The sequence below is a fragment of the Myripristis murdjan genome, chromosome 18 (genome assembly GCF_902150065.1).
Source record: "Myripristis murdjan chromosome 18, fMyrMur1.1, whole genome shotgun sequence".
In the NCBI taxonomy this organism is placed as follows: domain Eukaryota; kingdom Metazoa; phylum Chordata; class Actinopteri; order Holocentriformes; family Holocentridae; genus Myripristis; species Myripristis murdjan.
This window is the reverse complement of record NC_043997.1, coordinates 11,710,345-11,854,523: the sequence shown is the minus strand read 5'-3', so window position 1 is coordinate 11,854,523 and position 144,179 is coordinate 11,710,345. Positions and strand designations below refer to the sequence as shown.

The following is a 144,179-nucleotide window of genomic DNA, read 5'->3' as shown; positions in this document are numbered from 1 at the left end:
GAGAAGACAACACACGAAACAGGGGCCCCGAGACACACATAATACGATAAGCATTCTGCTGGCATTTTAGCGAAAGGATTTTAATCAAAAACATAATTAATGTGCGCAAATAAGTAATAACTGTATTAACCATAAGTGTATGAGGAGTTTTATGGGGCCCTCAGGAACTTAGGGCCCTAGTTTTGCCTAATGGTAAGTCCGCCCCTGCTTTACAGAGAACAAATGATCAGTGAAGAGGAATCTGCTTCTACTTTGTGGGCTCTACTTTTTGTCAAGGTGCACTGTGAAAGATTGCACATATTGCTCTCAGCTGACTGCATGTCATTTGAGTCTCCAGAGTCCTCAGTTCAATCAGTCCTCAGCAGTTTAGTGTAACGCACCTTTAAAAGAATCTTGTTTGAACCTTAAGTCCTTTCCTTTCTTTTTAACGGCATGGGAAAGATCACAACGAACACAGTTACTGTTCTGAGAAAGTAACTTTTACTCTGAATTCATTTCAAATGAGCTTCTTCTAATTAAGTAAAACATCAGCAAAGTAACAGTACTTCTACTTGAGTAGTAACTTGTAGTACTCTTTCCATCACTGCCCTGACTTTCACCTCTCCATTTTCAATCTCTTCATTCATGCCGCCTTGATGTGATACTTTTCAAGTGGCAAAACATATTCCTTGCACTTTTCCTCCACTGAGCACATATTTGCATTTGATATTTCAGGAGATTAAGCCGAATAAACTTACTGACTGAAACTACAATGGACAGAGAAAAGGATCATCCATTTTTGGCGCACAAGATGGCGATCCAGCAAACATACTTTGCCGTCCGATTCAGAGAAATCAGATCCTAGCTGCAGCCCGAATCGCCCACAGTGATGTAAATCCTCTTCCTAAGAGGGCCAAATGGCACAGAGACTTAAATTTGATTAAAAAAACAAATCTTAGCTGGCCGACTTGTGACGAGCATGAGGTTTCAGCTTTCTTACCCTTAAAGGACATCGCACATGAATCCTCTCATGCCGTGGATTTATATTCTTATATTGCTCATATTATTATATTCTTAGCTTAGTCCTTGTTGTATATATATATAGTCTTTATTGTATATAATTCTGCTTGATTTTATTTTATTTTTATGTTTCTATTGATGCTGCTGTAGCATAAGAATTTCCCAGTTTGGGATCAATAAAGTAAATCTATCTATCTATCTATCTATCTATTTGTTGTCTGAGTTGAGAAATCGGATCCTAGATGCAGCACGAATTTCCCAACATGATGTACTTGCTCTTTTCAAGATCGCCCAATGGCACGAGACCTAAATTTCATACGATAAAGCTCAAAATGGACTATAAGGAACATTTTAAGATGGATATTCCTTGATAACTACAGTGCTACGGCATTTAGTTTTCCTTGCTATGCACATGAAGCCTGAGGTTACTAGTAAGCCTTGCTGATGTTGGCTTGAGTGATGATATTGGACTTTTTTGGTCCAATTTTCCAACCATAAGAGCGTGAATGTCTTCTGCCGAGGATGAGGTTTCAGCATCACCGACCTCCTCTCTTACCTCTTGTTTTTTTTTCCATTGGACTTCAGTCTTAACGTGTCTTACCCAGAAAAACGGAGGATGTTTGGCTCTGCCCGTTGAGGTTTAACTCAACCAATAAGATTATTTCAGCTCCCAGAGCAATTCTGCATCCGAGAAAACCCTCTGTGCAACTCCTTTTTTGCAAAGAGGAGAGGTAAAGCGAGAAGAACCACCGGAGAGATCCAAGGCTTCCCATCGTCAGCGACACCTCTGAGCCCGGCAGTGCAGTTATTTAGAGAGGAGATGAGGGCACATTATCAGGGATAAGCTCCTCTAACACAGCCCACCCAGCCAGCCTACTGTGCTCCTGCATTGTTCCAACGCTCTCTGACTCACAAAAGGCAAGAATATATTCAAACCCCACTGCTATGGCACTTCCTTGCTCTCTGTGCCGTGACTCACAAAGCTGGACTACATTTAGCCCGCAACATCAGCCGCCAACATAGCCTGAGAAATGAGCTGGAGAGCTGCGTGCATCTTCCTGCTGGTGTAAAGGCTGTGATCCACGGCTAACATTTTGAAGCAATGCTTAAGGGAATTTTTTTTTTTTTTTTTGCTTTAAGTAGAGAACAGGGATTGGTAAGTGAAGCAGAATCCCCTCAGATGACTCTACAAAGGACAAAAAAATGAGGAATAGGCACTAGTGGCTGTAACTGAACTGAACTGAGGTTTTTTTCTGTGTGTGTGTGTGTGTGTGTGTGTGTGTGTATAATGAAAACAGGCACAGCTCACGATGAACTCAAACTAGATGGCGCCGAGTAGAGCACGTACCTTTGTCAGCACCGTGTCATTGTCAAGATGTGCCACTTGCACAAGTCGGATTTACTCCAAAAAGTCAGTGATTTCTGTGCTCAGTTACAAAAGTGTTTCACATGTGGAGAGGCTTACATTTTATCTGAAAGCCAACGAAATACAGTTGTCCCTCGCTATTCACCTTTCGCAGCCTCGCAGTTTCGCGGATTTTTTTAGTGCAATTTTGCATGTTTTTTTTTTTTTTTTTTTTTTTTTTTACAGCGCATTGTGTTCTGCATCCTGATTGGCTAAGGGACTGTAGGCCATTGTCAATCAATCTCCTCCGTGCCGTGTCTCCTGTACAGTACAGAATGCGCTCATTCTATAATACTGGACTTATTTTTCTAAGAAGGTTTGAACTTTGAGAGTTTAAACAAGAGAGAAAAGTGAGAAAATGTTAATGCCTGTCTGAGAAAAGTGTATAAAGTGTGTAGTGAGGGGTTTTACAGCCTTAACACATCTAGAATAATTGTAAAAAATAAAGCTGACTACTTCGCGGATTTCGCCTATTGCGGGTTATTTTTAGAACGTAGCTCCTGCGATTAACGAGGGACCACTGTTGTATATGTCCATTCAAACTCCAGCCACGTTTAAGCATTTTAGCCAGTCTGCAGGCCTTTATGTTTAAACTTGAAATGAAGTCTCCCCATTTTGTTTCATTGCAGAAGAATGAAGAGTTTGCCTCCTCTTCTATCCTATGATAAGTTTGATGGGGTTATGTGAATCCGTTGATATATGAAAAGTAGTGATATGTAGTTATATACCCTGGCATGAAAACCTCACCAGTTCTTCCTTGCCTCGTAACTGACCTTTCCACAAAGTTTTGTCCAAATCCATACTTAACTTTTTTTTTTTTTTTTTAAACTGACAGACAGACAAACAGCTGAGGGAGGCTTAAACATAATTCTGCCACTTATTAAAAGATTTTTGGGAACGCAGGTCCTCAGCTGGCAGAATAATCACAGAGACAGAGGGCACCGTGTCTCAGAAATATTGAGTTCACTTCAGGAAATAAGTTATTTCCGCGCCGGATGTGTGGCGTTTTGAAAATCAATTTTAATTTTTGCCTGTGCGTCGTCCCGGCGATTTGTTTTTCTTGTAGTCACGATGAAATGAAAAATTACTTAAGATGGTTACCCCATTCTCCATATTACAACATAAGGTTTGTACAAAAAAATAACCTCCAGCAAAATTGTAATATATTTATTTATTTTTTAGTATATTTTTTTCTTATCATTGGTCTTCCTGGACAACAGTGGAAAAACAGAATATGTGATACTGTTGTGCCATATGGGGGAAAATGTTCAAGGCTACTTGACCCTATAAAGCCATTTGCATCATATATGATACACATTTTCAATTCTGTTTTTCGTTTTCAGTTGAATCAATACTTGACCAACATACTGTTGTATACCTTTGAACACTTCCCCTGTTCACCCTGGACCATACCATTGGCACTTCAAGTACATATCATATATCATACACCAGAAAGGTCGTGTAATAACATATTTTTTGAATTTTTATATATATATATATATATATATATTGTTATAGGACTAAATAAAGGTTTCAGTTTCAAAAAATTGGAATTTTCTGCCAATTCTTTCATAGTTCAGGCTTTATAGGGTTAAGGGTAAAATTAATGGAAAATCAAATAAAACTGACTCGAGATAGATAAGATAACATGTAGCTTTATTGATCCTCCATTGGAGAAATTCAATTTGACTTCACAAACGTCAAAGCGACCCAGTCGGCAACATGGAAAACATGTTTCCTTTCATGAAGTCGCCCTCCTTCGGTTTCATTCCGAGTGTTAATTTATTCACATTGAAGAATCAGAAAAACGACGGCAGCTCAAGATTTTGCCCAAAGCAGATTTTAAACTTTTGAACATATCTGAGCAGTCACTCAAAGTTGTGGCCCCGCCCTGACACCCATCCATCGCCACCGGAAATCTTTCAGTTTTTCTTAGAAACCATCGCGAAGCCAGAAACCATCAACGTGGTTTGAATTATTCCGTATTTGTCCATGCTTTTGTAAGAGTGGGTGTTACTTTCCTTTTTTTTTCTCCTCATTACGGGACAAAACTGTGTTCAATCAGGGACGTGGGCCGGGCTAACGCTGGCGCTGGCGTCGAGGCGTAAACAGATTTAACCCCACATGGTTTTTGACCGTGTGATTGCGGCGTCCTGACTCACGGAGGTGGAATACATAACCGGCGGCGGCGTGACTTTTCCCCCGCTGATCGTGACGAGGAGCTTGACATTTTAGGCTCAATCATAGGGCAATCAAGGCTAAGCTGCGATGATTCGCCGCTGCCTGCAATTTACCCATAGTGCCACTTGTGCACTTTCAAATAAATAATTCCAGAAATTGCCACAAAGCCAAAACAGCATGTGCACAACATATAAATAATATAAAAAAAAAATAGAAGGAATTATTGAAAGTGAGTGTAGTGGAGTGTTTGGGCTTGACTTTACTTTCTCACTTTGTTTGCCATGTTGGTGTTCGGGGTCTCGTTGTGTTGTCACGAGGGAATTTATGTGTGTGTGTGTGTGTGTGTCAGGCCTGTGTGTGCAAGTCTGTGTACAAGTCTATTTATATTATCACCAGGGGAATTAATATGTTTGTGTGAGTGCCATACACAGTGTATATGCGTGCTTATGTGCTTATTTGTATGTTAAACAAGGAATTAATGTGTGTGCCTTTGTGAGTGCGTGTGCATGCCTGGGCTTGGGTGTATTTGTGAGTGTGTGTGTGTGTGTGTGCGTGTGTGTGTGTGCTAACAGGGGGCCAGCAGAATGAGTTCTGGGCTCCCACTGTCTCCTCTCAATTTGTGTCTCATTAGGCGCTTGCAGCAGGCGGCTTTGCGGTTTGTTTGAAGTGACAAAGATCTGAGACGCCTGAGCTGCCTGATGAGACGACCACTGTTCAGCAGGATGAGAGAGAGAGACATAGAGAGTGTGTGTGTGTGTGTGAGAGAGAGAGAGAGAGAGAGAGAGAGGAGAGGAGAGGGAGGCCAGAATAGAGAGAAATGCGCCTTTATGCCTCCACTTCTTTAAGGAATTTCTGTCACTGCCTGCTCTCTTAGCATCCTTTCTCCACTTACTGTTGTCATTCCTCACTTCCTTTGTGAGAGAGCGAGGGAGAAAGTAAGAGCAATAAAAGAAACAAATGCTCACTGATAACGCCGGCGTAGGGTTTCCTTCCTTCGGGTCGTGGAGTTTCTCAAAGCCAGGGAATTTTCAAAAGTCTCCTCCGGGCATGGAAAGGCGGGGAATTCAGTGAAGCCTCGGGGGCGAGTCACGGAAAATCATGGAGTATTGTCAGCCGGCCTCAGTTTTAACCTCGTTAACCCTGCCGGTCCTGTCAGCGGGTTCATCTCTGCTGCACCACCGGGCTTCACTGAAACCCTCCGAACTTTACTTTAATTTCTAGTGGAGTTCCTAAGGTTTCCAAATGTACCAAACATGTCCTGCTGAAATACAGGGAAATGTGTATAAAATGGTGTGAGAGACGTCTAGATATTTTCTCTTTGATTTAATGCCACAGCTATAAAAAAAAAAAAAAAAATGGCATCTTGAGTTTGAATATTTCACTCAGTAAAAGTTTGATTTAGCCTAATAAATTTAAAGGAAAATCAGAGTTTAAGGTGTGAAAAAAAAAATCAGTAACTAGTGATTTCTTCCAGTGCAACAGGTTTACTGTAACATGTCTTCCCCATTGTGTTCATGTTATCTTCACTTGTCAGAATAAACAACACTGACAAACTCTTGAGAAAGCCAGTGAGTCAGAGTGTGGTTACAATTTTGATGAAGGGAGAAAACATCGTGTAATTTTTATCTAAGTCATGGAAATTTAGCAATTCATTTGGAGAAAAACATGGAAAAGACGCATTTAGATTCTGTTTGATTTCTGTCGCCGAGCATTCTGCTCTATGGTAATTATGTTACTATTGTTATGATTATGATGATTATCATGATGATGATTATGATTCAAATGACTATTATTAGAGAGATGGAGTGGGAGCGTGACAGAGGGAGAAAGCTAAGCGGCGGATGTCACCGGAAAGAAAAGAGAAGCAGAAAGAAAGAGAGCCTGTCCAGAGGGCCGCCATGGCAACAGCGGACCGTGATGAAGCCAGGCGGGCGGACGGGGGGGGGGGGGGGGGGGGGGGGGGGGGGGGGACACGGCGTCATGATTGCTTTAATCATAGTCGTATCAAACACACTGTTTTGCATTTTGTTTTTTGCCCCCTCTGAGAAGCAATTTGTTCGTTCGTTTAAGCGGGGCTTGCTGGATGGAGGTAATTTCCAACGACTGATTGCGTTCTGAAATGTCTGGTTTGGGTCTCCTGGGAAATAGAAGCCATTTAGAATCAGAATTTTAATTGAGCTACTGTCGGTGTGTGTTATGCATTGCTGTTGATGATGATGATGATGATGATGACGTGTTTGTGTGTGCCTTGAGTGTATTTTTGCCTACTGTAATATTCCGTGTAATTTAACTCCGTGCATGTCCGCATAAATCTGCATCGAGCGGAGCCATGGCAGAGACAAAAAGGCGCTCACTCACAGTTGAATTGAAACCATTCAAACTTTATTCTTCACGTTCGCCGTCCCTCATTACAAAGCTTTGGGGCCCCTAGCTCTGATTGTCACTAGCTATTTGTTCAGAGCCCACCCGACTTCCCCCCGCAAACCCTCCACTCAATCACCAAAATGAAAAAAAAAAAAAAAAAAAAAGTCCAATTCTTTTCAGTTTGCACAGAGGTCCATAAACAGAGCGTGGAAATAAATGACAAGCAAATGACGAGCAGATCAAAGAGACAACGCCGTCGCGGGGAAAAATATGGTCGTAGAATGATGAAGTATGTCATTTCACCCAGCGATAATGAACTCGTTTTTTTTTTTTTTGTTTTTTTTTCACTGTGTTGCAACATGAAGCCTCAAAGGAGATCAGAAAATTTGTTTTGACACCATGAGAGAGAGAAGAATACCATTTTGCTTCGGAAAGTTCTTGAAAGCAAAAAATAGCTTTTGCAGTGTCACTCCAAACAGGGGGCAGACGATGTGAAGCTGATGGGATTTAGTGGTTTACAGCCCCACAAGTGTTTTTTTTTTTTTCTTGTTTTTTTTTTTCCAAAGAGCACCAGACAACAACTTACAGATGATCATCACTGGGATTCTCCACCGTCGGAGGCAGAAGAGCCCAGCCGAGCGACTTGTACAATCAAAAAGCACTTAGATGACTCACGGGCGATGGAGACGGAGATTAAAACGAAGACGTGTTCTTCACCTGAGTCTGGCTAGACACACTCAGACACTCAGACCTGCGACAAAGAGCATCTGCAAACGCTCTTCTCCTTTTCTCAAGGTTTGTTCGGTCCCACTCTCTTTGCCAGCGGGGTGTGGTTTGACACAAGTGACCGCTTTGAAGTCTGAATGACCACAGGAAAGCATTCAAAGTGATTTTATTACACCACTTAAGAGCGTAAGGACAGTACCTGGCACTGAGGCTTATCTGGGAAAAACCCCACCTGTATGGAAAAACCCCACCTGTCTGGAAATCAATACAGGTGGAAACCAGGCTTGGGCCAATATCTCATAATGTCAAATATTACAACTTTAAAAAAAAAAAAAAAAAAAAATTCTGCTCCTCTGGGTGGGTGTACTGAGATGGGTGGGTATGTTGTTAAAAAAAAAGAAATAAAAAAAAAAAGAAATTAAATTAAAAAAAAGGTTCCAATTGTTTTGACACAAGGGAAGTCATCACTATTTCCCTTTTATTTATCCACTTTCAGAAAAGTGGTATACAAAGGAAATTGAAATTTTAGCTTGTACATGGCAATATTTGATGAAGGAGGAGACGAGTGAGTGTTTAGTATGATTAATACATTGATTTTTTTGACATGTTATGTAATTTTATTGGGAAAGGGGCAGTTATATCAAAAATCGCGATATTTTTGACTGGAAAATATCGCGATATTAAATTCTGGATATCGCCCCAAGCCTGGTTTAGAGCTGTTTGCTCACACTGATTGTCTCAGGTCTGACATACAGATGATTTTCCCATTAATGTACAGCAGGTTTGGGCTCAATTCACATTTAGTTGAACAAGTCAGAAAATAATTTTATTCGCTGTTTAAATACTGAAACACTTTTCACATGTAGAGGCTATAGTCAAACTTATCAGGAAATAACTGAGAATTTGCAAAACTGATGGAAGCTGAAAGTGCTTTAACCCGAAGCCTGTTTTTACAGTGTATATTACAGTCGTACCTGGGAAGAAATACGCATTTGAACACGTTTCAAGCATCAGAAGGAAAAAAAAGAAAAAAAAAAAGAAATGAAAATATCACCCTTACTGTGCATCTCATGCTTTTGCCGTTGAGGTTCCCTGTCGAGTTCAATTAAGCACACTTTGAATTCGTTAAATATTCACAACCATTTCAAACGCTGCGTGTCCTCCGCTCAGGTCTGCTCTCCATCCGCTGCGCTTTTTATTCCTGCAACATTTACAGAGTAGTGGTTTGTGTTCATTATTGTAACCTACAACAGACACTAACCACGAAAGCATTGTGTGGCTGGGCACTTAAGCACAGCCAAATTAAAGATTAATTTTAAAGCGAGTACACTTGTAACAACGTGCGGTTTCCAGTAGTGGCCTTTGTAGCTCTGCATTATGTAAAACAAGTATAAAATAAATATTTTATACCATCACCATATGCCTTATTCAGGTTCTATTGCCGTAAGTGGTAAATGCTCAACATAAGACGGTCCAACGACGTGACAGCAAAACACAGTTTTTATCCAGTAGTTCATGAAAAATAACAAATTTAAAAATACAGCAAAGGAACTCTTTTAAGTTCCGATAATAAATAATACACACTGTAGCAACACTCGCACATATTATTTCCTCACGTTGCCATGCCAACCAGACTGGCCACTGAAAAATTACACAACATGAGGACACATCCGCATCTACATCTGCGCACACACACACACACACACACGCAAACAAATGGGCACACACGCACGCACACACTCACACACACACCGTACCCCCACCCCCAGTCACTTAGCAGTACCCTGCTGGTCACTGGAGGAATAAAAAAACATAAATGACACATTAAACGTAGGCAGAATGCATTAAAAATGGATCACAGCTGTGATAAGCGATGACATTTTAAGGTCCCAGCCAAGCGGCCGGCCCACCGACCCACGAGGCTCCGGGCCTCCCGTCGCTCTCCCCCTCTCCGCCGCCGTCCCTGGTTCAGAATAAGCCGTTTTAGCCTGGTTTGTCGTGTCCCTAATGAAAATGCACTGCTGTGTAATCCAAGAGCGCACTCCAAAGCAGCGCCTTGAGACTCGACCATTAAATATTCAAACATGGCTGCGTTTCATTTCTCAACATCCCACAGGCTTCAAGTCTTGGTCCGGTCGAGTTGTTTTTCTCCTCTCGGTTTGTGTTTGAGTGTACGTTGGCCGGGGGTTGGTGTGCTGGTAGGTTATTATTGCAATAACACCCAAGATTTAAAAAAAAAAAAAAAAAAAAAAAAATACCTGCACACACACAGACACACATCACCCCCCCGACATAAAGTCCTGACTCTACAAAAGTCTGATCTGAGTCGCTGGTCCGAGGCAAACCGGGGTGAAGAAAGCCAGATGTCAGAGCTGCTCTCTTGTGCTGAGCTGGACCGGAGGGCGAGGGCGGGGATGAAAGGATGGCGGGAGGATGAAGAGATGGACAGCGGGAGGAAGTTAGAGAGGTCTAAGGCTGAGGGAGAGACGAGCTATGAGTGTGTGTGTGTGTGTGTGAGTGAGTCATAGCAATAACAGCAGCTAAATTGAGTGTCCAGTTGTCTTTAGGCAAACCCCCAGAAAAGGTCTCTCTCTCTCTATCTTTTTTGTCTTATTCTCTGTCGATCAGCTTGTCTTACCCTCCTCCCCTTGTGGCCTTAAGGGTCTGGAGTTAAGAGAAGAGAGGAGAAGAGAGGAAAAGAGGAGAAGAGGAGAAGGGTTGTTGTTGCTTGTGCTGTTGTATCTCTGCTGGAAGGTGTTCTCTTCGGCCTCTCAGCTCATTTTGGAGGCCGGGGGAACCCGACAGCTGATCCCTTCGTGTCATTATGTCTCTTCTGAGGACTTTTAAGTGGCATATGTTGGGGGGGGGGGGGGATAAAGGGAGAGAGAGCGGGTTGGAGAAAGAGAGAAAAGAGAGAGACAGTAACGCGATACGAAACCAGTGTGATACACACAAAGCCCACTCTGTGCCTCACAATAGCGCTGAAATCGCCACTTTGCCATTCAGCCCCAGTCACACATACAGTACAGATTTGTTTCGGCGTACCGCTTTCACCTAAAACTCCCTCCCATATGCTGCGGCTGGGCTTAGAGGTGTGTAGTCAAAGCAGAGTCCCAGTGTAATGTCTCCCCTCCCTTTGTCCGATAGCCTTGATATTATTTCACAGGCCAGGGGAGGGAGGATTTCAAGTTCAAGTCCAGATATGTCTGACCTCCTTTCCCTCTGAATTTCATCATTTATATTTATCCCAAACACTGGCTAGGAGGGAAAGGAGAGACATGATTCAAGGTTAACCCCAACTTTTTTTTTTTTTTTTTCCCCCAAGGATACCCTCACTTCCACAAATTTCATCATAATTTGTCTTGTGGGTCAGGAGGGGCAGGATCCTGCAGTCTTGTTGGGCACTCTATGTACTCGGTCTATGTTCAGGTCTCTATTATCTGGTCTACGAGGTGTGGGTCTGTGAGGATCTGGGCCCCAGCCTTGTGGTCCGACCTTGAGCTCCGGCGGCGGGCCGAGGGGTCGACGTGGCGCCGGGTCCCGACCCAGGACCAGGGGGTGCAGGGGGTGGTTGGCTGCGGTGGACCCCGACTTGTAGATGCCGAGGCAGGACTGTGCGTATAGGCTGCTGGAAGGGCGGCGACTGCTGCGGAGGCCGGAGCTGGAAGCCACGACGGTAACGCAGCGACTGTGAGCGCAGGAGAACCCGCGTGTACTGGACCTCTGGCATGATGAGCTTGAGGCAGAGCTCCTGAGCCAGACCCGACGGTCCACGGCTGAGGTTAGCCGGGAGGTCGTAGCCCACGATGTCGACTTTGGCGCTGGGCTGCCAGGGGCGCAGGTCTTTGTTTTTGATCTGCGCGGCCGAGCGGAGAAGCGGCATCCGCCCGCCGAAGCAGCTCCTCATCAACCTCTCCTGCGCTCGCCGGAGGAGCCGCACCTCCCGGGCCACGCAGGCGGGACCCAGAGCGGAGAGCTGGCGCCACAGCGAGGCGTTGAAGTGGTCGTAGAGGCGGGCGTCGAGGGAATTCCAGGCGCGGATCTTGGCGGGGAGGCTCGGCGTCAGGCTCCGCTTTGAGCTCGGCGTCCGCATGTTGAGCTTGACGTACAGGACGTCGTCCAAGTCCCAGTTGAGGAGGTGGCGGAGCAGGACCAGCGACTCGTCGAAGTGCTCGGCGATCATCACCAGGGAGAACACCCGCTCCACCTCCGCCACGAAGCTCCGCGCGTACACCGCATCGGTGGCCGGTCGATCTTTGTCCCCGCCCAGGTCAAAGGTCAAGGTGTTGCGTGCGTACATGGAGTCCTTCTCGTCGGGGCGGTAGTAGCGCCAGGGCTCTTCTAAAAAAGCCTCCAAGGAGCCGTTGGGCACCCTCTTGAAGCTCTGACAGTACTGGTTATAGTAACTAAACAAGGACTCGAACATCGAGCCGGGCTCCCTCAGGATGGTGACGTAAACCGTGTCGTTGGGCATGAGGCGCTGCAGCTCGGCCCGGTTGAAGCGCATGTGGCTGGTGATGATGCTGGGCGGCAGCGTGTGGGGGTGGACGAAGTGAGAGGTGAAGGAGCGCGGGTAGCAGAACTGGTGCCCGCAGGTCTGCACGGGCAGCGCCACCGTCAGGTTGTTGCGCTCGGCGAAGCGGAAAGAGCAGGGTTCTGCATGGTGGTGCTGGCCGTCTTGTGGGTCTTGAGGAAGGCCACGTTGGTGTGTTTGGGCTTCAGGCCCGGGGAGGGGTGGGACCGCAGGGCAGAGCAACCTAGATGGAAGGCCTCCATGGTCCTAAAGAGACAGGGGAGACCTCAATTATTTATTTGGAGCCCCATTAGCGCCACAAAAGGCAGCAGCAAATCCATATAAAATCATTATGTCATTACGCACATAAAAGGACAGACAGAAGATGGGTGAGACTCAGAGGTAAAGTGCAGAAGTGAGATATTAGATGGTGGAGGCTGAAGGCAGAGGTAAAAAAAAAAAAAAATGGAGAAAATGGGAGAGACGGTGGAAGGAACAGAGTGTGGGATAAAGCTGCTTAAGGATGGAGACGGAGTTATCAATTAAAAAGCGGCAGGAGAAACCGAGAGAGCAAGATATACAGTCGGATTTAGAAAAAGGGGCGAGGGAGACGCGGCGGAAAAGAACAAGAGGGCGGCTGGGAGAGTGATAACGTTCGCAGTGAAGACGGGCGTGGGCAAGGAGGCTTCGAAAAGGAAGGCGAGCAAAACGGAAAGGTGAAGAAGGGCACGGGAAACAGAATACGGGGGCTGTCAAAGATCTAAGATATGTCTGCTTTTATAATTGGTCCCTGGACCGATTCAGCAGGGCTTGACGACTCCGTATCTGATGAGTATTATAATGAGCCAGACTCTCTGCGTTCACTCGCTTCGGCTCCAAAAGGAAAAAGAAAAAGACACGAGCCGCCACAGTCCGATTTCTCATTGTAATTAGCGCCGCGTGGACGAATACCAGAGAGATGAGAGGAGATGGAAGTTGTAATGTGGAAGATGGAAGTTATAATGCCTGTGTGTTTTTTTTTTTTTTTTTTTTTTTTTTGCCCACGTGTGGGTGTGTTTCAGTCACTCACCAGCTCCAGTGGCCTCCACGGTGCAGCAAAAGACTGACAGTACTTATGGCAACGAAAGCCAGGAATATCTTCTTCTGCGACATCTCTCTGTGTTTCACTGCAATTGTGGGAGGCAGAGGAGAGAGAGAGAGAGAGAAAGAGAGAGAGAGAGGTGAACAGTGAACATCAGGGAAGGAGGGACCGAGGCGAGTGGGAGAGCCAGAAAACGAGGGCAGGTGTAGATGTAATGAGAAAAAAGAAAATGAGAGAGGTAGAGGGAAAATGACGGGCGAAAATGGGCGATGGGGAATTAGGGAACAAGAGGAGAAAGCGAGAGGGAGGTACAGGGGGAGAAAAGATGAAAGGGAGCAGAAATGAGCAGAGAAAGGATAGGGGAGAGAAGAGAGACAGAGAGAAATGGAGAAAGAGAGACAGAGAGAGAGAAAGAGAGAGAGAGTGGGAGAGGGATTTATTCAACAAATAATTGCCGGGATCCATTAGCAGGAGAGGGTAGTGTGACTTGGCTTTTGTCACTCTATAATAATACAGTGAACAGCGATACCTTCATTACCTTTCACAGCTGTAGTCGGCACATTCACAGTTATATGCTTTTATGTTCGTCTGGCTCCGGCCCTGTGCAGATGGCCCTGTCCATTAGCTTCCAGAGGTAATGAGGGACACGCATATGTTAAAAAAAAAAAAAAAAAAAAAAAAAACCCAAACAGCACTTCAGTGTGAGAGTCCTGCGGGGCAGAGACCCCCCCCCCCCCGTGTCACTTGACCCGCGCCGCTGAAACACTACCGACAGCGATGGAACTCGGGAAGGAGTCCAAAAGCCTCGCTCGGCGTCTCCTCACTTGCATGACAATGGCCGACGTCTCTCTCCATGATTACACCGGCCCTCGACACACATGCCAGCACACACACACACACACACACACACACAGCGGCAGACTCGTGTTACTAGCTGTGTTTTTTTTTTTTTTTTTTTTTTTTTTTTTTGGTGGAAGCTTTTTTACCCCCATGAATGATGAATTGGGATGAATTTTTAGCGCCGGTGGTCCCAGTGGGGGAAACCGCTGACCCTGGCGGTGTCAGTGCCGTCCTTACAGAGCCACAGAGGGGCTGGTTTTACTGATACGAGCCTCGGCGTGGGATTAAACAAGCTCTTTGAGTGGAGAGCCTAAACTTAACCAACGTTTTAATGATTTGTCTTTTTATGTTTTCTCCAGTCAGCTGATTTCAGTTCCGTCCAATTCAGTTCAGCTCAGTTTTCCATTACAAAGAAACTGTTAATATTAAGGGATCTGCTTTTGATTAACACAGTTCAGTCCATTTCCAAGGAATTATATCCAGTGGGTGAATGAATGAGTTAACTCCAATTACTTAACTCTCCAATTATCTTTGAGGTCAATTTGGCCCCATCTTTAAATACATGATTAACACTGTGTTTTCCTTACACTGCAAAAAGTCAAAATCTTACCAAGAGTATTTGTCTTATTTCAAGTAAAAATGTCTTATTTCTAGTCAAAATATCTCATTACACTTAAAATAAGACATGATCAGCTCAGAAATAACTTGTCTTTATACAATTTTCACTTGTTTCAAGCTTGAAACAAGAAACAAATTTTGCCAATGGAACAAGCAAATTTTTACTTGTGACACAAGTGAACAAGTAAAAAATTTGAGATGATCATGTCTTATTTTAAGTGTAATGAGATATTTTGACTAGAAATAAGACATTTTTACTTGAAATAAGACAAATAATCTTGGTAAGATTTTGACTTTTTGCAGTGTATTTAACTTTTCCCTATTTAACAGAGACAACTGGGGAAATGTAAAATTAACATGACCATATGTTTTTTTTTTTTTTTTTTTAATGTCCTCTACACATTTGGTACCCATTGGTTTTTCATTGTGGTTTTTTAGCTGTATAAAACCTATAAGAAACATTTACACACACCGGTTTTTAGTTGTTTTGGACAACACTGAGGCCCTAACCCATAGAAGTGACACACAGAAGAAGACACGTAAAGAACGTCGCACATAAACTTGTGTAATTTTATTATAATAATTTCCTGCAGGTTTCGATTGCTGTGGTTGTATTGACCCCAAATGATAAAAAAAAAATGCTAGTAAATTTGAAGGTAACAGGAGGGTTAAGGGGAAATCTGGTCCTCAGGTATGGTCCAAAACTTAAAAAACGACGAAAAAAAAAAATACACAATGACCACACAACATTATTAGAGCAGTTCGCACACAATAAAAGCAAACAAAACACTCACAAGCCGCGGCGACATGTGCTCTGCAAACACCACGGAGACGCGGAGCAAACAGCAAACGGCCTAATAAAACTCTTCATACATCGTTTCATCTGCAAATGAAGCAACTGCACGCGGATGCGAGTACGAGTCCCCGGCGCTTTCACCCCCGAGTTTGGATTAGATACAGATGTAAACGCCACATCTATTTCGCAGATCGTGACTCGAAGCGTCGCCGAGCAGAAATGATAAACTGATCTCTCGTCGCCGCGGAGACGATTCGGAGACAGAGGAGGATAAAATGACTTTCATTTTTCCACTCTGCTGCTGCCCTCCAACACATGAACAGCTGGCATTGTGCTGCTTCAGTGAGTGTGCTCGGTAGGAATGTGCACTTTGACGACACACACACACACACACAAATACATATGCAGCACAAGCATGTACCCATCACACACACACACACACACGTATGCAGACACACGTTAAACTGACACACACACATGCCCTGACAGGAAACGGGCGCTCTCACGCACACACACTAATTTATGCACAGGCTGCTGGGTGTGTGCACACAGGGTGATCAGTCTGTTCGCCTGTTTTTACTCCCATTACTCCAACGTACAGCATACACTCTGCCTTCCTGTTGACCCAGCTTTCTTCGCATAGCTGTATTTATGAGAAAACTCCTTTTTTTTTAACGTATAATTATCCAGGAAAAAGTGTGTATTCACATCTATACGGTGGCTGCCCCCTCTGCTAACCTCCAGCTTATTGTTGCCCCTTTTCTTGGATTAATTTAAAGGCGATCGGTTCCCCTCACGGCAGGAAGGCTGAGAGGGGCGCACAGGCTCGGTGAAGGCGGCGGCGGTGCACGAACAACAAAGTCACACTCGCCTGGAATAGAAAACATGGCACCACATGCAAATTTGTTTATACTCACAGCAACTTTGTATTGTCAATTTATTTATTCCCGGCGTCAGACAGAAGATTAAAGTGCTGAGCGAACAGCAGCACAGACAGCCACGCAGGAGTGACAAAAGGGAATGTGAGGATTTAGAGATTGTTTGATCAGTCGGGAAAAAAAAAAAGTGCAGACGTCGTCTTCGATTCGTTTTCGAAAGAGCCGACCTTGAGACGCTGAGGCGCAGGAGACGGAAACGGCGGCGGTGAACCGGAAGGAAATGGACACGCTCGTTTCCATAAGGCGGCACAGCCACGCGTGATGTTTTCGAGCAGCTGGAGACGGTCACAGAGGGTCGGGCTGAGACGCGTGAAGAATCGGACCAGTTCGGCCGGCGAGCCTGAGCACAGACTCCAGGCTTTGTTTCGTTCAAATACACCTGCTGAGATGTGTTTCTGCAGCAAGGATAGAGTGTCTTTGATAAACAGAAAACTTTTATCCCCATATCAGCCTGTGGTTCAGGAGGAAGGGGGTCTTAGTCACGGGAACATCTTTAGGCAAATTTCAGTTCCTAGAACGTCTTAAAGGCAGAATGAGTAGGAATTTCTTTAAAAAATGTAAAGACTCATACAAAATAATCTTTTTCAACCATCACGTATGAGCCACTAGCTTCAAGTGTGTGTTGGTGTGTGTGTCTGCAGAGTCCAAGCCCTCTGCCTGGATTTTGGTAACACTTTACAATAAGAGTACAACAATTAATGTTAGTTGATGCCGTAATAAACATTAAGTAACAGGTAATGAACATTAAGTAACAGTTAACTAACTGTTAACTAATGTGTCTAAGAATCATTCACTAATGCTGTTCATGCTAAGGTATTAATTTAAATGTTATTTAAGGGTTATTGAAGATATTATTAACATTAGTAAATGCCATAATAATCATTAACTAACAGTTAATTAACCATTACGGTGTTAACTAACGTTAACTAACGTTAATTGTTGTACTCTTCTTGTAAAGTGTTACCTGGATTTTCTTGTTTTGCCGAGCTCGGGACTCTTCTCGGTGTCAGCATTTGGGCAGTGGGTGTGAAGCTCCCAGCCAATCACAGCGCAGCACGGTGCCAGATCAACAGCACCACATCCAATAGGATGCGACGAAAATCACAGACGTTGACCGCGGGGAAAAAAGGAAATCTAACGAGGCGAAACGTCAAGCGGACAAAGCTCTCGGATGAAGAGGAACGCCATGTTGGTCTGTTTTCTGCTGGACAGGTAGGTTTTTTTTTTTTCCTAGGACAGCAACCGAATGCCTTACATTTTGGCCGGTCATTTCATTGCACTGCCATCCCGGGGAATGAAAACTCGCTGCTGCAACCGATACATCCCACTCATTCTGCCTTTAAAGGTTCATACTGGTATTTTTTAAAAAGCCTGTCCTTCTCCTTTACATTTGTCTTGTTGGAGATATCAGGACTCATTTCCCCGCCTTCAGATTCAGCAGAAGCCATTTGCTGCTGTTCTTTCTTATACCGGTGCAAAAAGCAACTTTCACAGACTTCAATCATCATTTCTCAGAAAATGTCAAAGTTCCTGTTTCATTGTTAGTTCACTGTCTGATTAGAGCTGAGTGCTTTCATATGGCTGCGCTCTGCTTCCTGTCAATCACCCGCCACCCACAGGAAGTAATGGAAGTCTGAGCCAGGAAAATAATTCCTCGAAAAATGTCACCTCTCAAACTTTATAGTTATAACAGCATCTTCATGCTGAGGGTGTCTAAGAGCCGTTGATTCTAAGACGGGCGTGATGTAAAATCTGTATTTTCTAAACGATGGAAAACGAATACATGTGAGAAATCAAATTAAATATGGAAATCTAGGCTGTAGTGACTGGGCTGTAACTCTGACGTCCTTTTAAGAAAAAAAATCCACTCATCTTAATATAATCGAAAGTCACATGCCGTTCATTTTTGCTGTTCTCATTATTCTGAGAGATGTAGCCTTTTTCCAGGTCGGTCGATTATATTTAGTTAACCTGACTTTCTTCTGCATATGAACAGCTGCCTTTTGCATATGAAAATGTCATGGAGTGACTGGAGGAGCCACTGCTTTTTATTTTTTATTTATTTTTTTGGTTAATACGCCACGCAATGAACCTTTAAAGCACCTGACAAAGACTGACCCGCCCCGGTCCCGAGTGTTAGTGGGAAACAGAGAGAGTCCGATGCGGGGCAGAGATAGGAGCCGGGCAGCACAATGGAGCCAAGCAGCAGCGATGGATGGCGCTTTTTTTTTTTTTTTTGAGGTAAGAAGAGCTGTTTTAGCTCTGTGTGTGTGTGTGTGTGTGTGTGTGTGTGTGTGTGTGTGCGCGCGTGTGTGTGCGTGTACCCGGGGATGGAGGTAGCTCAGGTGTCACGGAGAGTTAATAAGAAAGGGATTTAACTGGCTTTCAGTAGACAGACTCGACCTCTCCACCTCCCTCTCGCCTCGTCTGCTCCCATCTTCTCTCCCTCTGTCTCCTGCCCCCTCCTTTCCTTTCCTTTCTTTTCCTTTCCTTTACTTTCCTCTCCTTCCTCTCCTCGAACGAGTGAGGAGCCCTCTTTAATTAAAAAGCCCTGATTAGGTTTCCCTAACGATCGAGGCAGATATGAGAGCACGGCGGGACGAAACCAGATCCCTCTTCTCGCAGACTATAGATTTAAAAAAAAAAAAAAAAAAACCAAAACAGTCTGACACAGAGGAGGACAGGAAAAAATGCAAGTCGTACATACTTCTATAATTTCTACAAGTGATTAATGAGTATATTATTGCACCAATTGTTGATGTTAATGTCACACTGCAGAAAAATAATCATGTGAACAAGATATTTAGTCTCATAATTGTGTTTTATTTTGTCAAACTTGGTAGGATGAAGTATTCCAACTTGTTTCCAGCATTTTCTTGAATCAAGTGTAATTTTCTTGATTCCAGTGGGCTGATCTGCTTTATTCTGCCTCATTTCAAGATATTTATACTGATTCCCAGAGACAAATTCCTGAAACAACACTGCAAAAACTCAAAATCCTACCAAGAATATTTGTCTTATTTCAATTCAGAATATGTCATTACACTTAAAATAAGACATGATCACCTAAGAAATAACCTGTTTTTAGACAATTTTCACTTGTTTCAAGTGAATTTTCACTTGTTCCACTGGCAAATTTTGCCAATGAAACAAGCAAATTTTCACTTGTTTCAAGTGAATTTTCACTTGAAAAAAGTGAAAATTGTCTAAAAACAGGTTATTTCTTAGGTGATCATGTCTTATTTTAAGTGTAACAAGATATTTTGACTAGAAATAAAATATTCTTGGTAAGATTTTGAGTTTTTGCAGTGAAGTGAAGCTGCATTGGAAACATTGGAGAAAGTGGGATTATCTCATCCCACGAGCAGATTTTGGCACTTTTTTAAAAACATTTTAACACTGAATATGAAATTAAGACTTGTTGAGACTTCTTTCATTTGTTTTTCTTCACTTCATGCCGATATACAGCACCTTTGAACTGAGCTGACGCAGGAAGCTTATGTGCGTTTCTGTGACTGAATATCCTCAATTTGTGCGTGTGTGCGTGCACATTCCTGTATCTTTGAGAGCGTTCCCATGATCGGGTGACAAATCAGTTTGTGTTTGTCTCCGCTCGCGCACATAATGCACAGGAATTAAGACGTCAGACTCACACGTCTGTCTTTAACTCAAACTTTCTGTGTCTCTCCACACCGTCAGCTGTCCCAGGCAGGTATTTACTGACGACACCGAGTTCAGGGAAACCTGGGATTTTCAGTTCAAGAAGCGCGACTCTGTGAACTCCGGGTTGGTTACCATGGTAACTTAAACTCCGAAGCTTAACTGCCCCGTGGGGCTTTCAGAAAATAAAATCTTGATTCACAGTTTTAATCTAGATTTTTCTTGTTTTTCACCAACCACGACTACTGTGTGATGGGAATCTTTGTGGGCATGATCATGTGACTGATCATGTGATCGATGGTGATTCATGCACACACACATGATGAGTGAACTGGGGTTTGTTTGATAGAGCATGCTACTGTTACTGTATCTAGTGAAAATCTCGATTTTACCACTTTTTTTTTTTTTTTTTTTTTTGCTTTGATTTAAAACATAAATTCGAATGAATGGATTAAATCGATTTATTGCTCAACCCTACTGCTCAGTAGCTTGGATTACTTGAGCTAACTTTGAGTTTCTGGCCATAAAACCTGTCGAGCCTGCCGTATTTTTCTTGGGAAACAGCTGTGAGGAACATGATGTACACAGTGAAGTCCATATTATCATTCGCCGTCACAGCACCCAGGCTCTTAGTTGCAAACTGTGATAAAGTCTGGATTTCTTGCTGTTTCATACCCGTTTTGATTCGGATCACCTGTTCTTTTGTTCGCTCCTCCTGCATAATAATATAATCTACATATCATTCCTCACTCGCCCCGGTTTTCTCCGCTCTGACTGAGAGTCGCACACAAGTCGGGCTAATCCTCTGCGCCGTAAAGCGTTCAGCACCTCGACCCCTCCCAGCCTCGGCTGCACCTGCGCCTCAGTTACACAGAGTCAAAATATCTCACCGGTCTGAACTGTCTTCTTATGTTTCAAGCTGCTGCCAAGTTTTGATTTTTTTTTTTTTTGGTCCAGAAGGCTTTAAGTTGAAAAGGATGTGTAATGTACCAACAGTTGAAACAAATCTTGTGTTAAATTGTTGAAACTTGCTAGGCGTTTTTCACCAACTCAAGCTCTATCTAAGAATTTCCCAGTTTGGGATAAATAAAGTAAATCTATCTACCTATCTATCTATTTATTGCAGCTGCCGATGCTCATATTTTGCGTAGAATTTCATAAAACGGCGTGGGATTTGGCACTCTGGCTCCCTTAATTGTTGTTGGTTACCATGGTGACAGCCTGGCTCCAGACCCGTGAGTCACTCGCTCACCTCAGAAAGTTTCATGTGATTCTGCAGGTCTGGTGTCGTTCAATTAACCTGCGCCGTTGTAGGACAGGACAAACCTTGTTGATGTCATCGCCTCGAAGTAAAGAAAATCTTTGAAATTTGGCACTTGGACTCGAGGAGGAACCGATAAGATGTTGCCAAGGTCGCCGTGACTTCACGAAACACATATTTGGCCGCAACTCGAGAATTCATGTGCTAATGGTGACAAAGTTTCACACACACATCTAGTAAAATAAAATGATGAAGTGATGACAGTTTATATCCAAAGGGTGTGAGGTCAGCTGCACTGTGACACGACGATGTTCTGCGAAAACTTTTTTTTTTTTTTTTTTTTGGCCGTTATCGAACACCCTAACTCAGTGACAGAAGGGGAGGCTGTGCCCATATGTCACATTTGGTCTGAGACTGAACTGGTGGCACTGATCCTGGGCGCCCACCTTGAAGCAGCGGTGTGTGTGTGTGTGTGTGTGTGTGTGAAGCATCCACATTTCAGAATCAGCAGCAGCAGCAGCATCCACTTCTGAAGCGTTGTCTGACTGTCACTTTGCGTTCTGGCAGAATCCGGTTAACTGGCCAGGCGGTGGCGGGGGGGGGGGGGGGGACACATACGAGGAATTTGACTCTGCTTCTCTTTTGTTTTAGTTTCTCTCGATGAACTTACACACAAGAACAAGAGCAAGAACAACGGAGCTCAGGCGAGACGAAAGACAATGGATAACAAGCCGGGAAACAACAAAAGGAATAGTTTACACTTGTACAAACAGTGTGGCTGAGAAAATGATCCTGCGATGAATGGGTGAGTGAGTGAGTGAGGGCTGAACAGGAGAAGTGATGAGCCGAGTCGAGCAGATATCGATGCAAACTGCAACTTAGCTGGTCGGCAAACGCACGAAACCGCGAGGCAGCGTTTCTGGTTGTTTTGTTAAACCTGCTAACCCCAAGAGTCGATTCAAACATGCAAAACTGCTTTTTAAAGGGTTTTCTAATCTCCAGTTTTCTGTTTCTTAAGTTTGCGGCGTTATTGTCACATTGCCTGGCTCACACAGATGCTACAGCTCAAAGACACACACACACACACACACACACAAAACAACAGCCCTTATTCCCAGGGCGCACTCGCACACACACACACACACACACACACACATGCATGCAGGCACACTCAGCGATCACTTTCCCTACATACACAAATAACAACCCTTATTCCCAGTGCAGACTCACAACAGGCACACACACACACACACACACACACACACACACACACACACACACACACACACATGGGTGAGTACAGCTTAATGAGGGTATGAAGGGAGCTTCATGCTCAGCCCTCCAGGGCAATAGCAGATGCTGCGCTCCATGATCCTGTCATGTGTACTGATGTCATACGATGCCCTTTGACCCCTCCTAAAGGACCTTGGTGACCCTGGCGCTCTGTAAGATTTCAGAACAATGACACACACACACACACACACACACACACATACACCCATGCACACAGATGGAATACCTCAGCTATGCACCCCCTCCCATCTCTGTGGTCCTTTTAAGAAATATGAGAATATAAGTTAAAGGGACAGTTCGTCCAAAATGCTAAATATATCCGCTTCTAATTTGTGCTCACTGGGGCCGGATGGACACAGTTTGCCGTTGTTGGTCAGCGGGAAACATTTCACAACAAACCCCTTTGCCCCCCCCCGGCGCTGTGGATTATGTCAGGTATCTGTGTCATTGTGTTTGGAAAAAGCTGCTGATGATGAGTTTTTCAGATGTAAATTTGTGACAATTTGAGCCGCGCAAAGCAAAACCTATCCGGCGTTGTTGTGCTGCGGTGACGGGACAGACTGGAAACCTCACCAAATCACACAGACTCTGAGGGATCTGCATGGACAGACCACACTGCAAGCATGTGGGGGAATACAGTCTTTTTTTGTATTTTGGGTGAACTGTTCCTTTAAGTAATATGACAGTATCAGTTAAAAAAATATATTACCAATAACATATATGATGCCTATCCAGAGCTCACAGGGTCATCATGGTTGTATAGCGTGTGTGTGTGTGTGTGTGTGTGTGTGTGTGTGTGTGTGTTTATGTTTGAGCCAACATACTGCACCATGACAGCTGATGGCTTATGGCACATATGTCAACACACACACACACACACTCACACTCACACACACACACACTCACAGCTGTTTTGTGCCCAGCCACCAGGGAGATGACCCATAGTCAAGCAACCAGGAGGAGGACGACTGTTGCCACGGGAAACCAAGGGCAAAACCCAATGTACCAGCTAACACTGTACACACACACACACACACACGCACACACACACACACCCTGACCAGCTCTCAGACTAGAAGGGTACATTAGAATTAGCACTGCCACTCACCATCCACGAGGAATAATTAATCAATTAATTTACATTTCCAAGGCCATATGAAATATTTTCTTCAATACCAACCCCCAACAACCTCAAAATACAAACAATTTGATTTAATATTGATTGTTGTGTCAGTTTTATAGTTTTGTTTAACTTCTTTTTGATTGAAAAAGCATCCAAAGTGTTGAAACGGTAGTTAGCAACAAGTTAAAACACTTGACTATGTATTTTTTTTTTTTTTTTAATGCAAAACCATTTTGGCTAATGTGCAATTTGTGTACATTTAGCCTAGCATTTACTCAAGTTAATGGAACTGAGAAGCTTTTTCGCAAAGTTTTTACTTTTTTGGTAATTTTTTGAGTATTTTTAAAGCCAGAAATTTTTACCCTAAGTACATTTTTGATGGAGAGTATTGTACTTCACTACATTTTAAGTGTGGACCCTTTCACAATAAAAGCTAAGTCAGCAAAGATGAAAAAAGGAATCTACTTCTACTTTGTTGGTTCTACTTTTTGCTTTGTCCAAATTTCACAATAAAAGCGGCATGATGAAAAACTGCAGGTGGCTGATGGAGGCGTGAACCATTTAGATTCAGCTGGCAAAAATGTGAAATAAATGTGGAGAAAAAAGGGAAAAATACCAGTGAGTCGGCCTGACGAGGAGAACCATGTAGACTCCACCATCACGTGATTTGCTTATTTCGCATTGAGTCCACAGGGTCCTCACTTCAATTAACCCTCTGCGATTTTTGCGCAATGCACCTTTAGAGGAACGTCGCTCGAATCTGAAGACTAACTCAATCTTTTGCTCCCAGTGCATTTTAAATGAGCTACTTTTTAGTTTTACTGAAGTAGATTTTTTACAGTAGAACTTCTACTGCAGTAAAGCATCAGTAAAGCAGCAGTACTTCTACTTCTACTGCAGTAAAACGTCAGTAAAGCAGCAGTACTTCTACTTCTACTGCAGGAAAACATCAGTAAAGCAGCAGCACTTCTACTTCTACTGCAGTAAAACATCAGTAAAGTAGCAGCACTTCTACTTCTACTGCAGTAAAACATCAGTAAAGTAGCAGCACTTGTACTTCTACTGCAGTAAAATATCAGTAAAGTAGCAGCACTTTACTTCTACTGCAGTAAAACATCAGTAAAGCACAGTCTTACTTATACTGCAGTAAAGCATCAGTAAAGCGCAGCACTTCCTACTGCAGTAAAGCATCAGTAAAGTAGCAGCACTTCCACTTGAGCAGCAGTTTGTAGCTCGTCTTTCCACGACAGCTGATTATTGTTATTTACAAGACGCAGCGACTGCAGGCTCCACTGTTTCCAAGGATTTTGCGAGGTGACCTTGCGCGGCTTTGTCCGTCCGTTCTCTCGACTTCCACGAGGAGGGAGAGAGAGAGAAAAAAAGAAAAAAAAAAAAAAAAACAGCAACTGGACAGACGGCGGTGGCTGCATTCCTAACAGCTGCTCTAACAGAAATTCATCTTGTCATCCGCGTTCGCAGCTGCCGCCACTCACTGCTCGAGGACCTTTGAGTGTTTCTTTGAGATGTGAGGATTTACTCTGAAAGGGGGACAAACACAACACTGAGTTTTTAGTTGTTTTTTTGGAGGATAGAAAAAAAGTAGATAGTTAAATTTAAAGAAATCCTCTCTTATAAACTCAAAGGCTTTATGTCTGGGAGATCTAAGGATTTCACTGATTTTCCTGGAAGGTGGTTTGATCTCGTCTGAGGCTTTATCTCCCGAATCAATCGGAGATACGGGGCCTGAAATTATTTTCTACCGCGGTGCTTCCTCATCCGCACCCCTCGACAAAGCAACAAACCGACAAAAAAAACGTCTATAAATGTCACTTGGAGGAGCGGGGAGTTGATTTTTCCCACCGCTCTGCCGCACTGAAGGAGTGTTCAGACGTTTTCAGAAAGCCTGAGTGTGTGTTCATACGGAATTTCATGCATCTGAATGCACATAAAGCCCGAACCAGGTGTTACTCAGGGCAACCTTTTCACACTCGCGGGTGACCTGCATATTTGAAGTGTGAAGGAGACATCACGCTGCCTTCAAGCGCTGTCGGAAAAATTGTAAAGGATCCCAAAATGCAAGTTTACAGGGCAGACAGCAAAGGAGCCGCGCAATTTGTGGTAAAAGTGATGTATTTTAGGTGTTATTTGCCATAAACAATGATTCTATTTTCTTTCTTTTCTTTTTTTTTACCTCCAGTTATCACACATATACAACTGTTTGCTGGTAAATTCATTAAAATGTTAATTATATGCCTGATTGGATCTGTGTTTGTTCCACCGCGGCAGCACAAAGACGCTCTGCGCTATTTGATTTCCAAATTGAAACAACAGCTGACCCAAAACTTTAATTTAGTTGCAGGTTTCATTGTGTTATTATTTCCAACCAGAGCCTTTCTCTTACAGTAAAGGCAGCCAGAGCTCTAGCCAGCGTCCCTGCGGTGCCTTTTAAGCACCCGCCCCGCCCTGTTCCTGGACTGGGAAACGAGAGAGGGTGTGTGTGTGTGTGTGTGTGTCTGCACTTGAACACATGTGTCTGAGTGTGTGTTTGTCTGAGTGCTAAAAGAGAGAAAGACGGAGAATGCACTGCAAAAAAAAAAAAAAAAAAAAAAATCTCCAAGTGACTTAGCATCAAATTCAGTGTTCAAATCTTGTTTTTCTTCAAACAAGGTAAAAAAAAAAAAAAAATCTGCCAGTGGGATGAGATAATCCCACTTATGTCCAATGCTAATTAACTTGTTCCCACAATTTTCTTGAAGCATCTTTTTTTTTTTTTTTTTTTTTTTTTTTTTGACACAAGTGGGCTGATCTGCCTTAGTCTGCCTCTTTTCAATGTATTTACATTTCCCCCCAAAAATTCCTCAAACAGCATTTGGAAACAAGTGGGATTATCTCATCCCCCTGGCAGATTTTTTTTCACTTGTTTGAGGAAAAACAAGACCCTGAATATGAGACCAAATGACTTCTAAAGATGGAGATTTTTTTTTTTTTTTTTTTTTTTTTTTGCTGTGTGTGTATGTGTGTGTGTGTGTGCACGCACCTGGGCTTGCATGCGTGTTTGGGCACGAGCGCGCTGAGAGTGCGCCTGGATCATTACTTGTCTGCAGGGTAGACTCCCTGCGGACCCGCTGATACAGGCTTTATCTAGCCCTAAATGACCCCCCAGAGAGAGGGATGAGAGAGAGGAGAGAGAGAGAGAGAGAGAGAGAGAGAGGAGGGTGAAGCAAGATGAAGAGAGATGGCAGACAGAAAGAGGGAGAGAGGAGATTTGGAGGTAGACAGCCAGACAAACAGAGAACAAGAGAACAAGGAAAAAATAAAAAATAAAAGAGGCTGAGAGACTGATTGAGCGGGCAGAATCAACATCAGCCCTTGTACTCGTGTGCTTATTGATGAAAGCCTTTTAGATCATATCAAGCGCCTTAAGCCAAATCCACAGAGGAGGGGGGAGAGACAGAGAGAGAGAGAGAGAGAGAGAGGGAGAGAGAGAGACAGAGAGAGAGAGAGAGAGAGAGAGAGGGGGGCAGACGGCATCAGCGAGACCGTTCCCTATGACGAAGTCAGACGCCGAGCACATCCTCTGCACGTCTAAACACACTCGACATCCTCCATCCCGGCTTCTGGGATGTGCTGTGTTTCATGCGACCAGTGGCTTTGCGATAAGGCTGGAATAACACTGGTGAAGGGTGATGGAAAGCTAGCCTCTGCTGAAACACACACACACACACACACACACACACACACACACACACACAATGTGCTGCCAATAACAGTGGTCGAGTGGTTGGAGGGAGGCAATAAAGCTTGTTACCGACTTGTAGCTGGCTTTTTTTTTTTTTTAACTACACTGACAATCTCTTTGCAGTGCCTTCAGATTGTCAGAAGCGATTGCTGTTGCTTTGTTTCTGACTGAATCGTGTTTGCTCGGTGGCCTGCACCGCCTGCCCAGGTCCTTTCCCCTTCGATTCAAGCCAAAAAAATCTCCCCGTGGGACGAGATATTCCCGCTTGTCTCCAAGGCAGTTTCACTTGTTTCAGTTGTTTTTTCCTGGGAACAAGTATTTTTAAATACTGGTCAAGTGGCCAGCTTCCGTTTTCTCTGCGTCTCCGCCAAAGACATACAGTCAAGATGGTATTTCCTTCCTGTTTTGGAAGACTGTCCTCTGAATCACCCATCGAGGCCTCTACCAAAAGGTTGCTGTCTGTTTGTGCACGGCCAAAAGATAAAGCCCAAGATCTTAGCCAGACATTTAGTCGCCTTTCCGGTCTTAACATTTTGTTTTTCTTCCAAAATGGTAAAAAATCTGCAAGTGGGATGAGATAACCCGACTTGTTTCCAATGCAGTTTCACTTGTTTCAGGAATTCTTATGGGAACAAGTATTTTTAAATGCTGATCAAGTGACCAGTTTCCATATAAATACATCTAAATATGTTGAAACAAGGCAAAATAAGGCGGATCAGCCCACTAGGACTAAGAAAATGACTCAAGAATCAAGTGGACTATCATTGAGAACAAGTGGGATTATCTCATCCCACTGGCAGATTTTTTTTTTTTTTTTTACCTTATTTGAAGAAAATGAAAGACACTGAATATGAGGCTACATGAACTTTTTTTTTCCGAGCAGGTGTGTGTGTTTCAGTCCTGGAGGGGTAAGGTGTAAACATGAGCTGGGGAGTTTCTCTCTCCAAATATCAACCTCCCCTCCATCTCTTTACCTCCATTTGCATTCCGCTCAGGGAACTCAATGTGATCTTGCAACTCAGCTGTTCATTTACATAAGACGCATGCATCCTCGCTGCCAAATTAATTTGATGTTCTGAGGCGCAGCCCGGAAGCGCCTCCACCAGACGTAATCACCTCCCGGCGCTGGACGGCGTCCCGACGGTCTGACTGGCACGACCCTCCGGGTTCACATCGACCGAGGCACAACCAGAGCACTGACACACTTCACTTTTATTGTTTCTGTGTTACACGGGCTTTTTTTTCACTAAGCCTCCTTTCCTCCTCCTCCTCCTCCTCCTCCCTGCTCCAGCTCAGCACCAATTACCAGCATAGGGCCGAGGGGGCTGAGCAGTCCAGCAGGTTTCGTTTGGAGCGCGGCCTATTTTGTCTCTCCAGCTTGATTGGATGACAGTTTATTCTGCCGCAGTGTGCCGCTTAGGGTTTGGGTTTTCTTCTTCTTTTCTTTTTTTTCCCCCTTCCTCCTCACTAAAAGATAAAAGAGAAGGCCCCGCTTTAGCAGCATGACAAATGAGCGAGATTTATGAATCTAAACACGCCGCCTCATCTTGGAGTTACTGTATATTTTCAGCATTACCCCCCTCCCCACCGTTCCCAGCACCCGCCACCCCACCCAACAACCCCCCACGGGGACTAATGCAACCCCGGAGAGCTTTGATTCTGCCCGAGCCGGAGCAGGAAATCAAAAGAGTGGCCTGCACGCTGCGATTAGGAAGAGCTGCTGTCACGTTTGGAGACCGAGGGAACATTAAAGGCTCCGCAGCACCGCAGCGCAATATGTTGGGGCTGCTATGAAAAGCTTATCCGCTTTCATCAGCGAGCCGCAACTGATGCCGAGCTGGACGGCCAGGACGGCCCGCGGTAATTAGTACAAAAGAGGGAGTACCTGTGGCAAATCTGTGCGGGTTTAACAAACAGCCGACAGGCAGAGACACGCTCAGATCAGGGGAGCACCAACCAGGTTGTTTTCAGCCGATCGCTCTTTTGATCGATTGAGATGCTACATTTTATTCACACGGCAAAAAAAAAAATCTCCATTTTTCACAAGTTATTTCTTCTCATATTTCTCAAAATGTTTGTTTCTCTCAAAACTGCGGATGCTTATCAGTTTCAATTTTCTTCAATCAAGAGTAATTGTCTTGATTCTAGTGGGCTGATCTGCCTTATTCTGCCTTGTTTCAACAAATGAGACAAACAAGTGAAACCAAATTGGAAAGAAGTGAGATTATCTCCTCCCCCTGGCAGATTTTTTTTTTGTTTGTTTCCAGAAAAACAAGTTTTTTAACAATGAATGTGAGAATAAATGACTTGTTAGGATGGAGGTTTTGTGCAGTGATGTTCTCTGGCCCGTGTGCCTGCCATTACATGCTGCACCAGTGTGATCTGTATCAGATATTTTGAAAAATTGCCAGATGCACAACATGCCTATGCTGCTAATGCTCTGCTGAGAGCCACAAATTGGCTCACATCCTGCTGCTTTCCTGATCCGGCAACTCAATTTTTTATTTATTTTTTTTTTAATCTGGCAGTTGAAACGCAGATCGGCTGATCACCGATGACCTATTTGCAGCGTTTATTGGCTGATTGTGGTCTGCGTCCAATCGATGGGGGCGCCCTTAATTCACATGCCTGGGGCCCCTAAAGAGTTTCCACCACTTTTAGAAAGCGTGGGCGGGTGTGAAGATGTCGATGGGGCCAGAATCAGATGTGGATGTCGTTTGAGGGAAAATAAAATGGAGTGAAGTGCAGTGTTTGAGTAATGTGTTCTGCATTTGGGGGAAGATGAATCCTGTGAAAAACGACTCCGCTCTAAATAAATTGCAATACCGCTGACACTAAACCTATGTCAGCGTCCATAAGTCAGCATGAATCTGACACCTGGGCTGGCTTGCCTTAAAATGTGTTTCAACCTTGATGAGAAATCGATGTAAATGTTGACACGAGCTTAACAAACCTTTGGCTTCCTGCTTTCCCATTGCGATGGGTTCAAGAGAAGAATCTATCACCACCTTTGTACCAAGCAAGCAAGTTTTACATGTTTTTGTTTTGTTTTTTCCCCCTGAAATTACCAGCTAAAATGAATATAACAGAAAAAAATGCAAATTAAACAGATTAGCCTGTAATTGTCATGTCTTAGAAATTATGTTTTGTTTCGTTAAGTTTTGTTCCTGTGTCTTGTCTCGTGACTTCCTGTTTTTGTTTTGTTAGGAAATAATACACTTGATATCTCACACCGACCCCATCTCCAATTTCGGTAGTACGAGCGGCTTTTGTTGTGAGTTTTCGCGTGAAAAGGCACTGACCCACGTCCATTACTGAGCTGCCAAAACCCTGAAGAACAACCCGCCTTGACAGAGGTGGTCCAGCCTTATGGAGTCACCTCCTCCCCTCCGGTCGTTACGTGTTGCAACAAATTTGGGCCCTGGTCCTATTACTAAAGCTACCGTATTTCCCCAATTAATCGCCCGGGCATTTAATACGCAAAATCAACTTGGACCCCAGGCGTTTAAAAGAACCAGGCGGCTATTCGCTGCAGGCCTTTATTTATTTTTGCACAGACCTGCACCAGGCCATTATTGTGATGACAGTTACTGTCCAACATATTTACAGTCGGTCGATTTAAGATTACGGTAGACCCTTTTTTCTAACATTAGCTAGCTCTCTTATTTTGACAGAAAACGGATGTGCCGCAAAGTTATTGTGCGGCTAACTGTTTACTTCTGCAAAAATAAGGTGAATAGCCTTATTTTGGGTTACCTCATTATGATGCAAATAATCGCCCCAGCGCTTATTCGGGTGGGCGTTTAATACACAAAATGGGTGCAGACCCCAGGCGTTTAAAAGAACCAGGCGGCTATTTGCGGCCGGGCGATTAATTGGGGAAATACGGTACGTATGATACCGCTGCTTCATTCCGGGGTTTGCAGGAGGATAGGGCCTGTTGTTACAGGTCCCCGCTCCCCCGCATCCCATATGCTATCGCAAAAGTCCGGTAACAGTTTATTATTTAGGATATTTCCAATTCAAAGTTAGGGTTAGGGTTAGGGTTGTGTCAGGTCACTTTGCTTTGTTTTGTCATAGTTAGGTTTCATGTTTCTTTGATACCTTGTCTTGCCTTCGTTTGTAGTGTTTTTACCTCGAAAGAGTGTTTCACAGTGTATTTCCTCAGTTTGAGTGATTTTTTAGTTGTTACTTTGTCATGAAAAGACTGTTCATCTGAACTCACGTCTGGAGACGTGCATTTGGGTTCAATCCTCGTGGTACAAGTTCTGACAGTAATTTCTTTTCCCGATATGAATTCCTTACACAAAACGCTTGCAATCAGCTTGTCAACGCTGTATTAAGATGCACACAATAGTACCACTATTACCAATGGTAATAGTGGAAAAGCAATAGTCTGTTTGAGGAAAAGCAACAGTCTGTGTACACGTTTACATGACGGAAGAATAAACTGACAGCTCGCCATGACAATGCTGACTAAAGTGACCTATTATTTCAGTTTCCAGAGAGAAATGTGGAAATTGGAATTCACTTAAAAACACACACACAAATGCACACTCGTTTCCTGCCTCGCCGTTATCAGATTTCGCCGACACAGCCACAGCCACGATTCTGCACAATCACATTTTCATCACAGCTACGGGCCTTTATCTACTGGAAACAAAAACCCAAGGCTTCAGGTGCTACTTCTGGGAGGAGTGTTGGGGAGTCGAGCACACAGACAGCGGCTCCCGGCAAACTGGAGATGTTGGATGAGGATGACGAGTCATGATTGGTGCTGTTTTCCACATACAGTTCGAGCTGAAGCCAACCGGTTTGGTGTGTACACAAGCAAAGACGTCGGGAGATGTGTGCAGATTTACCTGGATTTACCGCTTCCCTCAATCTGGATGGAACAGCATAACAATCCTGTTGCCCTCTGATGACTATAGAAATATAATCCACCGTAAAAGAAGCTGACATACGTCCTATAGGCAGCTGTGGAGGACAGATACTGGGAGGAATCAGCCCTTAACCAAGTAGGCCTACAGTTATTTTTAAGGCGATACTAGCAGCTTTAATGGTTTTATCATCTTTATCAAATTTTAATCACAATTTTGCGTGTTGCGTGCCACTGCCTCTCCATCACATAACCCCAGGAAAAAAGCTTGTCGATTTTACTAAGATCTGCTTCTTGCAAAAGGGCATTCTAACACCAACGTGGCACCAAAATTTCACAGCGCCGCCGATCTGCATGAGAAACACATCCAGTTTAGTTTAGTTCATTTTAGACTATGAAAATCCCAAACCGGCGAAAACATCCAAAATGCTAAAATTTGCAAATTTGCCAGGCATTATGCGTTAACCAGATTTAACGCTGTCAAGTTGCAAATTTTGTGACCTCGAAAACAGAGCCCATGGTTGCAGTTTTTTTTTTTTTTCGTAACTTTGACACACAGCGCCAGGTTGATCACAGAAATAGTCATCTTGTTAACAAGTTATTATTCAAGTCGGGAGTCACAGGGGACTTAAGTCCAGTCTTAAGTCTATATGTATGTGGTTTAAGTATGACTCGAGTCGCAAACTGTCTTTATTAAAGTAAGCATGCAGAAAAATTTTTGCATTTTTGAACAGTCCCATCAAATAAAACTGCAATACTCACTCATCTCCAATTGCTCTATATTTTCTTAAATATGCCTCTTGGTGTTAAGCTCTGCCCCAACAGCCTGTTTCAATGGGAAATAAATCAAAAGATTCCTGTCACTTAAATACGCAGATTATTCTATGGCCGGAAACAGACAGATTTCCTCTGGTGTGACTCAGGGTCGCTGAAGTCACCAATGAGGGAGGCAAGCCGTCATAAATTCCTTCATAATGCCTTAAGCAGGCCAGAAAATGAACCTATTTACACATGTGCAGATCAGAGCTGAAACACCCGTTTACACTGAGCTCAGGTCCCAGATGCTAGTGTGATGCTAGCCGTGTGTAACGAGGCATCTGAGGGTCCTATCTGGTAAGCAACCGCTGCTGACAAGAGAAAATATGTGGTGAACAAAAGGCTGACATGGATAAACCTGCGGCTGGAAAAGCGCTGTAGGTGTCAAATTAAGAAACGAGTGGCCTTTCGCATGAGGAATTTTCCGGCGTTCAAAAGGGCATCCGAGGAAGGAGTTCAAATGCTACCGGAGCCGCTCATATTTAAAATTTATGTATTCATGGGACTGTAAGGTGCCTTGGGTGAAAGTGTCGAGCAAGTGGCACAAGACTTACAAGCGAAAGGGCTTCGTGATTGTCTGCAGCACAGGGAACGTGCACGCGCTACGCACAAAACTACTTTCATTACGCCCCGATGAGATTTTGCAAACAAATATCATTATCACTCAGACTGAACCATGACACTGCCTGCCTTACACACACACACACACACACACACACAAAGCTATGTTTACTAACACAACATAGGCTAATGAACCAATAAACTCCACACGAGCGGCAATAAGTAAGATCAATGTGCGGCAGATCAATATAACACCGCTGTGATAGTGAAAATCCCTTCAAGCGATAATGCGCCGCTCGAAAAGGCGCCGTCCTCATTCACACCCAATTATGACTGGGTCAAATGGGCTTAATTGGGTGTCTAGTTTGTTGATTATTGCCGAGGCGAGTGCATCACCCCGTTTATCATATTGATAGAAGAGAGGGCCCTTGTTAATTCGCGTTGCGTTTGCGGTGATAATTGGGGAATTAAAAAGCAAATCAGCGATAATATTGCGGTCGGTGTTTCAGGATAACTCGAGGGGTAATTAGCGAGAGGTCTTGGCAGAAAGGATGTCCAGTTCTGATTAGGCCTGGTAAACCGAGGCGCTTCACAGAGGACGGGCAGTAAATGTTACTCAGTCTAAAGAGAATATTAAAAAATGCCCAGACAGAGAATAAGAGATGTGAGGACGGTTTCGCGGCCGCAACTAAAAATAAATATATTTCTGCGCTCGTTGTTTGTGTTCTGCCGCAATAAAAGAATTACACTTGATTCCAGCAGAGGAGAAAAGGGGGAAGGAGACTGATATGACGTTAAATGAATTGTGTCAGACAGCACACTTGAAATGACAGACATAATGGCACATACATAGATGGAGTGATGAGATTTTAGCTGAACGGTGTACACAACCTAACAGCTGCTCTTTCCCTCTCTCTGCCATAAACGTCTCGTCTGCGCATGGAGCTACCTGCATGTTTCACTTTCAATTAAACTCCCATCTCTGCACTGCAAAATCTGCATTTTAACAAGTAATTTAGTTTCATATTCAGCGGCCGAGTGGTTGCAGGGAGGGATTAATCCTCACTGTTGTTACCGACTGGTGGGCCTCTCTTTAAAACTACACTGGCAGTCGCTTTGCGGTGCCTGTAGGCTGTCAGAACTGACTGCTGTGCAGCTCTAAAAAAGCCCATCCTGCACCGAGGTAGCGTTTCCATCCGGATATGAAATTTTTAAACAACAGGGGAGTGGCTAAGTTCTGTTTTTTTGCCGCGACTCAGCTGGAGATGTACAGTCAAGATGATGTTTTCTTCCTGTTTTGGAAGACTGTCCTCTGAGTCACCCGTTCAGGCTTCTACCAAAAATCTCGTTGTCAGCTCAACGAGACATTTAGTCACACATCAAGTCTCTGACATTTTGTTTTTCTTCAAACAAGTGAAAAAAAAAAAAAATCTACCGGTGGGATGAGATAATCCCAGTTGTTCCCAACGCAGTTTCACTTTTGTGGGGGGAAAAAGTATAAATATGCTGAAACAAGGCAAGAAGAAGGCAGATCAGCCCACCAGGTTCAGGAAAATGACACTCGACTCAAGAGAGTTCGGGAAACACGTTGACTGGCGTGGCAAAGAAGTGGCAAGCTATCCGGTAAACACGCGATCAAGGGTTATCTTTTCGTCACTTCCAGCTCCCCTGACAAAGCGGAGTTTCGCTACAGTCGAGGCGCTAAATCCATCCCTGTCCGTCAAAACAATTCTCCGCTGGATCTGTCAGTTCCGGATCGGGACGGAGCAGAATTGGGATGATGGGCTCTGAATTCCTTCGTCTTCACAGAGCGTCGACTGTGCTTTGTGCCTCCAGATAGTCGGCCGCTCTGAATGGGGAGCCCGAGTCTGAATAATTAACCACAATGGAACAATAAACGCGCTGTTCTCACAAGTTCTCCTCATTCTAAAAATGTCAAAAGCAGATGGCGCATTGCCAGTGGCGAAGCTTTGCTGGAAGAGAGAGGAGACGATGGAGCGAGACGAAGGAGAAGGGGTAATAAAAAAAAAAAAAAAAAAACAAGGGAGGGGAGACGGATGAGGAGTCAAGGATGAGGCGCAGGGACGTGGTGGACGGCCAACATGCTTTTTTGTTTGTGCTCCCCCCTTTTTTTCCACAGCTACATATAAATTTATAATAAAGCCTCACTGCATGAATAATAATAAGTGGGGTTGAGATGAATAAATTGCCTAAAAATACACCATATGGCCGCTTTGTTAAAATTCATCAAGAGGAGCTACGGTGGCGATCAACTGGAGGTCATCGCTAAGCCGTCTTCTCTTTATTTCCCGGAGCATCGCGGTGGGGTTAAACAGAAGGGAGATAAGGCAAGGACAGGGACGGAAGGAACAAAGCAGCAGGGTAAAAAGAGAGAAGTGGACAGCAGGGACTTGGCAGGCACATGATCATGCAGCGAGAGAAGGTAGGCCAAGGAACATGGGCAAGTCGCTTAAATGCCAAACGGAGGGGGATAAGAAGGAAAAACAAGAGGCTCTGACCACGGACCGGGACGTACAGTACGATGTGCGGAGGAGGCTTTTACCCAGAGCGTCCCGTTACAGACCCAAACGAAACCCATCGTCCCGCCGGTGATGGTGATGATGATGGTTATGCTGCAAAAAAAACACCTTAACAAGTCATTTAGTCTCATATTCATTGTTAAAAATCTTCAAACAAGATAAAAAAAAAAGGGGGGATGATATCATGTTTCCAGAATTGTCTTGAGCCAAGTGTCATTTTCTTGATGCTACAGGCCTGATCTGCCTTATTCTGTCATGTTTCAACATATTTCTACTGCAGAAAAAAAAAAAAAATATCCCTTCGTTATGCCTGATTACCCCTGTGATGTCTGATGATATGGACCTCTTGTTTTGGTGTTTCGGTTGTGTGTTTGTCTTTTATTAATAATTAATTTTTGTATCTGTGCCTGTGATAATTATGTATTCATTTTGTATGTGAGGAAAAAATGTTTGTTGTTGGAAAATAGTGTTTTTTTTTATCACACCTGTCCATCTTTGAAATCAATAAATTAAAAAAAAATATATTTATTTATTTATTTATTTATTTATTTTATTTAACCTTTATTTAACCAGGCAAATCATTAAGAACAAGTTCTTATTTACAAATAATTAAAATTTAAAATCTACTAAAAGAAAAATTCCTGGAACAAATGGGACAGGCGGATTTTTTTTTTTTTTTTTTTTTTTTTTTTACCTTGATGTGAGAATGGCTTGTTAACATGGACATATTTTGCAGTGCAGACTCTTTTACACAGTCCTGCGGTATGATATTTGATTTCCATATTCATCCTGACATCGGCCAGTAATATTCCTGGATGATGGCACCTTGTAGGGGGGTAATAATCCTGATGATGACTCTCTGCTGTGTTGTTTACTGCTGGTTGTAGCTCAAGCCGCTGCAATATTCTCCTTCTTTTATTCTGCTGTCTCGACGCCCCCTTCCCGTTTCCACAAGGGACGGCAGCGGAAGCACGCCGTAGGACTTTATTGTGTTATCCCGCATTTTTCTGTTCTTTAATTCATGGCATTTGGCTTTTTAGACCTTCGGCTGAGATGTAAATTATTAACAAAACTGTCAAATTAGTTATTTTGTGATGAACTGTGTTTTTTTTTTGGTGGGCTCTGCTTCGTCTACTTCAGTTACGGATTTCCTACGTTTGCCTCTCAGCATCCCTCACAGGTGGAGAAAGAATTATTCATAGTGATAGCAGGAATGACAGTAAGAGCAATAGACTGAGTTTTTCCAGTGGGGGAAAAGGTCGGAGTCGTGCCCCTAATTCAAAATGTTGTGTGGCTGCATTGCATTCTGGTCTGCGGAGGTTGCTGTCGCTGGAGGAATCCGTGTCTCTGCCTCTTTTAACAATGGATTTCTCCCCGTCTAATCCATGAACATCAGGTCAAAGTGGTCAAAACTCCTGCTTTGTGATTCTGAACCGTTGAAATATTTACATTGGTAAACCGGCAAAAATGTAAATCGGTTTAAGTTCAATCAGGGAGACAAGCTCATTCCTTTTTCCAGCCAATCAGAAGTCGTCCCCCTTCTCCATGGGCTCTTTGCATCCTATCAGTGCAGGCTTCATTTCCTACAGCTTCATTCATGTTTTGGCTATTCGCTCTAAGACACTCGAGGTTACTTTCCACCTACCAGCTCATCTGCCTTCCAGTATCCATCATCCAGAGAACCAATCAGAGGCTCTGATTCCCGCTCACCTGGTTGTCTCTCTTATACCTCGGTCATCTCTGCTATCAGTCTCCACTGTAGCTGCACATGCCAGCGTGACATCATGCTTTCTGTGTTTGGCCATTTATCAGCAGGATTAAGGAAATTAATATAATAATAATAATAAAAAATTAATTTATCTAGCACTTTTTGAATTGGGGTTGTATGGAGTTTCTAAGTGCTGTGCATGATAGCAAAACATGACATTGTGATAAATTCCTATAGAACAAGCCAGGGCATAAATATATGGTAATCACAGAAGTAAAAGGGAACGAAAGCCATGAATAACATTGCTTAAATTTCCTAAGGAAGTGTGTTTTTAATATATTCTGAGTTGAGAGACAGATCTGGCCATTCGGACGGAATCGGGGAGGCTGTTCCAGAGCCGAGGAGCCCAGACAGCAAAGCCCTGTCACCTTTAGTTTCGCTCTGCTGTCTGATCTGAAGCTGCGGGGCTGCTGATATCAGGTCAAACGCTCCAAAATGTGTGTAGCAGCCAAACCATGCCAGCCTTTGTATGTTAAGAATAAAACCTTAAAATCAAATCCAGCAGGGAGCCAGCGTGAAACACGCCAGTGCATCACAAAACAGCTTTTTCTAACATCCACCTAGAAAATGTTTTTGGGCGGATTGTTCCTTTAATTCTCTTAAACTCTCAAGCCCAAGTGTGGTTTTTTTTTTTTCCATATAATATCCTCAAAGCCCCCAATTAAATTCCATTTTGTTTTTGATTCTTAAAAATATATATACATATTTTTTTAAATCACTACTTTGGCTTAAGTAGATGCTTTTAATTTTCTTTTTTTTTTTTAATTTATTTTGTTGGACAGCATAAACACACAAGTTTTAAATACAACATATATTTTTGTAAATATTTTGGTCTACATAATTCATAACATTTGTTAAGTTGTTTTAAATGTATTTAATATTCTTATCATTTTTATTTATTTATGTATTTATTTATTTATTACTTTTTTACTTTGGTCCTGCAAAAGGGAAAGCTTTTTTTTTTTTTTTTTTTTTAACTTGTTTTAAGCCTAAATTAAAAAAAAAAAAAAAAAAAAAGGGTCTTTATTTTTTTCCATGAACTATTTTTTCCCTGCCTGGTTCTGGACTCATGGTTTTCAGAGGCGTCCTGCTCAAGAGCACTTCATCGGGACGGCATGGCAGCATTGGCAGGGATCAAATCCGCAACATTTTGGTTACAGGACAGTGTCTCTGACCCCGGGGCGCCATTAAGCCATGCGTCATTAAGAGAGAAGCACTGAGGGGAGAGCGAGGAGACGGGGCAGGCGAGGCGAAGCGGCAGTAACAGTGATAGCCCTCCCGTTGCACAGGGAAGCTGTGTAAGACTGTAATCAGATTTCACACGCCACTCGAGCATCGCAGGCAAAGACCCAGACTCCTCTGTACTCAGCCAGCCGGAGAGATGCTCATGTGTGTGTGTGTGTGTGTGTGTGCGCGTGTGTGTGCGTGTGTTTGAGGGAGAGAGAGAGAGAGAGAGAAACAGAGGGAAAGAAAGAGAAGGCTTTTGTGAGGAGTTTTTGTGTGCAAGTGTATGTGCACATATACAGGTGTGTGTGTATGCATTGGTGTATGCACTTGTGTACACACAGTAAACACACAAATGTGCACATACGCTGTATTTACTGTGTGTGTGTGTGTACCTGTGTGCACTGTGCTGTGTGATCATGCTGTTTGGACGCAGCTAGGCTCTCTGTAATGGCCTGATAACAGAGACCCTCTGGCCTGAAGACGGATTAATTAACGGGCCAGACTGGATCCCCAAGGGGAGGGTGCCCTCTACACCCCCACCCCCAACCTCTCACCGATTCTATGCACACACACACACACACACACACATAAAGCATATATGCGCAGACACACACAGCATACGAACACAGACAAACAAGCCGGCAAACCCTACGACACCATATGCACACTCTGTTTAGCGCAAACAGACACACGCATATTCATACACACAGGCAAGCATGCCCCAGAAACACACACACACACACACACACACACACACACACACTGCAGGTTGAAAACAATCCTCAGTGCCCCTCTGGGCCTTACCAAGGGGAAAATCCTTCCCTCCGCTGCTGCCGGCTCTAACTGACACTGGCAGGGATTGTACGACTCCAGAGGAAACACCTTGTGTGCTTTACGGAGGTTTTACTTCCCTGCCCGGAGAGATCACACACTTATTAAGTTCCTCCAGTTTATTAGACGAGCTTTATTGCTCCAGGATGAAAGAGGTGTGGGGCAAACAACGACTTTTTCATTTTAATTTAGTCTCGAACAGAGAGAGGTTTGCTTTTCTAACATCTTGTGGTGTGCATGATGTTCAGGAAAGGAAAAGAAAGGAAAGGAGAAGAGGGGAAGGAAAGGAAAGGAAAGCAGAAAGGAAAGGAAAGGAAAGGAAAGGAAAGGAAAAGAAAGGAAAGGAGAGGTGAGGAGAGGAATTGAAAGAAAGGAAAGGAAAGGAGAGGAAAGGAAAGGAAAGGAAAGGAAAACAGAAAGGTAAAGAAAGGAAAGGAAAGGAAAGGGAATGAAAGGAAAGGAAAACAGAAAGGTAAAGAAAGGAAAGGAAAGGAAAGGAAAGGGAATGGAAGAAAAGGAAAAGGAAAGGAAAGAAAGGAAAGGAAAGTAAAGGAAAGCAAAGGAAAGGAAAGGAAAGGAAAAGAAAGCAGAAAGGAAAGGAAAGGAAAGGAGAGGAGAGGAAAGGGAATGGAAGGAAAGGAAAGGAAAGGACAAAGGTAAAGAAAGGTAAGGAAAGGAAAGGAAAGGAAAGGAAAGAAGAAAGGCAAGGAAGGGAAAGGAGAGTAAATGTAAGGAAAGGTGAGGAAAGAAGACAGAAAAGGAAGGAGATGAAAGAAGAAAGGAAAGGAAAAGAGAGGAAAGACGAAGAAGCCAATGAAACAAAAGCACAGAAGAAAAGGGGAGAAGAAGGAAAGGAACAGAATGTAAACAAGAAAGGAAAGGAAAGGAGAAGAAGTAAATGGAAGGAAAGGAAAGGAAAGAAGAATGGGAAGGAAAGGAAAGAATAAGTAAATGGGAGGGAAGGAAAAGAAAGGAAAGGAACAGAATGGAAAGAAGAATAGGAAGGAAAGGAGAAGAAGGAAAGGAAAGGATCCACATTTTAACACAGTAAAATGAAAAATGACACCTTCCAACTGCAGATTTTCAAGGAAAAACTCCCACGAAATTGTCATTCGGAAAAACAAATGGAAGAAAACTTAGGAAGGGCAACAGACAGACGGATCTCCTCCAACGATTTCTGAGAATGAGTCAAACAAAACGAAAATAAAATAAAGTAAAACTCATCTGCTGCATTGACAGCACAACCACCAAATCTCAAGAAGCCGTGATAAATAATCCAGGTTGCCTCCAAAATAAACTATTCTGGCGTAAAAATCCCTTTCATTGTTTTCAAAACTGACCAAATCCTGAGCATTTTCATCTCATTTTACCCCTCAAATGAATCCTCCGTCATGTTTTCAACTCGTCTACTCATTTCAATTCATCGAGCCATTGCAATATTTGACCCAAAAATACAGTTATGCATTTTTTGCGCCGCTCAGCCGTGGACGATTTCCATTATTTAGTCCTAGAAAACTCTCTCAGTGTAGGCTACTACATAATAATCGAATGCAATAAAATGCTAAGCTCAGTTCAATAAGAGAGAAAAGACTCAGTCCTGGAAGACTCTTTCAGGCATCTCCATAATGTAAAACTGCTAAATAAGTACTACTTCTTGTTCGGCTTTACTCAGCAAGAAAGCAGAATCGGCAGCCACTGTGGACACACAATATTAGAGGGTTTTTTATGATTGCTTAGGCACTATCTTTGAAACGATAGGCTATTTTTTGCAAACACACTAAGCACAAAACCTTACACCAAACCAGCAAAACGTTATACATCACTGTGGAAAGGCAACTGTCCAAACGGTGTAATAATGCAGAGATCAATGTTTACCGTTTTGCAAAAGGTGTGTAAAGTAGAAAGCAGAGAATGTGCATTCAGTTTGGCACACTCGGTAAATGCATTGGCTACAAGTGTTAGTAGTTTCAGAGACGGACTGTCAGTGTTGAGCCGTTCAGGAACAACTAAAACGAGACCGTGACGAGAAAGTGCCTTGTCACTTCCAGCTGTTGTAAAATGTCGTTTAAGGAGCTGGTGTCACACATTCATCACACCCGCAGCTTTGTGCTGAAGCCCTTCCCCGACTCACGAAATGAAAAGCGATATTCAGTTTTGAGTGTCTGGCTCCCAGATTATTTAATGTGACTGATGCAGATAAAGCATCAAATGGCTTGTTGTTATAGAAATAGTCTGTTCAGCTGATAGCCGACACGGTGTGTCCTTACTCATTTGTTCTTGTTAGATGACTGCTTTCTGTTTGATGTCGTTTTCTGTGCAATTTGAGTTTTGCCTTTCTCTCCTCCGAGAGGTTTGTGTTTCCTCGGGGGTTCGTGGGAACAGCACCGCTTTGAGCGCAACGCTGGATCGTAAATACAACGCTCAGCATTTCCAATCACAACTGTGATCAACAATCACCTAATTCAACCGTGCCTCCAGGATAGAGCAGCATGCCAACTGTTCCTGTCCTTGTTTTTTATTGGCTCATGCAGGACAGATTAGACACAGTTATGAAAATGGAGAAAATCACACATCAGTGGAGGACTAGGAGCTGCTTTTCTTAAAAAAAAAAAAAAAAGAAAAAAGCACAACATACAGAAACACTTAAGCAGCAGAAAATTCAAGGAAAAAGACGTCATACTGCTGCCCACCCTGTTTTATTGCCGAGTGATTTCTGGGAAAAGTGCAGCGCAGAAACACCACAGTGCCTGGCGCTTAACAAAGCTGAGCATGGACGTCAGCTGCTGAGCTCCCAGAGCGTCTGTTCAAAGGCGACGGCAGAAGTTAGGAATCATCCAATCACAAGAAAAACCGAGGAGCTTCCCTCTCCATACACTGACAGAATTACAGATTGCACTTTTGATCATCATTTGATCGTTAATCTTTGGTCATGAATCATGAAGATGTTGGCATTTGGGTATTTGAATGGCTGAATCCACATCAATATAACTGTTAGCTGTTGCCCTACTTCATTCTAAACGTTATTTGACCAATTTGACCAAGTTCTTAGTAAATTTCGCATTCGTTTACACTATTTTCAGCCTTAACTTAGAAAAAAATGCTCGTATTTGTCAGAGCTGCCGATATTTTCCAGGCGAGGACTTTCCAGCTGGCGGTTTCCAGCGTTGGCATCGAGGCATTTTGGACTTACGCTGTTCACCGTTCAGCCACGCCGTTTAGAGCCGCCAGGTGATCAGCGAGCAGATGCCCAGGCCTCCCGCCGCACTGGATGGGGGCACGACGCCCTTCGTGTTGTGATGCACCACAGGGCCGTCCAGATATAGGACTTTTGACTCCGTAATCTCCCACCGCCAGACCATTTAATCCCGGGTCTGCTGGAATCTGGCTCTCGGACATCTACAAGTCGATGAAAAAAAAAACAAAACAAAAAAAAAAAAAAACGTTCGCATCAAGGGCGGCTCGCTGGCCCCGGGCCCGAACCCCTGCAAAACCCCTGTCCATCTGTTTTCATCTGGCACCAGCAGCCAAAGTCAGAGCAAAACCTTGTTAGGACGCCGCCACAATAAGAGGCTTTAACATTTCTCACACAGGAAGAAGGCGAGGCACTTTTTCATCATTTTAAAGCCTCCGTCCCTCGTCAGGAGTTTGGGAGTAAACCTTGCAAGCAAATGGCTGATTTAGAGGTGGGCAGCGGCAGAAGTCTGGCAGATTTAAAGAAGCCCAAGTTTGCTTCAGACTCGGGTAAACTTTGTTTAACGAGGCTAACAGGCTCAGCGGAGGAGGTCTTGGAGTTTTGTGCCTTTTGTCCCGAAACTGTGCAGCAGCATGGAAAGTAAGAGATTACTGGCAAGGACACACACACACACACACACACACACACTGAATGTATCACCGCACCTTCATCTGGTCAGCCTTGTGTGTGTGTGTGTGTGTGTGTGTGTGTACAAACCGATTTGGGCAAGAGCCACAATAAAGACAAAATGCACCTATGCGCTAATGCACCTAAGTGAAAGCTGGCCAGTATTCAGTGTTTGTTTGTGAGTGTGTGTGTGTGTGTGTGTGTGTGTGTGTGTGTGTGTGTGTGTGTGTGTGTGTGTGTGTGTGTGGTTATTGCAGACTGGCCAGGGTCAGACCAGGAGTTTTGTTAACATGGGGAATTAATCTCGCCTGGGCTCACATCCACACACACACTCTGTCTCTCTCTCTCTCTCTCTCATACACACACACACACTGTCTCTCTCTATCTCACACACATACACACTCTCTCTCTCTGTCTCTCACAAACACACACACACACTCTCTCTCTCTCTCTCTTTCTGACATACACACACTCCCTCTCCCTCTCTCTCTCTCTCTCTCTCTCTCTCTCTCTCTCTCTCTCTCACACACACACACACACACACACACACACACATTTCCCCTCACTTCTCTGCGGTGGCTGAGATGCCCACAAGTAAATTTTTAATCAGAGGCACTCTGATCACTCCGGTTCACGTCCGTCTTAAACACCAGTCACAAGTTACACTGATCCCTGCTGTCTTCACGCCCCGTTGTCACGGTAACACGTGCGCCTGTACGTGCTCCAGTTGTCAATATGTCCCCGCTCACATTTCAAGTCAAACTCCTTCACATTCAAGAAAAATAAAACACCAACTCCTCTACTCTCTCCGGTGCTGCTGTATGTTTTTTGTCTCATGTAGTGGATTTTAGAGTTTAGTCTGACCTTTCCACCCTAATCCCGAGGCCTTTTCTGCCTCTTTTCAGGCTGTCCTTGTAAATAAGGATTTATTCTCACCTAACTCGCCGGGTTAATAAAGCCTAAATTAATAAATAAACTCAATGAGAAAAGTGACTCTAATTCTGGTAGAGCATGGAATTGGATATGCCACGGTTGTCAATTCCTATCCCCATTATCAGTTTGTTTTGTAAATAAAATTACGAGTGAATGCCTCAGCATGTAGCCTATTCAGCCAAATAGTGACTCCTATAAAAAAAAAAAAAAAAAAAAAAAAAAAAAACAGGCTAAACACACAGCAAAGAATGCAAGAGTCGGTCTCATTTGCAAGGGCGCAAGTAGGAGCGTTCCTTATTAAGAAGCCGCTTTGTCCAAAAATCTCACATGGATTTAGGCTGCGTTCACTGCACGTTGGAACTCGTAATTGTCGCCTCGTAAACGTCTGACCCGCACAATGTTGCGTTCATGGCGTCAGGAAAACCGGATGCCAACGAGAGCGTGAAACTCTGCAATACTAAAAGTGTATGCACCTGTATTGGCCTGAGTATTAAATAAAACGCTCTGCTATTGATTCAGTTCTTACCATGGACAACAAAAGGTAGTTTTTTTTTCATAGATTTTTTTTTTGTGTGTGCTCTGTTGTCGCACAGAGCACACACACTCTGGAATAATGCGTAATATTCTGAGATGTAATTCAGAGTTGGACGAACATTTATTTTTGTTTCTTTACAAGGCTGAGCTGTTTTTGAAATGAATGCAGCGTTAGACAGCGTCACTATGAAACATCACATGACTGAGTCCCACGTACCGTGATGTGGCTGGTTTCCATGGTAACAAAGAGTGATAAAACACCGCGTTATAACCGTGTTACACTGCACAAAATACTTTTTCAAGTGCCTCTCTGCTGCTCGCCATGACTGTGCTGCTGTGATTGGCTTTATTTGTTAATTAAAAGCTTTATTGATAATAGAGGATGCCAAGTCATTCACTTTTCCATTCAGGGATATTAAAATGACAGTGGTTTGGGTTTTGGGGTGGGGGGGTTTACTGTGAGATGTGGCTTATGGCCAGCAAAATGTTCAGAAAGGGTTATGATTTCCTACCTGGCCAAAGGAACAATCTGATGCTTCCTTAAAAGTTCACCAAATCAAGGAAGCTCACGAAGATGTGCCCTAAAGCCATATTTCCTAAAAATGACAAGTAATCTCACTAAAACTTTCCTGGAAAAGGAGATAAGATAAAACTTTATTCATCCCCGCTGAGGGTGCACTATGCAAAATTTTGGAGGGTTAATTACAGTGAGGACTCAATTATCATCGGCTCAAGTCACATTAACATTAAAGATAAATTACGTGCTTTTTCCATTCCTTGTTTTTTTTTTTTTTTGGTTTTTTTTTTGTTAGTTGAATCGAAGCAGTCCTGACTTGAATCAACCCTCAATTTTGCATCATGCACCTTTAAATTCAGCTGACGAAAAGAAAAGTGTAATAAGCATGGCATTTGATGGTGGAGTCTACACGTTTCTCATTGTTGGACCGGCTCGCTGATTACATGCATATTCATTTTGCAAGGGGATTCTCAAGGGAAGTCATTTCGATCAGCCCCCAAGCCGTTTTGCAGAGTGTACCTGTAACAAGCACACCGTCGCATTATTGTGGGTTAACATGAGTAGTTATATGGCTTTTTATTCTTGGAAAAAGCTGATATCATTACATGGAGGTCTGATGCTCTTGCACAAAGGCGCCGTCAGCACTGGAGACTCGGACCGGCAAACTTTCGACTACAAAACGACATCAGTGCACTACCTGGCCGCTGCTGGGAGGAGGAATCCACATTACATACCAGCACGTCTGAGGCTTTTTTTGCTTCCAGGAAAACAGTAAACAGTGATGCTCTTGGCCCGGGGCCTAGGAAAGAATGGTATTACTATCTTCAGGGACGCTGTGCAGCAAGCAGCCACAGAGCTGTATATCATAGTCTGATATTGTATAAATATACTCTATTCCCAGAACATCGGCCTAAAGGGCACCCTACGTCTAAAAAGACTCCTGTGATGAGGTTTAACCGAGACGCAGTGAATCTCAGTCAGCGCCAAACACTTTATCATATTGACTTTCTCCAGAAGCTTTGTGTGTGTGTGTGTGTTTGTGAGCATCTATTTACGAGTGTGTGTGTGTGTTACAGTTATAAACCCCCCACACCCTCACCCCACCCTCTCCACCCCCCACTGCCCACCCATCACCCCAATCTCCTTTGTTATTCCCCCGCATTGCTATTCTCCAGCAGGGCGCACATTGAGCACGTTTACATGCACACCTTATTCCTGTATTAACCGGAATATTCACAATATTCCGGTTGCGCACGTGTCATGTAAACACGCACCGAACCCGATTAAGGTCATATTCCGGTTGGAGAGAATTCCGAATAAGCCCCCTGGAATATTCCTGTTCCAACCGGAATATTGGGGCATGTAACCACCTTAGTCGGAAAACTCCCCGAACCGGAATATTCAGTCATGACTGCGCATGCTCGACTCACAAGGCGTCTGTGGCGTCTTTGTTGCTATGGTTACCTGCAAGCGGGGAAAACGGCAGGGCGAACAGCAGCAAGAGCCAGGAGACTGCAGTCCACCTTCAGCTGATGAAAGACTTAAATATCACGGAGTATATCCATGGGAGAAAACATAGAAATAGCGACAGAAGAAGAAGAAAAAGAAGAAGAAGACGAGGAAGAAGACTTCTTCGCCTGATTTTCCGGCAGACCAGACGCCTATACGCGTACTGCTGCCCCCCGCGGCTGAAAGTCGCATTACGTCAGAGAGTGGAATACGCCGAAACACGGGGGCATGCCAAGTAACATGTAAACGGAATATTCCAGTTGCCGCGGCGCAGTTACCTTAACCGGAATATTGAGCCGAACCGGAATATGGTGTGCATGTAAACGTACTCACTCATCACTCCGGGCTTGTGTCTTTCTCTTGTGGACAAGCCAGAAGGAAGCGGGTGCCCCCCCCCCCTCCCCTTTCCTTCAGGCTCGTCTGGCATGTCCTTTTGGCTTTTCAGGTCTGTGCTTGTAAATGACCTGCTGCAAAAGGGTTTATTAAGTCACCGGGAGAGGTTACCCACCCCATCCCGTCCCGTCCCGTCCCGTCCCATCCCATCCCCCTTCTCCTCGTCTAACCTACTTCTTGAAGACAGATTGCCGAGGAGATGGACAGTCAGTCACAGAAAGGTGGAGGCAGAGGAGGAAACAGGCAGCAGAAGAATTACAGAGATGAAGAGGGAGATGAGTGAGCAGACGTGTGCAGATTACATATGTCCAGGTTATGTCCAGGGCAGATGGTATCAAACCGGCTACTTGACTGATAAAGTTAAGCCATTTCCCCTCTATTTTCCATTTCTTTCTCACCCAGATTGTCTAACTGTTCCGTCTCCATCCATCAGCTGGACCGACTGAGCCAGTTATCTCTGGCAAACACCGACCAGGGTGACATATTGCGAGATTATCAAAATGATAGTAATGATGTAACACGCATCAGGCCAGGCCAGATAAACTTCACCCAACTCACTGTTAATAACATGTGATCTGTAATCAGCTAATGGATGGGAATCAAAACTGCGTTGTGAAATACTGAACAGCACAAAGGCAACAATTGGGCTTACTCTAATTGATCCTGTTCCAGATATTAATACTTCCCATTAATTGTATTCTTCCTGATGCACAAAAAGATTTAGCCTGATATCCCGCGCGATTAATCTTTGCGTGCAATTTAATTAATTCTCCGGCAGAGGTGTTAACAGTCTTAATCTGATTGAACGGGCAAAAATCAATCATCCCTACAAGCCTCAAGGAGACGATCGCGATAAACACAGCAACCCCCCCTTCATCACACGCACACACACACACACAAACACACACACACACGCAGACACGCGCACACACACACACCTTCACGACGCGTCTAACAGGACATAAAACGAAATGTCATCGCCACCAGCAATCTCACACCCAGAGACGAAAATGTGGGCCATCAGATTACATCAGGAGGGTCGAGGGAAATCTCCAAAACGGAGCGTCAGTAACCTATATTTTGGGAGAAAAGTGTCACCGCTTTGCTTTCCTTTCTCTCTCTATGGCAGCGGTGCGTCTTGGCTTGTGACAACAGAGAGAGAGAGTGTGTGTGTGTGTGTGTGTGTGTGTGTGGGGAGAAGAGGTGCGCTGACATGGCACAACACCCGGGCACAGACACACCGTGATCAACCGGCTCCTCTGGGTGTAGAAAACAAACACGAGCCTCTCGCTTTTAAAATACCCTCTTAATTATTGTGTGCCATGCCGGCGCCCGCCACGCCAGAGCTGTCCACTACTAGAAGCGGCACCGGGATGCTGTTACGGTAACACCAAGGCACAAAGATGGGGATACCGTCACCCACCTTTGTCATCTCAGGGCTGAAGCGGTGATCGGTGCAGTGATTTCCTCCAGACCGGCAGCGCGTCCCGGCTGCTGCCCTCCCGCTTTTTCTTTTTCTTTTTTTTTTAATTCTTGTCTTCTTTCTTCTTTTCTTTTAATTTGTATTTAGACAAGGCTCCCTCTCTCCCTGACGAATTGTCTCCTCTCCTTCATTCAGGCTCTGTCTAAGTGCACGGCCGGTCGGTTGTGCTGTTTGCTTGTTGTTTAGGTGTCGCAGTCAGTCAGCGGAGCGGGGAGGCAGGTCCGCGCTGTCTGTCATGGGCGCTCCGCGACTCCTCACGCAACAAAACGGGAGACTGTCTTTCCGCTCCTTTCCCCTCTCTCTCTCTCTCTCTCTCTCTCTCTCTCTCTCTCTCTCTCTCTCTCTCTCTCCCTCTCTCTCTCTCAGCTCCGCTCCTCCCTACCACCCCGCTCGCCCCACCACCCCTCGTCCTCCCCCTCCTCCTCCGTAGCCAATGTGCGCGCAATGTGCACGTGACGCGGAGAAGCGTATTGGCTATTGGCACGCGCGCATACGGACACGCGTGCGCACGGAGACATATGCCACACACACACACACACACACACACACACACACACATACACACACACACACAAACCTGCATACACACACACACACACACACACACACACACACACACACACACACACACATACATACACACACACACCTGCATGTATATGCGCGTGCGCAGGAACAACCTCAACGGAAAATCACAATACTCTTATATATAGTTCATATATTTATATATAGTTAATGTATTTATATTGTTATATGCTATATTATTGATATGGTTCTCAGTGAGTTTATGGTGGGCCTATTGAAGTTAATGGTATTTTTTAGAGGCCAGTGTTGTCACGGTAATATTATAATATAATCTTATTGTATGGAATAAGTCAGTGGCTGCCTTTCCAGTTATTGTGCACATATCTGCATATTTAATGAGCTATTTTTCCCCCCTATTGCCATGTTCCATGTCAAACCATTATATTTAAAGGCTGTGACTTTTATTATTGGCTACTACATTCTATTTTTATTTTTATTTATTTATTTATTTATTTTTAATCTATTTATTTATCTTAAGTTATTAATGCTTAAATAGGCTAACATGTAGACAAACATTGTCGGGATGCACTTTTAGGATTTTTTTTTTTTTTTTTTTTTTTTTTTTTTTTTGATTGACTTTCACATAAAATTATCAGTTAATTATCATGAAAAGAATAGAGCCCACAGGCCTCATAATAAAACACAAAAGAAATAAAGCGTAATATTTGGTAGGTAGGCTGATCACACTGCATTGTTACTAGTCTAATAATGCAAGCATAAGTAAATAGATATACATTTATAGATGTATGTAGAAAGCACTTCTTATTATCTCCATAATGCAACCAGTGGACCAAAAAATAAACGACCAAAGTTTGACTGATGTTATTATAATAATAATTCACACTGCAACCTCTTACATTTCCAGAACCATTTATTTCACAAATTTGTCAGTAGTCACTTAATGACAGAGTAGCTGTTGGGCTATAGCCTTAGCCTGAACAATTACAATACTAATGGGAAATGGCTTTACTTTTTGAAAGGAAGGAAAATAGCCCAGAATGAGTGGTGACACAAAATGAGGAGCGCGGTCTCTTTGGGGTCGCTGTAGAATTTTACTTAGCACTGCTTGCAAAATGTTTTTTCACTTGTGCAAGTAAAATGTTGCCACCCTGTGCTTCTCTTGGAGTGACTAATTTTTTCATTTTACTTTCCACATGGTGCCTAGCATGTAGTGGAGCCCCAAAGTGTTGGGGGGTTTAATGTAAGCGCTCACCCTTGTGGACAGTTTCAGTATGGCATTTCCCCTTAAATCCGTGTCACGACCTGATGAATTCAATCATCAATTTTTTGTGAACTTCCTAATACATCATAACTCGGCTACTGTACACAAAACAAACAGTATGGCCTACAGATAAGCAAACATGTGCATTGTATAGTTTAAGTGTTATAACAAAAATATGGAAGACAATTAGGCCCTATCACCACCTTTGTACTCAGTAGAAACAACATAAGCATTTCAAAATGTTCACTTTGGCATATCGCTGAAATGTGCAAAAGCTCATAATTATAACATGTACAGTTTAAGAGTTATAAAACACATGGAAGTCAATTAAGCCCCATTCACTGCCATTGAAGTTATCACTCAGCCATTGCATACAGAAGAAACTCCATTCAAATTTCAAAATGCACCAAGTGGCATGCCAATCAAACATGCGCACTCTCATAATGGTCATAGCATTTTTTTAGGAAATAGCACATTTATTTTATGATTTATAAGTCAATGAGGCAATATCCACTATACTATTATATTTATAACTCAGCCACAGTTTACAGGATATACTCTATTCAGGTTTTAAGTATGCTTGAGCTCATAATGATAGCATGAGGAGTTAGTGGATTATAAAATACACTGAAGTCAGTGAAGCCCTAGCAACTTCCATTATAGTTTTAACTCAACTAATATATGCAGTGGCAACGAAAATGATCAATAATTTCAAAATGCTCTTTAAGACATGTTGATGATTCAAACATAAGGTAAAAATATTTTTTTAAAAATATATGAAATACATTGTTATTCCATTTTCAGAAAGTCTGTCATGCTGATCACATGTGCAGAAATTCAGTGGTAACATTTATAATTGTTAAGCATTTAATTTATTACTTGGCCGCTGTGTATAAACTCCATTCAAATTCAATATGACATGCTGATCAAATGTGTGTATATTCCCATAAAGGAAGTCAGAGCTTACCACTGCCATTGAATCCATTGCATTAATAACACATGTGAATACTCTGGGAGGATTGAGTTTGGAGGTTTGGAAATCTCTCTCTCATGTTTTTATGCCATTAATGCTACATTTTTATGCCATTAAGCCCTCCCCCCCATATCTTTTACTTTCTTTCTCTCTCACTTGTGTCCTTACTAAGTGGTCTTTTGATGTTGGCAGGCACTGTTATCCGACAATGCAAGAAATCACTCCCAAAATGGGCAAAATTATGGCCGTAGTGACAGCCAATCATTCGGCTCCTGCACAGTGAACATTTATCTATTTCTTCTTTTTTTGAATCACCAATCTTTTACTTATGAGGGAATGCTACACTCGCACAAGTAGAGTCTTGGCAACTGAGGATGTAGAGTCCAAAAATTCTGGTGAATGTCATTATCAAACGCTGTGGTCGAAGTGATTCATGCTTCATCACATAACCCTGCTCATGCGTGTGTGTGTTAATAACATGGTTTTGGGCTTTATCTACATAGGCAATATGTTTTGGGCTTCTGCTGATAGTCTGGATTAGGTTTGTTTCCTTCATGAGATCTGTAAATCCTGCCAGCCAAAGGAGTGGGCGGGATGCTCAAGTGCAGATTGATGCTGGACACAGAGGATGTGAGTTGTGTTATTGCTTTTTGCTTGCTAGATTTACATGCACAAGCTACTGGAGCCTCCTATAGACTATTTACAAGCAGCATGGCATCAAATAATATAATGATATCCACACTGCAGTAAAGGGTGTATTTGTTCTTTGTTCTTTGGCATGTTGTGTGTTCACACAACATGCCAAAGAAAGGAAAGAAGCCACAGGTTTATAAAACATGCTGGATGGAATTACACCTCACAGATAACATCTCACAACAGCAACAGTTGGAGAGTCACAGTGCTTTTTACCAGCAAACAGGTACACAAGACTCCTGAGACTGAATTCACACAAGATTCACATCCAGTGTTACAAAGCCTCCCATTCTCAGAACAGTAGCACCTACATTTTCAAGAGGCAGCCAGTGTACCTGTATGACTGTCACTTTTTTTCTCGCTGCAACAAGAGAATAAAAGTGTACTGAACATCACTAAGAGGTGATGCTATATACACTGATACCAACAGAAAACATATTACAAATAGCAATAGGACCTAATAATAACCCTTTTTGCGCATTTTTGTGCTTCACCATAAATGATAAAAATCAGTTTAATAATTTAACTATAGATTAATATACAATAAAGTGACACATACAAACATTCCACAAGGAAAGAAAACTAAAAAGTAAAATACACATTGCAAAATGATGGATCAAAGACAGCAACATAAACGTGTAGATTAAGAAGGTTAAAACAAATACAAAAGGTGAAGGTGGCACATATAGGTGTTTAACAGCCTCTTAAGACAACATACTGAAGGGGCAGACCTAATGTGAAGAGGGAAGAGGTTTGTTTTGTGGCACAGTCACACCTAGTTACCAACCCAGACCTCGGAATGGTTAAAAGTAAAGCTGTAAAACATGTAAATCTTTGTATGTAATTAAAATAATTTAAAAGAAAATTGTCTCGCAGATCGGTAGCCAGTGTAGGGAAGCCAAAATTGGTGTAATTATGTTCACTGCTGCAAGTTCTTTTGAAAAAGCTGGAGGTATGCTATCTCTGATTTACTGACACATGGAAACAAGGCATTACAGTAGTCCAGACAAGAGAAAACATAAGTGTGGATAATTTTCTCCAAGTTGTGAAGTGATAAGTTTGCCCTAAGTATTTGTCAGACTATTTGTCAGCTGAGAGAAAACAGGACTTGGTAAACATTTTCATGTGATAGTCAAAGGATCAAAGATAACACCAAGTTGTTTCAAGTAGGTCCGACAATCGATGCCAGTGAGCCAATACGATGCTGAATTGTATTTGACATATAATTAGGGCGGATTATTAAAATTTCTGTCGTTATCAGATGATTAAACAATCATAGAGGGTAGCCAACTCTTCCATGTCATTATGTGTAAAGGATAGATACAGCGGTGTATCATCCACATAGCAGTGGTACATTAGATACACTGGAAGCTGTTTATTATTTGTCCTACAGCATGCATGGTGAAAACAAAATAGGTCCTAAAACTGAGCCCTGAGGTACTCCCCATGTCTGTAGAGCTGGGGATGAAACACATTCACCAAAAGAGACTAGAAGTATCTGTTAGTTCAACAGGAAGGGAATAAGGCAAGCACAGACCCAGTATTTCCTACCCACTGCTGAAATCCACAGCAGGATGATGACTAGGATGAAAGATGTCGTGGTCAACAGTGTTAAACGCAGCACAGCAACAACACTGTGCATTCACCAGGGTTGGCAGCCTTTAGCAAATCATCACTGACACTAAGGAGTGCAGTGATCTTTGCCTGATGGAAACTTGATGAATATATTGTAACTTTTTTCCATGATATGTTTAATGCAATTTTCTCATGTTTTAACATTATATTAAATAAACACAAAGTAATAACATAACAGTTTTCAACCAGAAATATGTACATTATTCATAAAAACACATACAAGTTGCACATATATCAGATATAATACAAATAAAACAGAAAATTTCCTGACATTGTTTACAGTGTTCTTTCAGGTAAATCCTACATCTCCAGCTTTCATGATGTTCACGCATGGATTCCAAAGCCAACAAATTCCCTCTACTTGCCCATAGCGATGTAATCTTGAGAGCGCCCTCATTCAAATTCCCAATAATGAGCACCAATACTCTTTCAGCATAATGCAATAGCTCTCCTGGCCCGGAGTTGTCCAAAATCCAGAGGCTTTGTTTGTTTTGATGTTTTTTTTTTTTTTTCAAGTCCTTTGAATATATTCCAACCACACATAGTTGAGAAAAATATTACTACTTATTATGATATCAAAGACTTGATTGGTAACCAATTTGTCCAGAATTTTGGAAATATACGGCAACTTGGAAGTAGGTCAGTAGTTCCGGAGGAGAGAGGACTATTTACAACTTGAAGGAATATAGTCCAAACACACATTCAGTGAAAATATGTCCAATAATGAGTGGATTTTTTTTTTCAAGCATAATCCCCTTCTCCTGAATGGGAGGCATGGCATCTTTATGTCCACAATACATCAGTGTCATGAGAAGTTACACAGGCATTGCTCATAGTAGAACCTGTTTGCACTGCAATATTCAGAGACAAATCAGGGAAATACAGTATGCATTCTCTGACTCTCACCCTGAAGATGGGAGGGAAGAGGGAATGTGTTGTGACAGTGGAACTGCTGTGATGATTACTTTCACACACCTGAGCGACAGGGTTGCCAGGATTCAGAGGGTGTTTGCAAAGATGTCAGACATCAGTCAATATGATTTTGTGTCTGTGTCATTTCAAACCATAAACATGTCAGAAACCGCGAGACGAAACCCTAAACTGACAAAAAGTGCGAATGTGTCTAACATCAGAAGCGCAGGGTGAACGGTGTGTGCAACAGTCTATCAGTGCACATGTCAGAAGTGACTCCAAATGTCTGGACTTCCAACACACTGCAGTGCCAACCAGTGTCCACCAAAAAGATATGAAAACATCTTCTGAGTAATCACACTCTCAGATAACAGATAAGTTAGATATATACAGTATATCATATATCAAGTGACCCAAATGTCACAAGGGATGATCACCATGTATAAATGTCCATGTGGCATTTGATAAATTAGAAAAAACTATAGGCAGCAGAAGCTAAAGGCAATCAGAGAACAGAAATGGAGAGGAAAAACAAGGACAAGGAAATGATAATGGGATTGTCACAGAAAATGAAAAGTGTGTCTCATATAAACAAGACTACCAAACACTGACCATGTAAACCAATGTTAACATACAGCATTCAGAAAGACCTGAAAATGTACAAATATAACAGGGTGGACTAACGTGTAAAAAGATGGAACAGTGTTCTTATAATAAATCATCCAGTCAGTCAACCATTAAACAAAATGATACAGTGTATCATGCAACAAAATAAAACACACACACACACACACACACACACACACACACACAAAGTAGAGTGTTAGAAGACACAGGCCTAACTCACCTATCTAACCAGGTTAATACATACTACATCTATCATATACTTCTAATTTATAATATTTATACATCCATTAGGCAAAATTAGTACTTTAGACACAAACTGAAATTTCTAAATCTATGAAGAATATGGGATGGATCAGATAGTATTTTGACTGTCAATAAGTCCAAATGCTGTCGTGATATCATAGGAAGTAAAACAAAACCATTAAGTAGCGTACCATAAAATAGCCTGAACCTAAGCTTTCTCAAACCCAGCCCGATGCGTCTCATCCTGATGTCCAAGCGTGACTTCAGCGTCGTATTTGATATCCTGGGAATGAGAATGAAGAGATCAAAACACAATGGAAGAGCATGTCTAGCTCTATACAATGCAAACATGGAAATAATTATCACTGATGAATGAGACGTCATCATTCTATTGACAACATTGTAACCACCCCTAAAACAAACCCCTCAGGCCAGTTTATTGTTCCAGATCAAAATTCCCTGATAAACACACCACTGATGACTGTTTGTCCTGTGTAAACTTTTCAACACCCTGGGTGCTCCTGAAGTCAGCGGTGAGCCAGCAGCTAGGATGGGAGTTTGTCAGGTCCCTCGAGGGGCATGACCAAAGAGGAAAAAGGGTCCAAATATTCTTAACATGCCTGATACTCCTTGGGTCATGTTTTAGCCCGAGCCAGCGAGCAGAGTTGTTTGTCTGTCACCTTGAGGGACCTGAGATCAGTCCAGCATGGTCACACCTACTGGGAGACCAACTCCTGCTGGGATTGGTCTCCAGGTCTGTAAGGCAGTAAAGCCTCTACACCAAATCTTTTTCATTTTCTGTTTACTTTCACATAAGATTTAAAATCATTTCAATGTTTCAGTTTCATTTCAATGTTTCATGTTTTTTTTTTTTTCCTCAGTGGAAACCGGAGTTCAGTAAGAGTAGCTCCCATCTGTATATCAGTTCATTTTATGATTCATTTTATGATTAAGTTTGCAATTCATGGTTTCTTTGCTTAGATACAGAACACAAGTTCAGTTTACAGTGTCACGGGATCACACCAAGAGGGGTTGTATCTGCAACGCTGGAATGCAATGAATGGCACATGCACCTCTTGTTTGTTATGCCAGGTTTGAGGTGCACTGCTTGGTGCACATAGTTTTGCCACCTGCCAGTTTCCCATGAACCTCGTAGCAAAGGGAGCCTTTGTCATTTTCTCACAGTAAGCAAGAGTTCCTCCCAGGTGACTGCATAAATATGGGTGCCTCAATCTCCCATAACCAGTATTTCTGCCTCAAATTTGATGTGTCCTGTGACATCCTGTCATTTATCTTGCATCCATCTCTAGTCATGGGATTGCCTTTGCATTCTTATACTGGAGGAGGATATATGTATTTCTGCAATAAACTGTGGAACAAAAAGGATGGAGCTTGATTCTTTTGAAAATCTTGTGTCAACAGAGAACAACATTGCATTAAAGTATCTTCTTCTGTCTTTGCCAATGTATTCTCACCAGTGGGAATCTGAACAGGCAAAGCCATTGCCTCAGGCTTTTGAGTTGGAAAACGCCAACTGGTCTGTTTCCTACAGCAGGGGCAACACAAAATACTCCTCATGCTCAACATGTCAATATTTCCTGTGCAGTGTTTGCTGGCTGTAAGGAAGAGTCTAATACAACTCTGTGTTCACTCCCATCTTGCTCAGTCTCAGTGTCTGAGCTACTGATGTCTCATTTTAAGGATTTTAAGCATCGATCACACCAGAGCAACCCTCTGGTGTGATGGATCTATCTTGTGCATCATCACTTTCATCAGTGCATAGTCGCATTGTCCATATTGTGCTGTTGATTTGTTTAAGTATTATTTTATGCCTATTCAAGAAATGTGAAAAAGGTAGCACATCCCAAAGTTTCAAGTCAAGGAGGACAAAATACTCTCAATTTCACCTGTTTACATCACACTAGTGTGATGTGAGGCCAACAAACACTAGTGTGATGACTTGGAAATTGACTTGAAAATTTGGGATGTGCCACCTTTTCACATTTTTTTGAAACTGCCCATTGAATTTTGGGTGATGCACTCCACTGAGAATCGTATTGTTGAAGCACAACCTTCCCTTCGAATTCAATATCATTTTGTGTCATTATTTTGTTGTGTTTCGCTCTGGTTTGACATATTTACACCTTGGATTCTTACCATTTCTTGTCATCAGTCATATCATCTTCCAAATCATTGCTTGTTAATGTTTTGACAGAGCTAGGGGAAACTGCATTTTCCTACTGTACATCTTAGCCAGTGAACAATTTGCAAAAAGACCTAAAATTGGAAACATTTATATCCACTGATGAATCTATCATGAAGAATCATAAAGAATGTGGTGATGGAGGCATGTAGTTGTTATTCTCGAGAGGCCACTGTGTTTGAACAGCTGTCTTTCTGTTTTATTGTGAAGTTTTGTATATCATGTTCTATATGTTGGATTATGTTATAATCTCCATGAGACCTCCTGGTAAAATGAAATCAAATGAAAAACCGATTCTTCATTGACAGGCTCTTCATCTTTGAGTGAAATGTCTTTGTATTCTCAACAGGTCTGTTCAGTTGTGAACACTTTAATTACATTCACAGGCCGAAACTACGAGTGGCCTTTGTAGGTCGAGTGTCTTTTGAGCATCGCTTTTAGAAGCTGGGCAGCAATACAAGGTCTTGCCCTCAGAGGACACACAAACAACATTAACACATATAACTCTCTGCCTTCCTCGGAAAACTCAAAGATTTTAGCATATGGAAGGATTTTTACCCGCCTTTCGAGACCATTCAAATCCCAAAGTTCCTTGGGAAAGGCGGACTTGGACTGGTTTGTGGCTACAGCGATGCAAGACAGGCTTCCAGATTTTAGGGTGACTTCACAGCGACAGCAGAACCAATCATGTTTCTTCTCTGTGGGGATTGTGCATTGTTCTGGACATTCGTCATTGGATATTCTCTCATGGGACCACATCTGGGTTTTTATGATATGTTGCATATCATAAAAATTCCTGATCAGAACAAGGCCTGGTTGCTGACTGCGTAGATGTAAGCACATCCCGAGTTGTATGTGTTCTCTGAAAGTTACATCTCTTAGTAGTTTCTTTGCATTTTCAGTCGACATTTCATCTTTTGAAGCATTTTTGAAATCTACTATATTTATGTATTTATTCATATTCTATCCTGTGTATGATTTTACCCCTTTTCTTTGACAGTTAAATTACAATTTTCTTTTCTTTTCTTTTCTATCATTTTTGTCCTGATTGCCCTTTTTCTGTGCTGCACACGTATTGCACAGTTGCTAATGCAATGATGAGGATGTCTTCATCAGTGATGAGGACTCGGAGACCAACCCCAGCGGGAGCAGATTCTCCCTGCAGGTGTGACCATGCTGGACTGATCTCAGGCCCCTCAAGGTGACAGACAAACAGCTCTGCTTGCCAGCTCGGGCTAAAACATGACCCAAGGAGTATCAGGCATGTTAAGAATATTTGGACCCTTTTTCCTCTTTGGTCATGCCCCTCGAGGGACCTGACAAACTCTCATGCTGGCTGCTGGCTCACTGCTGACTTCAGGAGCACCCAGGGTGTTGAAAAGTTTACACAGGACAAACATCAGTGGTGTGGCTATCAGGGGATTTTGATCTGGAACAATAAACTGGCCTGAGGGGTTTGTTTTAGGGGTGGTTATAAGGTTGTCAATGGAATGATGACGTCTTCTTCATCAGTGATGAATATCTCCATGTTTGCATTGTATTAAGCGAGACATGCTCTTCCATTGTGTTTTAATCCATTAATTTTCTTCCCTAGGTTATCAAATACCGCAGCTTTGTCACGCCTCTTCACATCTGCGACTGACGCTGAAGGCATGCTTCGCCATCAGGATGAGACGCATCAGGCTAGTTTAGAGAAAAGTTAGGTTTAGGTTATTTTATGGTGAGCTACTTAATGGTTTTGTTTTACTTCCTGTGATATCACAACAGTATTCGGACTTATTGACAGTCAAAATACTATCTGACCCATCCCATATTCTTCAAAGCAAATTTTAATTTTATCTTGGTCCTCCCTTTGCAGGCTGAATTGTTTTGTACCAATCTCAGATAGACTGCCAAATAAAACAGAGTGCCTCTTTCTAGTGTGCAGTCAGATTTCTTGTGCAGTGTAGTTTTTTAATTGAATCTTATTTTTAAGGGCTGGTGCCACAGGGCTTTTATCCTGTAGGCTACTTACGAGGGACTGTGCAGCAAGCTTTTATTTTGTATTCAGTGGGTTTCATTTGTTTATTCTGTCTATGTTAATTATCCCAATGCACTTGCTCTGTGAGACCTGTGTCTTCAGGTCTAATAGAGGCAGGGCCAGCTTCATCCCCTCTGCCACCAGACTGCTCAACAGGCATAAAATATTGCTTATATTATTTAAGACTATGATATAGGCTTGTGATTTCTATTATTCTTCATGTTTGATTGTGTGCAGTCATGTGTGTTTGTATCTGTGTGCATGTTGGCTGTGGCAACAATAGCAATCACCCACCAAATTTCCCATCGGACGCAATGAAGTATACTTCAACCGTGACCTTTTTATGGCCTCTCGATGGCCAGTTTTAGGGTGGATTTATTATGGTGCCATTATCACATTCCTACTGTTGCTGTTGTATTTAAATTATTGCATCCCTAAATAATTCACTGGAGGGTCATTGCGCCTCTTTTTAGACAAGTTCAAGGATGCTTACTGGCTCATGACAGATAACAGATCGTTTGAGTAATGATCCTACTCCGGACCCATGGGTGTAATGATTTAATGAGGTGTTGTGTTTGTTAGCCACACAGCGCCATGTGCCTCCTCCACGCGGGTCATTGTGTGGGGGGACGGTTGGAAGGACAATAGACCTTGATTAGGCAGTGCAGTCTGTTCTTATTGATCCTCTGCGACGGACTATAGAGTTTATCCATAGCTTGTTAAACACCCCGCTGGCATCGTAATGCATTGTTTTCTAACTGTTTGTGGGTCAGCAGTATTTGACGTTTCTTGCTTTCACTCCTCTCTCTGCTGAACGGGCAATTTATGATTAAGTGGATGTTTTATGATTGATTGGATGCTTTCTTTTGCTTCCTCTCTCCTCTTTGTGGTCTGTGGTTGATTTGATTGGAAAATGCTAGGAAAGATTTTTTTTTTTTTTCCTAAAGGATGAGTTATGATTATTTTTTCCCATTCACAGGCCACAATGAATTCACATCACTTCAGTTAGCGGGGATGTGGCTGGTTGACTGTCAATGACTTTTGTTTTATTTATGAATAGGTTTTATTTGACTGACCAAGCATTTATCTCAAAACAATCACATTTCAAAGACAGCAAGCTCTAATAAGTCATTCCCAGACTACTAGTTGCTATTCCACGATTCAGAACATTACCTTTTTCTATAATTACTTTTATTGACTTCAGCCAGACATTAGGAAGCAGGGAAACATGAAGTGAGGCAAAGTGTAGACTTGACTGCAGCCTCATGGGAAATCTCTCAAACTGTATTTGCTGTTTTCTCTCATATGGTTTATTCAGACTGATAATCACTTTCCTTTTCAGATGAACGTGTCTTTTATGCACGCTTTGCTTTTACTCATAACCAAGCAGTACAATGATTTACACGGTGCGGTGAAATAGTCCCTTTTTGCCATGGCCTTGGCACTGATTTCTATAGGAAATTGCCACTATTATCCAGCGTGTGAATGCTCCAGATCTGACTTGCATGATATTGATGGAAAAGCGAAACTAGGCCAAAGTCAAAGACCATGCATTTATATAAACAAGGCCCCTGCACCTTGTAGGCTTCCAGAGGCGGGGGGCTCCGCTCTTGCGCCGTCCCCTGGCCACGCTTCACTTCATCTTCCATTTGAGCTGTCAGGGTGCAATCAGCAGACATGGAGTGCACTCGAGCTGGACTGTGACATTACTCTGACCTCTGCGGGGTCCCTCACACTGCTAACAGGCCCCGCTACTCCTCCTCTGGTGGGCTGAATAATTAAACGTCACAAGGTCCTGGACGGCTCCACCAGCAAAACATGAATGAAGCTGCCAGGGTCGCTGGCTTGATTCCCTCTGGGGCTGCTATTGCTGTAAAATGTTTGTATTGATGGAGCTATAAGGCACATTAGATATAACTGCCTGCCAATGTACTGTAGTTATATATTTAGACCCAGAGTATTCCAGTTACTAACTTTATATGGCCCTAGATAGAGAGACATATACAGATAATAGACCTATTACTTAAATGTCTTTTTCAAATTACCTGATATACTATGAAGACCTTTGAATTAACAAAAAGTATGGAAAAAGCATTTATCAATAAGTAAAGCCCATGATACAAATCACTTACAATCAACCATCAAATTTCATATTTCTTCCATGTTTTTTTTTGTCAGTAGAGTCTAAAAGACCAGAACCAGAGCTTTATAGCACTTGATGTCGTTGTTCTCTCTTTGCTTGTGGTGTATAAAAATCTCATATGTACGTCACTTTGGATAAAAGCGTCTGCTAAGTATGAATTGTTATTGTAATTGTAAAAAGGCACTTCAATGCGGTTTTACATCATGAGCCTTCATTTCATATTTCAGTTAATTTCACCTATGCAGTTAAAATTTGGCTTATCAGCAGTCCAATGTGCAGCTTCCTCATAAAAAAAGTACAAAAGTACACATTTAGCTGTAAAATGAATTGTTACAGAAGGCAAAAGGGTGATAAAATATGGGAGCTGATAGAAACAAAAAAGGCTTGCATGTTCCTCTTTGTGCCGGGAAGGTTCCTCAGCCTCTTTAGCCCATAAAACTCTTCCAAAAACCATGAAATAAACTCATAAATGTATTTTCATCCAGTTAAAAACAAGGCTGGTTTTGTTGGTTGGTCTGAAACAGAGATACAAAGTTCCAAACCAGCACCAATGACATCATAGCTACTATTTTCAAGATAAGATTTTCAAGATTGTTACTTTTTGATTTTTTTATGTGACCAGATTACTTTGATGTGGCCAGACAATCTGATCCTGATTCTGAGAGTGGTTTCTGAGCTGCTAGTTGAGGGTTTCGCCTGCTGTATCAGGATCTGCTTCACTGTCTTTGACTTAACTGTCTTTGTTCTCAAATAAGGAGATATAACAGACTCCAGGTCAGGGCTATAACGGGGACGCTGGTGCCTCATTTAGTACGAATAAAACCTCCACTGTTCCAGCCAGAGAGGCTGTCAACACTCTCTGTCAGTGCTGCCATGCACTCCCCTCTGAGCACACACACACACACACACACACACACTCTCTGTCTCTCTCTCACACACACACACACACACACACACAGACACACGTTCTCCCTTTCTCTTTTATCCTGTGTTCCCCTTCCTTGTTGTCTCTCTTTCTTTCACCTTCCTCTCCTGTCCATCCCTTCCTTTCTCTCTCTCTATTTTCCACCCTTCCTTGCTCTCTCCTCCATGTTCTCCTCCCTTCCTTCTTCTCTCCCTCTCTCTCTCCCTGTCTCTGTCTCTCTACGTCTCTCCACCCCCCCACTCCACATATTCTGTTTCGGATACTGTGGACAGTATTCATGTAGTGATTAGGTTTCAAGCAGCTCGCTGGCTTCTCTTGTGCTTGTGTGTGTGTGTGTGCTTGTGTGTGTGTGTGTGTGTGTGTGTGTGTGTGTGTGTGTGTGCATTACACAAATCCCACTCTCTTGGGCTCAGGTGTCATTGCAGAGCTCTCTCTCCTTTTAACAGAGAGCTCGGTGCAGAGGATCAACGTAAGGGCAAAAGGTTTTAGACAGTTTTCCATGTACTGAATAAATTAACTGCTACTGTGTGGGCGATGTGCGTGTGTGTGTGTGAGTGTGTGTTTGTGTGAGTGTATGTGTGTGTGTGTGTGTGTGAGGAGTCGGGCGGGGGGCACTGGGAAGCCGTGCTGTGTGCCTCTCCAGCTTGAGTGCGCTTGTGTTCATTTGTATGTGCAGCACACCCAGGCCGGGCCCTGCTGGAGCGACACCGGACACTCGCAAAGCCGGTAGACTTGTTACCGGGCACGGGAGGGGGCGGGTCAAAGGTCAAAGCCAACAAGCCAACAGGTACAGAGAGAAGCTGTGTTCTAACAGAGCTGCATCGCGGCCTCTCGGTATCACTTTGATGCAGTGACCTCAAGTTTCTTGTAACAGAAGCAAAGGACAGGCTTCTATATATCCCGAATACCACACAACACGAGCGTGCACGTGTACCGCGGAGTGAACGTGTGATTCCGTGCAGGGTTTTATTCTCAACTCTGAGTCCGGATTTGGCTCGAGAGATTTGAGGCTTTTATTTTAGGCTCTCTACAGTTTGCAGGGTAGCCTAGATAAAACGCCACATCACGGTCATCTCTCGATCTCCCTGTGGTTCATTTCTGTCTGTTTCAAAAGGATACCAAGAGGTATGTCAGGGACGTGTAGAGAACACACACACACACACACACACACACACACACACACACACACACACACACACACATACACACTGGTCTCCTTTGAGCCTCTGTACTTTGAAAATCTGCTTAGTGGTGGTCTCCCATACTGGAAATACAGTGCTTTAATCTGCAGGTCAACGTAGTAACAACAATAATCTACACACATAATGAAATTGAAAGGGAGGCTACTGCACGGAAAACAACTGCAATCATCATTACGGCATACAATCTCCATAGTGGTTTAGTTTTACACATAGGCTACAGTTTTCTGTGTCCACATATTCCCCTCCTCCAGTAATCCGCCCCTGTGCAAAGCTGGCTCGATTCCTGTAAGCAGTCGCTGTGGCTCTGTGGTACTCAGCAGTGGCTGTGTAGTGACTTTGTCCTATTTATGGTATTTTTTTAATGTCCTATTGCATCATTATAATATCACTATAGGAACCTAGACTTGTTTTACAAGGTGCAATGTGAATTTGGTTTCCTTTGGCCGTGTGCTGTCATTTGATAATATGTCATTAGTGTGCTGATGAGATATTATGAGATTTCTGGGTGTTAAAGTTCATATATTTCAAACTTACCTTTTGCTGTTGGGGCTGCCACCTATGCAAAGATGCCTGCCGCAGCTTCAACTGTGGGAATCGTGTTTGTTTTGTGCAAGTTGTGTTGGAGTGTCACAGCACAAAAGTTGGTTAAAACACGAAAATGCCGTTTGAATAATTTTGAAAGAAATCAACTGTGAATGTTCAGAGTGAGTCTGGTGACACAACAGCACTATGATGAGTTTTGTTTGCAACCTGCAACTAACTACACAGAAGGTGCATTGCCTAAAGCCAGCCCAAAGAGGTGTACAGTATATTTGTAGAGTTTACTACAGGATTGCAATAGTTATGTTCATAATGTAATGCTCTGAAATAGTACACATTGTTTTTTCATGCTTGTTATGAGTGTTTTTTTTTTTTTTTTTTTTTATCGACCTAACTCTAACATATAGACAACATATACTCCGTGTAGAAACTGGTTGCAGTGACACATTTGTGCCACTGGGCGGCAGTCACGTTCAAAACTCCATTTATGGACCTCACAAATATGGCGCCGCTCATGGCCAGGTTTGTTTCCGTTTCTAGAAAACTGGGAAGTTGTCTAATAAATGCGGCTTTCGTCAGCCAAGCGGCGATATACGACACCAAAATGGACCCGGGCACAGCGACCAAGGTTTGACTCCAATAAATTCACGTTTTCGGCTCAAGCCACGCCGCATCCACCGCAACTAAGTCGTGTAAACAGCTGTCAAAACAACACCATGCCTTGTGCATTTATGTTAATGTGTTATTGTAGCTAAATGCTCACGGCTGACACATTTACTTATCCCACTTTGCACCAAAATGCCGTTATACGCTGTTGCTGCGCTGCACTTTAGATAATGCGCATGTTTACTTTACTTTAACTTATTGATGCGGTGCCGTTCGGTTCAGGGTGACAGCTACATGTGTTGTCGCTGAATAATTTAAAGCAAACTGCTATTATTTGTCCTCCTCAGCTGGAGTTTGCAGTGCAGATGACATGCGAGAGCTGTGCTAATAAAATTAGAGCAGCACTGGAAGGTAAACCAGGTAGGAAACCATTTGCAAGATACAATTACAGTCGAACAGGCCTATTAATCAGCCTGGTGTTTATTAAAATTGCAGGAATGGTCAGAATTTTCCAAATAGCTCTACAAGACTTGTGCATGGACACCAGTAGTTCGACTTAAATTGTAGTGTCATACATTAAGTGCTAGATTTGGAAATTGTGACTGACATTTTATTAGTTGCTAACACAGTTCCTGATGTTTGATAATAACACGAGTTGGTGCTATCGTTCACGTGCACTCACAGCCTTTTATTGTGGTTCACTTTCACCTTCCAGAAACAATGTTTCTGCTGTCATCTGTCACGGTCAAGAGGAAACTGCATAGTCACAAGCACGCTGGGGCAGATTCAGAATATTCATGGTCATTTGAGGTCTCATCACTTTAAACATGCAGTAGCATGGGCTGTTTCTTAGTGCCCAGTGTCCCAGCTTAGATAATAACAGGGCATGGTTGTGCAATATGCTAAAATTTGTTGTTGTTTTTCTCTTCTCTTCAATCTGAGGTCTTGCTTTTTGATTCCTGTAGAGTTCTGCGTTTTTATTCTGTGTATTTATGTGTTTCTGTGTCTCTGTCCACCTGCATGTGTGTGTGTATTTGCCTGTCTGTTGTGTGTGTTTGTGTCTGTCGACCTGTGTGCAGGAGTGAAGTCGGTCAGTATCGATGTTGGGAAGGAGGAGGTGTTGGTGGAGTCGGCTCTGACCACTGCGGAGGTGCAGGCCCTGATAGAGAGCACGGGACGCAGGGCCGTACTGAAGGGTATCGGAAGCACAGAGCAAGGTGAGGAACCACAGGCCTGGAGCAGTGTGTATGCTGAGTGTGCTTGTATTTCTCTTTAGAGCGTAAATCTTGAGCAAAAGAAAAAAAACAAACAGCCTTACTCTGTGCTTTCCTCATCTCTGTTTCCCTGACAGACCTGGGTGCAGCAGTGGCCATGCTGTCCGGGATGGGTCCTATCCAGGGGGTGGTGCGCTTCCTCCAGCTGTCCGGGAGGAACTGCCCTGATCGACGGGACCATCGACGGACTGGAGCCTGGACCCCACGGCCTCCACGTCCACACGCTGGGGGACCTCACACAGGACTGCCTCAGGTGGGACATCCAGCACTCGAGACAAGATTTTCATGTAAAATATAACACACACCCAGCTTATCAGCCTCAATCAGATTCATCCTGTTTTCCCAAATCATTTCTGGTGTCAGCAGGGCTGGGGTTATAATGGCAAAAATATAAAATCTTTTTTTTTTTTTTCTTCCAAACACTTTGGAATCTATGATTCTAATCTAGATTTTTCTTGTTTTTCATTAACTACTTCTACTAACTGATGGAAATCTTTGAAGGCATTATCATGGGACTGGTGATTCGCACAACAGCTGTTACAACATTATACCTTACTTAGACAAAATCACAATTTTACGAATCAGCTGTTTTTTGCACTGATTATAACATTCATTTGATTTAATTGATTTAGCCCTTGTGTCAGACCCTTCTCTGCCCGCAGGAAATGATGAATAGAAAATCAAGAGAGAAATGCAAACTGTTTTTGAAACATCAACACGCAGTGATCCATCTAGATAAAGTGACACTGACCAATATCAGATCTTTCTCCTGTTTCGTCTCTTTGGTTTCCTTTGGTTTATAGCGTCACAGGCCGGCTGTGCTGTCTGCAGATGACATATTACGATATTTCTCGGTGCTGAAGTTCATATTTCTCAAACTGTTGCCTCCTGCTGTTGTTTGAGGCTGCCAGTATGCAAAGATGCCTGCTGCAGCGTTAACTTTGGGAACTGTGTTTGTTTCTTGGCGATGCGCCTTGTGGTTGGTCCCTATATGACAAGACTGTAATTTGTTTTGCTAAATCTTGTTCCTCAGGCCCTGGAGTGGTTTACACTACAGTGTATGAGCCTAGGCTGCAGGTTAATACAGTTGAAGTTTAAAATGCCTGGGTAGATCCAAGATGCTAAATGATTTAGTGACTCAAAGGAACTTCAGTTTGCAAAGGCAGAAAAGAAACAGAAACAGCACATTCACAAGTCAACTAGTCTTGACACTTTTAATGGAATAGACCTGGCCAGCTGTCATATTTCTATCAACAGAAATGAAATCTGTCTTCTACCGTAACCTTGACATTACATTTTTTCCAGCTGTGGAGAGCACTATAATCCCTTTGGAAGACGACACGGTGGACCAGGGGACTCTGAGAGGGTAAAGTCAAATTTATTTCTTAGAGCACTAAAAATAACATCATATAGTCCTTCTGTTTTTTTTCTTTATACATCTGTGGTACTTGCTATGAACTGTGTATCAGGGTGCAGAAACATTTTAAAACAAGTGGAATGAGGGTAAAAACACAAGATGGTGGAGCTGAATGAGATAAAATGCCGACTGGACACTGAGTATTTGGAAATACAACAAATAAATAACACCCTTTTATGTCCTATATGACTAAAACAGTCAATACATTCTGCAGGTCTGTTTTAACAAAATGTTTCCAGAGTCTTAGGGCCTGTTTTTCATGTTATATAATGTTAATGTATTAATTGTTATGGTTTGCATGATGTTTTTATGTTTTTTTGTCACATTTTTGCTCAGCATGTCGGTGATCTGGGGAATGTTTTTGCTGGACCGGATGGCAGAGCCTCATTTAGACTAGAAGACTCTCAGATAAAGGTAATACACACACACACACACACACACATACACACACACACACACACACACACAAGAATGTAATCAGTGATAGAGAGTAGAGATTTTGAAACTTCAGCATACCTCTCTGTGATTGACAGCTAAATTTACATCGGCCAAATCTGGACAATCTTGGCTGTACGCAGACATTTCATATTCACCTTCTCAAATATGTATGATTTCACATCACTTGCCTTTCAGCAGGAATCTCTTTCAGACTGGAAACTGCATCAAAGAGTGTGTGTCAGCATTTGGCCACTGTTACATTATATATTAACTGAATTGTCCCGATTCAGTCAGGCTCACTCTGTGGTGCCCCAAGCAGGATAAAACCACATCTGACCCAAGTCTGGCGAAGGCGGATGATTGCACTGACCTTTAGAAAGCAAAGGGCTCATAAATCTGCATCTAATTTCCAAAACACCTTGAGACTGCAAGGTTGAATTTCCTCTTGATCAGTCCCCTTGGCGTCTGTGTGGCAGGTGTGGGATGTGATCGGCCGATCGCTGGTGGTGGACGCAGGGGAGGACGACCTGGGCCGTGGCGGACACCCTCTGTCTTCACAGACTGGAAACTCTGGGGAAAGGTGGGATAATGGCTGTGAAAAATAAAGGTTTGGGTGAGGGACCCAGCCTGGTGAAAGGATAGGTGGGAGAATTGACACCAAAAATGCATTTGATGTCCTGTACATATTGTATTTGTTTTATTCAACCAGAAAATCATGTTGAGGTCTTGTTTAAGAGACACCAAAGCAAAAAAATAAATGAAAAATAAAAATGCAGATAAAAGTGTGCGTGAGCAGAAATCCCTGTAAAAATAAATAAAAAAGGTATTTGCATTCAAAAGGCAGTCATTGGATAGCCAGTTTTTCTTTTTTCAGACTATTTTTCCTCATTCATCCAGTTTTCTATCTCTAACTCTCTCTCACTTTAGGTTGGCCTGCGGGATCATCGCTCGGTCGGCAGGCCTTTTCCAAAATCCCAAGAAGATTTGTGCCTGTGATGGGGTCACGCTGTGGGAGGAGAGAGACAGGCCGATAGCCGGGAAGGGTCGAAACAAAACCAGCACAGAGACTCCGGCAGCACACCTCTGAGCCTCGGACACAAACACCGGTCATAACTGTGACGTAAACATCACACTAATGATCTGCACTGAGCAGTTTAAATGAAAAGGTCTCCAAGACGAATAGAGAGGACGTTTGTTGATAGTTGATACAGGGTCAGGAAAGCAGGGAGCAAGACAAAGCACTGAAGAATATAGATCCAGACAGCTGGATAAACGACCAAAGGAAAGCGGCCTTATTTTTGTGATTTTTTTTTTTTTTTTTTGTCCACTGATATAATGAAATGCACTTGTTCTCTCACCCGGCTTTGTGAATTGTAAAAGCACTAAAGCAGATTATAACACAGCTTGAGCCTTTGCAAACACTCAGCTCTGATTAGCGAGATGATTTCTGATAATATTGTTTTACGCACAATATAACTAGAAAGTTGACACCTCTGTTTCATCCATTTATGCTGATCCACTAGCAAGACGTGAACAATCCATTTCAGGCGAACGGAGTCCAGTAATCAGTGGCTTTGAGTAAGTGGGCATCAAGTTGCCATTAAAATGCTCAAGATACTATTCCATCCCATTGAAAACAGCAGTAGGACAGAATAAAAATCCATCCCTGATGTTTGTAATCAAAACCATCCTCCCATTCTCATCAGATAATCCAAAGCATCACGCTTATGTAAAGTCTGAACTGCATCCATTCCTCCTCCAGTCTGTTCATTTTAAATCCATAAGGTGGTGTGAGTGACTTGGGTAAGAGAGGTTAACTGGAAAAGAGTGGGAGAGAGAGAGAGTCAAATTCCAGCCCAAAGATAAAGGGCAAGAGGTGTAAAAGAGAGAGGGGCGAGCCTCAAAGGATTGCATGGTCAGCTGTCTTGTCAACATGGAGTTTCAGGATAGAATTCCTTCATCGTTGCAACAGCCACCTTCAGAGCCACTGCACAACGCACAACACAGAAAACACTTTTTTGGCCAGATTATTACGCAGATCCCATGTTTACTGATATTGTCAGAATGAATGTGACAATCAAAGTATAATTAGACAATATTTAATAACTTATGAAACTTCTACATGCTTTGTTGGGAGATATTTTTCTTCTTGTTGAAGAGATTGATATTGTATTGCCATACAATAGTGTAGCACTCACTGAGTTTTAAATTGATTTGAAAACTGAGAAATGTGTCTTGTGTGGTGATGCCTGTGAATAAACTGACTGGATTTTCTTGCAAAATGTGTGTGCACTCAGTGTCCTTTCCATTTCTGAAAGACAGACTATGCAGTTTTAAGGATGAAGGATCAAACCCCTGCAGATCATGCCAAGACCAATAATCCATTGAATTAATGGAACACATTTGATTCTCTGTCTTGAATCTATGTGTGTTGATGTAAAATGTGCACAAAAACATAAACAACAGAGCGAAATGCCCTTATATTCTGGGTCATGATGGGGTAAAAAAGCTGCCCTGAACTCCCGAAGTTGTATTCTTTGGAGAATTGAGTGGAATTCATTATTTATTATTTATTATTTATTATTTTTATTATCACAAGGTAGGGTTCCCTCCCACTTGAAACTGCATAGTCTACCTATAAATTTGAATGCAGGCACAAATGCATATTTTTTTTGCCCACAATTATTTTACAATTGTTCTATCCCCTGCAATTGTATCACAGCATATCATCAGCCACACAATTGCATTTTTTCACTTGTTGCTTCCCCATTCAGTGCAGTTACCCTTTGAACCCTGCGGTTTCGCGATAGCCTGTATGGTTTCTACTATCTCTAACTTTATTAAACGGGCTCATACTCGCGCCGTGTAAGTGCTGCATTAACTTGAGCCATTTAATTTGACATTTTTCGGGGGGGTCCAGCATCCTCTGGGTGCAGCGGTGACCCCCTCCTCCTCCTCCCCTCTGCAGCCTCTCCAGCAGAATGCCCGACATTCTAACAAACGGAAGCAGGCGCTACCATTTTGAAATACAGCACCGCTTAGGTAAGATGGTAGATCCTTCGTTTACAGCCCTTTCTCATGCAATTCTCTCATTTGAATCACAGGGGATGTAAAGGTAAATGGTTTGTGTTAATGCTCAGGTGTTTTCGGTGTTAATGTTCGGGGGAGAAAGAGCGTTGGAGTGTGTCGTTGCGCTGGAATCGCTCGGTGTTGCACTGTGTTCATTCCTGTGCGGAAAAAAAAATGTGATTGTCCGTTGTTACATTGTATCGATCCCATGTCTTTAAACCAGGGCTTTGTTAACGGCGCGGGCACTGACGTTTCTTCCTCGAGTATTTTAGAGCGTGTGATTTGTTTATGTGTCGCTTTAGCCTGTGAACATTTCGCCCTGGGACTGACTTGTTTTTGTTATAAGGCACGCAAGCGAAACCAAGCATCCCCTCTTTCGCCATTCACGCTCGCAGGAAACGTGGACAATGCGTTTAGCGGTTTGGCGAGCATAACTTGTAAATCGTCGCGCGTTTTTGCTTAATGTATTTTTATTTTTTTGCTTGGAAATGGCTCGAGCAGGGAAATGTGTTTACTCAGCCCCGTGCTGCGTCATCAGAAAACCAGCTTTCCCCCTGGTGATGCCTCATATGAACCCAGTTTCAATGCAGCAGCCATATGCAACACTCAAAGCACACAACTAGCCGCTCTTTTAACTCATTTTCTCCTAAAAAAAAAAATCAAGCGCAGGATCCCGTGCTCGCCGATCGTCACTGGCTAAAGCCTAAACCAGAAAATAGACATGTCAGTCTTTGGTGTCGTGTTCCACTTTGCCCATCGATTTACAGCCAGTCATTTGGGTCATTCAGGGGGAGAAAAGGTGCTGACCAACCTGTAGGATCTCTGTTGCAGTTTGACCCGCAGATTAGAGGCTACTGGGCCCTTCTGTGGCATGACATTCTTTACTTTCTTATCCATAATTTTACATGGAAATGAAATGCAAGATTCTATTTGGAAATTGAGGAAATAGTTGTTTGATTGATTGGGTTACATTTACGACACAGACACCATTACTCATTGTTCTCACTTCCCAAACTTGGTGTAAAGTCCAACCTTTTCCTGGCCTGTCTGTTGTGTATGACTGTGACTCATTTGACTAGTGCCTGACTGTACACACAGCCGTAGCCTGTTCCAGACAACAATGGAGAAAAAAAAAAAAAGACATTAGAAGTGCATTCTCTTCATAATTGAGGCTAAAAATCTGTGTGCTCATGCTGTTCACTGGTGATTTTATCCTTAAGATTCTTGTGGGAAACCAACCTCTGCTTTGCCTAATCTGATTTAATCTGTAGCTAGCTCACAGGGAAAAGATGCGGTTTGTGTGGCATTTTAATGTGTGACATTTGAGCTTTAATCTGCCCGGTCATTGACTGCTCTCAGATCCCTTATCCTTAAGAGTGTTAGGTTTACTATTACAACTTCCAAATAATATGTGCTTGTAGTTTGTTTCCCCTTTTTAAACACTGGGTATTTGCTAAACAAGTTATTATTATGCTCTGCTGAATCTCTGTTGCATGTTGGAGAAAATGGCTTTCATTTTATTGAAACTTAGCCAACTCTCAGTGTCAGCAACACTCCTCCCCCACAGACATTTTTAAACACTAGGAGCTTGAAATCATATAGAAAAAGCTGGGTCAGCTATGTCCAAATGTAGTGCACCTCCATGCAGCAAAAACATTGCTTATACTTCTGTGCATCATGCAGCTTTTCTCCCTTATCTGTTCCTACAACCCTAAAGCCCAATGTGTGGCTTTGTTTGTGTTCAGTTGTTACAACTGTGACAGCCGATAAATAAATCAGGTAGTTTATCTCTCACTGCAGCCAAGCTTATTCCTTCCCCTCTCCTCTGTGTCTCTCCAGCGCCATGGACAAGAGCCACACAGTGAAGCTCTTTGTGGGGAACTTGGCGTTGGACACCACCCAGGAGGAGCTGTCGGCCATCTTTGAGTCTTATGGCCAAGTGGTGAGCTGCAGTGTGCTGCGACAGTTTGCCTTCGTCCACCTGCAGGGCGAGGGAGCCGCCGAGCGTGCCATCAGGGAGCTCAATGGAAGAGAGTTTCGTGGACGCAATTTGGTGGTGGAAGAGTCACGGGGCAGGCCGCTGCACTCCACCAAGGTGTTCGTAGGTAATCTGAGTGGGATGTGCACCACTGAAGACCTACAGGAGCTGTTCCAGACATTTGGGAAAGTCCTGGAGTGTGACAAAGTCAAAGGTGAGACAATTGATTTGTTAGCTGCATTTAAATAATTTTAAAATACTCCTATTGTTCCCAAGTTCTCTTTAAACTCACTAAATACTGTAGAGCTAGTAGTTGAGAGATGATACAGGGAAGTGAAGGATAACAGATTGCCTATAGTGCCTGAAGGTGTTCTATGTCAACTTCATAGCTTTGTCATGCAGCAAATGATATACCAGTCTAGAGTTCTCAGTGCTCAAAAACAGATACCCTTCCTCTCTTGTATTGTAAAGAGAAACAAACAAAAAGCTACAGTTCAACCACTGCAAACTCTCACTATTGTGTGATGACAATATTACATTCATCCCTGTCTTGCCAACTATCTCACAGTGGACTTGTTTCCATTATGGCTGCATTCATACTGTGATGTAGAGTAATAAGGAGTATGAGTGTGTGCCTGTGGCATATCACTGTGATCCTAACTATTGTCCCTGCACTCAATGACAGCCAGGCATTCCTCTTCTGCAGGCTATGCCTTTGTCCACATGGAAAACAAGGAGGACGCGCTCCAGGCCATCGAGGCCCTCCACGGTACCTCCTTCAAGGGCCGCCCCCTCTCTGTGGAGCTGTCCAAGGTCCAGCCCAGCAAGCAGACGCCCACGGGGAAAATCCCCTGTGTGAGTTGTGGGAAGCAGGGTCACTATGCTGGAGAGTGCCCTGTGGGCAAGCCCTCCCTGGAGCAGTACCAGAGCCAGGCGGCTGTTCTGGCTGCCGCCGCTGCTGCAGCCGCCGGTTTGCCACTTCAGGTCCAACAGAGTGTGCACAATTCAGTCTACAACACCTCCACGTTTGATCCCACCTATGCAGCTCTCACTGGGCTTACCACTGGCACACGCACGGATGGGAACCCAGTGAACCCGGCTGTTTATGGTGCCCTCGCCAGCCAGGTGTATGGTGCTAATGTTGCCAGTCAGCTCTATGGAACAGTGGCCAATCAAGCGGCTCTGACATCAGGTGCCACACAGGTGTACAGCTCAGTTACCCCTAACATCTATGGCCAGGTTGCCGCTTCTCCTGCTGCGGCAGCGGCTGCTGCAGCAGCCGCTGCCTACACCACTCCAGTTTACACCCCAGCTGTGGCCAACCACCCAGTCTACTTGGCTGCCGCTCCTGGAATAGAGATGCCAACAGCAGCAGCAGCAGTCAACCCAGCCTACACTGTAGCTCCAGCAATATACGGTGCGGCCACGCCAGCGTACGCCCATATAAGCGCCATGGGAGCAGCGGCAGCAATGGGAGCAGCGGACCCTACAACAGCCATCTTTGAGGCAGCCAGGCAGGCACATTATTTTGCCCAGGGCCAGCAGGTTCTGGCCGAGCAGCAGACGGTAGCTGCTGCAGCAGCAGCAGCTGTGGCAAAATCAGGCGAGCGAGACCGGAGTCCACTTCGGAGGTCGGCACCACTGTTACCCGACCCAGTAATGAAGCCTTTCATGTACCAGAGAGCCAAGCCGCGCCGGCCCCTACTCCCCACGCCGGCTGGCCGAGCAGCAGAAGAGGCAGTGGAGGCTGCAGAGGATCCCATGGCCAGGTAGGAGATGGCCTTTGATTCCCTCTCCCTTCCCTCAGCTACACAATAATCAATGCAGAATCATTAACCACTAAAACATGCCCACAGATAGTTGAGTGGCCAACTCTCCAGCATCTGGAGCCATGTTTGTCCTTGCTGCCCTAAGACCGATTCCCGCCAGAGCTTTGTCTCCTGTGCCTCCTCTATTTTTCTTTTGAACACATTTTTCATGGCAGATTCATGTTTTCCCTGCTTTTTGTTTGCTTGATCTCATCCTTCTTACTCCCTTTGTATTTCCATGAATGCCATTACTGTCCTGTTTCCTCTCCTGTCTTTCCCTGCCTTTCCCAAGTACTGCAGATGACTAATAGTACTATTACTGAGTACTACTAGTAGAGCATCCATCTTGATCTCCCTGTAGCTCTCAAGCATAAATCCTTTTCTCTCTTTGTCTCTTTCCCTTTCATGGAACTATGTGGTTTATAACCATAATGCACTCCTGCCTAAAACCTCCTCTCTCTGTCCTTCCCCTCACCTGTCTGTCTCCCCCCCAATTCCCTCTACCCCCCACCCATTCCTCCCCTCTTCCAGGTACTATGCGGAGTACTACCAGCAGCTGCAACAGTACCCTCAGTTCCAGTATGCCTACCCGCCCCCCAGCACAGTGACAGCCCTCCCTGGCATGCCGGGAGTGCAGGCTGTGCCAGCTGTGCCAGCCGTACCCACGATGTCTGCCCAGCCGGTAGCCACGCTGGATGCCCTCAGGCCAGTGGTCCCCGCAGCTGCGGCAGTGGCAGCCGCCATGGCCGCGCCCAGGGTGTATGAGCCGCCGTTGCCGCCGCCCACGCGCAAGGAGGCCATCCTCCGCCGCCCCGAACTCTCCCTTCACACGCCTGAGCCCCCCTTCCGATAGTCACACACAACTCTTTGCCCCCCCACCCTCGCTACCCCCCATTCCCGACCCATCACCTCTTCCTCACCAAACTCCCAATCTTGACCACCTTACAGCAGCTGTGTGTGTTTGTGTGGGTGTGTATGGGTGTAAGTGGTAGGGTGGGTAGGGCTTCTAGGTGTGCGGGGCGGGGTTTTCATTGTGGGCTTCTTGGTTTAACCAGCTTTAGGAGGGACTTAATCAACTAACCTTGGTCCTGACTGCTCACACACAGTGCAGCCAAGAAGGGTACAGTTTGTTCTCATCTGTTGTATGGGCATTCTCAGTGCTTCTCAGTTTTACTTTTTATCGTGCCAGTCCACTCTCACACTTGTGCCAGTATTTGACTGAGCAGATCAGTCATTTCATATGCCTTTATTTCCATAAACCAGTCATGATTTTCTAAGGCCAAATCTATGATACCAGAATCATTGGTTTTCAAACCTGTCAGCCATTCTCCTTAGGCCTAGATGGTAAGTTAGGGCAGCTAATTTGAAACCTTTTTTGCCTTATGTTGAAATGTTTAGATTTGTGATGTGTTTACCTATGAGATGGGAAGTCAGATAAGCATATGTTTTGTACCAGCTGCATTGCACCGTGTCCAGCAGAACCAAGGTTGATGGGTGGGGTGGGATAGGGGTATGGTGGGGTCTGTCTTGAATGTGATGTGACTGTAGTATGAGTGTGTGTGAATGAGGGAGAGACAGAGCGATGTGCGGGCTCCTAAGCTGTGATGACCTTGCAGCACACAAACGCAGCAGCTATGACTGCGCCTTGCAGAAACAAACCGTAAAGCACACATATGCGTACTGTAATGTATGTTTGGATTTCTCTTTGACCCCTTTCTCCAAATCCCTTCCTTGCCTCCACTGTAACCAAGACACAGAAAGACACTGCTCCAACTCTCTCTATCTCTCTCTTTAACTACAGCTGCCTACCTCTGACAGTGAATTTCAGTGGAGATAAATAGGCTTTCTTCTATTCTATTCTGCTCTATTCTATTCCATTCTATTCTGTTCTGTTCTATTCTATTCTATTCTGTGTAAGTTAATGCTTTAGTAAGCTTTCACCCAGTCAGCTATTTATCTTCTGCTTCTCGTAAAGGTTCGGTGTCAGCAGTTCAGAAAGGGAGGAGACACATTTCGGTGACATTCATTTGTGTGTGTGTGAGATATATATATATATCTATATCTATATATCTATATCTATATATATCTACATATATATATATATATATATATATATAGATATATATAAATATATATATATTAGTTCTACTGTATGTTCAGAGGCCTTTTTACATTGTGTGTTTTGTTTGTTTTAGTGTAGTTTCTATGTAATCCAAGTCAACCTGGGGTGCAATGAATTATAAATGGAAAACCCCTCGTGTGATGACTGAATGAGCTGTTTACAAAAAATCGTGCTACTTTAGACTGCATCCTATTTAGAATCATGACAATATGTGATGAGCTCAACTATGTGCCTATAAGCTTTGAGTGAAGTGCATTTAGTGGAGGGATCTCCCATTTTTTTAAGTGCTTTTTACAGATTTCTTTTTAATCATGTTGGGCTTGGCCCTCTAGAGAGCCTATGAACAAAGCACAGCGGAGCTTTCTCATGGACCCGCTCTCCTGTATAGGACTAGTTTAACATCATAGGGTTTCAAAGCCACAAAGTGGGCCTTGCCTGCCTCACAATTTCTTGATTAGCCACTGGTTAAAGCAGAAAGCTAACAGCGATAGTACCAATGAAGTGAGAGATGGGGCAGTGTCTTTGAGTTACCCCAACAATCTTCCTCTTCTATTTACCAGACCTGCTTCAAATAGTAATTGCAAAAAAATCTTAGCATTTGTTTCAACCCAGCTGCAGAATCAGACGGGTGGGATTTACTGCATTGGGATACTTCAAATAATGTCACAAAAGCTGTCAATCATGGAGAAATATACTAAAGTGACCTTTCATTTTATTATATTGTGTGGCAAACCCCACCAATCTGGTACTCCAAGCTCTTTGAAACAATTGCTCAGAGTTATTTGCAAAAACTATTTGACCACGGTCTGATGCACACACAGACACACCTTCTTAAATCACCTTACTGCCTCGCTGTTTTCCCTTTCCCCTCTTCCCCTGTGGTTTTTAGTGGTTAAGTGACTTTTGCATCTCACAATGTAATCTTTCTGTGTCGTATATACGCATACACATACCAGTTGCATCCTTTGTAGAATTATGTGGTTGCGAAATGTCTTGTTTGCCATGTCTGAGACCGTATTTTTTAGAGAAGTATTTTAATTTTGCCTTTTTTTAAAAAAAAAAAAGACAAAAGAAAAGTAAAAAAAACAGCATGCTTTTTATTGAGAATATGTATACTATATACACCATTATAATAAAGAATGTTTGGCTGACTACTGTGGTAAACGAAAGCACAAGGGTTTGGACATTTCCCCTTCTTCTTGTTTACGCTTCTCTTCTCCACTTCCTGTTTCTCTTGTGTAAAATGACCACCAGACCCTTTTGACTGGGGACCCAAGGGGAGACAGGTGTACATGCTGCCCCAGCTTTGCTCTCTTTGGTCAGGGTAAGTCTGGGTTGGTGCTCCTTTCTCTCTCCAGCCTCTCGAACTGTGTGCAGACCCTCTCTATTGCAAAGCCACAATGCAAACCCTCACTGGTTCAACCAAGCAAAATCTGCATGGTCTTCCAGCAGCTTCATTCTGGTAATCTTTGCTCCACTGAGTCATGCTATCTTTAAAACGGCCATAAAAGGGCCTATTTAAAAGAGTGGGGTTCAGCTAATCAAGAAAATGTGTTTTAGCATTTAATTCTGGAAAACGAGACCAAAAAGTTGTGTGCATCATAAAGATAAATACTGACATACATTTATTGGAGTGTAGTCCCTCCATAAGGATAACACTGATTAATCTGACAGCAGTGGCCTTTTTACAAATTGGCCAAATGAGGCAAGAAGCTGATATTTTTTACACAGGGAGGGCACCACACTCACAAACACCTGCACACACGCAGTGACATTGTGCTGAGAGCTGGGGAGAGGCACACAGATAGAATGGCCTGGTTGCATTTTGATCTGTGGGGCAGTTCTGTGGCCGGTGGGTTGAGGGTTGTGCGTCTGGTCTGGTCTCTCCTTACTCCACCAAAAACCTCCCCGTGTGTCTCTGTGTCCACTCTACTCTAGACCTGCATGTGTTAATATCTGTACTCTGCCGCCAAAAGCCCGTTGACAGTCCAGCTCTGACTAACTATCTCAACTGAATTAGGTCACCGTGCCATCTGGAACGGCCACTGTGCATCCGCGTGTGAGGGGGAAGGACATTTAGCGTGACGCCAGTGCAGTGGGAACTTGTTCTCTCTTTCTCCAACCACCAAGGTAAATGAAATAAACAAAGCAAAACAAAGCACTGCCCCCTGAACCCACCCTCCCCCACCTGCCGCCCCTCCTCTTACTGTGCCTTGACCGAACACTCCTCCCCTCTCCTCTCCTCCGCCATCACCACCTCCCCCCTGCCCTCCGTAGCTCTTCCTCTCCTGCAATGGCAGCGCCACACCTACAGCCTTGGGCTTCCCGTCAGTGGGGGTGGGGGGTGGGATGTCTTGGGGAGGAGGGGGGTAGCAACAGCCCTTCCACCAGCCCCAAGTGATCTAACTTGTCCTGTCTCGCATCAGCACAAGATCCAACTGACTGTGCCCTTTCTGTCTCACTGTACCGCTGGTGTGTGTGTGTGTGTGTGTGTGTGTGAGTGTGAGTGTGTAAGAATGTATAGGGAGAAGAGAGGGATTGAGGGTGTGTGTCAGAGAGTATGGATGTCTGAGAATGTGTGTTTTTGTCTGGCATTTCATTAACTGGTGTGTTGAGGCTTGGCACATGCGGACTCCCCTTCCCCTACCCGCTAGTCAACTCCTCTCCACCGCCGTATTCGCCGCCCTCCCCCTCCCTCTCTTCTTCCCCCCTTCTCTCCCCCATCTCCAATTCTCTCCCCCATCTCCAAACCCTCCTCTCTTTCCTCAACTCCTTTCCCTCCCCCTCCCCTCCCCTCCCCTTCCCTCTGCGCCTCTCCTTTCCGCCGTTCACACAGCGCTTCCGCCGCCACCGCCGTCGCCATCTTGGATCTGGGTTCGTGGCTCTGGCTCAGGCTCAACTTCCCAGAACCACCCACCTGACCCATGTGCCCTTGTAACCATAGAGACCCCCCGGGCGTGACAATGGACAGTGAATGTGTGGTGGCTCACCGCCGGACACAATAACATTACACAGAGACTTCGGTGTTGGGACGAGTCGCTTTGCTAAACTGTGAATGCTGGGTTTGTTCTACATGGCTGTGACAGGGATCTCAACCTTGCTCTTAGTCTCACTCCTGTTTTTCTACACGTCTATGTAAACCAACCTCACACCATCGAGGTGAGCTAGTGTACTGACCTCTGAGTCCCTCACAGCCTGTGCGCCTATCAGAAACATCCTATAAGATAGGCCTGGGTATGAGGCCAGTCTGACCTGCAGATTCTCACCAATCTCAGGGTTCCTATAGGACTTTTCTGCTATGGCAGCTCTATTTCTCACATACTCAGATCAGCTGGACTGGCTGGGCTATGCAGTCTGACTGACATGTATGTGTGTTATCTGTTAAGAATGTCCTTGTGCTAAGATGGCTTAATGCGCACACTCACAAAATGCACACACGAGCTCGCACAGAGTCGACTGAGTTGTCCGGCATTTGCTCTGACAGCTGCGAGACACGCCGTGGAGTCAAGACAGAAAGAGGGTGTGGCCTTCTGTCTGCATAAACAAAGGAAGGGATGAAGAAGGAGGGAAGGATGAATGGATAGATGAATTGATTGTAAGGTGAGTTGGTAGTGTAAGGAACCTCTGTCCAATGCTGCTCCCTAACCTCACTATCCTGATCTTGGAGGGCCATTGTGGTGGCATCTTATTTTTCTGAGGTGGAGAACGGGCTTGAAAGGGCTGCCATAACAGATATATTGTCCAGTATCTTAGTGTAAATACAGCACATTGTGCGGTCTGCTAATGCAGCAGTGACGCTTAAGTGTCATCTTCCTGGACACACTCCATGTCTGTAGAATTTCACCAAAATTGATGTTTAGGTTTTCTTCCAAACATTTCAAAACTTTTTCTGTGGTTCACCAAATTGCACTGCGAGAAGTGGCAAGCAAATAAAAGCCAATAGCTGTATAATTTCCTTTCAAAGGATGCACCTGTAGTATGAGTATAAATAGGGCCGACTCCCTTCCCGGCCTCCATGATCAGGGTGTGGTGCTCCAGTTCTTCCCTTGACACCCCTCTTCTCCCCAGCTCCTCACTCAAAGGCTTCAGGTGCTTTTGAACCCAGACCTCCTATGCCTGGTTGAATGTAGCCATGCATTTCTAAACCCCTGCTCTACATTCACTGTCACACTCATACTGACAGCCGAGTTCGCTGCAGCCTCCTCCTCCCCTCCTCCTCCTCCTCCTCCCTCCCTCCTTACCACCCACTCTCTCCTGCCTTCTGTGTTTTGGACAGCTGATGATGTGCCGGCTGTGATCCAGATGCTCAGGCTCTATAAGTATGCATCTATGCATTGTGTTATCTTGAGAGATCCTGCAGGTTACATCTGTTATCATGCTGTAGGTACTTCGTAAAATGTGCAGGCATGTGCATCTGGAGCACAACCCACTGCTAGTTTGAGCACAACCCATAGACCATATTGCCTTTGAGTTTGCAAATGGAGATTAGGTAGGTTTTACACATACAAACATGACTCAATTACAGATATCAGAGATATCAAGTCCTACTTTCGTCAGACATGCTACAACAGGTAGAGTTTCAGTGGTCAACTAAGCCATTACCTCATTAACATGATTAGTAGCCATCAGGTCAGTCTTTTAGCAATAGTCCCTTTTATTAATAAGGCTTTACTAACATCTGCTGTGGAGCAATGCATTATGGGATCTCACTGACTGCTGCACCTTATAGTTGCATGATGTTTACAGTCGTCATTCCTCTCGTTCATTCAATTCCCTGAGCTCAGTAGTAGCACAGTAATGTATCGGATGGTAACTACACATAGTTACACAGTAGCTAAGCTTCTCCAAGTAGGTTAATGGACCAAGCCAAGTGTAGTTACATTTAAATGCCAAGTAATTATGATATAACTCATTCTGGTTTCCAAAGACACCTCGATGTGCTGTGCTTCAAGGGTAACTGAATGTCAGTGTGTTACTTACAGAGGCCAGAAATCTGGATCTGATCATTTCAAGGACATTTGTTTCAGCACAAGATGGGAGGCGCTTTTAATTTGACAAATATTAGATGAAATGTTTGATATAGTTGACAATGTTTACTGTGAATGACCAATCCTGATATAACCCAAAATAATATTGTAGGCTTGTGTATGCATATATGCCTTTCCTTGCATTTCTCCAATATCCTGACACATTGTTCAGTCTGCATGGAAGTTACAAATAAAGTAGTTTTTTTCAATGAAAAATGTCTGATCTCTTTTATTCTCATTGAAAAAGCAGTTTACAATACTAAATATTTCCCTGAGATATATAGTTTGATCATTTGTGGTTCAGTTTATAAATAAAATAATTAAATAGCTTTAAATTATGTTAACATTAAATTAATTATTTATCACTGAGTTCTTAACATATTGACAGCAGTGCATTATAGTGGTTTCAGGCTCTGCCAGTCATTAGTAGGCTCAGGACTACTTTTCTTGGATGCTTGGATAGCTGTGCTGTAGACTCAGCAAATCACACAAGTGTTTCTGGAGAATGGGAGATTTAATTCTTTGATCCTGCTTTTTGGAACACCCCTGAAACTATCCGAGACCTGGGTTTGCCATTGAGAGTCACTAACAGCAACAGGTGCACAGCGCCGGCCATAAAAACCCCCTCTGCTGCGACGGGGCGTGATTGACGTGCCTTCTCACCACTGGCGAGTCTGCTTACCCTGCCGCTGGGCACCGGCACCGCCCCTCACACCTTTTTAGGGGTCAGAACCTGATACTGAGGCTGTCGGTTCCCATACTTATTGGGGTGCGGTCACGTGTGCCACTTTTGACCAGGAAAGGAGCACCGGCCGGCAGGGTCTTCTGGTAGTGGGAGCAGCACCTCCGCACAGGCACCTCGCACCAGTGGAGTCTGGTCTCTGCAGCCCCTCTCTCTCTCTCTGTCTCTCTCTCCACAGCGAGACCTCTCGTCCCAAGGAGGCTCCTGCACTCAGGGCCTATACAGACACAGACAACACCGCCGCCGATTGTTGATTAATTTTTCTTCCTATAAGCTGAGAGGGACGTTAGAAGTCCTGACAGAGGCGGCATGATGACAGCTGTCGAAACCCAAATGACCTACAACACCTATACGATCCACCATGAAGACACGTACATGACTCAAGAGGACGATTGGGACAGGGACCTGCTGCTGGACCCTGCCTGGGAGAAGCAGCAGAGGAAGGTAGGTTGGATTTGGAAACTCGGGACAGCCCGGGTGACCCCATGTCACACTGTCAATGAGTGCCCATTGATGCGTTCAGTATGTGTGAGCAGTGAGTTGGCTGTCGGATACACACCTCTCCGCACACACACAAAGCAGCACTATGTATGTAATGTATAAAAACAGCCCAAAACGTAAACCCTGCTTGGCCATTAGTTGCACTTGGCACCTGGCACTCCCAAGTCCTGCTGGAAGCTGTGTGGGCTGATATTTTAGGGTCATGCAACTTTCTCAGTGTTGTCTTTCAGTTACCCCCCGACTGCCTCGCAAAGACTGTCTAAATATACCTTCACCCTGCATCTTGATTATGAGCTGTAATACAGGCTGCATTAGATTTTGTCTGGTTTTCATCACCACTAAACTCACCTGTAACAACTCTAAACACAGTAATTTCACATCAAACACAGGCTGGGGAAGATAAAAGTGATCTGAGTCCGGTTATTACGGTTTTTATAATAGACTTTAGTAGGCTAACGTTATTGTAGTTAACTAAAACTAAAACTAGGTGTGGCAAAAACATTTTAGTTAACTGAAATAAAAATAAAACAAAACTTTAGTGGAACAAACAGAAAACTAACTGAAACGATATTGTGTACTCACAAAATCAACTAATAATAATAACAATAATAACAATAATAACAATAATAATAATAATAATAATAATAATAATAATAATAATAATAATAATAGCCTAATAATAATACAGAAAATGTCTTCAGGTTAAGTCTTTGTTGATTTGCATGACAAGCATGAGGAGGCGTCGGTGTATAATGTTTATTTAGACTGGGATGTCGACATCACTGAGTCAGTTGTCTTCACAAAGTGTTGTGTTTGCATTGTCATACCTATTCTGAACTTCTCAAATCTTGCCCCTGATAAACACCGACATATAATAATAATAATAATAATAATAATAATAATAATAATAATAATAGCCTAATAATAAAAAGCTAAAGCGAATACTGAAACTAATAAACCTAACCAAGACTAAACATTTTTAAACAATACAAACTAAACTGAAATGAAAAAATATAAAAACTATAATAACTCTGGGCTTACGTGAATATTACAACGGTTATAATTTTACCGTTGGCGAATAGATATCTAGCTAACTAGTTGGTATAGATATGTTACGTTACAACCTGATAGGAGTTAATATATGTGATTAGAAGTTCTTTTAATTGAGCACAGCATAAATTAATGATTTTATTCAAGTTTAATTGATTTGTGTTTATAATTGGTGACAGACTGGAGGTCAGTTTACCCCCCTCACCCCCGCCCCCCAGTTATATTTAACTTTAACATCACTTGGCCGAGATGCTAAAACCGACACTTACCCAAATTTAATGAGACTGTCGTCCATGTATGAATGTATTTTTGCCACATATGACCATACAGCAGCTGAATGCCGACTGAAAAAGCGTCATAGCGACCGTGAAAACAAATGCAGGATGTGTGAAAACCGCACTATTTAAGCTGCCGCTGAGGCGCCTGCAGCTAGCTTGGGGGTGCTGTGAGGGGAGGAAGCCAGCCGTTGCCTTGACGACCAGCTGGCCTTGTCGCGAGGACGAGCGGGACAGGTGTTTTTAATGAGCTGTCAGCTAAAAGTCAACGGACAGAGAGTGACGTCTGCTGCACCTAAACTGGGACAGTCACACAGTAAGCCACAATAGTCAATACAGTCTTATGACCAGTATAAATGTTTATTTGATACACGCACAAGCTGCCTTGCGTTACATTGTTCCTGGCTTGTCTTTTTTGTCCGAGAGATTTACACTCTCATGCTTCATAGGAGCTTCTGCTGCCGGTTGTTATCAGGCTTGGCGGCCATGTTGGACTTCCGGTAGCGATGTGAAGTGATTGTAGCAGGCCTCGACCCAAAACCACGACAAACTTGTGCGGCACAACTTGATAGTAGCGGTCAGGTAGATGATTTTGATATCTTTTTTTAAAGAGCTGTTGGTTACAATAGTATATTTAGCGTTTGTGAAAGCGTCCCTTGTCGGTAATATACTGAGGCATAACAATTCGTCATTTGAGCTAGCTTAGTTTCATACTAACGTTACCCCATGTATTGTTGCTTCCATCATGTTTTTACGTTGCTGTATCATATTATAGTTGTTGCTAGGGTTGCACAATATGGACAAATTTTATATTTAGATATTTATGCCTAATATCTCAAAAGCGATACGATATACAACATGACCAAGGGTTCACAATTTAATTTAAAGTATTGCCACAGTGAAAAATAAGCATTCTTCAAACAAACAAACAAAACAGCATTATGCCAGTTTGACATAGAAAATTCAGTTACTTTACAAGGTATGTTATTATTGGAACAGACCAATTACTGCCTTAGACTAACCCTAAAATTTGATATTGTTAATATTGTTACCTTCTGAGATATTAATGTTGCATGGTCATATATAATTAACAATATGATAATGATATATAGCTCAGCCCTAGTTGTTAACCCACATACATAATTGAAGGTTAATCTAATCTGATCAAATTTGACCTAATTTAAGTTAGAAGCACCTAATCAGTATCAAAGCATTGCAGTACAGGGTAGAGTGGCACAACACAGTGCAATGTGAATGTTCAGATGCCAGCACCAGCTGCGGTGAATCTGCAGAATTTATCTGTCTATGCAAAATACCCCCTACTTATAGAGCTTGAGCAATGAAGCTCATCTCAGTGTGACAAGCCTGAGAGACCTCAACAGATGGTGGCAGCCAGAGAGAGACAGAAAGAGAGAGAGAGAGAGAGAGAGAGATGGCAAGGCTCATAGATATACACCCGGGTTGGTTTCACAGACCCACAAATAAACATCTTCCTAAAAATACTTTTCAACTGGCCCTGCTCCACCTCCCTGCCCTCCTTCCCTCCATCTCTCTCCTCTCTCCTCTCTCACTCACGTCTCCAATCAGGTTCAGCACTTCCTCTTGTCCTTGTTCTTGATTTGTCCCCTTACATCTTTTTTCTGTTTCTCCACTGCTTGTTGAAGTAGCACACTTTCTCTGCTCTGGTTATTTTTCATCTTTGAACCTTTTTGAAAGGGCATGCTGTGTTTTGTTTTGTTTTTTCTTCCCTCTTATGCTGCTGTTAATCTTTCTTATGTAAGATGATATAATAGGCCTTGAAAAATCCACACAGCACAGCGCCTTCCCTCACATTTCACCTCCCAAACTCTCAGGGGAGTAGGTCACTATACTCCACTGCTCTTCTCGGCATGTAAAATCCAACTTAAGGAGCTGATATCAGCCCATAAATATAGACAGAGCATCATTTTGCGGTGTAATGAATCTGAAAGAAAATCCTTGCACCACCTGTTCTCTTCCCCATCCTTGAAATTTCAGTGGAAAAAGCTGCTCACTGCTTGATGCAGTAATAAAGTGTTTGTCAACACACAGTGATGCTGAATCTGATATTAGACTTTGGAAATAGAATTTGTGCTCGTGTGTGTGTGTGTATGTGTCCATGTGTGACCGTGCACACGTCTGAATTGTGAATTTGATGTTTGGTGTGTATTTATCATGAAGTGACTCTTGCTGAGTGTGAGCTAATGATTCCTGGCTTGGATTAGAGAGCAGTTTAATTTAATAGGACCTGGCAACAGTGGTGAGAGATATTGCATCTAGCAAGGGATGGCAGAGAGAGGGCAAGACAGGCTTCATATTAAAGGAAAGAGTGATGAGATTTGCCTGCATCCTGGAGATATCATTTCCACAAAGCAGTTGTAATATTAGAAAGGAGAATACGTGCACAGATCATAGTTCAAGTTTCTTTTTTTTCCCTTGGCTCTGGTTATATTCAAGGGTGTGAATATTGCGTCAAAGAGAGATGTGCTAGCAGGCGAGCTGTGGACACAAGTGGATGTTTCCATCCACCCAAGCTTATCGACGTCTGCTTTGCCCAGAGCTGCACTGACAGCTTAGAGAGGCCTTGCTCGAACTCATCCACAGCAAGACGAAGCGATCATTGGATGTAGGATCAATGACTGTGTAAAGATTAGCCCTTACACCTGAGGACTGCTGTGACAAGGCTTTCTGCAACTCTCAACAACAATTGGCAATGAATTACACTCTATATTTTGTGCTATTTTCATAGCATACAATACTAAAGTGAAGCTTATGCTAGTACTAACCTATAAATACCCATTACATATGACCATCAACAGCCTTATTGGCTCAGCTGACCCATCAGCCTCAGAGGATGGTGAATGCTCTAGACATACTTACACAGCCTTCCCTCCTGTTCAAGTTGATGTTTGCCCTAGGACAGGGGTGTCAGACTGGTGCCATGGGGGGCCAAGAAGCTATAGGGTGTCATTCAACCAAAACCTCCACCAGGTAATTTCACTAATTAGGTGGGATAATCAGTTGTAATGGAAGCCTGCAGACCCTTGGCCCTCCATGGCACCAGTTTGACACATGTGCACTAGGAAGTGTAGAAATTGTCGCCTGCTATCTTTGTCAGTAGCTAATCAATGTCTGTTTTACACTTAAATGTGTAAATAGTATGTGAAGTGTGCAGTTATGGCAGCAGGTCTGATTAATGCATCATGTTTTAGGCAGAGTAAGTAGTCTTTTTTTTTTTTTTTTTTTTTTTTATTTAACATAATCTAAACATTACAAGTACAATTGAGTTGCCTCCCTGTATTTTAAGGACTATGCTTTTCACTTTTTGATTATTTTTTACCTTACACTTTTCAAATCAGAGCCTTACAGTTAAACTTTAATACTCCTTGAGACTTGTTTTTTGGTGAAAATCGTGTCCACTTGTTTATTCTATTCTATTCTATTCTATTCTGTTCAAGAGGGTGCAAAAGGAATGAAGTGGCTAAGGGATTGATCATCGTTAGAGTGAAGTCAAAAACAGCTTTGTGGTATTATCCACTGAAGCCAGTGCAGCATTCCTCCATGTGGGCGAGTTGAGATGCTTGGGTGCTCCGTAATCTAATTTATTCCGGTCTAATCGCATTTTGCACTTTGACGACTCAGCCAGTAGTGTGGCAGCCAGATGGGGTCACAGATCTCACTTTCTCCATCTGATGCTCCTTGAAACAATGAAATTAAAATACTGTCGGTTCTCAGGAGATGTAGGAGATATAGTGAGATTTGCTGTGGCTTTTGATACCAATTGATACAATTTAAACTGACACACATTTAATATTGCAGTTACATAAAATGTCATAAGATACCTCCATATGATGGGGTAAAGTTGGCAGCTTTTCCAACATCACATTCTTCATTCTTATTTAATGACAGAATGCTCAGGTTAGATATTTTAGATCCCTTCAAATGCTTAAGATATTGAAGTGTTCAAACCCCATGCACTGTCCTCATCTGTTTGTTGCAAATTAAAAAATACATTGCAACAAAACTGATTAGGTACAACAGAAGTAATTTACCCTCCTGAATTCTGAAGCCAAATTCTATGACATGCATATGTAATGTGCATAAGATATGCATCAAGATGAATGCCAGTTTAATTGGAAATGCTGCAATCACATGTTGCCACTGATACTAAATTTTCTGTGCATTCCATTTGTAATGGGAATATATTGCATGATGGTATTGGGTGTTGGCCAAGTTGCTCCCACTTACCCCACCCTCAAATGAGATTTTTGAAGTTTATTCATCCTTGTTAGTCCTGTTGAGAACACTTTCCTTTTTTAGAAGATGAAAATTGGAGACGATGAGAGAAAAGACACATTTGGCTACTTATTAGATGGAATGTTTTTTTTTTTTTTTTTTCCTCAACTGAGCTCAAAACCAGCTTCCCCTCCATAAAATCCTCATTTTAACCATTGGTGAGGAAATTTGCAAACAGAATACTTTTTGACAAGAATGATTGACAAGAGTCCTGCTTTACTGAGTTGCACTCGCTGCCTTGGCCACCTATTCCCAGGATGCAGTAGGTAGGGGAATGGCAGTTTAGCCTCCCACCCATAATTCATTCTGTCAGGGCCATGTGATGCATGAAGGGTCAGTTAGTGTGCAGAGGTGATCTCTAGACCTGTCAGTGTATTTTCACTTACGGGACACATGACAATATATGCTGCCAATCTACACTTTTTCTATAAGGGATTATTGAATTATGACTGGATTAATTCCTCAGATCCCCCTCACTGTGGGAAAATGGAACAACATAATGTTAATTTTAGTTGGCCCATTGACCAGTGAATTTGATGTGTATCTGGTAAAAAGGCGAGATAGTCCTCCAGACTGTCCCAAACGTTTTTAACATATTCCATGCGAATTATGTCAAAATAATAGGATTAGCTAATACAGGGCACTGTATTGGTGTTGTGAGTTACATGCACAGTGTCTGTACGTAAGCGGAGAAGTGAGGGAGCCTGCAGTAAGATCAAATAGCAGTTACTATTCCAGAAGCTGTGTCCATGTAGGGAGGCTTCTATAAACTGCTTTAGCACAGCCAGAGGACCGCTTGAAGGCCATAGGAAGGGCTGAGGACTGTGTCATCTCTCTCTGTGTGTCTGATGAATTCTTAACAGAGTATTTTACAGTGTTGAGCAGGTAATTTGTGCCATAAAGTATGGACATTATGGAGTTCTGCGCATGACTAACAGTGAAGATTGGGTGTCAGTTTGAAGCTGGTGTTTTAAAGCGTTGCAATGACGAAAGCAGACACACGATACAGCTGTGGTGTCAGAATCAACTGAGCGAAAGTGGAGATGATGATAGATGGGCCGAAAGAGCGGCCATCTTGGATCCAATGAAAGTAACCCCTCTATGTTTGATGTTTGTGTTGATCACCCAAAATGGTTCAAAGTGTTTAGACCTATAGGTTGTGAGTATAAGATATTTTGGAACTGCTTTATGGGCCTGATTCTTAGTTTTAGTCCATTACTTTGACACACCATACAGTGAACCCTAAGTGTTGTTTTGAGAATTGTTAATGTTAATGGTAGTTTAATTTTACAGCTTTCAGTTGTGAGGGCAAAAAGGTCTTACAGATCATAATGTAATTGCCTGCATCATTATTTGTTTCTGTAGTTTCATTTTGTTTCTCAAAATGTATGTAAGGAAGGAAGCAAGGAATTCATTTGCATCAATAGATGAGGTTGTCAGTCTTTATTGCAATACATTATGCAATCCAAAGCTGTAACTGCTCTAGTTGTAATTATTATTCCTCACACATTAGTGCTTGTGATGAAAAAGGATACCTGAATTTTAGGAGGAAGGAAATATCTCAAACTGTCTCATCTGTAGCCTCAGTAACAAATGCATGTATGCACCTGGTGCATACATGGGTGAACATCAGCGCTGACAAAATGTCATCTTAGACCCTTATATACTCACATTTTGGACTGTTTCTTACTGGTAACAAAAAAAAAAAAAAAACTGAACTGAACTTGTCTTGAAAAATGCAACACTAAGCTCACTGTGTTGAGTCTGATGTATGTGAGCTGTGTGCCAAGGTATTTATAGTTAAGTGGCAGCAGAAGTTGAAGTCATCAGTAGGCAGCCTGTTGAGATGATTGGACTCTTATAATAGGACTCAGGTCATGAAGATGTTGTAATGTGTTTCATAATGGCTTAAAAGGCTGCAGTCTCAACTCATTTTGGACCACTTCCGGCAGGGACCTTGTCGGCTCTAGCAGTGTCTAATCTTGCTAAAATATCTTTTCTCAGACTTTGTCCTTAAGATTTAAGTGGTTTTTTTTCACTCCATGGTCAGTATGAGCACTTAATCATACCTCTTTCCTGTTTGGATTATTGCATTTTAGCTGTATACAGTTGATAAATGATAGAAAATTGTGTTAAAGCCTGACTTTTGGACCTGTTTGATGCATAGTGAAAGATGTTTATTAGCTGCAGCATTAGACATGGGTGTTGACAGCTTTGTGCCAAGCACTCTATCATGCTAACTAAGGTCTTGATGAATGATGAGGCCTACAGAAACAGCTGTGGTCACTTTGGTTTCATTACACTACAGCTGACCTCTGGAATACAATAGCAAAATTAAAACAGAGTTGGAGGTCATCTGATTATTTTCAGAGGCTGAGATGAGACTGTTTGTTCATAACATCAAAAGTGACTAGCTCTTCGGGTAAAATGAATACGTGTAGGTGGGTTGCACATCATCATAGATAACCATAGGTCAGTTTCATACATTGGCCCCCAAGGCCAAGGTTCCTGCTAAGATGGAATTAGCTGACCCTAGATCTGCCTGGACAGTTTTGCCTCTTATTTCAGAGAAAGACCACGCCTACTGAAATCAGACCTCCGCTGCCCTCCACCCGCTCTTCCTTCTCAGGCCAGGCGCATGGTCATAAATCCTTGACAAGCTCTTGCACCAATTTATCTCTCTGATCGTCAATCTCTGAGCCCTGAGCTCATTAAAAGACAAAGGACTGACCGTGCCAGTACCAGTGCCACTGACAACCGTGAACCTGTGGCCTCACCTTTCTTCTTCACCATCAGTCACACAGTCATTTAGCTCATCTGTCGGCCTCTAACAACGAGGAACAGGACAAACACAGTACTATGAGAGACTGAAGGAAATGAAAGTGCTTATGTGTGCAGCGTAGGTGAGAGACCAGGTCATAAAATAGTTGCAATGAGCTTAAAAATGACTTTCATCCAGTTACACTAATTTTCCATGTCATTATACCACACCTAATGTAATTTAACCTGGAATAACTGAAATTGCAAGTCTGTTTAGACTTAAGAAATATGAAGACTCAGCCGTCAAATTACATAATTATGTAGCCTATCTTTTGCATATATGGTTTTTAATACTGATATTGATTGTGATATTTTTGTTAATTGAACGTGTCAAGTAGCCAGTATTTTGTTTATATTCAGTATCTTTAAGTTTGAAAAATACCATGAAAAAAATGAAGAAAACTATTTCAAGAGTAAATCAGAGTCAGAAATACTTTATTTTATTAATCCCTGGGGGAAATTGGGTTAGTTGCAGTTGTTCAAATCTTCAAGAAAAAACTTTTTTTAATGAAATGTTTGAATAAGCAAAATGTGCAGAAAATATTGCAACTGCAATATAAAAAGATGAGAAAGATACTGTCAGACAATATTATATTAACAATCTACAAAAAGAGAATAACTTCGTATTTTAGAAGGAAGGTAAGGATATGCTGATGTAAAATATTTTTGAAAATGGCAAATATCAGGCCAATATATTAGTAAACCGATTATCAATCTAACCCTAATTGTAAGACGTGTATTTTTAGTGACTAACTGATGATGCACCAGTAGGCATGCATAAATATTACAACCAATAGTTAGGGCTGCTTGATTTTGCCAAAAACCATATTCATAATTATTTTGGTCAACACTGAGGTGACGATTATTCAACATGATCACTGACTTTGGAAACATCTTGCATTTATTGAACCTTTTTAGAAAAAAAAAAGTTCTTTTAACACTGGACTGGATTTACAACTGAAGACAAAACGAGAGCATGTTTGTGAAACAGAATGTGGCACAATGATTGTTTTATCTTGACTATCTTGTTTACATAATCTTTGGAAGCCAAAATTGTAATTAAAAAATAAAATTCGATTAATCGCCAGGCCCTTCCAGTAGTATCATCACAGATATTTTTAACAACTGCCTCTGCCCTTTATATCATATAAAATCCTCCCGAGCTAATACTGATATCCCCATCACTTTACTTTTGTCTTTTCTTGTGTTATACCACATTATCATTTTTGGTTGAAATACGTCAAACAACAGAGGCAGAATTATTCTGTTTTTTTAATTGAAGACTGTTTTTTTTTTTTTTTTTAATAAATCACCTACACTGTTTGTACTGCCAAATCTTGTACTGCTCTGTCCCATCCTGTTCACTCTCCTTCACACCGTCAATAAAAACAGACATGTGAAGGCTGTGCCACAGTGTTCCTGCTTTTCAATTCTTGTCAGTGTGTCTAGTGCTTTTGTGAATACACTCCCACACACATGCGCACGCACACATGCTCACACACAAACACATATACCCATTAAGACACACTGAAGGGGGAGCACATTGTTAAATTTTGGCTGGCATTTTTGGCTGGCATCGTCATTCTGGTACTGAAACAGCATGGCAGTGGAACATAATGCAGTGCAGTAAAATAGAGGAGAAGCAAAATGGGACACAATGTGCGTCCGCGTTGAAATGAAGCAATTAATATGATGTAGACAGATGGTCATGTCAAAACTGATGATTGACTGAATCAGGTTAGCCACTTGTCCTTTGGATTGGGAAAAAAATGTTTTAGATTTGTAGACACTGTTGAGTGGGATTGTCACACACAATACCTGAATGTCCCTATAGTCCCAGGGTCATCTTGTTTTTGACATAGCCTCATCCTTCTTAGAACACAGTCACACTTATCCATGTGCTCATGTAATTGCTGTTTTGATTGATTCCTTGGTTGTGTATTGAGACTCAATATCAGATGGCTTCAGGGACTTATTCACTTTAATTTGATCCACACATTATTCTTCTCTGAGCTACCTGATGTTAATGCACCTTGGCATTGTGAGTAGTACATATTTAGAGATGCCGGCTAATGTTAGCCACTGTACGGATAGAAAGCCTGGAATCATGAGGGTTCTGTTTAAGTCTAGATGTAGAACATTTTAATGTTGTTTTCCATTGCACGGAGGACTGGGGTATTTCAGAAAATGTTAATATGTAAGCTAGATAACTTAAAAAAAAAAAAAAAGCCATGTAATAGCTTTTGAAATGTTGATAATCATTAGCAGTCGTGAACATGCATGAATCTCAAATATTCCATTTCCCCCCCCTTTTTTTACAGTAATCAGTCTAACTTTCTAATCCTCATTTGTGAAAGTCCTCCCAGTTGTCATCAGGTTGTCCACCTGTTCACTTGCCAGCTAGAATCCCTCATGTCCGCTGTGTATCTCAGTGGCATGTGGCAGAGGGTTGGCACACACAAATACATACACACATAAACTTGGACTCACACAGGTGTCCTAGGCCTTTTATCCTCCAAACACACATATAAATCTTTGGGTTTGGACTCGGGCCACACATGGCAGGCCGGCAGTGGCCTTGTGTCAGCACGGTCTCTGGGATATTATCCCCGTAATTCGACTTTCGTCTCCTTCTAATCCCCTCTCATAAAGATGTGGTGGAATGGACGGCAGATGAATTGATTATTGGATTCAATTGACTTTCACCTCAGCCTGCTCAAAATGTAACACTTTTCACACAGTTATTATAGATGTTTATCACAAGATTTCTATGGCAGAGTTTTGATTTTTGTAGAAAAGCCGTTTCCTGTATTGATTTGAACTGAGAGCAGATTGACCTGACCATGGGTGATGATCATTCTTATTTCCCCAGTACACCTCAGTTACAGTATTGCCTCACTTGTTTTGTTTGGCATGTACAAGTGAGCATTTATCACACCTCACAGTTGGTCCAAGCTGAGGCATGCTTGTGGTGGTGCACAACATGCTCTTGCAACACTCAGCCATTAATCCAACTCATGACCTTTGTCATCCCTCCTCCTCCCTAAATACCAGAGTGCTTATTTTTTGTTTTCACAGTTTGTTTCTTTATCATTTCAACCTGTTTGTATCTATTTTTTTAAAAGTTTGGCATCATAATCCTCAGTGTGGACATTTTCCCAACAGTATAAATATTCCTTTATTGTTTTTGGTTGACAATGATGTATATTTTGTACTTGCTTTGTACAAAGGTTCATCAACATTTTAAAAATACAGATGATCACAACATTAATAGTTGTGAGTCAGCCTTTAACGTTGATGTCAGTCATTCTGTAAGATTAGGTGTCAGTTTTGGCACATATGTCTTCATATGGACTTGTTTTTTGAAGACCACAGTCCTTCTCCACTATTTCTTATAAAAATATCAAATAATAATAAATTCTGCTACATATTATCTGCATTGACAGAGACTACCACACCACAGAAACTATTTATACAGTCTAAGAGAAAGCTGATAGGATGTTACCCCCTGTGGTAACTTCCTATCTTTTTATGTGATAGTTGTGTAGGCTTATGTAACCCAACACAACTCAGAGTTGGGTTTGGGTGGTCGTGGGATTTAGGCTGGCATATAGGGGTGTTTGGAGGTGGGGGTGTAGGGGTTATCACAGGTGCAGATCCAGCTCAGCTCTAGTCATTGTACCAAATCTTCCCTTAGGCACCAAGTTCAGGTCCTCAGGGCTTTGAGAGAGGAGGGATATTTAAAACCAACCAGGGGAGGAAGGGGATGAGGAGGAGTAGGCGGTGGGAGAGGGAGGGGAGGGGAGGGAAGGGGGGGGGGGGGGGGTGTAAGGAGGGGTTAGTGGCTCCTCAGTGTCTGTCACACCTGTTGTGTGTTGTAACTCCCCCTCTCTCCCTCCAGCATGGCCCTGCCATTTGATCAACTGTAGAAACTCCATGGTGGAATCCAGGGTAGCTATTGTTTACAGCAGGCCTGTTTACAAGTTTTTCCTGAGACAAGGACATGATATCAGTCATGCTGATTTGTCAGTCAGATTGTTGTTAATAAAGCTCTAGGTCACTTTGCAAAAGCTGTTGTATAGATCCTTCACTAAATTACTAAATCATTGACTAAAAAATTTTTTTGCTCGCACTTCCAGCCATTGTTCTGTGACTAGGAAAAACGGTAATAGAGGGTGAATGTGTGTGGACCTTTGCAAGACATTTATTGGACTGGTTACTTTTTTGTATTTACATGTAAATAATCTGGTGATGTTCATTTAACTGACTGTATAAATTCAGTACTATGCCAGGGTTTTCACACCCATCAGAATTCATTTTTCATTTAATTATTATTCAGTATTCATCATTCCATCTCTATAAATGGACAAACAACTCAAGTAATTATCACTGAAAAATCAGTGCTAATTAACACCGGAAAATCTGATGTGTTGTATGGCTGCAGTCTGCTCTTGTCAGTCATGATGGGAAGTCTTGGCTGTAATGTTAATACAGGACAGGACAATGTTTTTTTTCAGTGACAGTTACTCTGAGTTGGCATGTATTGATTGGAGAGTTGTTTGTTCACTCATATGACTCTCAGATGGCTGTTAAAATCTAACAAAAGTATTAGTGAAACAGATGAGTGTGGAATTACACAAACACTGGCACAGTGATGATTTTCACACTTGCTGTATGCAAGTCTAAAAAACATCGTCATGTCAACAGTTTATAAAAGCATGTGGTGACATAGAACAAGAGGAGAATATCTTGATTCATGCTCCAGAATTGTTAAACGTACTGTTCTGGAAGCTTTCTGACGGAGAGACGTACTATAATTGAGAAATTCGGATGTCAGGAGGCCAGTTCAGCAACTGAGCAGTCTCACTTTTTCAGCTCAGACAGATGGACAAACACTTATTACTGTACCTGTCGAGTGATTGCAATGCATATCTGCCTGTTGGGAATTTCACAGACAATGACAGTGACTGAGAAATTGCATATGTCAGCCAACAATGCTGAAACAGTGAGGAAATTTCCCAAAACACTGTATAAGCATTTCAAAAAAAAGCAAACTGAAATGCATCATTAAGTATCTGTAAAACAGAGAAGCTGTAGTCTATTTAAGCCTTTTCATTTGGTACCTACAACCTTTAAAAAAAACACTAATTTGATTTAATGTTATGCTATTAATCATTTCGTAGGAGTATAACCTTTTTAACTTCATTTTGAAAAGAAATTAATTATGTATACTTTAAATGCCCTCAAGCAACCAGGTCAGGGATAATACAGTGTGGGTAAATGTAAGCTCTCCATGCTCTGTGTCAGTATTTTTTAATATCCAGTGACCTGTGGTTTGCTGGCATTGTGAGCCACTGCTATTTCATTGTGGGGAAAGGGTTATGCCCCTGAAACAAGTGTCAGACAGGTGGGCTCGAGTGGCGGCTATCCAAAATCATAGGGCTATTATTAAATTGGGCTGTCAGTTTTTTACCCAAAGCTGTAACTTAGACGTGTTTGGCAGCTGCTGGTGGTTGGGAGATTTTTGCGTACAGCTTGTTTCAAAAGTAATCATACATTTCTTTTAATATAATTAATATGACTCGTGCTCATATTACACGTTTTCCTGGTTCCAGGGGCACTTAAGGTCATGGCTGGAAACTTGATGATCAAGCTGAAAATTACTAAAATTGTATTCCTTTGATTTTAATCATTGTAATAACTATTGAAAATTATACAACCACTTTTGAAACACCTACTATTTCATAAGAGCAATGCACAAAAATTCCAATGTACGTATACTTTCTGGTATTTGTGCAAATGGCAATAAACATCTAATCTAATCTGATTTTATGTGTGTGTGCATGCGCGCGCGCACGTGTGTGTGTGTTTGGTCTTATTCCAAGCATATATGAATGCATGTCTGCAGTGTGAACAGTATGACCTTATAAACACAGCAGCAATGTGTGTTTATTTGTGTCTTTGGATATGCATGTGTTGTAGCTGCTCAGCTATTGTGTGTGTGTGTGTGCCAGTGTGTGTGAGTGTGTGTGATCAGGACGTGACTGCTGAACAGGTGTGTGACAAAGGTGGCTGTATAACTGCAACAGACAGGTGCGTGTGTGTGTGTGTGTGGTGTGAACTGGCTCACCAGAGGAGCCATGTCAACCTTGCAGGCAGACTATTTTTACACCAGTAGTGAGACACACATACCTGGGGTATATTAAGTTAAGATATGCTTTATACATACAGATGACACTAAGCAGAGAAGAAAAAAGAAGAGAAGGGAATGTAACAGAACAGAAAATGGATAGAAAAGAATAGTATTTAATTTATTTGATTTTACTCAGTGTTTTTTTTTTTTTTTTTTAATTTGGTGTATTTTATTTTCTGTGTTTTATTTTATTTAAAGCACTTCTACTTTTCTAATTTCTAATTTTTTTTCTTAGTGTGCATATTTGGATTTTTTTTTTAACTACATGTGCTGGAAAGAATTAGGTCTTTGGTTTAGATAGAAGAACAGAGCAAAAAGGTAGGGAAGAGAGTGTTTCATTCTGTAACAGAATGAAACAGAACTGAAGAAGATACAATAAACAATAGAAAACAATACCTATATAAATAAAGCATGTCTGGATTTTATTCAACTAACTAGAATTGAAGAATTAAGGTTAGAGGCTTAATTCAAGCTACACTAAAAACACCCTGTCTTAGGCTTTGAGAAAATGGATTATGATGCAATCTTTGGCAGCATTTGCATTAGTGTGTTCCATAATAAGCCCTTTTCAAAGATTTGTTTATTGTTTCTTGCTTCACAGTCCTCAAGGATTTTCACTATAGCTTCATAAAAATCTGGAAAAATGTTCTTCATCTCAGAAGTGTTATTATGAATAAGGCTGCTTGAAATTGTGGATAGAAGTAGACAGACGAATGAATGCAGTGTTCCCTGTGAGCCAGTTGTGTTCAGTCCTGTGCCATGGAACAGTACGTAGGTTTTCATTCCACCCAAAACACCACATCAGCTAATTTTGCTAATTAGTCCCTCCTGTCCCCAGCTGAAACAGCTGATCAGTGAAATCAGCTCCTGTACTTGGGCTGGAATAAAAACCTGCAGACTGTACTGTGGCACCAAGCCACTGGCTTGGAGGGAACATTGTGTTTAGGCTAAGGGTAAACTGAAACCGTCCTTCAAGGTTAGAACTATCAAACTCATAAGCTGGAGTGTAAGATATCTGTTTTTTGTGTCCAATAATGTGGGAAGATAGAGATTTGAGAGTGTAGAGAACACCTTGACAGATGTGGGGTAAGACTCATGCTGAGATAATTGTCAAGTCAGCCACTGTTGACGTATCTGCATTACAGTGTGTGATGAATTGAGCTGGCACCACACCGGACGGTCCCGCAGGCAGAGAGGGAGGGTGTGAGGTACACAGCAGTAAGAGCAAGCTGAACAGTTCAGGGTGGCCATTTTGTGTCCTCACCCACTGTGATGACAATGATCCAAGTAAACACAGCACAGTCCTGGCTGGGTGACATAGGGTGAGACGCCAGCCCAGCAGCCAGGACGTTCCTAAGTCAATTGAAATGTTACATAAAAGAGGCTCTTCCAAAGATATTCCAGTAAAGGTAGATGCAGTACCAGTGGTGTCAACAGTGTAAAAATGGAATACACGTCCTTTCTCTTAATTGAACACAGTCAGCTTTTATCTGCCTTTCCACAGCAGGGAGCGCCAACAGATAACATCAAGCTGAAATGGATCAGGGCTCAAACAAATTTACTTTTTCTTTCAGTGTAATTTTCTGAAAAATACTAATTTAGTGTCAGAATATTTGGAAGATCTCCATAGAGAAGAAATCCCAAAGACATCCCAAATTTCATAGAAAGCACAAAGTAAAACAACAAATATTGAATGTTTAACAGAAAATTCCAGATTAAAACAATTTTAATTTACTTTCTATTTCTGATGCTGTTTTGTTGTTTGGTGTATTTGTTATATTGCAGCTAGCCACTGAGCTGTTTCCAGCACAGCTAGAATAGTGTTTAATAGAGAGAAAAAATATTCACTGAACTAAAACAAAACGTTAGCTAAATATTAAATCAGCAAGGATTTTTTTGTATTGCACGAACATGTGGGGGGAAATTCAGTATAGAATCTCCATTTTAGCTGCAGCTGCTCTCTATTTGCATCACGTTAGGTGAGTTTACCAATGGGGGAAAAAGCAAACAAACAAACACAATTAAACCCTAAAACAAGACAGGGACACCAGAAACACAATGCAAGTCACTGATTCCTGTTGTTAACAGTGGTAATGTGTTTCAGTCAGGAATTTTCCCCTCACATTGGGCACAGAGAGGAGGAAACACCATCCAGCTCTGCAAGGCTTGCTGCCAGTTTCCAGGAGTGGAAAATAAATTAAAACGAATCTCAGTTTTTCATAATTTGTGTTTATTTTCCACTATGCAAACCAGATTTAGGCATGTTATTTCATAGTTCAATAAAATGATCATGAAAAGTAAACCAAAGTAGGACTAAAAATCAGATGAAGACGGTTAAAACTGCCCTTTTACCCTGGTGCATTCCAACTGATATTTTTTGAGATTGTAGGTTATCTTGTAACTGTAACCTCATGTTAGTGAAGCTGTTGATTAAGTCTGTTTTGGGAGGTACAGAATATCGCTTTGCTCAGTGCTGCCCCTCAGAGGCTAGCAGCAGTGCAGTAACTCCGGCCAGCGCTGCGATTGCGTCAGCTCTTTGATGGACAGCTGAACTCTGAATGTGTTCAAATGAAGAGATGGGGGTGTGTGGGGATGGGGGGGTGGAGGAGGGGTCATGTGTGCATCCATGGGGTGTCAGCTGTATTGAGGGTCAGCAGCCCTGATTCCCCCCGGGGGGGTGTAGCTATGGCAGGCATTCAGCTGGGCTACTGTGACCTCATTTTACAAGAAGGACCTGAAAAATGCCCCAGCAGAGTGGAGCAGAGCCCGGCCAGACCAACAGGTGTGGAGAGACGGAGGGGAGAAGAGGGGGAACACTGGCTCAAGAGGGTGACTTCATGTTGCAGACCGCCACAGGCACACCCTCTGCATTAAAACAATCCCAGGGGATGAGATAATAGAGTATTACAGATGTAGTGGAGCATAAATAAAGTATGCCAGCATTGTAGTTAATTGTTTTTTTCTCCTCTAGGTCTCTCTCTCTCTCTCTCTCTAGTCAGCGTTTTGGATCAATGATTTGTATTTGTAACTCAAGGTTAATACACCAAGCAAACCCTTGATTTTCAATTCCTTGGCAAAACCAGACAGCGCTCCTTTGATGTAGTCAGGCCCCACCCGCTCATCTTTTCCACACTTTCTCAAGTTTATCATTTTATATCTCAACATACCGTTCAATCAGTTCCTTCCTCCTCCTCCTCCTCCTCCTCGTCTCCCTCCGTCTTGGACTCTTACAGTTCACTTCAGGAATCCTGCCCTCTCAGCTGTCCAGTGGTGTCCATTAGCTGCCCGATTTAGCCTCTGCAGGCTTCTCCGCGCCTTCCCCCCTCCCTCCCTCCTTCTGCTGTCCCATCTTTTTCCCCCTCCTCTACCTAATTTAGCACCCTCCTCCAGCCCTTCTTCCTCTCCCCTCCTTTCTCCTTGTCCCTCCTCCTTGTCTCCTCCCTGGCTGGCCCGGTGGCCTGTGTGCACTGGATTAGTAGTCTGTCTAAATTTGGTCATGCATGGCAAAGGAGACAGCACCTGCTTGGACCCCGGCTGGTTGGGCAGGCGGCCTCTTCTCTCTCTCTCTCTCTCTCTCTAGACCCTGTACATCAAATTACACCAGGGCCTGGGCATTCCTGTCACTCCTCTCACTTCGCTGCCTCGCTTTCTCTTTCTTACTCTCTCTCTCTCTCTCTCTCTGTCTGTCTGTCTTTCTTTCTGACTTTCCCTTTCAGATTCTTATACTCACTTCAAATTCAAGTATGCTTTGCAGGCATGACTGCCAAAACTGCAAATGAAATTTCTCTTTGGGAATAAATAAGTTTGAATTGAACTGGAAAAAAAAAGTATATTATTGCCAACCATTTTAATTCAACAATTTGAGAGAAGTACTACTGTCTTTCTGCCTTCTCCTCTTTCTCCCTCACAACTGATCAATCAATAGCGTGCTTTCTCTTTGTTTCCCAATCAAGTGCACCATATCTTTTTTCCCCATCTCTCCAATTATCCTCTTTCTCCCCCTCACCAATCAATGATGTGGACTCTCTCTCTCTAAATCAAATGCATCATCCCTGCGCCACTCTCTCTCTTCTCTTCTGTCTCGAGTGCTTTGCCACTCTGCTCACCCACGTAGATTCACAGCCAGACGCACTCGAGTGCAGACGTGCACGCACATGTACATGAGTGTGTGCCCGTATCATGCACCTAGGCATGCAAACACACATGCATTGATCTAATTGCGCATGCACACACACACACACGCTCACAGTTTGATTTTTAGACTCTGGTGTAATGGAAAATTTATGCTCTCACCTTCTGAACACAAACCCTGTTTCATTGCTAATTTATACATCTCTGTCACTCTCTCTCCTCAGTCTTCCTCTCCTCACTCCACCCACACCATCATCTGTACTTAGTTAGTTATTCAGCTCATGCACATACTGTATTCTGCCTATTCGCCCCCACATCCTCCCAACCCTGACAAACTTTTTGCTGCCAGAGCCCCCGCCGCCTCCACACACACAGATGTATCCGCTGCATTTAAGGCTAAACGCCATGAAAGCCTCTCAAAATACCATTCAGCAATTGATTGCACCGCCTGATGGAACCCATTGAATTGTCCCCAATGTGCAAGCCCCACGCCATTTAGGTAATTTTCCAGGCAGACCAAAAGCAAGCACTCAAACTGACTGAGAGCCATTTCCATCACCGTCAGCCCTGATGCTTCTACACACCGGGCATTACACACACCACCCCCATCATCATGTGTGTGTGATGAGTTTTTGCTCCAAGTGAAATAGATGTACCACACCTAGCCTTACAAAATGCTTTACTGCTCAGAATTAGGACCAATTATGGGGTAGGTAACTTACTCATCTGACAAAATAACACTTTTAAGCCTGAATCCTCTGTATTTAATAATAAAAAAAAATCAACTGACTCACTCCAAGTGTTAGCTGTTTTTCATACTGAATGCATCATATAGTCGAGGCCAGTTTCAGCCAGTGCAAAACTGTGGAGTCGACAGCAGACATCAAGCCTGAGTTCATCATATGCGGGTTACTTAAATGTCATTTTGTGTGTGTGTGAGTGTGTGCGCATGTGTGCACCCTCAGCAGCCACCGTGATAACAAGGTCACAAATCGGATTGGGGCAGTTTAGGTCTTGCTAAGCACTTCTGACCCCACTCTCAAAAGATAGGAGACAGCAATCTGGGCGTGTGTATGCATGTTGGACTGTGTGTGTTTGTGCAAGTTATGTATTTGTTTACCACAGGATTGCTCTAGTTATTTAGAGGTAAAGATTTTTTGTGTTGCTGTCAACATTTGTGAATGTTTTTGTCATAACGTCAAGATGGCAAACTTCTCTGACTTCAGTGTCGACATTGCCGGCAGTGTAACGATCTCTTTCCCTCTCTGTCTCTTTCACTCTCTCTCAGACTTTCACAGCTTGGTGTAACTCCCACTTGAGGAAGGCTGGTACACAGATCGAGAACATTGAAGAGGATTTCAGAAATGGCCTCAAACTCATGCTGCTGCTGGAGGTCATTTCAGGTGGATCTCAAATGCACACACACACGTGTGATGATGTTTGCATCCATGATGAACCTGAGTTTCAACGTGGAAAGCTCAAATATTTTATAGTCTGTGCCACTGTAGCTCCTTCTGTCACAATAGACAGATACACACAAATGTATTAATTCAGATGCACGTCATGATCACTCAGAAGGTGAAGACAAGGTGGTAATAATCGTAATAATCATCAGATCAAAGGTTTTCACAATTTTCATATTCTGGACACCTGTTTTGTCCTTAAGCCGCAGGACCACATTTTATTTTATTGATTTTTTGTTTTTTTTTACACCTCAGGGACTGTGATATCAAAAAAATAAATTGGTTTTTGTGGGTTATTAAATTTTTATGTCATTCTTGCACACACAAATGGATTCAAAGCGGTTAGATTGGAACCCTTGGGAATTCTGGGTTGACACTTAGAAACCCACTGGTCTAGAAACGTTAAAGAGAGTCCCTGATGAAAGTTTGATGGTGCCTTTGTCCCGCAGGTGAGAGGCTGCCCAAACCCGACAAAGGCAAGATGCGTTTCCACAAGATCGCCAACGTGAACAAAGCTCTGGACTTCATCTGTAGCAAGGGGGTCAAGCTGGTGTCTATCGGTGCTGAAGGTGAGCGTTGTTATTTTCTGTTCTTCCGCTGTATTTTCTTTTAATTATTAAACTCTGAGCACACGACTGCTAGAGTTTACTGTGCCACGACAGTTCATACTGTGTCAAATATTTTGGGAACAGAAAAATATATTTTACTTGTAACTGACTTTCACTCAACAGATGCAAAACCTTCTGAAAATTACTGTATTTTCCAATGAGACAAATATTGCACTTTTGGTACCAAGTAGGTATAAAAGAATTATTGTGTTTACCCAGGATTTCATGTAATTTATTCTAATTTATATTTTGGTATAGCTGTCACTTTATTGTTCTTGATCAAATGGCTGATGACGGTACTGTCTCGCCCTGTTTGTTAAATTTATGTAAAAGTGTCGCTGCTCTGCATTGTGTGTGTGTGTGTGTGTGTGTGTGTGTGTGTGTGTGTGTATCTATCTATCTATCTATCTATCTATCTGTAGATAGATATAGATAGATAGATACACTTGTAATAACCATACCACTTATCAGTGGTATGGTTATTATGCATTGCATTATACATTACTTATAATTAAGTTGTACTTATTAATATTGATTAGATAAAATTAGATAATCAGTAGATTAGATTACAGATAGATAGATAGATAGATAGGAAAATAGGTATGATAGATTAGTTTATAATATCAGTAGATGAGATTACACTACTATTAGATTGCAAAATCAGTAGATTAGATTACATTAGTATTAGATTAGATAAGAAAATTTCCAGCATTAGATTTGATTAAATCGCCGATAGATTATATTATTGGTAGATTAGATTAGATCAGATTATTTTACTGGTAGATTTGATGGACATGTATTGAATCCTGTTGGGAGGTTTGGTTGTTGCACCAGCAGATAATAGGCTGTACACAGAATGAGACAGTGAGTACTGAAGATGATTTAAAAAAAAAAAAAAAAAAAGAATAAATACAGCGATAATAATAGTCCCAGCTATTGCAGGTAGAGAAAGTTTTCAGCGTGTACAGAGGAGACACCTGGATGTTTCTTTCTTAGTGCTGATGGTCAGGCTGTTAGCCCAGTGAAGCTGCCAGAGTCTCTTGAGGTGAGACCGACAAAAGCCTTGAATGGGGAAAATGTTCAGACTGAAGGTTCACAAGGGCAGGCTGAGAAGTTTCGCTCCTGCTGCATTCACATCATAGCACTTCAAAAACGGCTGGCGATTTTTTTTTTTCTTCTCTCTGCAAGTTCAATTCACTTTTTTTTAATGGCAACAGAGATTCTTTTTGAGGTTTGAGGCCGTGTGAAATTAAATTCATTTCAGCAGGAGTGGATTCAGACTGTACAATTCAGCTTGTTTCAATAGCAGACTTGAGGCAAAAGTACATTCAGTTCATCTCAACAAACCTCTTGATGAGTATGACACCTGCCTTTAATCTGTGTGTGCATTGTTTACTGCCATGAATACTGATGTGTTTGTTTTTTTTTTACAGAAATTGTTGACGGTAATGTGAAGATGACCCTGGGTATGATCTGGACCATCATCCTGCGTTTCGCCATCCAGGACATCTCTGTTGAAGGTGTGTATGTTTAACTGTTACATGAGGCACTCTGTGTGTGTGTGTGTGTGTGTGTGTGTGTGTGTGTGTGTGTGTGTGTGTGTGTGTGTGTGTGTGTGTGTGAGAGAGAGAGAGAGAGAGAGACCTCCAATGTACAATACTTTTTGTATAGCAGCTTTTTAGTTTAAAGTAAGCATAAAAGAGTCAATTCATAACTTTATTACAGCAATTTAATCAATAATGATTTTAATTAAAGAAAGAATCTGAGGCTTTTTCTTTCTTTCTTTCTTTCTTTCTTTCTTTTTTTTTTTTTTTTTAACAATAATTCAATAAAAATGGGCTTTAAGGGGAGATTTAACAAACACCATTGCAGCTGACTGACCATGATGACAATATCAGACAAATGAGCACATCTGTGCAGACACAGCTTCATTTTCTTCAGTGACACCCATGAAATGGGACAGAAAACATTTTTCACTCGACATCTTCACTCACACTCACACACACACACACACACACACACACACACACACACACACACACACACACACACACAGTTTGTTATCTCGATGTAGTGTAAAGATGGTAAATTTCACGCTTGGGTGGACCAACAGTACAAATATCACACTGCTGAACATAAGGCATTGTAAACACATTCAGATTATATACACTTGGGTTATTAGATGTACAGCTCCACATGTGAAACACACATCAGCAAACTGTGTCCTGCTATCAGGTCAGAAAGCTTTGCATCCTTTCTGAATTGAACTGTATGATTTATTACAATACACAATTATAAATTGTGCATTCTTGCATCTAGTAAATTTCCGTGGACTTCATACCACCCCCTATCATTTTGTTCAACTTGTACATGGTGAGGCTTGCAGATAAATAATGAATTTGTGCTTAGAAAGACTTGGTTCTCACTCAGCCGATTCCTTCTCATTCCTCCAACTTTCATGCTATATTCTCCCAGATCATTGACCTTCACTCATCCTCTTAAACTCCTTTTTATTGCTCCCTCTCTTCACTATCCTCTAACATATAGCTTTTCTCTATAGATGTCCTGCTTCTACCCTCCCTCTAATCCTCCTCCCAGTAACAGGAGGAAAACTAACTTTCAACTAGAACTAAAGGGCGATACAGATAAAATACAATATTATTATATCAATACAAAACAATATCTGGTAATATCACATCAAACTGATGTTCATTGTGTTGAACTGCATTGTAATATAAAGTACAATGAAACACTCAAAATAATCTGTTTACTTAATTTGCTTCATATCCTGTTGTGAGAGATTTTAATTAGTATTTTCTTGTTAACATTAATTTAGACACCGAACTTGTGTATCATGAGAACACAATATCATTATTTCACCATATTATTATTCTATCACGAGAAAGTAAACAGCATTATTAAATTACATGTCCAGCAACAAGAAATCACACTGGCTAGTGGATCCAGTGTGTAGTAGCGATGTCATGATAACAGAAATTGAATGATGATACCTGATTCGGTAGAGGCAAAAACAGAAATCCCATTCAGCCCATATTTCTTTATTTTAAAAAAACATTTTAGAGTGTTTTAGTATTTAAACCTACATGCTAGATAAGAATCATAAAACAGAGTTACGGAGTGAGGGATCAGGTTGCATCGATTCTGTGAACACTGAAAACACTAAAAACACTAGTACTGCTGTTGTTTTCAGAATGTTTATATTGACTTGGTACCCAAGTATCGATTCTTGTGCTGCTCTGAATCTCCCAGCCTGATGGTCTATCCTTCAAACTACTCTCTGTATCCTAGGGTTAGTCTTCACCATTTAACTCCTTAATCCTCTGACCATTCTCCCTTCTTCACAGTCAAACCTCCTTCAAAATTTTCTTTTTGTGTCATTGAGATTGAGAATTCTTTTGCAAGGCAGCACAAAACAAGGATAAATCATCACACATCACACACAAGGACAAGAAACAGCTCCCATCAGTTGCACTGGAATAGCCAGTTAAAGCATAAAAAATAATAATGACATATTATCCTCATAATAAACCAATTACAGTTAGACTCAAAGACACCTTTTCACTTTCCCTTCATCCCCCCATCTCCATCTCTCTTCCGCTTCCTCCATTATTGCCTTTTTGCTCAGCCTAATAATAATCTTCCTGTCTTCTTATTTAAATAAAGGTTGAATAAAATGCTGATATTTCTCCCTAACTCCTTGCAGAGACCTCTGCTAAGGAAGGTCTGCTGCTGTGGTGCCAGAGGAAGACTGCCCCCTACAGGAACGTCAATGTGCAGAACTTCCATATCAGGTGGGTCTGCAATGCCGAACTGAGGCTCTGATAGGGAACTGCACTCCTCTTTTTTATTTTCTGCCTGCTTTATGCTATTTCTCCAATCTAATGTTCATGGTTTTCTTTTCTTGGTCCAACTGGTTGTTGTCTTTGTCTTTGAGCAATCCCTCCCTCCCGTCTTCCTTGCCCTTGCTCCTCTTCTCCCTCCTTTCTTTTCCCTCTGTCCTCTTTTTCTTCTTCCTCCTTTTATCACCCTTACATCACCGTTTCCCTACATGTTCTTCATTCCTGTGGTCCTTTTTCATCTCCTTGGGTGATTCAGTTGGAAGGACGGCCTGGCTCTGTGCGCCCTCATCCACAGACACAGACCCGACCTCATTGACTACTCCAAACTGAGAAAGGTGCTCTGCCCTTCCTGCCCTGCCTTGCTCCATTTTATATTTTCACACTGAACCAGCATGACCAAGACTCGACCTCTGTTTTTATTTCACGAGTCCATTTCTCGCTTCTTTCATGTGACGAAACTTTGATATTAAACTCTGTACTTTTAAGTATTTCTCTGCAAGATATGAAGCGTTTCACACTTAGTTATTCACACTTACTTACTCACACTTCACATTTTGCCACTTAGTGTCATGATACCAGATCCTTATCATGCCTGTGATGCTGAGGATTTAGTATCCTAAATGTCCAAATTCATGGGACATGGGCTTCTACTGGAAGTATTAGTTTAGAAATTCAGTATAGTATTTATTATGTGCACATTATTAGAATTAGTATTAGGAGCGGGAATTTTTAAGGAGGGTTTCACTCTTGTTCCTCTCGAGGGCTAATATCAATACCAATATTTTTTGACTGAAGCTATAGGTAGCTGATATGTGCTGATATTAATATTTTTTAATGTGGAAATGCAGAGTAAGTATTGTTTCACCCAGATTTGTACTCAGTGTGGAAACTGAAACAGCATTTATACAAACATGTGACACTAAGACTGTGCTTTGGAAATCTGGGTGAAGGAGGTTTCATTGCGGTTTCACACACTATCACCCCAGATTTTTAAGTAAAATAGTCTCCTTACCTCCATTTTATTAGCAGTGGGCAACACTGACTAGCAGATACCCTCTTTTTTACTGAAAGGGCCATTTCAGCAAGCCAGTATATCAGTCTAACTCTAAAAATGATAACGGCCCTTAAAAAGCTAGTTACCACTCCCTTTCTCCAGTACCTTTTCAGTTAGCTTCACTTGCTGTGACATGACATTTGGTTAGTAAAATTCTGTCTAGAGCCCTCATGTTTGACACTTCCTGTCTCTGTGTGAAGGATGACCCCATTGGTAACCTGAATACTGCCTTCGAGGTGGCTGAGAAATACCTGGACATCCCCAAGATGCTTGACGCTGAAGGTAAGGCTGATTTAATTTAAAAAACAAACACACTGAAAATACATCCAAATAAGAGTCTCTTCAGAAACTCTTTGTGGCATTAGTTCATAATATTGAACTTAAGTAGCACAGAACATTAATAATGCAGGTACAGGGACAGGAGGACCTTGTTACTTGAGATTCATCTGTGTGCATTTAAAAAAATAAATAAATTAAAGCAATTTAAAAGCATCAAGTGAAAAGCATTTATTGATGCATTGATGAAAGCATCTATCAAAGCACTGATGATTCTGACCTCAAAAACACAACTATTGAGTAAGCAAAACTCTTAAGATGACTAATAACTCTAGCCGTATCCCATAATGTTCTTTTACTTCATGCCAGCAATTATTTTGTGCAGTCAGTTTTTTTCTCATCTTGGAGTGAAAGTCGTCATGTTGCATCAAAACAAAGGTAGAGAAACTGATTCAGTATGTGAATCTGTGATACATTATGTACTGAAGAGATTGCAGTTTGATGATGAGAGGTTTTCCACCTCTGAGGCTAACTGGTCAGCTTTTCATGTGAGAAAAATGTACAATTTATCCAATTTTTACCATTTTCTCCTCCACAGATATTGTGAACACTCCCAAGCCTGATGAGAAGGCCATCATGACCTACGTGTCCTGCTTCTACCATGCCTTCGCCGGTGCTGAACAGGTCAGACACGCTGACTGACAAAAAAAAAATCCTAATCCTAATTAGTCCTAATTAATTTCTCTAGTCTTGAATAGCGCAAAAGGTAAAGAATTGCACCATTTCTGACGATGTTGAAGGTCTTTAAGAGTACTACATGGCTCTGAAAGCTCCTTTAAAAAATGGTGTGTTATTATTTTTTATTTGATTTAAGCAACTGGCACATAACAAGATTTAACAACAGTCCTGATAAGTCAATAATGATATGAAAGATGTCCGTATCATCCCTGTACTTATTCACAGATCGATTTCACTCCAGTATCTTCATAGTAAATGTATATTAATTGTTTCTCTCCCTCTCTGTCTCCCTCTCTCTCTCTCCCTCTCTCTCTCACTCACTCTTTCTCTCCTAGGCTGAGACAGCTGCCAACCGTATCTGCAAGGTGCTGGCTGTCAACCAGGAGAATGAGAAACTGATGGAGGAGTATGAGAAGCTGGCTAGTGAGGTGTGAAACCACTGCAACCAAATACTCCTACTCTCACAGTCTGTCCCACACATCCTCCACTGCAAAAAAAACACTCTTTATGCCATCAACTTATACAATGCAAACCCACTGACTTCTTCAACTTTATTGCTCCACATGCTGATTTTTCAAATTTATTTTTTACATGGTGTAACTGTCTAAAATTGCTTCATAAAGATGGTTAGTATGACAATAAGTGAGAGATCAATGTGCTGCAAAAATATTCATCCCAACAAGTCATTTAGTCTCATATTGAGTCTTAAGATCTTGTTTTTCTTCAAACAAGGTAAAAAAGGGGAAGAGATAATCCCACTTGTTTCCAGTGCAGCTTCACTTGTTTCAGTAATTTTATGGTAACAAGTATAAATATGTTTAAACAATGCACCAAGATTTTAACACTGAATATGGGATCAAACAATATGTAAAAGAGAGGTTTTTTGTAGTGTATGACACAGTTGCAGGGGTGTCAAACCAACGGCACACAACAGTGTAGAAAACAAGCTGAGATGCACGAAAATACACACACACACACAGAGCACACACAGATGCACCATATGAAGTGGTTATATAACACTAGAAAGGGCAGTGGATTCTGGTCTAAGTGAAGGCCAACAAGCCATAAATTGAAGGGAGAAAATATAGCACTGCTGTTTCTGTGTGATTTCAGAATCTAACAACACTGGTTTCTGGTCTAGGAGAGGGAATAGAGAAACATTTTGAAAGCTGACATTTTCTAGTGTGTAAATCTTAGAAACGGCCCACACTTGACCACAAATTTGGAATTTATAGTTAATAGAGAAATGAATAAGACAAATCCTTCAATTTCTATACCTGCTGAACCTTGGCCAACCTGTTTCACAAGCATTCCCTTCTGTAAAAAAACCTTTTCCATAGCAGAAGTCATATTAACAACTTTGATATGAGAATAAACATATTATGATTCTAATTAAAATGCTGAGGTTGTCTTATAAAATTAGTTACTTTTTGGCCTCTGATGAGACCAAAGAAGCAATCTGAAGACATAACTTGGGGTCCTGCTAACTTCTTCATGAGCACCTGTCACCATTGTTTACACTTCACCTTAACTAGAAAACTAATTGCATGGGTTAATTGGCAATAAAAAATAATTCTTAGTTGCAGCCCTACACACATATATCAAGTATATAAAATGCTACATAGTAGAATGAACACACCAAACCTTTTGTTCCCCTCACCTTTTGAACATCTTGATGGTCTCCTCCCTCTGCAGTCTGCTGGAGTGGATCCGCCGCACCATCCCGTGGCTGGAGAACCGCGTGGCTGAGCAGACCATGCGCTCCATGCAGCAGAAGCTGGAGGATTTCCGGTGACTACCCCGCCGTGTCCCAAGCCACCACGCGTCCAGGAGAAATGCCAGCTGAGATCACTTCAACACCCTGCAGACCAAGCTGAGGCTCAGCAACAGGCCTGCATTCATGCCCTCCGAGGGCAAGATGGTGTCGGTGAGTGAGACACTCTTTTAGTATAAAATGATAACAGAGGCAGGTGAAACAGTTGCTGTATATGAAGGTGATATACAGAAAAAAATAACTCAAGATGATAAAAAATGTCAGCAGAAAGACAAAGATCCAGATCACAGATATTTCATAACACCTAGTTGTGGTCAGTTCACTTTAAAATTGACATAAATGTAAATAGAAATTGCATTCATCTACTAATGGCAAAAAAAAAAAGTTTTCATTGTTTTTATTTTCATTGTAATTTTTTGTTGAAAATCCACTTCTTGAATTGAAAGCGAATAGGCCTCCAGCCCTGACCCCACCCACTACACTTTTCTTCTCTCACACGCACACCACAGACACAACAGCATATACACCATTTCAGAGACTATAGTTTCTTTAGATAACAGCAGTAGTGGTGGTGTTTTTCTGACTGACATTAGTTTCAAAAAGTTTAGATGATCAAAAAAGCACTGGAAAGTTAATTAAATTTACATTCCTGTGGCCAAATTTACATTCCTGTGGCAGCTGCCACCATCTCAGCTGTTCTGACACACTAAATTCCACCAATCTGATTCCCCAAAGAGATGAAAACAAACGCTAAAGTTGTCTGAAAATTATTTTTTTTTTTACCTAGATCTGGTTCATTCAAGCATCTGCACCCATAAATCACCTCCAAATAATCAATTCTCCCAAATAGCTGCCGGTTAAACATTGATACAGTTTAAAATCTGAGTCACTGCTGCACCACTGTGAGAATCAAACCTCTCCCTCCTCCAGGATATTGCCAATGCTTGGAAGGGTCTGGAGCAGGTGGAGAAGGGCTATGAGGAGTGGCTGCTGACTGAGATCCGCCGTCTGGAGAGACTGGATCACCTGGCTGAGAAGTTCAAGCAGAAGTGCTCCCTGCATGAGGCCTGGACCGGAGGTGAGGACGGAGAGACAGGCGTGACATCTTTATCTGTCGTTTAGTCTGATATTCACTGTTGAAATCTTTTCTTAGATCTTTTTCTTAAACAAGTGGAAAAAATCTCATGGTGGTATAAGATAATCCCACTTGTTTCCAATGCAGTTCACTTGGAATATAAATATGTTGAAATAAGGCAGATCAGACCATCTGAATTTAAGACAAGTGGGATTATCTCATCCCACTGGCAGATATTTTTCAGTTGTTTAAAAAGAAAAAACAGATTTTTAGAGTCATTATGAGATTAAATGCTTGTTAAGATGGAGATTTGTTGCAGGCATGCAGCTGATCCTGATCTCTGACCCCCTTGTGGAGAGAAATCAAAATGGAGAATTCATTACAGCAATCAGTGGAGCATCACATTTTTATAATATTGTTTTTAAAGAATTTGATGGTCCACCCTGTCCTGTGTGGAGTCTGCATGTTCTCCCAGATATTGGCATGGCTCTCCTCAGGGTGCACTAATTTCAGATGGATTCGAGACTAAATTGCCATAGGTGTGAATGAGAGCGTAAATGATTGTCTATTTGTGATGACCCTCTATACCCCACTCAAAAGGGGGTAGAAAGAGGTAAAAGAAAATGAAAAAAAGAGCTGTTTGACAGAGGAAAAATTATGAAAGAAAGATTAAATAATGTATATGCAAGCGTTTCTAGTGTCTCAGTGGATTGTGGCATAAGCCAGGTTTTTACATTTCACACACTCATTTTTTCCTCCATCATTATTATGTCGCTCCACATTATGCCATCTAATGAAGCAGAAATGCCATAAAAATGATCAAAATTAATAACTGAAAAAATTATAGAGTGCTAAAATTATATAGAGCGATTCATGGAGTTGTTGCACAGATTATAATGCTACGGTGAGACAGAAAAAATGGTTAAGTGCTGTGGGAAGGAGACATGCTAATTTCCTGCGGGATGAATAAAGTATCTATCTATCTATCTATCTCTATCAAAAGATCAGAGGGGGACAGAACGAAATGAAGACATAAATTTGGAAGCTGATTCTTGGCTTTACACTGTGAAAAGAAATCATTAAACAGTTCTTACTTATATCGCCAGCGAACCTGTCTCTGTGTTTCAGGTAAGGAGGACCTGCTGTCCCAGAAGGATTACGAGTCAGCCTCCCTGATGGAGATCAGAGCCCTGATGAGGAAGCACGAGGCCTTCGAGAGCGACCTGGCTGCTCACCAGGACAGAGTGGAGGCAGATTGCTGCCATCGCCCAGGAGCTGAAGTGAGAAAATGGGAGTGGAGAGAAGGAAAGATTTGGGAACTTTAAGAGAAAGAGGAAGAAAACTGATGGTGAAATTAAGGAAGCGAGAGGAAAATGATTTTTAAGTGCTGACAAGCAGTGGAGGGAAGCTCAGTTCACTAACCTCCCTGTTTAGAGGGTTCCTACAATTTTAAACTGATTTCATGGTTTACCAACCTTGTTTTTTTTTTTTTTAATTTAGCATTACATTGCTGCTAGGGGAGGGAGTGGATACACTGCAAAAATATTGACCTTTAAAAAGTAATTTAGTCTTGTATTCTGTGTTGTTTTCTTCAAATATGAAAAAAAAAACCAACTGCCAGTGGGTTGAGATAATCCCACAATTCAGTTTCACTCGTCTGAGGGGTTTAAATATGTTGAAACAAGGCGAAATAAGGCAGATCAGTCCACTGGGATAAAAAAAAAAAAATAACGCAAGAAATTTCTGGAAACAAGTTGATTTGCATTGGAAACAACTGGGATTATCTCGTCCCCACCAGTCAGGTTCTTCAGGTTTGAAGAAAAACAACATTTTAACGCAATATGAGATTAAATGGCTTGTCAATAAGTATATTTTTTAATGCAAGGAGGGGGATTTCACTAATGCAAGAATAAAGGAGAGATGAGGGAGGAGGAAAGGGAGCTCAAACGATGGAAAAATGGGAGGAACAGAGGATGGAGAGGGGATGTAATGTAAAAATGATGTTGAGATGAAGGGAGGAAGGGACCTGGAGGCTGATATGGAGACTGTAGGAGGGCCAGAAGAGGAGAAAGTGAGTGACTGAAGTGTTGTGGGAATCATAGTGGTACTGATAGGAGCGATGTGGCGAGAGCAGACGTGGATGTGATTAAAGTGAAGAACAAAAGACGCAACAGATGAGTGAAAAGCATATTAATGAGCGGTATTGGAAAAAGATGAAAGAACAGCTCATGAAAGAGACCAAACCTCTGATCTCAGCTAACCATATTCCTTACATATTCCTCCCAGGGGCTTTTCTTTTTTTTTTTTTTTACAACATGAGCCAGCCTCTGATGGTTTTTGAGATGATTTCTTTGATACCATATACAATTTAATATTAAGTGTCCTCATTCCAAAATTGAGCGTGTCCTATCTGTAATTATCAATCAATTTTTTTTTCAAGAACTGAAATGATTCCATCCTCATAAGCTGAATTATTTTGTAGGCCAAGGTCTTTAGACGCCTAACTTCAAGAGCAGGGTTGGGTAGCAACAGAATATGAATGTTTAATACCAAAAAAAGTGTTATACCACCTAAAAAGAATGTATTCTGATTGCTGGCGGGTGAAAAATTAGAGGATTACTTCAGGGAATACTTTTAAAGGGAAAATTAAAATTACACAATTACATTTTCCATATCTGTCCCTGTGCTCTCACACCTCACATATGTCACCTAACAGTACATTCCTCAGTTTGATTACATTTTAACATTCAAGCAACCTTAATCTTGCATACCTTTTTTTAACATGCACAAAATCATGACTGAAATTGTTTTGTGCTTGTTAAGATGAAATAAAAGGACTGCGTGCAGAATACTAAATCATGTGTTTGACTTTTCCTCCTCCTCCTGCAGTGAGCTGGACTACCACGATGCTGCCACAGTCAACGCCCGCTGCCAGGGCATCTGTGACCAGTGGGACAACCTGGGCACCCTGACCCAGAAGAGGAGGGATGCTCTGGAGGTACACCATGCAACACACACCTGTTAGCTTGTAGTAACTAACAAAACAAACATATCAAAGTGAAGTTGCTGAATTGTTTTATGCTGCTGCTTTTTCATCGTATTAACTTTGGAGTTGTAAAAGACCAGCTGAGAAGAAATTATTTAATGTCAAAATTGAGTTGTTTTTATTCAAGTGGATAAAGACCGATGATTAAAAAGTTTAGATGTTAGAAAAAATTCTGGGTCAGCACAAACTATGAGCAACTATAACAAACTAAAATGTGTAAATGTCTTATGCTTTTAACTGACTCATATGCAATGAACTTGCTTTTAATGTATCATTATAGTGTTTCATTGTTTTCATTCTTCTTTCTTTGGGAAGCACTTTGTAACTTTTGTTTGAAAATCAGCACATATAAATAAAGTTTATTATTACTACTTTTGTATAATTAATCAAGCAAAACCATATTTCCTCCTCTGTTTGCAACCATTTTTTCCTCTCTCACTCTGTTTCTAGCGTGTGGAGAAGCTGTGGGAGACCATCGACCAGCTGTACCTGGAGTTTGCCAAGAGGGCGGCGCCCTTCAACAACTGGATGGACGGAGCCATGGAGGACCTGCAGGACATGTTCATCGTCCACAGCATTGAGGAGATCCAGGTACAAACTAGCACAACCCTGCAAGAGGTCATTGATCTTTTCTTCATAATCAAACAGTAATTACAAATAGGTGGCAGAAGATACAGATATTACAGGAACGTCCATATGACGCAACAGAGAGCAAGGCATCATCAGCTGTGGATGAAATACTCACATTTCACTTCTTTAGTGCGGCACACACACAAAACACTAGCAGATTTTGTCATGTTGTCTAGTCATGTTGTCATTTGTCCCCCAGTTGTGTGTCACTCTTTTATTATTATTACATTGGATTTAGTATTTCCTTTTCCTTTTTTTTTACTTCACATTCCACATAAATGAATTCTGTTGCTGAAGTGTTCTGCTCAGCCCAGTATTTAAAATTCAGTCGTGTGTGTGTTCTTCTGTGACTGACAGCTTACCTGACGTAATCTGAATTTTGTCCTGATACAGGAGAAGCCTGTCCTTCTGTTAAAAAAGCTAACATTTATATTCAAATGGACACAGGACTGTTTCACTTCAACTCAATTCAAGAAAACTGTCATTTGGCCGTATCGCAAGTGGACAGCGAATAAAAAATCTTTTCCGGGGGTTCACAGCACATTTCAACTAAGAGATAAGACAGAGCAGCGCCAGTAACACATTCAGAATGATAATTAGTTTTTATTAGCCAGTGAGTGTGCACATAATAACAATTAAAACTAGCTTGTAAAAGAATATTGGGGAATAGGCCTCTTTTGATAATGTATATAAAAAGGTACTATCTAAAAAAATATAAAAAGTATAAAAACACTGATACACTGATTTCCATTGTATAAATATGGATCAATATAATAGTGCCTCGGCTTGAAACACAGCACAGCAGGACAGGACTAGTTCATACATTCTGTATTGAAGTAATTAGAATTAGAAATTCAAATATTGCAATTTAACAGCTGTTGTGTAAGTCAGTGGTTTTCCAAAGTGGGGTTTAGGGACCCCGGTGAGTCCTGTAGGGGCTTACAGGAGGTCTTGATAGTTTAATTTTGCTAAATTTAATTAACTGTAAATTGTAACTGTACAAAAAGATGAGTATTTTAACATCTTGTTTTAATCTCACCACTTTTAAACGTGTTTATCAGTGTTCAAGTGTGAAATCTGAACAATTTAATACTTAACAGGAACAAATATCTTTTCATATCAATGTCTCTACAGTACAATCACTTCAAAGGAGGAGGCATGAGTGAAAACTAATTTCTTCCATGTCTTACCATCCATTTTTTGTCCCTACTTTCTCTGCCTCCTCCTGCTCATGTACAGAGTCTGATCACTGCTCACGACCAGTTCAAGGCCACTCTGCCTGAGGCTGACAAGGAGCGCATGGCCACCATGGGCATCCACAACGAGATCCTGAAGATTGCCCAGACCTACGGAATCAAGCTGTCCGGAGTGAACCCTTACACCAACCTTACCACCCCCAGTACATCAGCAACAAGTGGGACACTGTGAGTCAAAATCAAACACTGAAAACCGCAGTTTGGGTTTGGTAGCCTTGGGATTTTGTAGATTACACCCCTCAGTTTAGCTGTGAGGGAACTCCAACTCACCAAAAAATCCAAAAGTGCAATGTATAGCAGGATTGTAGCGCAAATTATGAGTGAGTGGATTTTTTTTTTTTTTTTTTTTTTTAACAGGAAATGTCAACCTATCCTGGAGCCAGTGCATCGCATTCGGTCATTTGGCTCATAATAAGTACATAGATAGCGACGGTCAGATATAGTGCTATATATTTAGGCTAGATGTCACTTTATACCTCTGGCTACAAGCTCCCAGGGGAAATCAGAATAACTCTGCATTGGAAACTCTGTCAGTGCAGTGTCAATTTGACACACATCTGACCGTCTGTGCCGTTTCTTCCAGAGTAAAAATAAGCTGACTTAGCTTTCTGTGGATGGGAACCATTTAAAAAAAAAAAAAAAAAAAAAAAAAGTGGGATGAGCTGACAATAAGTAGTCCACTGCAAACTTCTTCTAAAGTGACTGTAATGTATCCACAAAGTTTCCAGTGACACTCTCAATAGTGTGCAAAACCACTGTAGCTCTACTTTAACGTCAGGGTCACACAGCCTGTACAGAGGCAACTGTAGCAACTTTTCCTGCACAAAACAACTTTAATCATCAGCTCATATGAGTGGACATTATATATAATGTACTTGAGAGAACAAACTTAGGATGCAAATAAGGATGATTGTTGGTGCTTTCATAAGATTTTTACATACAAGATTTTTATAAGCAATCATTAGTAATTTGGATTAGATGACCAAGCAGGCATCCCTAACCATAATGCAGCCTGAAAAAAACACAATATATCACAGTATACGACATCCAAAATCCCGATGATGTCAGATGCAGTTGTCATAGATATGGCCCGTGGCCAAATCCCGGCCCACAAGCATATCTCATCTGGCCCAGATGATTATTTTTAAAAATTGAATATTTTCACCTAATTATTACAAACTATGTGTTATAAGCAAAATTAGGGTTTGGTGATGAAGTGATGATTTATGATAATTATGATAATAAATTCGAGCTAGCACTACAAATTATCCATCAGCATGTAATCAAAAAAGCGAAAGGTGGACACAGAATGTAGACTTTTTCTAGAAACATGGAAAGAGCAGTGATTTCTTCTGGAAGGTAAACAGCAAACCTGTATGCTGCATATTTGTTGGATTTCTCTTGTCTGCTTTATGTAATATGAAATTGTACATTATGTATTATTTTCATGAGCCAACATGCAGTTTCTCGTTGATTGATTGACTATAAAGTAATCTAAAATAGCCAGGTGTTTAGTCATAGTGACGTTAGCAAAATAATTGTCAGGCCATTATCAGATCCCATTTGAATGAATGGGACCCACTATCTAATGAGTCTGACAACCCCTTGTCTAATATCACGATATGAATGAACCATAGCCTAATCCCATGTTCATCGTAACCGATTCTTCCAGGTGAAGCACCTTGTGCCCCTCAGAGACCAAATTGCTGCAGGAGGATGGGTGGCCAGGCAGCAGGCCAACGAGAGGCTGAGAACGCCAGTTGCTGCCCAGGCCAACATCATTGGACCCTGGATTCAAACCAAGATGGAGGTACGGTGCAGCTGTGACACACCAGGCCATCAGCGATAGACATGGAAATATGTTTGAGTTAGGTGCTGTGAGGATACCTTGACCTGCGTGTGCTCAGACCTGGCTAACAGAATCATTACCAGAATCTGTTGACTGACAAATACAAAAATGTGCAGGAATACACTGGCAACTAGAGTTTCTCTGTAAGATGATGATGAAACTTTAGTGATCCCTGAGGGCGATATCAGGTCCCTGGAGGGAAAAAAAAAAGGAAGCTCATAATATGACTAAAAGAGGCAATATAAGCTGCAGAAACAATAAAAGCAGTAATGTAAGCCATAAACAGCTGAGCATTATGCAGATATATCCTGCTGACAGTGTCTTTTATAACACTTGCAGGCTGATAGAGGTGTGAAGTATGGCAATAATTACAGACTTACATTTGAGTATTTACTGATAATACCTACAGATGTAAAGATGTCCTTGATTGTTTAAAAATGGATGAACAAACAAAAGATGAGCAGTGAGTATGAGTACATTTAAATAGATGAGTGTATTTAAAACATTGTACAAGGACCAGTAGGACCACATATACAGCACAACTAGACTGAAAGGTATGTGGCAGACAATCAATATTTTCTTTTCTCGTCTCCTCTTCCTCCTCACGCCTGCAGGAGATCGGCCATGTGTCCGTGGACATCGCCGGCTCCCTGGAGGAGCAGATGAACAGCCTGAAGCAGTACGAGCAGAACATCATCAACTACAAATCCAACATCGACAAGCTGGAGGGAGACCACCAGCTCAGCCAGGAGTCCCTCATCTTCGACAACAAGCACACCAACTACACCATGGAGGTACAGAGGACTTAATACTGTACAGTGCACTCATGGTAGGATGGACACTAGTGATGAAGTGATTAGTTTCCCTACAATTTAATTCACTAGAAATTGCTAAAACACAGTTTTTTGAAAATGTTTTAATATCACCACTTTGAATCTATTTGTCATTGTCTGGTGTGATATTTAAATAATTTATTTAACACAAACCAAATATATTTTGATATCAGGGTCCTTGCAGTAAAATCACTTCAAATGGAGGACTGTAGCTTAAATTAAAGTCATCTAGGGGGTGAAAAAGATTGCAAAACCCCGGGGTTAATTAGTCAATGGACAGAAAATCAATAATTTTGATCGCTGATTAATTGTCATTATCAAGTAAAAATCCCCAATGTTTGCTGCAGCTTCTCTTAAGTTTATGAAGATGCAAAGATTTGCTTCACTTTTCTCTACTCATGTCATTATAAAATTAATACTTCAGGTTTCCTGGCTGCTGATCAGACTAGGCTTGGGCCAATTGATGATTGAATCGGCAATCAGAGATGGGCAAGAATTCCATCGCGATTGCCAGTTTAGCTGCCGATGCTGTTACGATGACCCCCGCCACGCTCCTGGATGCGCTTTGCCCCTTTGCCGTCCCCGTGGCGTCGGGTCTCACACGCACACTCACACTGTCGGAGTGCGCAGCACTTGGTGCAGCCAACCTGCTGCCACCACTGCAGCCACACTCAAAAATTCACACTCAAACATGCCAGTTGACTGTGTGTGCCTCATGTCCCCCTCTCTCACTCTCTCCTTCATCTCTTATGCCCCTGTTAAAAATGAGAGTAGAACTTTCTGTTCTTTTTTCATTAACCCTCCACCTTCCCTCTGCCTGTGCAGCACGTCCGTGGGGCTGGGAGCAGCTGCTCACCACCATTGCCAGAACCATCAACGAGGTGGAGAACCAGATTCTGACCCGCGATGCCAAGGGCATCAGCCAGGAGCAGCTCAACGAGTTCAGGGCCTCCTTCAACCACTTCGACAGGGTGAGGCATTCATAAAAACTGAATCTCTGAACATAATAGGCCTGAATCTTTGTTTGCATATTTGATTGTGAGAGGTCCATATTCATCAATGTTGTAAATGCAGTAGAGTCAGACAAAGTTGGCTAACTTTCAACTGCAGCCTTTGGCCAGACACTATAAATACTGCGAAACTTAAAAGCAAAGGTTAAGAAGACGTGCACGACAGAGGCATACATAGAAAACAGAACATCAACCACAGGGAAAGATCTGACCTTTTCATCACGTGTAAAAAGATGCAGTCGGATATTCTTGGAGTCAGACATGCATGCGTCTCAGATCTGATATGCATCCAATATTTGCCCATGTCATTCCATTTGTGCTAGCATTTTAACCTTAAAATATAGTCAGAGTTCAGTAACTCAGTGGAACATGAGGATGGGGCATGGTCAAACAGCCTTTACTCTCTCTAGCAAAGTTAGCGTAGATAAACCTCTCAATATTTTTTTGAGGAGACTTCAAGATCATTAGGACTCATTAAGGATTATCTTGTTTCATTCTTCTATTGTTTTGTGTTTGATAGTCTGCTCTGAAAAGTGGCATCATTTCTGTGATGAGTGTGAGCGCACTAGGGATTTCATTATATCAGGTCATAACTTTGATCATTTGTTTCCATTTCTTCCCTCTGCAGAAGAGAAACGGGCCTGATGGACCCCAGACGACTTCCGCGCCTGCCTCATCTCCATGGGTTACGATCTGGTCAGTACAAACAAGAAGGGACCAAATCATCCTAATGTTGAGATGAACATTGCACAACTTATTTGTTTCAAGGAGTAAAAATCCTTCAATAACATTTCTTCCCTTTGATCTACATCTTCTGCTGAATGTAACCATTAACGAACATTCATGGAACAAATGAAAGCAACAAGATCAGGCTTCAGCCTATTTCATGGATGAGAGCATGTGGTCCTAATATTTTACACTTCATAAAGTTATACAGAGGATCAAGAACAATTGATTGAGGTCCAGTATTTTAGAATTTAACTTAATCACATACCTGTTTTGTGAATTACTGTTAACATCAGTGTAATATGTAAGTGCAAGGTTAATAACCTCATTATGTCTTCCCTGTTGTACGACTGGTTAACCTAATATGTACCTGCTCTGTGCTGCTGTCCACAGGGTGAGGTGGAGTTTGCCCGCATCATGACCTGGTGGATCCCACAACACAGGCGTCGTGACCTTCCAGGCCTTCATCGACTTCATGACCCGCGAAACTGCCGAGACCGACACTGCAGAGCAGGTCATGGCCTCCTTCAAGATCTGGCCTCCGACAAGGTAAGAGGACAATTATATTAAATTTATTGGGTTAAATAACAGATTAAACAATGTGATTTGTTTGCATAATGAGAATTCCTAGATCCTTCTGTAAAAGTAATGATGCACACATCCAAAAAAGAGTAAGGTGGCTTGGGCATTTTAATAACTTATTCTCTGTTAAATATAATCCCGGAGTAACCTAACATCTGATAGCACAGATGTTAGGTGACACTTGTCATCAATTATGGCTAAATCGGACCAGTCAAATTTAGAGAAGCGTCATTGTTTTTACAGTAGAGTTTTTGGGAGTAAAGGCCACAAATAAAGTTATTCAATAAATACTTAATACCTAAAAACATTTTTTTTTTTAATACCTAAAAAAAAATGTTGGAAGGAATCACCAAATTTGGTAATTGCAGTTATAGTAAAGAGATGCACGGCTGACATATGTGAACACAATCTGCACCACCATCTGCTTGGCTATGATTCGCTGCTCTGTGAACAATAGAGTCTGCTAGACAAACTATTTAATAACTGTGTTTCCAAATGATCTCACATGCTTTTTACTGCAAAATGTCTTTTTTTGCGTATTGCCCAGTATTTACGCCAGTATCAGTTAAGATGAGTCAGGCTCTAATGTAACTATCACCCATGCAGAACTTGTCTTCTGCTTTTTGGCTTGAGAGTGAGGCTTCAGCATTTGTTGCTGAAATGTCTTAGTAACTAGTTTTCACTCCAAAATAAGAGTACCATCCAGAAAGAGAGTTTTGAAAGCCAGAAATCCCAGCACGTGGTGAGGTAGATGAGTCATCAGTAATCAAAAACCCTGTAGATATGATGGGATGGCTGCATTTAGCTATTTTAAATCACACCTGCCTTCTCCTCCTTCTCAGTCCTACATCACAGTGGAGGAGCTGCGCAGGGAGCTGCCACCAGAGCAGGCCGAGTACTGCATCAGCCGCATGACCAGGTACATCGGAAGCGACAGCCCCCCTGGCGCCCTGGACTACATCTCCTTCTCCAGCGCCCTCTACGGAGAGAGCGACTTATAAACAAAGCCCCTTCTCTTCCTCTCCTCCTCTCATCCCTCTATCCCTGCCCCCCCCCTTCTTTCTCCTATGCAGAGAGAGCAATTTAAACCCTTCCCCTCTCCTTCTACCCGCTTTGTTATCATTGTTTCTCGTTCAACTCTTATGTTCTACCCTTATATTTATCCTTCTCCCAATCCCTCCCCATCCCCCAGACTCACTGCCCAGAGCGGCTGAGAGCGCCAGGCTTTGCTCAAATCTCAGACCTGGTTGGTCTGGCTAGGCTCTGCCCTCGTTTCTGTTACACTGCCTTTTAAACCCAGTGTGCCAGGTACTGCACTGAACTTATGTAAGCAGCATGCATATACATACCTGCCTTCAAGAGAGATCAAACAGAAAGGAGGTAATGAGGAAGAAAGGAAGAAGTTATAAAAAAAAGAAAAAGTCGTGTTTTGAGCAAGCCTCCCGCTCTTCACCTCTCCGAATCTCAGATGACATATTTTTTGTAGAAGGGTAATTAAAGAAAAAAAAATGTGAAAAAAGAAGCGGCTTGTTGGTCCGTTGGTTGTGTATTTTGTGCAGATGCATGCGATGTTTAAGTGTAGAAACGCCGTCTTTGTGTGTCAACAAATCGTCGGTTCTCACCTTAATGCTGAAAAAGCCTCCTGAAGCGCTTACATAAGCACGCTGTCATTAGGAGCCTGTTACATGTCAGTCAGCAGAGGAGGGAATCCCAACAGGGCTTCAACCAGCAAGTCAGGTGCTATGATGTTACAAAGCCAGTCTAACACTGCAGGCTCTCCCTCCAAGACAACTACCACAGCACTGTGAAACGTGAATGTTATGTTAGTCAGATTAAATTTTAACCTGAAGATCTTAAAGCCACAAGGAGCTTAGGATCAAACGGAGAGGGAGCGAGAGAGAGCACCTAAACTTTTTGTGCCCGAGACTGGAGGCTGAACGCTGAATGTTAAAGATGAAGACGAGCCCAAGCAGATTGATGCTGCGGAGAGGAGTGAACCACAGGAAAGCATTGTGGTCGTGGCTGGATGGGGACTCAGGAATGAAGACAAGAAGGACAAACTGGTCTGGCTAGAGAGAACGATCCCACACACCTTTCTCCTCTGTCCTCCCTCGTGCAGGCTCCTTAATAAATAGGGGGAGGATCACATGATATAAAGGTGATGTTTTTTGACTAATTGAGGTGAGGGAGAGAGAGACAGGTGTCGAGCAGTGAGACAACAGGGCATCAGGAAAGTTGGGGGCAAAATAGGCGAACAGGTACTGTATGTGGGACCATAGCAGGCCTATGTCAGAGAGTAAGCGGATAGGGTTTTGGTCCCATTTAAAAAAACAAACAAAACAAGACAAAAAAAGGGCAGCCATGATACGAGACGCAGCAGCACAAGCCGACTTCTCCGCGTGCATCATGATGTTTCTTACCTTTCTCCATTTGTGCTCCACTCTACTTCCCCTCCTCCCTTCTTCCCCAAGTCATTCTTACTATCTTCCATCATCAATGCCACACAAGCTCACTTTCACACAAAGTTTTAAAAAAAATACCTTGGAATAAAAAAGGAAAATTATATTACAGAGTTGTTTGTGTTTTTATTTTTTTTTAATTATTATCTTTAGCAGAAAGAAACAAGATTTTGTTTCAATCCACAATGAGGATAGTTCCAGTATAAATATACGTGGACAACTTTTGCACTCCAGTGATGCGCTCTGAAATTAATGTCTTGGCATGAACAGAAACTAACAAATCGAACAAAACATGTTTAGATTTGGTTAATTTTCATTTTAAATTACTTTTAAGTTGGCTAAGGGATGATCAACGGCAAAAAATATTGACCTTGTTGTGGATTATCCTGGTTATTACGTGTCTTTATGTTATGAAAAATGTATGTTAGCTAACTGGGGATGTAAAGTAATTCACATTTTCCATCTGAATTCATGAGCCAGCTAGAGACCAGGCTTCTTTCTATATACAACACACATTATGAAGTGCATTAATCTGTAGGGAGGTAGATTAGGACCACATGAAAATAAAAAAAAGATAAGATATTAAGCTCAGAATTGTGAGAAAAACATAAATTAAGACATTTCACTGTCCTCAGAACTCATGTGGTCCTAACCCTCCTCTGTAAGTTTGGAATGCAACAGGTTCGATGTTGAGGTCGCAGCTTGACACTGGTATCCTATTCAGAAATAACCGACTGCAGAATGCCTTAGTTGACCAATCAGAGTTAAGTATTCAGCATCACCGCGTGATAAAAGTGATTGAGCGCAGCTCAGCCCGCCTCAGGCTGCATCTGTGCTGCACAGTCAACTGTGACCAGCTTTCAGTCCCGCCACCCTGACCTTTAACCTCTGACTCTGATGCTGAGGTCACATGTCAGGGTTGTTTCCGGGGTCCCAGGACAGGTGAGAGGGGAAGTCCAGGCATTTCTCCTGAGCGTAGCGTCTCCAGCGCTCCTCGTCGCCCTGGTGCGTCAGGTACCTCCAGCTCATCCTCTGCTCAAACTCCCTCAGGTCACACCACAGCTGGAAGTCCTGCAGGACAAGGTGGACAAAAGTTAAGAAATGAAAAAAAAAAAAAAGTTGAGGGGGATCTAAGTTCAATCTAGTGCAAAATGATCAGTCTCAAAAACATTCAGAGTTGCATCTACAGTGTTATTTTTTGATGAAAACGATTCTGTGGGTGGGAAGAATCTGCCACAAAGAGATAATTTTATTTGGCTGTGAATATTTCCTGAATTAATTGATATTATCTTGTTACCAGTAGAGTGATCTGTCTTATTTTAGGATATTTGCTAAAAGCCAAGCTGATTTGCATTGACGCTGATGAAATTTTCAGGAAAACAAGAGTTTAAGACTGAATGCTATACCTGCCAAAATATTAAAACACATATTCAAGATAGTCATACAATAATGTTACATTGAATGGACATAATGGGTTACAGCTGATTCTAATTAGATGCAGTGCTCCTTAAAAGATTATGGAGCACTATATATTTTGTCGTCAATGAAGACTGGGTTCATCAACAGATTGTTGTTTATATGCATCTTCATAACCTGATCATGAATACTCCTGTATTCAAGAATAAAAACAACATTCAAAATATTATGAAAAGAGCACTTTGAAAGCCACTAAAATGTAAATTCACATGCCTCAGTATCCTGGCTGTCCCTGCACTCATGTTTGGGTTGATAAGAACTGGGGTAAAGGTTTACACTGGATATGGTAAACAGGATATGGCATTTATGTGTCCTGAGGTACTTTAATCTAAGTATGAAGCCTTTGTGTGATGTCTGACCTGCAGCCAGCGGTGGCCCAGAGCTTTGCCCACGCTGAACCTGCGTCTCACCGACACCTGCAGCAGGTTACTGATCAGACTCACCGCTGGGGGACAAACAGCAGGAGGGACGAGGAGACAACAGACAGAGAAAGAGAGAGTGAGAGAATTTATTCACTATGTTTTAGAGCCGGTCCACGGGAGCCACCTAGAGGCCAACAGTGGAAAGACTGGGAATCTGTCTGAAGGTTAAAGTGTGTAAATATGAAAAACAGGTTGCAACTGAGGAGGAGCATGACTGTTGTGCAAAACTCCCCAGGAAAGGAAAAATAAACACAGCTTTGACCACACACACACACCATAATCTGATCTCTACTCTTTAATTTAATGGACTTTATGGGAACCATTTTTAAAAGATGATGATTTCAGGATGCATTTTTATTTAGCATGAAAGAAAAAGAAAACAAGTTTGGTTGACTGTTTTCAGTTTCTTTCTATCCGCCATTAGCTGTCACATAAAATGGGCAGATAAATGTTTACTATGAATCACTAGGTTGAAAGCCAGAGTGGTGTCCAATGGAAGACAACACTATATCCCCTCAACTCAACCCTTACCTTACCCTAAACCTAATCCCAATTCTAATCTTGATCTCAAATCCAAGTCCAACCTCTAGACTAGCCCATAAAAAAGTAAAGATCAGCCAAGTATCTTCACTTTGGAGGAGATTCCTAGTCTTTCTATCCTTTGGTCCCCATACAAGTGCAAGAAAACACACACAGACACACACATACTCACACAAACAAAGATAAAATCCAACCAGAAGTATTCAGTCATTCCAGGTAGTGCCATTTCACCTCCTACTAAAAACCCAATCCATTTCCTCATCTTCAAAGCATGACAGACCACATCTCTCCCACCTTCCCATCCTATATTGTGGTCACCCTCGACACTTTGCGTCCCTACCCTCCAGTGAGATGGTGGACCAGGGTTGCCGTGGGTACATGAAGGCAGCGTTGGTGATCTGCTGCCCGATGTCCTCGTCCTCGTTGAAGGGGAAGGTGCCACTCAGGCTGACGTACATGATGACGCCCACTGACCACATGTCCAGCGAGCGGTTGTAGCCGCAGCTGCTGATGACCTCGGGGGCCAGGTAGGCGGGCGTGCCCACCACCGACCGACGGAACGACTTTTCACCGATGATGCGGGCGAAGCCGAAGTCACACAGCTTCACCTGAGGAGAGGAGGAGGAGGAAAGCGAAGGATTAAGAGATTCCTGGTTCAAGGGTTCAACTCTTGTGGCTTATTTGTCTTGATGATGTCAACCCAAGCTGGGGAATGCACAGAACCATTTGCAACTCTGTAACTACAGTCATGTAATCCCACCTGAGGGAAAGGGTCTGCAGAAGCCAGAAGGACATTCTCAGGTTTAAGGTCACAGTGAGCAATGTGTTTTAAGTGCAGGTACCTCAGAGCCTCAAGGATCTACAGCAAAACACAGGCAGAGAGGAAAAAAAAGATGAATGGTTGTGAAACAGGCAGACTAGTAGTAGCACAGCAGAATTTTTACATTTTTTTTAACAAGGAGCTCACTTAACAACAAATTCCTGTTTTCAAGGAGGGACTGCCGAGACGAAACTAGATTAAAGACATTTTTACACAGAGTATTACAAAAAACATTCACAACTATCCGGTTAGAGTACAAACGGAGTACAAACAGTCATTATTAAATACTACAGCCTTTGATACATGCTGGCATTAAAGAATAACCAAACGCCTCAAACCAAATCTCTATGAAGCCTGACATCTAACGGTGAGAAGTAGTGAACTGCCCATCTGCTATTGGCTGGTCTTTCATGGTTACCTGGCACCAAAGATCAGCCAATAGCCGATGGCCACTCTAAGTCTTAGTAGCTACTGACCAGGAAGTTTATACCTGAATGACCAGGAAGCGTGTGTTGCGTTCGGGCAGTCGGCCTTTCTCACTGGACAGGATCATTTCCAACATGTCACCGTGGAGCTTCTCCATGACAACGAAGACGTGCTCCACGGTCTCGAACATGCCCTCCAACAGAACCACTCCGGGGTGGGACAGGCTCTGCGGCGTGACACACAGACAGATCTTTCAAACACTGTCATAAAAATGCCATGCTAGCTCACGCACATAGTGAAATATGCTTGTACTTCCACCTGCAGGATGGCCACTTCGTTCCTGAGCTGTCGCTCCTGCTTGGTGGGGAAGCGCGTCTTGTCGATGACTTTGATGGCTACAGGCCGACCCGACTGCCTGTGAGTGCCTGAGCAATCAAAACAAACTCGACTCAAGTCCCAGAAGACACCTTATCATCATCAAACTTTGGGGAAAAGCACTCTTTTTATGGATGGCGGTGCGCAGACTGGAGGTCAAACCGTTTCAATATTTGCAAATCTTTCATGGCGTTTGTTCATTTACACAGACGCGGCTCACTGAATCAGCACAGCTCAGATTGTGTCAGGTGAGCTGTCAGGCACAGAAAAGCAAACCAAACTGAGCTCCACGTACGTTCTGTCTAAACTCGCTGCTACTCATTATCTTCTCCTGTGATGGAAGAGGAGGAGGGAAAGCCCCACCCATCTGGTACTACAAGCAGATGAAAACAAACACTAATACTGTCTGATTCTGGTTGTGGTGGGACGTTTTGATGATAGCCATCTTTACCTCCATAGACGACTCCAAACTGTCCCGACCCCAGCACCTCATCTGTAAAGATCTGATACACCGAGCTGATATCCTGAAACACATTAACAACATACGCACTGACATATAAAACAACACACTGCTTTATTTTAAGCTCATTGTATGGACTTGAGCTGTATACTAATTAATGCTTACCACTCTGTCTCCGCCGAGTTGACCTTTATCTGTAATAAGGACGAGACAGATTCATTTAGAGTGCTGAATCCATTACTAAAAGTTCATAGAGCAATACAACACTTCTCAAAAAGCCTTTGTTCCCACCGGGCCCTTTTCTGACAGCCAATCTGCATCTCATTTAATAAGCATTTCATTTCACCGGGGGATGCAAAATGTCATGAGAGAGAACATCCATTATCCAACAAGCCATTTAAAGTGTTCCTGATTGTGAAATATTCCCTAATTCATCAAAGAGCTTACTTACGGCTCATTAAAAGTCATATTAATTAGCGTCTTGGTTATATAAAAGAACCTATATTTCTCTCAAAGCATGTCTAAAAAAAAAAAAAGAAAAAGAAAGAAAATCAATATCCAGAGGGAGTATTTTTGGCTCACGGTCCACTGCCCATGTTAAATTTTGTCTAATAAGCTATTAATGGAAAAAAAAAAAAAAAAACTCATTACAAGTTGCATTAATAAGCATCTTGGTTATATTGTGTAAATTTAAAGCATTATTATACTCATTAGTCTCTATAAAATCTGTATCTAGTTTGGTTCATGGTCCACTGCCTATGATGAAGTCGTATTTTTGGCTCACCCTGGTTCTCCTTGCCCAGTGTGTGCCCCTCCACGGGCATCAGAGCCTGGCGGATAGCACCCTCCCAGGCCGGACCAGCCTTGCCAGCCACCACACAGTACACCGCTGAGGCCGTCACCACCTCGAAGGAATGGGCCATGTCGCCCAGCAACAAGGGCACAGAGAGCTGGGCGGGGCCTCGGACCTCCAGGACCTCGGACAGAGGGATGTCCTGATGAAGAGGGAGGGACGGGGGCAGAGTTTTGTTTTATTTCAGCTCATTTATAACCTTCCTTCAGCCGGGAAGTGATGCTGGTATTCAAAACATCTTCTTCCCTAGAGATTTTGTGCTCAGACAAACAACATATAATGATGTTCATGAGCCAAAATGCATATAAAAATCACAAATAAATTGGGTAAAGTTGGCAGTTCAGGAATGCATTACAGGCCAAACTGCAGTAGCTTTTGGCTTTAATATGAAATCCCACTCATGAGCCATTTTGCCTCTGATCTCTCCGTCCAACATTTACTTGTACATTTTCTATTGTTTCAGATCAAAGTGGATATTAGTGGTATGTGTTCAACTTGGCCACTAGGTGTCAATGACACTGCAGTGAGAAAGGCCAGTAAAGGTGCATTAAAAGAATACACAAAACACAAAAAAGATACTTTCCCACTGACCCCTAGTGCAGTTCTGATAGCGTCTGTGTGATTTGGTGACGTTTTCAATCTGTCCTTTCACTCCAGTACAACTGTCAATAATTTACATGTGGAAAAACAATGACTCAGATAGCTGGCGTAATCCACTGCACGCGGAGTCAAAGAGTTTTTCAGGGCAGTTTTCAGGTGTTCTTCAGCAGGAAATAGTTCCTGACAAAACTCTTCACCCCCCCGTCACAGATTATGTTGGTTATCTGTGTCATTGCTTTTGGAAAGAGCGGCTGAGTTTTTCCACAAGGTCCTGGCTGTGTGGAAACTAGATCTGTCAGTCAGCTGATATTACTGGCTGATATTGGCCTATCACACATACACTATATTACCAAAAGTATTCGCTCACCTGCCTTTACTCATACTATGAACTGAAGTGCCATCCCATTCCTAACCCATAGAGTTCAATATGATGTCGGTCCACCTTTTGCAGCTATTACAGCTTCAACTCTTCTGGGAAGACTGTCCACAAGGTTGAGGAGAGTGTTTATAGGAATTTTTGACCATTCTTCCAAAAGCGCATTGGTGAGGTCAAACACTGATGTTGGTCGAGAAGGCCTGGCTCTCAGTCTCCGCTCTAATTCATCCCAAAGGTGTTCTATCGGGTTCAGGTCAGGACTCTGTGCAGGCCAGTCAAGTTCATCCACACCAGACTCTGTCATCCATGTCTTTATGGACCTTGCTTTGTGCACTGGTGCACAGTCATGTTGGAAGAGGAAGGGGCCCGCTCCAAACTGTTCCCACAAGGTTGGGAGCATGGAATTGTCCAAAATGTTTTGGTATCCTGAAGCATTCAAAGTTCCTTTCACTGGAACTGAGGGGCCAAGCCCAGCTCCTGAAAAACAACCCCACACCATAATTCCTCCTCCACCAAATTTCACAGTCGGCACAATGCAGTCTGAAATGTACCGTTCTCCTGGCAACCTCCAAACCCAGACTCGTCCATCAGATTGCCAGATGGAAAAGCGTGAGTCATCACTCCAGAGAACGCGTCTCCACTGCTCTAGAGGCCAGTGGCGGCGTGCTTTACACCATTGCATCCGACGCTTTGCATTGCACTTGGTGATGTGTGGCTTGGCTGCAGCTGCTCGGCCATGGAAACCCATTCCATGAAGCTCTCTGCGTACTGTACTTGGGCTAATCTGAAGGTCACATGAAGTTTGTAGCTCTGTAGCAATTGACTGTGCAGAAAGTCGGCGACCTCTTAACACTATGCGCTTCAGCATCCGCTGACCCCTCTCCGTCACTTTACGTGGCCTACCACTTCGTGGCTGAGTTGCTGTTGTTCCCAAATGCTTCCATTTTGTTATAATAGAGCTGACAGTTGACTGTGGAATATTTAGGAGCGAGGAAATTTCACGACTGGATTTGTTGCACAGGTGGCATCCTATGACAGTTCCACGCTGGAATTCACTGAGCTCCTGAGAGCGGCCCATTCTTTCACAAATGTCTTGTTTCACAGTCTGCATGCCTGAGTGCTTGATTTTATACACCTGTGGCCAGGCCAAGTGATTAGGACACCTGATTCTGATCATTTGAATGGGTGAGCGAATACTTTTGGTAATATAGTGTATATTGGTATCGGCATATATGCTAAAGACATTATGCTAAAGAAGATGCTTTGGGGTAATTTAGAAATTGATCCCTTTTCTTAATTCAAATTATTGTTTTGTGTTTTTTAAATTTATAGTTATTCATAATTATTAAATTCCCAGTTAATTTTATTTGACATCAGTGCAGTGATGTCATTTTAGACAATAAAGTTCATTGTTAAACTGTAAAATATCCCGTCTCCATTACGTGCCTTTGTCACACTTGTTTAATCACCATATTTGAGGGATCACTGCAAAGTAATATGTTGTTTATGTAAACTGTATATCGGGCTCTACCTGAAACCCTTGGCAAGTTACATAGAAACTATCTGGATGGACAGATTGCAGGGTTTTTTTTTTTTTTGTATTTTGCCTGAATTGTTCCTTTAAACCACAGAATAACTGTCTGCTAGTGAAGGATTAGTTGTTCAGAAATATATTCTACCTTGTAGTACTTGGTGCTGCTCTCGTTCTGGTACAGAGTGATGCTCTTCCAGTCCAAGACCCAGTAATGGCGTTTCCTCTGGGACAAGCAATGACAAAGATATTCATAAGTATCAGGTAAAAGATAAAGAAAAGCAATCATTTGTTTCTTGACAGTCAGGAGAGGGATTATTGTTGGCGTTACAGCAGGCTTTAAGATAAGGGTCCAGGTTCAGCAGGCAGCTGTACATTTAGTGTCTAAGGCCCTGGTGTGTTTTTGCCAACACCTCGAGGGTTTGTGTTCTCACCTCTGTGCCAGGGTGTGTTTATGAGTGTGTGCGTGTCTCACCATTGTGTCAGTGTTGGTGTGATGCAGCAGCCACCCCTCCCTCAAGACTCCGCTGGCTCTCCTCTTGGCGTGATGCACCGACTGCACCACCCTCATCAGGGGGATGTAAGTGCTGAAACACGGACTGAGGAAAAAGAAAGGGAGGTGGAAAAAGAGGAGAAGATGAACTCAAGTCACCTTTGTTTGCATTGCTTTAAGTACCACTCAGTGACTTACAGCAATGGCCTCTAGGTGGCAGCGTGGGTCAAGGCTTATGGATCATAACCAAATGCGCAAGAGTGCGCAGTAAACACCACGCACACAACAGGATCAGGAAAGCGTGTGTGTGAGAGTTTTTGGTGTGTGGGGGCTGTTTGACATGTGACACAGCTTGTGAGTCAGCTTCAATCCCATGACATCATGAACCTAAAATACATCTCAAACGAGGGCCAACTAGCAGAGGTTGTCATCATGAATACATCAAACCTCTCAGTCCACAGGCCTGAGATCAGCATGAGTGAGTGCTGCAGGTGTGAGATAATAATTCTCTGACCTGATTGGTGGTTGCTGCGGGACGACGTCCTTGATCTCCATCAGTGAGTCACTGTCAGCGGACATGTCATCGTCCAGGCTTTCTAGTGTCGTCGTGCTGCTGACCTCTGACTCGCCGTCCTCCGAGTCTCGTCTGTAGACGTGAACGGCCGTGGATTCTGGAGATGTGACACCACGTGCATGAAACATAAAGCTGGGAACACATTAAATCAATGACAGGTGCAGGTTTGCACCCTCACTTAGGCATGGGCAATGTGGACAAACTTCTTTTTTATGCTAATCATAAAAAAAATGTTGGAGATCAGTATCTGCTATCATGATCAATCTCATGTTAAAACTGTGATAATCAAACTGCCCTGGGTCGATCAAAGTGTGGACTGTTTAGACTCAAGTGATAAAAGAAATGTGTAACTTTATGGCTGAGTCTAGATGGTTCTCACAGTATAACCCTTCATTGTTAAAATGTTTTTATGTCCCGTTTTTGTTTTTTGTTGTTGTCCTTTGTCCAACATTACAATTTCTTCATCCCAGTAAGAGAAGACTTATTTTAAATAACAGTCCTTCTCAAACTGATTTCTATGATGTTGAGTTCTACCTGGAAAGATTATTTTGACTCTATTCCAACTCAAGCGACATTTCCCTGAAGTATCCTGGCACTCATCATTGTTGAGAGGACAAGCCTGATTTCTTGTGGTAAATCCAGACCAGACGGAGGCTTGAGTCAATCAAACATCCTTGAATCAGGGGTGAATCAGCTTTGACTCATCACTACTGATGACCACAGATGAGGACATCAAAATGGGGTGGGAGGGTGGGGGTGGTGGTGGGGGGGGCTGTTAAAAAAATTCATGCACAGCACCTCAAGCTAAGAGTACCAGAGTACAGGATCCTGATTGGGCCACCAGGGACCGCTCCAGCTCCTCACCTTCCCCGTTGATGCCTCTCTTCTCTCCTGGACAGTCTCTGGGGACTAACGGCTCGCAGCGCCGATGACAATTAAACCTGCAGTCTGAGAACATGGAGAGAGAGGAGAGGTGGTATATAGTGCAGTATATAGGTGATATAAAATGCTGAGAGGAAAAGATGAAGGGATTCAGGGTGGATTTTCTTCAAATGTCAAGCTTCTATAGAAAGAGATTTGTGCCAGCCCAGCAGATACAGGATCTGATTACATCAATCTGACAAAAAAGGTTTTCTCAGTTCAGAGTGAACTCTCTCAGATAGTCATCCAGAGATTTAGGAAAAGCAACCGAACAAAGATTAAAAACAAAAACACTGAAAAACACTGTAATAGCCACAGTGACCAGCAGCAGAGATTTGCTCTCTGATGTGGTTTCTGGTCTTTCTGGGCAAAAAGGAATGTAGTGACGCGCAGAAATGAGACTGCAAAAAATATCATCTTAATAAATCATTTAGTTTCATATCCAGTATTGAAATCTTTTTTTTTTTTCAAGTGAAAAAAAAAAATCTGCCAGTGGGATGAGATAATCCAACTAGTTTCCAGTGTGGTTTCATTTGTTTCAGGACATTTTCTGGGTATCAGCGTGTTGAAACAAGATCAGCCCACTAGGATCAAGTAAATGACATTCAATTATTATGTCATTTCACTGGCAGATTTTTGCACTTTTTTGAAGAAAAACAAGATTTTAACACTGAATGTGTGACTAACTGGGTGAGCTCAAAGTGATTCAGTCTCAACACTGATGATGTGAACACCACCTGATCAACCATCTCACCGGAGCACTGCAGGCCCTGTCTGAAGAGCCCTTTGAGCAGGCGGTGGCAGTGCTGGCAGACTGTAGGTTTGGTGTAGCTGTGGATGTGGAAGGTGTGCGGGACGTGGGCCTTGATCTCATCTCCGAAACCCACACCCAGCCACACCGGAGGCTCGGCCCAGGACGGAGGCCTGGACCTGGGCTTTGACATGCTGATCTGGTGGATGGAGGGAATGAAAGAGAGGTAACGGAGGTTAACAGCTGGACTTGTCCACTTGGAGTGTGTAAATAGTCAACAAGGTCTTAGTAAATGTCTTGAAACAACATACAGTGAAAAGGTTTTTCAATAATGGAAGACAAGTAAGATGCAAATAAATCATAAATGCTTTACCTCATCCTGCTGTGGCATGTTTTAAAATGACAGGCAAGGGTACGATTAATCATCTGGTAAGTATCAAAAACCATCCAAAAGTGCTAAAACAGTTCAGCAAACGTACCCAAAGGCCTTCAACAGTTTGCACAAAGTACCCAAAAATACGCATTCTGGGATACTTTTGGATATTTTGGTTAGTATTTGCAGTTGATTAGTTGGACCTGATGGGCATAGCAAAAATAAACATCTATGCCACTTAGTACTTGCAGGAAGCTGGTGGATGATGCTGTTTTTCCATACCTCCTCTAGACTGCCCCCTGCCTGTGTGGAGAGGGAGCACATGGTGGGTCTGCGGGGAGGCAACAGGGAGAGGCTGGGGCCAACCTGGCGTCGCGTCCAGCTGCAGTTGTTGGGCAACTGGAGAGCACAGCGCTTATGGAAGTCGAGTCCGCAACCTACAGAGAGGCAGAGATCACAGAAGGGAGTTTTCAGGGCAAAAATTTGGCTCTGGAAGACCACAGCGCAGTGCAGTGACTTTGCTGAGGTAAAAATAGAGAGAAATACTCAGTGCAATGAATTCTGATGCCACAGAATATGTTGCATGGCCTTGCCTTCACATTTTAATCCCTGGCGAACAAGACCCCACAGCATTTCTCCACAGTGGTGGCAGAAAGTGGGAGTCCGATATGATTGGACCACCAGGGAGTGTGGGCGGATCTTCATTTCGTTCACGGTGGCCAGTCCTAGTCACATCACAATGAAAAGAGGTTTAAGCAAAGCACATAATTCATTACAGCAGTAGCCTTTACCAATGTGAGCCCATATTAGCCGGTTGTCACCGCAGCCAAATGCTGAATAAGCTCCTCCTCTCTGGCTGAAGATGCTATTTGCTGCCGTCTTGGTTGAAAGAAAAACCTGCACACTCTTGACCCTCTATATCACATGACTGGAAACCACTGCACTGTGCACATGTTGCATCTCTCCAGCACTAGCAGTTCAGTTGTAGATGCATGTCACGAAACAGAGATAAGTAAGAAAAACATCAGGCTTTGCAGCAATTGCCATCAGCTTGCAGATTCCCTTACAAGCAACCTGCATTTGCACCACCAGATAACCTAAAATTATCATCTATTTTGCATTTTTCTTCGCTTGTCTTGATGATGGCCATTTGCAACTGCTGCCAACAGACTATAAAACTGGAAGACAGTTTGCCTGGGGTGGGCATCAAGAAAATCACAGCAGAACTACAACTAAAATCATGTCTTGATTTTTAAACATGCTTCTTTGAATACTCAGATTCCCATCGTCTCTATGTGTTTTTTCCTGGCAGAACACCCAGCTAGAAGCTTATGTAAGGAGGGCCACTTACCACATATTCTTCATGGTAAGAATTAGTGGCCTCAATGCTTGTAGGCATTCAAAAAATATATACGTGTAGCACTGGCAAAGCTGGTGTGTTTGCTGTGGCTACAAATACCTGCGTGCCCTGCGTGTATCTTTAGAACATGAAATAGTATTCTGGCACAACTTTACCCAGTAACAAAGTGAGTGGCACAGGCTGGTCATACTGGAAATGAGGAATCTCCAGCAACAATCCAAAAGCATACATAAAAACACACATCAGAAAACAGATCACTGGCACACACGGCCTCACTGAGCGATAGGTGATGTGTCCTGTTTTCATCCTCCCTACAGCATCTAATCCCTCCCTCAACCCGCCTCCTGGCTGATCTGAGCTCAGGTTGTGGATGTCACAGCAGTTGACCTCTGACCTGAGACGATGACCTCGACCAGGTCCCCGTCCTGCAGCTCATCGTGGTCTGTGAGGCGGTGGAGCAGCTGCTCTGTGGCCGGCCGGTGTGTGAACAGCAGGATCTTCTCCCCGACGCCCACCACACTGCAGTTTGGAGCCTGGACACACACACACACACACACACACACACACACACACCTTATGAAATGATACCGATAGGAACCAAACTACCGGGTGTATAGAGGTGAAAATGGTTTTGAACATCTTGTCTCAGTCTGGGTAAGTCAGGCAGAAGAGTATTTTCCCCAAAACATTGGAGTATTACTTTAAGGATCCCCATTAGTTGATGCCTAGATGACAAACTAGTCTCCCAGGGGTCCCAAACAGCATATCATTATAACTTACATGGACAAAAACAATCAAACTTACATGTAAAACAAAACCCCTAACCCACAGACTAAACAAGAAATTACAGGAAGGTAAAATGCATAATTAATATTCAAGCACAAAATAAGAGGCGTTAAAACTGACAGCCAGAAGCAACCAACTTGAAAAGTCAACAAAAACCTCAGTGCACATAAAATAAATGAAAAGAGTAGATAATTATACATTCAAATCATGCAAAAATAAAAGACTGACAACTCTAGGTACTAAAACCCAAGATTCCATCTAGCTCTTTAAATAGCATTGAGATTCTTTTTAATTTAAAACGCCTCTTTTCTGTTTGTAAGGGTCAAGGTTACCACGGGTTCTCCTCAGCATGAACACAGCCACAAACATGTCTGCTGGCTTGTAACCATCCTATCATTTTCCCCACACGTATGCTTTTCAAACATACACACAATGTACTTGTTTTCCCCTCCACTCACATGCGTGGTTTCTCCCAGGAGGGAGCACGGCTCTGTTTCTCTGACTAAAAACACCATCAAACAGTGAGAAGAAGTCAGGAGCCGTACTCCTCTGGCTCCAGTGTGTGTGTGTGTGTGTGTGTGTGTGTGTGTGAGAGAGAGAGAAGCCCAGGCATAATTACACAACAGGTACCACCTGTGCCAAGTAGGGTCACGCTGACTCCCTAAATCTCCCGTGCACCACCATGCGGTTATTTCCCAAAGTGTGACAAGTAGGAAGTTCTAAGACATAATATTTTAAATTTCCCACAATCATTATTTGAGTTGTTTCTTATGAGTGTCACTTTCTCTGCTGGCTGGAAAACGTCAGAGAATGCAGGGCCTCGAGGGTGTGGCTAATCCAGAGCTACAGCTTGTTTGTCTTTGTGCTCCCAGAATTCCAGTTTGTATTCGGTTATCGAGACCAAATTGTACAATGGAATAAATAATTTTTTTTTCATTTTCAAGTCACAACTCAATGGAATGCTGGAACAAAAGCGAATTGTTTGAAATGAATTCCACTTGAAATAAAACATACAAGTTTTCTTCAGTTTTCTTTGTAAGATGAGAATGAATTTCTGACCAGTGGCCAGTGTTATCAAAGAGAAGTCTTGACATTAATTAATGTATGAAAAACACGAATAAACTGATAATCGGATAATCTAACAGTCAGCCATGAAAGGTGACAGCGTATTTCCATTATGCTTGACCGCATGGGGCTGTTAAAAACTAGCCGGGTTTATTTATCATCATTTTACATTGTTATTTATTCAACAAATATCTTTTCATTGCTATTTATGCCATCATTTCTTTAAATTAAAAAAACCAAAGAGTTTTCCACTTCAGGAGTTGTATAAAATTTAACATTTCCATCCAGACGTCCTAAAATCAATACATCATTGATTGTATGAAATAATATGGACACCCAGCTGCTGTAATCTGAAGCCCTCAAACAGATGGAGGCAGTTCAGAATTTGAAAAGGAAGACCTTTACACCTTCACCCTGGATCCAGAAAACTCATCTCAGATTTAGAGACACAAGACAGCTAGAAATGAAAGAAGCAGGTTTGTGGTTTGAAACCTGGCTGGAGGAAAACGATGGAAAACTTCAGGAAGTTAAAATGAGCAACAGAACACGCAAAGCGTATAATCTTCCATGTGTTTCAGTTCGAACAGTTTGAATCTAAAGACTCCTTTCAGGTGTGAATATGTGCGACCGTATGGGAGTCAAGCAGGCCGCTGTGGAAGAAGAGTACGCATACTCAGCCAGAGGAATACAAGAAAGAGAAGAGATGGAGCCAATGCGACGTGGAGCTTGAAGAAACAGAAACTTTCAACATTTAACAGAAGGATTCACAACGGACTGCTGCCTGAATATACACACGAGCGCTTTCTCAAAAATCAAACTGCTTATTTAAACATTTTTCTATGTGCATTAGCATTACAAAGGCTATTTTTTAGACGGCTGGCCTAGTTACACTGTTGGGAAAAGCACAGATGGGTCCTATGAGCTCGGGAGATGAGATAAATGATGATGCAATGTGACACATATTGCCATCATATTTCTCATGGCTTTATGATCAATCAGAATCATATAAAGCTGCTCGGCCATGGTTAGTGTTGAGAGCTGCAGGCAACAAAGCAGAGCAGGTACATGAGAATACTACACTGATGGATGGATGGATGGATAGGGGCTCTGCTCAGTGTACACTATCTCCTGTGCCTCTACATATTGTCATGCAGTGTATGAGAGGACTAGAGTCCCAGACAAACATGTCCTAAAACACACATATACACACAGATCAAAGAAAAAAACAACTGCAGCAACAAACAATGGATTTAATTTGACTTGCAGATAACACCGAATTAGGCTTTGATGCAAGTTATCTGGCCCATATCCGGAGGAGACATCTGGTTTGGAGATAAGAGGGAGGGGTCGAGAGTGTTTTGCACATAATCTCTTTAGTTCTAATCTGACTTTCATCCAGATACACATCTGCACAAGGAGACAGCCATTTCTCCGTCCGCTCACCCATCCATCCATCCATCCAGCCATGAAGTGACTAAGGATGAAGACTGAAGTGACAAGTGCGCTGACCTCATGGTAAAAGCAGCAGAGAGATCAGGGATGGGCTGTCTCCAACCTTACACCAAGCTTTGCCAAAATACCTTCAACACATGCCACATGCCTGAGGAGAAGATCACGACGTGTAATTAATCGCGTCACGTTGTATGTGTTTAACAGTGCTGTCAAAATTAGTTTCATCTAATAAGTTTCATCTAACAGTGATTTTAGTTACTCCTTAAGAGAAACTTAAAAAAGTGACAGCCATGAAAGCATTAGTCATCCTGCAGCACTGAATTTGCTGCATCATTATTTGCATGAAAAATTAGAACTGTCAGCGTTAATCACTTGTGATTAGGTTAGGTTATTTTTTTTGCACTCACAACCTGCTTGCTGTGCAGTCATTGCCCTGTCCACATCATACATTTGCAAATTTTCACATCAGTTGGAAAATAAAGTAAGCCAACATGACAATTCTTCAGGTCTACAACTCAATTAAACCATTAATTTGTTGAATTTTCTACTAACTATATTATTATTATATCACCATCATCCTGTAGCCCAGCTAAATTTTAAACTAATTTTGGTATTTTTTATGTTTTAATGTCAATTGAGGAATTCAATAATCCTCTATGAGTAAAAGAGACAATTTCACATATCATACAATTGTGGTTATAGTGTTTTACACGATCATGCAAATTGATCTTATGTAGTATCTTTAAAACCCCATGTGACTAAATTAAAAAATGTTTAGAGGTTAAGTTCAAAGTGAGCTTTTCGGAGCTCCGGCAAAGTTGACATTTCGGAGACTAAGGGATTTTCGGCCGCCAGCGACAACAAAGCGAGAGATGTTGATCTGCAGTGGCAATTGCACTGCTCTCAGGTGTGTGTACAGTGATGCACCAGCACAGCATGCACTTACACGTACACACACACACACACACACACACACACACACACACACACACACACACACACACACACACACAGATCCACTCATTCACATTCATACAAGCACAAACATTGTTGAGGTCCTTTTGACCTGCTGCCTGGAAACTTATCAACAGATCAAAGGAAAGACTGTCGGTGTGAGCGAGACAGACGAGGCAGAATGGTGTGTGCGTGTGGGACATGCTGTGGTTGGAAAGTTAGCTGTGCGCCTTTCGACCACACAGCCCCACCAGTCAGTCAGTATGAAGACCCGAGCAGATGTCACTGCCAGATAAAACACAAAGACAGACAAAAGTCCAGCACCTGCACTTCATCATGTAGCTTCTATATTTAACCACAGCTGCAGGTTTTCTGTGCACCTAATCTCCAATCTCCTGGTGCAGTTACTCAAGAAGTAAAAGCCCTAACTACTCAACTGTCTGAATCGCCTAGTTGTCTTTAGCAAGTTCCTCCAAATATCAGATAAAGTTGACTGAAGGCTGAAAAAAGATGGGATAATGACAGTGAAACACAAAGATCTGCAGAGTAGGAGGCCAAATGTGTCAGCTTTGAGGGGGAGAGGTGTGACAACAGGCCAGTTTCACTGTAGTTTTAATGGGGTGAATGTGATTATTGTGGTTTTTTTTAGTAATATGTCTTGTCTTTGACCAAATTCTTCAATCTGTGCCACGTCAGTGTCCCGCACATTAATTACAAAGGCACTTAACTCAGTTCAGGGCAGTTTCATCAGATCCTACAGGAATTAGGACACCCAAACTTTTTAATGACCTTAAAGCTATTCTTTGGTGAAAATCAAGTTGCATAGGTAAAAAATTGACATAAGTGAGGCCTGATTTTTACTCATAATCTTCAAGAAAGCCTGTTAAAACCCTTTTGCAGCTGCGGCATGGTAACGCGGCTCTCCATCCAAGGACTGATGCCATTCTGGACTTTACTTTTCAGCTCATTTCTTTGTTTTATGTTTGTTTTTTTGTTTTTTTTATTGGTCAATTCTTGTTAACTCGTTGCTCATTTTCCCCATATTTTTGAAAGAAATCAAATGAGCCCGCTGATGTTTCAAAGGGTTAATGTGTGTGACTGTGAGAGTATCAAGCACGCTGCTCGGTGAACTTTCCCTGATTCGATAAAAGGCTTAAAACACGTTTGTATGAAGCACAGAGGGTCTCAAGTCTCTCTGGGTATGAAATAGGCTGATGCAACAGGAAGCGCACATTTGAAAAATGATCATAGGCAGAG

The 144,179-nt window shown here is 42.4% G+C and overlaps 5 protein-coding genes across 9 annotated transcripts; 3 read left to right on the top strand and 2 right to left on the bottom strand.

The window, feature by feature from the left end:
* Positions 1-10,579: 10,579 nt before the first annotated feature.
* Positions 10,580-13,358, bottom strand: gal3st3 (galactose-3-O-sulfotransferase 3). Its single transcript, XM_030076990.1, is given in 3 exon segments — positions 10,580-12,326; positions 12,329-12,455; positions 13,258-13,358. Coding segments are annotated over 3 exon segments (1,416 nt in total). The 5' UTR covers positions 13,341-13,358; the 3' UTR covers positions 10,580-11,120.
* A 52,437-nt stretch (positions 13,359-65,795) lies between these two features.
* Positions 65,796-71,327, top strand: ccs (copper chaperone for superoxide dismutase). The gene is given in 9 exon segments (XM_030077008.1): positions 65,796-65,938; positions 66,264-66,336; positions 66,996-67,133; positions 67,268-67,353; positions 67,355-67,443; positions 68,496-68,556; positions 68,944-69,021; positions 69,522-69,625; positions 69,973-71,327. Coding segments are annotated over 9 exon segments (930 nt in total). The 5' UTR covers positions 65,796-65,797; the 3' UTR covers positions 70,133-71,327.
* Positions 71,328-71,987: 660 nt separating this feature from the next.
* Positions 71,988-83,265, top strand: rbm14b (RNA binding motif protein 14b). Of its 5 annotated transcripts, none has more exons than XR_003929790.1 (5): positions 71,988-72,087; positions 73,954-74,306; positions 74,778-75,861; positions 76,432-79,346; positions 80,043-83,265. XR_003929790.1 is itself a non-coding variant. In XM_030075690.1 (4 exons), exons 2-4 carry the CDS (start codon positions 73,958-73,960, stop codon positions 76,751-76,753), a joined length of 1,734 nt encoding a protein of 577 aa, XP_029931550.1. In that variant the 5' UTR covers positions 71,988-72,087; positions 73,954-73,957; the 3' UTR covers positions 76,754-83,265. The 5 variants fall into 5 exon arrangements, 3 of the variants coding, with proteins under 3 accessions (XP_029931550.1, XP_029931548.1, XP_029931549.1); XR_003929789.1 differs by having other exon boundaries at positions 76,432-80,152; positions 81,507-83,265; XM_030075690.1 differs by having other exon boundaries at positions 74,799-75,861; positions 76,432-83,265.
* A 585-nt stretch (positions 83,266-83,850) lies between these two features.
* actn3b (actinin alpha 3b) lies at positions 83,851-126,389 on the top strand. Its single transcript, XM_030075918.1, is given in 28 exon segments — positions 83,851-84,235; positions 104,364-104,478; positions 104,988-105,107; positions 106,580-106,666; positions 108,871-108,958; positions 109,263-109,341; positions 110,261-110,342; positions 110,935-111,020; positions 111,410-111,502; positions 112,771-112,882; positions 112,885-112,921; positions 112,923-113,001; positions 113,779-113,926; positions 115,052-115,173; positions 115,175-115,203; positions 116,813-116,921; positions 117,420-117,560; positions 118,839-118,991; positions 118,994-119,023; positions 120,528-120,665; positions 121,319-121,498; positions 122,363-122,369; positions 122,372-122,508; positions 123,181-123,243; positions 123,667-123,707; positions 123,709-123,803; positions 123,806-123,822; positions 124,698-126,389. Coding segments are annotated over 28 exon segments (2,682 nt in total). The 5' UTR covers positions 83,851-84,100; the 3' UTR covers positions 124,857-126,389.
* Positions 126,390-126,443: 54 nt separating this feature from the next.
* Positions 126,444-140,049, bottom strand: prkd4 (protein kinase D4). The gene is made up of 18 exons (XM_030075917.1): positions 139,910-140,049; positions 139,060-139,198; positions 137,899-138,030; positions 137,588-137,742; positions 136,936-137,131; positions 136,125-136,208; positions 135,201-135,357; positions 134,669-134,792; positions 134,342-134,419; positions 131,618-131,828; positions 130,999-131,027; positions 130,825-130,897; positions 130,317-130,423; positions 130,063-130,224; positions 129,513-129,611; positions 129,093-129,360; positions 128,150-128,235; positions 126,444-127,385 (listed from the first exon to the last, which is right to left on the bottom strand). The coding sequence occupies exons 1-18, from the start codon at positions 139,964-139,966 to the stop codon at positions 127,221-127,223; spliced, it is 2,322 nt and encodes a 773-aa protein (XP_029931777.1). The 5' UTR covers positions 139,967-140,049; the 3' UTR covers positions 126,444-127,220.
* Positions 140,050-144,179: the final 4,130 nt, after the last annotated feature.

Coding starts and splice junctions, on each gene's coding strand:
- rbm14b (XM_030075688.1), top strand. CDS start 73,958: ATGGACAAGAGCCACACAGTGAAGCTCTTTGTGGGGAACTTGGCGTTG. Junction 74,307..74,777: donor GGAGTGTGACAAAGTCAAAG/GTGAGACAATTG, acceptor ACTCAATGACAG/CCAGGCATTCCTCTTCTGCA. Junction 75,862..76,431: donor GCAGAGGATCCCATGGCCAG/GTAGGAGATGGC, acceptor CCCCTCTTCCAG/GTACTATGCGGAGTACTACC.
- prkd4 (XM_030075917.1), bottom strand. CDS start 139,966: ATGGTGTTTTTAGTCAGAGAAACAGAGCCGTGCTCCCTCCTGGGAGAA. Junction 138,031..139,059: donor GGTCGAGGTCATCGTCTCAG/GTCAGAGGTCAA, acceptor TGATGTGACTAG/GACTGGCCACCGTGAACGAA. Junction 136,209..136,935: donor ACAGGGCCTGCAGTGCTCCG/GTGAGATGGTTG, acceptor CCATGTTCTCAG/ACTGCAGGTTTAATTGTCAT.